The sequence below is a fragment of the Rhinolophus sinicus genome, chromosome 18 (genome assembly GCF_057876585.1).
Source record: "Rhinolophus sinicus isolate RSI-liver-muscle chromosome 18, RSI-T2T, whole genome shotgun sequence".
NCBI lineage: Eukaryota > Metazoa > Chordata > Mammalia > Chiroptera > Rhinolophidae > Rhinolophus > Rhinolophus sinicus.
Window position 1 is genome coordinate 110427169 of NC_142518.1, and position 138145 is coordinate 110565313.

General features: G+C 56.8%; 4 protein-coding genes across 18 annotated transcripts; 3 read left to right on the forward strand and 1 right to left on the reverse strand.

Moving 5' to 3' along the window:
• Positions 1-4498: 4498 nt before the first annotated feature.
• On the forward strand, positions 4499-14058 carry LOC109460068 (extracellular matrix protein 2-like). 3 transcript variants are annotated; one of them, XM_019755098.3, is made up of 10 exons: positions 4499-4517; positions 6361-6545; positions 7732-8157; positions 8549-8833; positions 9136-9251; positions 9665-9797; positions 10044-10201; positions 10685-10824; positions 12823-13149; positions 13655-14058. In XM_019755098.3, the coding sequence occupies exons 2-10, from the start codon at positions 6377-6379 to the stop codon at positions 13833-13835; spliced, it is 1935 nt and encodes a 644-aa protein (XP_019610657.3). In that variant the 5' UTR covers positions 4499-4517; positions 6361-6376; the 3' UTR covers positions 13836-14058. The 3 variants fall into 3 exon arrangements, with proteins under 3 accessions (XP_019610657.3, XP_088651037.1, XP_074179962.2); XM_088794911.1 differs by lacking the exon at positions 4499-4517 and adding an exon at positions 5988-6128; XM_074323861.2 differs by lacking the exons at positions 4499-4517; positions 7732-8157 and adding an exon at positions 5989-6128.
• Positions 14059-22720: 8662 nt separating this feature from the next.
• On the forward strand, positions 22721-37488 carry BGN (biglycan). The gene is made up of 8 exons (XM_019755164.3): positions 22721-22854; positions 32357-32605; positions 32958-33070; positions 33625-33838; positions 34323-34433; positions 34601-34694; positions 34783-34921; positions 36284-37488. Exons 2-8 carry the CDS (start codon positions 32359-32361, stop codon positions 36479-36481), a joined length of 1116 nt encoding a protein of 371 aa, XP_019610723.1. The 5' UTR covers positions 22721-22854; positions 32357-32358; the 3' UTR covers positions 36482-37488.
• A 7198-nt stretch (positions 37489-44686) lies between these two features.
• ATP2B3 (ATPase plasma membrane Ca2+ transporting 3) lies at positions 44687-113769 on the forward strand. Of its 12 annotated transcripts, XM_088794946.1 has the most exons (24): positions 44700-44946; positions 50789-50911; positions 63566-63758; positions 64083-64435; positions 68843-69040; positions 69249-69506; positions 69921-70046; positions 70718-70843; positions 74128-74169; positions 75846-76010; positions 76350-76564; positions 77283-77525; positions 77893-78134; positions 80677-80911; positions 85574-85753; positions 85897-85984; positions 86642-86748; positions 87803-87994; positions 89590-89803; positions 91213-91424; positions 92441-92548; positions 94214-94396; positions 99846-99932; positions 110718-113769. In XM_088794946.1, exons 4-24 carry the CDS (start codon positions 64228-64230, stop codon positions 111036-111038), a joined length of 3750 nt encoding a protein of 1249 aa, XP_088651072.1. In that variant the 5' UTR covers positions 44700-44946; positions 50789-50911; positions 63566-63758; positions 64083-64227; the 3' UTR covers positions 111039-113769. The 12 variants fall into 12 exon arrangements, with proteins under 12 accessions (XP_074180040.1, XP_074180041.1, XP_088651072.1 ...); XM_074323931.2 differs by lacking the exon at positions 50789-50911 and having other exon boundaries at positions 63566-63771; XM_074323930.2 differs by lacking the exon at positions 50789-50911.
• A 4402-nt stretch (positions 113770-118171) lies between these two features.
• CCNQ (cyclin Q) lies at positions 118172-129766 on the reverse strand. 2 transcript variants are annotated; one of them, XM_019755169.3, is made up of 5 exons: positions 129513-129766; positions 126725-126908; positions 124855-124987; positions 122632-122859; positions 118172-118699 (listed from the first exon to the last, which is right to left on the reverse strand). In XM_019755169.3, the coding sequence occupies exons 1-5, from the start codon at positions 129628-129630 to the stop codon at positions 118610-118612; spliced, it is 753 nt and encodes a 250-aa protein (XP_019610728.1). In that variant the 5' UTR covers positions 129631-129766; the 3' UTR covers positions 118172-118609. The 2 variants fall into 2 exon arrangements, with proteins under 2 accessions (XP_019610728.1, XP_019610729.1); XM_019755170.3 differs by having other exon boundaries at positions 118172-118639; positions 129513-129765.
• Positions 129767-138145: the final 8379 nt, after the last annotated feature.

Sequence of the window (138145 nt, forward strand, 5' to 3'; positions counted from 1 at the left end):
AAGCTCAAGGGTTTACCTCTTCAGCAAGGAAGAGAAGACAGATTCACCTCTGCTGCATCCAACAGGGTTGAAGGCCTTGTTCCACAGGCCTCATCAACTCCTGTCCCACAAAGGGGCGGAGCCTTCAAGGGACAGAGGCTCCCTCCAACCCATCCCCACGCCCTGGGATTCCCAGTAGGAAAAGGACCTAAAGGACTTGTCACCATGTCCCGTGGTGAGCACCAAATGCAGGCTCTTGAAGAAAAGGCAAGTAGGGAGTGTGTGTGACATTTCAGGGGAAGACTTCAGTAATAGAATGAGGGGTGAACATGAAAGCGAGGGGCCCTTGCAAGTGAGACGAGGAAGAGCTTCAAGGCTACAGGGACCCCAAGCTTTAACATGGGCAATGAGACCCGAAGCGTTCCCAGAATAAGAATGAAGCTGACTTTCCCACGGGCGACTGCCATTCACCCACCCCACGTTCCCTGGGGACTGGCCTGGCCAGGCACAAGCTACTGAGATGGCGTAAGTCAGGAGGATGACAGATCTGCCACTATGGGCCTGCCATGAGTGTAGGTCTGGGGGTGTCTAGTGGTCTCTGGTCCTAGTACTCAGTGGATGAGACTGTCAACCTAGGAGCTGACTAAAGACCGTCAATTCTAGAATGCTCTCATTCTAGGCCTGTGTCCACACTGGGAGTCTACTGACACATGAGGATGGAAATGCTGCCTTGGGACCTTGGCCTCCTCTTCCTGTCACTTCTAGTTCCTGTGCTGGGGCAGGGATCATGACAACCCAAGGCAAGGGAGCTGGGGAGCCAGCCCTTGAGAAGGGCAGGTGGCTCCCTGACCATGGGACACCTAGGCAGGGCTGCCCTCGCACCCTCTCACACCTGTCCCTGCCTGGGGCCTCCTGCTTTAGGGCCCACCCCCACCTCCTGCCTCTGAGGGGCCCTGGGAACCAAGGGGACACCACTCCCCTCTCAGGCCACAAGGTCCTGCAAGAGCACATTTCACATGCCCAGGAGCCATGTCAAATCCCAACCCACGCCTAGGGCCTGTCCCCTCCGAGGACAAATCTTGCTTCAAGGTCCAGAAGTGTTTGTGGGGGTATGGACAGAGCCAGGCTGTGTGGGCCGAGTGTATCCACAAGTGCGCTCATGGCTGCAATGCAGCCAGGGGTGGGAATGGACATGGGGGGGAGGGGCGAGGCCAGGGCCAGTGTCTTCACTTGTCTTCTTGCTCCATCCAGGCCTCTGACACATGCGGGAGCAGGCTGGGTCCCTGGGGGCCTTTGGGTTCCCAGCTCACACCCTTGCCCTGCGTTGCTCCGCACTGTTTGCAGCAGTTCAGGACGTGCAAGGCACAGTTAGGAGTGGGAGGGTGGGGGCGCGCGGGGGCAAGAGCACGGGGGCTCAGCCTCCCCCAGGAGGCGGGAGAGGAAATGGCGGGCGGGATGGCCCCATCCGCGGGGAGACACTCGGGTCTAGACGGCTTGGCAAGGCCGGCAGGGCTGAGTCACATGCGTCTGGAGCTGGAAACACGGGCGCCGGGACTGGAACATGAACTTGCCCACTCTGGAGGGCCGGGTGGGGGAGGGGGTGCTCAACCTCGCCTTCTGGCTCTCTGGACCCCAGCCGAGTACAAGCCCTAGTTTCTGCCCAGCCTCTGCCCTCTGCCTGAGGCCCCTCTATGCTCACCTGGAGGGGAAGGGGCAGCTTCCACAGGGAGTCAAGCGGGGCCCACGTTATTGGCAGGGACCAACTAGAATTTCAGAGGGGGAAGTGGAATGGTAAAGTGGTGTCCACCTGACCCCCTACTCCCTCCACCCAGCCACATCCCCCACCAGGGGCCTTTCTGCCCCAAAACCACCCTCTCTGCACTTTGCCCCCTCCAGCCCACATTTCACTGGCACCTTCCTCAGGGATGCCCTCACCCCAGTAGCTGAAGGCCTGGGCTCCTCTCTCCCTGACCGCCAGTACTCCTTACTACCTGCCACCCCACCCCCAGCCATCATTGTCCCATTTGGGGCTCTGTGTAACCATTCCCTCCTCCTTTCTCTGTCTCTGTCTGTCTCTCTGTCTCTTCTCTCACTTGCTCAGGAACACCAGGTCTCAGGCAAGGAAGCACGACGCATGAGTCTGGATCGCCTGATGTATTTAGTGCTCACATCTGCAAGAAAAGTCATTTAATTGGGACCAGATCCTCTGAGGTTTCAATGGCATTAAAACAAGATGGATTTTCTCTAGGGAAGGAACTTCTGGCAATAGGAAGAGGGCATGGAAAGTTTGGCTTTTTTCTTCTCAAAGCTTAAAGAGGGAAAAGGCCCCTGTACCTTGATTTATATACCATAGATGTGTGAACATGCACCCCACGGGTAGACCTAGCAGCCGTGTGCACATGTGCGCATGCACACTCTGCTTTTGATGTTATTCAGACATAATGTGGAAGGCTCAAGAACGGCCATGTTTTCATGCTCTGGGGGTCACTGCAAGGGTGTGTCTTTGGCTGCACAGCCACTGTTCTGCCCTGGACCCTGACAGAAGACCTGGCGCGTAGTAGGGGCTTCATGCACTTGTCAAATGACAAATAATACAAGGGCAGGACTGACAGCCTAGACCTTAGCCCTGAACTCCAGATTCATACGCTGAACTGCCTTCGAAATGTCACTCCGTTGCTGTTTAATCACCAACCTTACACCTGACAGGTGAGGAGCTGGACTCCCCAGCGTAGGCCGTGGGCTCACTCTGCCCACAATCCTGACTCCACCTACTCCCGCCACCTTCTGCGTCCACCCTGGGCCAACCATGATTACCTCTCCCCTGGAAGGAGCAGTGGCCTCCACACTTGCTCCTGTTTTCTGCTCTGTGTCCTCATAAAGTCTGTGCCCCACCCTGCAGCCCAAGGGATCCTTTTATATGTAAGTTGATCATCTGAGTCCTCTGTTCAGAAGTCCACAGTGAATCTCTGTTTCCTTCAAGGTCAAAGGCAAAGTCAGCCTGCTGCCTTTGGACACCCTGTCAAGCTGGCCCTCCTACCCTTCACCAACCTCACCCCTCAGTCAGCCTGCTCCACCATACTGGTCCCCTTGCTGGTTCTCACACTGGGCCAAATTCTTTCTTGCCTCGGGGTTCTTTGTACTGGCTGTCCCTCCTTTCTTGGAGGGCACTTTACTGGAGCTCCTTTGGCATAGCTATCTCCTTTTCACTCACGTCTCCACGCAAATGTCACCTGCTCGTCGTCCTCCTCTGATCCCCTATCAAAAGTGTCCCTCCCTCCAATCACCACAGCCAGCCCCTTTCCTTTCTGATGGGGTCCCTGTGCTCCCCACAAGATGGTCAGCTCCATGAATACAGGGGAGCTGGCCATGTGGTTCACCATTACACCCCACACAGTGCCTGGCCCACCGCAGGGGCTCAGGAACGTTTGGTAAGGGAAGAATGTATTCTCCAGTCCTCCCTTAGTAGGTGGAGAGCTCTCAGCTGTGAAGTTTTAAGGAGTCTTGAGGGATGAAGAGCGTGGCTTTGACATCCTCCAGGCTGCCTATTTGAGTCCCGACTTGTAAGGGCATGTGTGTGTTTGTGTGCGCACGCGTGTGTATCCACGTGGAAGGGAAGGGCAGCAGGAAAAGGTGCAGGAGTCCCTTCCTTGCCCTTACAATTCTGGGATTGTGCAGCTAGAAGCAATCTTGATCAGCGAACGCAGCTTTTCTAAGCCCCTTCCAGCTCTCAGATTCTAGACCTTTCTAAGGAGCCCATGTCCACCACATTGAGATGAGGAGACTGAGGCCCTGAGCAGGGAGGCTTGCTCCCGACATCACATGGCCGGTTTGTCCAGGGCCGGCTGGGAGCCCAAAACTCTTTCCAGCAACCCCAGGCTGCATCCCTGGTTCCTGGAAAATGCCGACACTCTCCCACCCTGTGCTCCAGACACTGGGCTCGGGGTAGTGCTGGCCAGGAGCCCTGCCTGCCTCAGCCCAAGTCCATGAGTTAGCTCTGTGTGCAGGAGGGGCAGGCGCGGGTGGGTACCTCTGGTTCTGCCGAGCCCCCCACAGGCTGGCTCTGCTCCGTGGGGTTCCTTCAAGGTCTCCATGATGGCCGGGCGCCCTGAGACTGGACAGAGTAGGTGGCCAGGTGGCTACTGGGCCCCCAGTGGGGGAAGGGCATCGAAGACAGGACTCCACAGGAGTTGGGGAAGTGATTGACCAGGCCTCGCCCCTTCCTGCCTAGGTGGGTAGGAGTGAGGGTCCCTCCCTCCTCCAGGCTGCTATGCCAAAGAAACCTGGGAGCAGGCTTCCCCCCACCCCCCCACCCCCAGCCCAGCTAATGGGAACCAGATGGCAGGATGTTTAGTCAGCGCCTGGGGAGCAGCGAACAGGGGAAATGGGTTGGGGGCCAGGATTCCAGAATCCATCCCCAGGCAGGGGGAGGGTCAGAGCCGGGACTCCCACCACAGTTATCTCCAGGGGCCCACCTCAAGCAGAGTCCTACCCCCACCTCAGGCGAAAGCAGGAGGCCTGGCTTCTGGTGTCTGACATGGGTGAGCCCGACCCACTCTGGGTTCCTTGTCTGTACTGGGGGGAGGGGAGGGTGCCCAGTCTTCCAGAGCCTAAGTCCTCCCCTCTCCCAGCTTCAGCAGGCCGCCAGCCCAGGACGTCCTGTGTCACCCACAGGCAAATCATGGCTTCATCCTTGGCTCCCAAAGTGCTTGCTCACGCTCACTCCCCAGACAGTCCCTGTCTCTGGTGTGTGTGTGGCATGGTCCCAAATTCAAGCCATAAACCAGAGCCCTGGCCTGGACAGGAGATGGGATGCCAGCGGACCCCGTCTCGCTGCCATACTCTGCCTGCTTCTCCCCCAGACACAGTGGGGCAGATTCTGAGGTGCCCACTGAAGACCTGCTTGCCAGGGACTCCCCTCTGACCCACCCCACCCCCTCCGGGGTCTCACACACTCCCATGTGGCCCCTACACAGAGACCTTGAACCCCAGGAGGCGATGGGAAGCTCCTTCCCTAGCCCGTCTCAGTCCTGCTCCTACCCTGCCCCTCCCCCCTCTCCCCTCCACCCAAGCCTTGCCCACAATTAACTCATTTTTTAAGATTGCTTCCAAACATAAGTCAACGCTGGACAGAGGTGTAGGAAAAGCTTCCTCAATGCTGGCCCTGAAGAGCCACGTGGTGAGCCCTGTCTTTTGGCCAGCACCCCCTCCCCCGCCCTCCATTCCCACAGCTGGGCTTGGGGCTGGAGCCCTCTGAGGGTTGGCCACGGGCCTGTGGTCAGACACCCCCTCCTTTGCTTCTTGCTCCACCCTGCTGCCCCTGCCCTTGGGCCTGGCCTCCTTTCTACCTTACCCCATCCTGACTGAGGGCATGCGTGAGACGTGGGGGCATCTCAGTAATGCCTGATGACACTGGTTACACTGGGACATGGGATTCTTGGCTAAGAAGTTTGGGGGTACCTGTGAGATGGCCTTGCCCCGGCCACTGCCAGGACACCCAGGCCAAGGGTCCCTGAAAAGCTGGCAGCTCCTGGTCCACACATACTCCAATGTGGGGGTAGGGCGCAGCCAGGGGACCACAGTACATGTAACTCTCTCCATTTGACAAAGGAGGATGTGGTGGCTTGGAGGGAAAGGCACTGCCCGCAGGTAGGCAGGGAGCCAGTTGAAAGCCCAGGAGCTGAGCAGTGTACTCCGGCGCCGTCTGTCCGAAGGCAGACCTGTGCCCAGGTGGCCCTGGGGCCCCAAGGGCTGGGGTCCACACTTACTGACCTAGCTCTGCCTACGTGTTCTCTTTCTGCTGGAATTGGGAGGTCTCAGCACTGGCGCCTATAGCAGAATCCCACAGGTTTCCGAAGGGGCCAGAGCCTCCATTTCCCGGGTGGCCCTGGCATCCGCCCCCTCCCCTGGGGCCTGCTGCTTGCAAAGCCCAGCCCCTCTCCTTTCCCAGCCACAGAGGGAGGACCTGGCAGCCTCAGGTGGGGTGCCTGCTCTGTGGTGGGCCTCACAGGCCCACTGTGTGTGGAGACAGAAGCCCCATTCATGGGGGCCACTGAGCTTGAGCCAGTGGAGAATAAATGCAGGCCTTATGGAAAAAAAAAAAGCAAGAGCACTCCGGTCCAAGAAAACAATCAATCTCTCTTTCTCCTCAGGTGGGAGCAGGGGATGTTGGGGGAAGTTGGGGGCAAGGCCTGGGGAGCTGTTTGTTTGGGGGGGGGCTTCCTGGGGGAGGGCCAGGGCGGGTGTGGGAGGCTCCAAGCGCTGCAGCCAGGGCTGGGAGCTCAGGGAGAGGGACTGTCGCGTGCCATCCTGCATGTGTCCCATCCTGCCGTGACCGCTGCCGCTCCCACCTCTCCGAGCTCTTCATCCTGTCTGCCTTTGCAGCCCGAGCACAGTGGCCATGAAGAGCATGCTGCTTCCTGTCCTGGCTTTTTGGGTGGGGTGCTGCCCTGCAAGGGCCCTGGCCAAGCAGGGGCCGAGCCTGAGAGAGCCCACGGCCCCACCAACCCCCTTGGGCTTACCCACCCTGCAGCCGCCACCGCTGCCCAGCCCGCTTGGGACCCCCAATGGTAAGTAGGTGGCACCAGCAGCAAGAGGCTGGCAGGAGGGAGCAACTTGCCCCACTAATGTAAGCCCCTGGGGCTGGGGCAGAGAAAGAGAAAGATGGTTCCACCTTGGGTGCTGGGGGTGTTGGGAGGGGCCCATGGGCCTAAGGGAACTCTCCCTGGAGGTCAAGGAGGGATTGCAGACTCTGGGAAGCCTCGTGCCCATCACCCAGGGTAGGGGCAGGGGAAGGGAGAGGCTTCCCTAGGAGGGGCCGCTACAACTGGGGCTGAAAGAGTGGATCTGAATTTGCTGGTTGGGGAGTTGAGCTGGCTGCCCTAGGCCTACTGGGGAGACTGAGAGACGTGTGGGAGGATGGAAGGGGGGCGCCCAGGGCTGGGTTGGAGTGGCACAAGGGGCCCCAGGAGGCTGGCTACAGTGTGGCCTCGCTTCATATGCCAATGACTGGCACCATGTTCGGTAGTCCATCCCCAGGCGTGGAGGTGGGGTGAGAGGGGCCAGGGGATTGACCTGCAGGGCAGGCCCATGGTCAGCACTGATTAATGGGGGGCTGCCACTCGGTGGAGGGGAGGCCTAGGGGCTATTGCCCCTCCTTTGCAGTGGCTAACTGTCCATTGATGTGGCCTTGGGGCTTGCCTTGCCCCCACAACCTCTCCTCTCAGCAAGCACTGGGGGTCCCACCTCTGAAACAAAATTTCCAGGTGGGAGTGATCCCTTCAGCTCTCCAGAGGCTATCCCCACCCTCTCTGCCCAGGAAGCACCCCCAAGGACCCGGAGGCACAGGAGCAAGGCCAGCCCCTCTGCCTAGGGCCACTGAAGCTCTCCTGGGCCCACCCCTGTGGGCTAGAGGCCTGCCTGTGACTTATCCCAACGGGCTGGAGGGTTCCCAGCAGTAAAGAGCTACCTCAGTTCTGGGAGGCAGGCAGGGTGACTCTGGTGCTTGGGATCCCCAACTCTGGGGTCATGAAAAGGTAGGGAGGAGACTAGAAAGTGTCTGACACTTGGTGGCCTTGCGGGTCTGTGACAGAAGGATAAGAGCTTCTGAGTAAAGAAGAGCAAAACGGAAGTGAGGCCTGGGCAAAGAGGAAAGGAGGAAGGGGGGGTCTAGCCTGTGGCTAAGGGGAAGGAGGTGCTGCCTCTCAGCCATACAGGGCTCGTGGCCACCCCAGCCCACATTGGCTCCTTCCGCAGGTCAGGTGCAACCCATCTCCAGGAACGGCGGCTGGGACAGGCCTGAGGACAGGCAACTGGACTGGCCACAGGCGCGGCCTACCTCCAAGGAGGTTGCCCATGGAGCCCCTGCACAACCCCTGGCCTCTGGCTGGAAGGCCCCTGCCAGGCCAGGGCTGGTCCAGAAGAAAGAATCACCCCCAGCAGCCTGGGAGCAAGAGCAGAGTCACAACAAGGGGCTCAGCCCCGAGCAGGCCCCGCCCCAGGCCACAGTAACAGTGGGGGTTGAGGCAGCAAGGCCCCGGGCTGCCAAATTCAGGCCCTTGCAGACCATCAGGGCCCCCCGAGCAAAAGGGGGGGCAGTGGTTTCTGAGGAGGGCCAAGGAAGGAAGGCAGGAGGCTGGGAAGCCAGGAGAAGGGGCCTGAAGCCCAGGAAGCCCCTCAAAGGTGAGGACCAGCCAGGACAGGCAGTCCCCAAATGGAGCCTGTGGGGGTGATGAGCTGTGAGTGAGTCTGAAGAGGCCGAGGTTTGGCCCGACCTCCACCAATCACACCAGCACCACCAGCCACTCACACCCCACCCCACTCTCAATGTGCCCAAACCTAGTCCCCTCACGTATGGGGCAGGAGAAGAGCTCCCCAGGGCAGGTCCCCTTCCCCACCTCAGCGCTCCCATTTGAGTTTTGGCCCTTGGTGCCCAGGGAAGGGAGCTCAGTGGCCTGGTGTTCCAGCCCTGCTGGCTGAGTCCCTGGCAGGTCTAAGGGCCCCAGACAAGGCCCTGCCCTTGGCGGGTCCCTGTTGATATGTAACTGGTCTGGGGCTGCATCTCGTCCTCCAGGGGCCTCCCGTCAACCTGGCCCGGGGGGCTGGAGTCAAAAGAAGGCCCACAGCCGAGGCCACAGTGGCAGCAGCACCTTGGAGACCACAGGTCGAGGGCGGAAAAGGCCTGGAAGCAGGAGAGGGTATAGGCGTGGGCCTGCAGACCTGGGAACCATGGAGCAGCCCATGCCCTCCCTGCCAGCCTCATGCCTCCTGGCCCAGGCAGCCATTGCCTGCAGCAACGTCAAGATGAAACATGTCCCTGCCCTGGCTGACCCTGGCCTGACCACACTCTACCTGGCAGGTGAGTGGCATTTCTCCCCCACACCCACCCCTGCAGCAGGGGTGAGAAGGCCACACATGCAGGCTCCCCTTCTAGTGGGTCCTCAGCCACTATGGCTGCTGCCCCACTGTGCCCTACAAAGGGTTCACCTTCCCACGGGTCCTGGTTGGCAGTGAGAAAGTGCCCTGATGTGGGATAGCCTGAAGAGCCAGTTCCTTCAAGGAGTGTGTCATTGTTGCCTCTGGTCCATATGGCAGAGGTACAGAATGCAGAGGGGAGGGGGACACGGGAGAATGGAATATGGCTGCCCCATGTGTGCACAGAGAACGAAATTGCCAAGATCCCGGCCCACACATTCCTGGGACTGCCCAACCTGGAGTGGCTGGACCTGAGCAAGAACAAGCTGGATGCCCGAGGCCTGCACCCCCATGCCTTCAAGGTGCGCAGCGGCCCCTCCACCTACACTCCCAGGGGGCCTGGGCCCATCCAAAATGGCCCCAGGTGTCCATTGCTCCTCTCCCCACCCTGCCTGGGGTATACAAGTCCTGGAGGAAGCACTGCGCAGAGTACCCAGGATGGTGGGCTTGGATGATTTGGGGTGATGTGGTTCCCAGCTGGGAGGGTGAAGAGCCTCACAGATCTTTGGGCCCCACAAGGGAGCAGCACTCCTGGGAGAGACTAAGGACAGGCCTGATCCAAGTGGGAACTAGAAAGCTATGATGCAACCCAATAGGGGTGCCCCCTGGGCAGGATGAACCTAAAGCCACAGCCAGAAAGCCTAGGCCTGAAGGCCCAGCCATGGCTTGAGGAGCCCCCGAACCCCCAGCCCTCTTTTCTCTCCCACACTTCCAGAATCTGACACGGCTGAAGCGACTGAACCTGGATGGAAACTTGCTCTCCACAGTGCCAGCTTTGCCCACCTCCCTGCAGGAGCTCAAACTCAATGACAACATCCTGCAAGGCCTGCAGCACAGCAGCTTCCGAGGTTTGGGGTTCGGGCAGCCCCCAGGGGCAGGGACCAAAAGGGCCAGGCCTGAGCAGCCAGGGAGGCCTTGGAAAGTTATGGGTGAGGGGAGGGTCTGCCCAGGACAGCCTGGCTGGAAGACAGAGGAGGGAGCACCAGCCTGGGAAAGTGGCCTTGAACTCTAAGGGAGCAACAGCGGGAAGCTCCCAACAGGCCTTCAGAGCTCTGTGGTAGGCTCAGGTGCCCCTCTGCCCACGTACCCTGCAGGGCTCAGTCAGCTGCTGACGCTGGAGGTGGAAGGGAACCAGCTGCATGACGGGAACATCTCCCCCCTGGCCTTTCAGCCCCTACACAACCTGCTCTACCTGAGGCTAGACCGGAACCGGCTACGAACCATCCCACCTGGCCTGCCAGCCTCCCTGCAGGTGAGCTGGGAGACCCGAGGCTGGGAGAAGCAACATTGTGGTCCAATGACCATTGTGGTCCAGTGATCTGCTGCTAGCGAGTAGAGATCCCCCTGGGGGAATTTTGACGATAAACCCACAAGGCCTCAACACCAAAAGCCTCCCCTTCCCCTGACCTAACCTTCCAGAAGCCCAGAGTTGGGCCTCCAGAACTGTCCTGAACCCACTGAATGTCCCTGAGCGAGGTCCATGCCCTCTCTGGGCCACACGGTCCCCTTGTGCTTGATGGTACTCTCTGGGGCTGTGTCTTGTGGGGGCCCTGACGCGCCATGGCATGGCTGGCAGGTGTCGCTGGGATCCTTCGCACAGATGACCATGGCCCTGAGAGGAGCAGAGACAGTGGTACCTGAGTACCACAGATGGGGCCAGGTGGAACGGGGCAAGGAACCGGGCCTGGCCATCAGTGAGTTGCAGACGGGCCCTCACTCCAAGCCCTGACCCTAGGAGTTGCACCTGGGCGCTAATGTCATCGAGGAGGTGACAGAGGGTGCACTGAACCGCAGCCGCAGCCTCAGCGTGCTAGTACTCAGCAACAACCGGCTCCAGGAGGACCGGCTGGCACCCCGAGCTTGGATCGATCTCCCGTGAGTGCCATCCCCCACCCTGGTACCACCCAAGCTTCACCCCAGCAGGCACCTGAGGGAGGATATGTCAAAGGAACCCAGAGAGTCAGGCGGGAGGGCAGAGAGGGTTGGAGCTAGCTAGCCTTGTTGCTTGGGCCTGGTCTCAAGTGTGTCACCTGTCTCCTCACCTGGGGCTTCCAGTGGCCTGGGCCCTCACTCACCACCTGCTCCTCCAAGATTTCCCTGTCCCTCCCACTTGGTAAAATCCCCAAAGCCACAGAAACCCCTTCCTCCGCCCATACCTGGACTTGCCCGGCAGGCGCCCAGGAAGTTCACCTAGGAGGTGCTGTGGGCGTGGATGGAGGGGCAGCATAAGCAGTCAGAGCTGGCTTGGTGCTGGGTTTAGCTAGGAACCAACAGGGGCAGGAAGGGGCATGGAAGAGATGGTGGGGCTTGGGAAACAAGTGTGTGAGGGTCCTGAGGTGGCTGTAACAATGTACCACAAACTAGGCAGCTTAAAGCATCAGTGATTGATGCTTTCATGGTTCTGAAGGCCAGAGGTCCAAAATCAAGGTATCATCAGGGCTGTGCTTCCTCCAAAGGCTCCAGGGGAGGGTCTTTCCTGCCTCTTCCAGTTTCTGGTGGGCCCAGGCATCCCTGGGCTCATAGCCACGTGACTTTAATACCTGCCTGTCTTTGCATGGCTTCTCTGTGTCTGTGTCTCTCTTCTGTCTCTTATAAGGACGCCTGTCATTATATTTAGGACCCATCAGGGTCATCCAGGATGGTCTCATCCCAAGATCCTTAACTTCATTACATGTGCAAAGACTCGTTTGCCAAATAAGGTCATATTTACAGGTTCTTGGTAGACATATTTTGGGGAGCACTATTCACCCACTATAGGAAGGCCCCAGGATGAGTCCTCATGATCCAGTTGAGACAGCTGGGTGTGGGTACTGACTGGCAGGAGGGGTCCAGGAGGAAACTCCCGTCCTTAAAGGCCTAAGGAGTCAGGACGTGGTCCCGGGAGCAGTGGAAGGGCTGGGAAGGTACAATCCTTGGGGTTTGACACCACTGAGGGAAGTGGGGTAGGGGTGGGGGAGACTGACAGGGGTCAACAGATAGTCTGACCTGCCATTCCAGGGACCAGAGCCTCCCGCCCTGCATTTTCGTGTTCCAGGAAAAAGTTACCAAGACGTTTGGGTTTAATTATTCCTTTTTCCTCTCCCCCTCTTGCCAAGGGGGCAAAGGAAAGCAGACAGCAGCCTAGGGAGGAGCCGCCCAGCTGCTGTTCCACTCCCGCCTCGGGGCCTGGGCAGGGGGCTGGCGGCCAGTCAAGCCTGGGCCAGCGCCGGCCAGTTTTTCTCTAGATGGTGGAAGGGGAGGGGGCTGCTGGCTCTGAAGGCTAAGGAGGCACCAGAGCCCCCAACCCCATGGCTTGAGGATAGCATGGGCTCCAAGGCCAGGGCTGACCCCTCCCACAGTGCTAGGGGATGTCACTGAGAGAAGCCTCTTTCCCTGCTCTGACCCTTTCTAGAAGCCTCACCACCCTCTGCTCCTGCTTCTCCCTGCCCAAGCCTTATCCTCACCCACCGTGGAGCAACCTGGGCTCACAGAGACCTGAGCTTCACCGCTTGCCTTCCTGATTCCTTGGGGTCCCCCAGCCTTGACTGTCTGAGAGCCTTATTATTTTTCTCTACCTCCCCGTCTCTCTTCTGCTTAGCCTGGGTGAGGCAGGAAGACGATAAGAGAATGCAGCGCTAAGAGGAAGAGCAGAGCAGGGACAGGCCTACTGGGGAAGACGGGTGACAATTCAACTACCCCCAGCTCTTTCCCCAGATCACAGGCACCTCCGTATGCATTTTCTTTGTCAGGTGTCGCTCTGATTGCGTCTTCTGTCTGTGGGCAAATCACCATTCCCCTCTTGGGTGTGGCCCAGGGACCCCGATTCGGGCTCCAGTCTTTGCTGTGCTCGTAGGTGGGTGCCATCAGTTCACTTCACATGCTTGCGCCCCACAGGAAGCTGGAGACCCTTGACCTGTCCCACAACCAGCTGGTGCACGTGCCCTCCTTCCTGCCACGGGGCCTCCGGCGCCTGACACTGCACCACAACCGCATTGAGCGTATCCCTGGCTATGTGTTCGCGCACATGAAGCCAGGCCTGGAGTTCCTGCACCTGTCCCACAACAGCCTGCGTGCCGACGGCATCCATGGCGTGTCCTTCCTGGGCCTGCGGGCCTCCCTGGCCGAGCTGCTGCTGGATCACAACCAGCTGCAGGCCGTCCCACATGGTCTCCTGGGCCTCAAGGGGCTGCAGGTCCTGCGTCTGAGCCACAACAAGATCAGGTAGGGCTGCCCTCCTCCCCCGCGCCTGTCCTGCTGTCTCTTCTCTCTCCCCACCCCTGGCAGCCAGGCAGGAAGGGGGGGCTGAGGCCATGAGGCCCTGCCTGCCAGCTGGGCCAGGGAGGGCTGGCCTGTGGGCTGCTCGTCCTTAGCCTCAGGGGCTGCGGGCAGGACTGTACGGGAATCCTTCACCGCCCGCATCCACCCATCTTGCTTGGTGTGATGGGAGGCTGTGTCCAGTGGCTGGCAGGCTTGGGCAGCCAAGGTGGAGGGCAGTGGACAGCAGAATGTGGGCAGGGGTTGGGCAAGGAGAAGGCGGGAGTGTTCCAGCCCAGAACAACAAGGGCTGAGATACCTGTCTGCCCCTCCTCCCTGGGTCTGCTCTCTGTGTGGCAGTCTGATTGCTCCGTTACTATGGGCCCTCTCTTTTTCTACTCTTGCGTGATGCCTATCTCCCCTTTCTGGGGTCTTCTCTCCTCTCTTCGGCCCTGCCACCCCCACGCCACAGACACGTGCCCCTGAATTCCATTTGTGACACGCGAGTGACCCAGGACTCCAACCTCATCTCCACACACCTGGACAACAACCTCATCGACAGGCGCCGTATCCCGCCCACAGCCTTCTCCTGCATCCGGGCCTACCACAGCGTGGTCCTCCAGCCCCAGCAGGGGGAGGGGGAGGGCTCCTAGCCCCACCCTGGGGGACATCGTCATCCCCTACTCCTTTGGGACTGGTGGGGGGACTCAGGCCCAGCTCCACATGATCTTTGCACCACTGGTAGAAAGATCTACAACACCCTGATTCTTCAGATGCCCCTACTTTCCACTGACTACTGAGGCCCCTTCCTTAGTAAACGGCCCAGTGGGATGCGGTGCTGTTCAGACCTGAACATAATAAATACGTCTCATTCAAGCCCATGGCCTCCACCAGCCTCCCTCTTTCGCTCCTGGATTGAAGCCTCACGTGCATGCTGGGTCCCCAGGGCACACATCCTGGACACTAGTTCATCAGCAGGAGGGTAAGAGTGCCTGGTGCCACAAGCTTCTCCAAGAGCTTTCCCACCCCCACCTGCTCTGGCCAGGGTCCTGAAGTCCCCAAGCCATCTGGGGGCCAGGCTCACCTCCGCTTGTTCAGAGCAGCATTAGTAACTGTCATCCAGGAAGGGTCCCTGTCCTGGGCATGGATGAACAGAGGTGGGCTTGGCTGGCAGAGCAGGCTGACAGGGAGGCCCCAGGCACCAGCCTTTTGTCCTAGAGTCACCAAAATCCACATCTGCACACGGGCCAGGGGCACCTTGCCTCTCCCTCGTCCCCTATTCCAGGTCCCAGGGCCCTCATCCTCGTTCCCCCCACCCCCGGTGCACACCCTTCGCTAGGCTAGCCTATGGGTCCCCAGGACCTCACCCACAGCCCTCAAGGGCAGGAAAGTCATCCAAGGATGTGGGACCCAGATGTACCGTCACGAGACCTGGTGCCAGGGAGGGTGGGGAGCAGCATTTGCTCAAAAACTCTTGGGGAGGGAGCACTTGGTCTGTGGGAGGCCAGGCCCAGCCCTGGGGACCCAGTGGCAACCACCCCCTGGCCAAAGTTGCTGACTGTCCGCCTGGTGGGGGAGGCAGACGCAGACACGAGCCAGCTGTGAGGGCTCAGCCCTGCCGACGGCTGGCCAGCTGCGCTGGGTGGGGACACAGGGTCTGTGGAGCCCCATGACATCATTGGAACAGTTGCCCTGCCTGTGTGAGGCACGCCACCAGGCCTGGGACAGGGTCACTGGGTCAGCCGTGACAGGGCATGATGCCACTGTGCCCGGTGCTGGGGAGGGTGAGGGGCAAGAGGGCCACAAGCAGCAGGGAGCGTAGCCGGCCCAACCCTGCCCCGCAAGTAGGGGGCTCCTGGTGGTGTCGGGGGAGACAGCCAAGCGACAGGTATGGACGACGCAGTAGGATCACGACTGGCCTCAGCCTTCAGTGCTGCTGGATGTGGGTGGAGTGAAGAAGGACGGGCCCCAAGGGCCCACTGCAGAGACCTTGCCTTGCCACTGCCTCTGGCTGAGGTCTGGGCCTGGGAACTGGGAGCCGTGCATAGGTCCCATACTGTAGCCATCCATCCCCACCCCCACCACACCCTACCTCCCCCATTTCTCAGCAGAGAAAGGGCCAAACTCTGGCAGAGGGCGGGAGAGGCCTGGGAAGCTGGCGGAGTGTTTGCTTTGGACTCATCCCTGCATTCCTTCTCCTCCAGGGCCTGGGCCCACAGATATGGCACTTCCTGTTTGGGCTGGGTCAGAGGTCAGCAGCCCTTGAGGCACTGGCCCCGATGAAGAGAGCTGCTGCTTTCCCAGCTCTCACGCCTCCTCCCCACCCCTTGTGCCCCAGTCAGCCCCCAGCTGTCCCTGTCCCCAAAGTCAGAGGTCAGTCCCTGGGAGAAACAGGAATTTCTGTCTAGGCGAATCCCCTCCTTCCCCGCTGTTCTTACCTCTACTTAGCAGATGAGGCCAGAAAGCCTAGAGAAGGGCAGGGTAACATGGCTGCCTGGTGGGGGTACAAAGTACAGGAGGGCAGGGGACAGAGGAGCAGTCAGCCGGGTGAATTCCCCTTCTGAGACAGGAAGTCGTCACACCCTTGGGGCTGCTGTCAGGTGGGCTGAGCCCAGGCCCAGAGGCCAATCCTTTTGTGACTGCCCAGAGGGGAGCTGGGCCCCAGGCAGCACACATATGCAGAGCCCCTAGTGGGTGCCTGCCACTGGAGTCCTGAGGAGCCAGCAGGTGAGGTGAGGATTAGTACGTAGAAATTTTACTGGGAGGTTCTTGGGGTCACCACCTGGGGGAGGGAAGGACAGGAGCAGGAATGGATCCAGGGAGAAGCTGGGCCTGCAACTGATGAGGCAGGCCCAGCCAAGCTCCCTACATGCTCTGGAGCTGAGCTGGTCCTGAGTTGGGGCAAGGGAAGCGGTCCCTTATATATCCACCTACCATCGTTAGGTGGGGCTGCCAAGCAAAGAGGACGTGGCTGGGGTGAGAGCTCTCTCTTCAGCCCAGACAGTTCCCCAAGAGGGCCAGGAGGTCAGGGCTGGGGAGGCCAACAGCTGGAGGCTTCAGTCGTAGCAGGGAAGTGGTCATGGCAGCACGGTGTGCCCCCAGTGAGAGGGGCTGGTCAGCCCCCCAAGCCAGGGACGTCCCAGACAGAGCCCCAGCCAGGAGAGCAAGTACAGAGCAGCAGATATCGGGTGGCAGTACCGAGCCTGCCCGTCACCTTGTGCGTGCCTCCTCTTCACCCCATATCCTCCACTCACTCATGCCTGCACGATGCTGGGTACTGTGCTTCCCTTCAGGGCAGGTGCTGGCTCCATCGGAGAGCATCTGGGGCACACTGTAGCAGTCATTGTGATGGTGGTGACAACAAAGCAGCGATGACTGGGGTCAGGTGGCAAGAAAGGAGGCACTCTTTGGTCCCCAGATTGAGACAGGAATAGGAGGTGCTAGGGGTGGGACTCAGGGTAAGGACAGCGGGACAGTGCGGACAGAGAGTGGGACACATAAGCTAGCAAGTGTGAGGGGCAGAGAATGGGGGCAGGGGGCAGTAGTGCATTCCCAGGGCTGGACTGTCTCCTCTTGGGGACCTTGGTGAAATCTTGCACTTCTGACCCCACACCTCCAGCCACAGACCCGGAGCCCTGCCCATCAGCCTCCAAATTCTTCTCTAACCTGCCTACTCCTCTCTGTCCCCAGCGCCCCAACTTGAGAGTCAGCCACCTGCTCCTTCACCAGCCTCTCTGCCTAGCCTCCTGCACATGCAGTCCCATGTCTTCCTCCTGCCTCATACCCCACATCCTGGCAAGCTTGGTTCCAGCCCCCCAATCCAAGAGAAACAGGCCCAGGAGGGAGCATGGGAGCAGAGGAAGGCAAAGGATGTGTCTAGCCTGGTATGCCCTGTGTCATGCCTCCACCACCATGGTGGCCACCCAGGGCTAGGCCAGGAGGCACTAGCTGCCCGGCCCCCCTCTACCCGCCCTCACCCGCTGCCCCTACCAGAGCCTCCTGGCCCTGCAGGCAGCTGGCAGATTGGAGCTCTGCTCCTGGGGCCTGGCTTCCCCCCAGTGGAAGACCATGGGGGCCCTGGGGTACCTCACGGCCTCTCTCTGTCTCACAGGTTTTGCAGGCGGCCCATAGATGCCTCACCATGGCACAGCCCCCTGTCCACCTTCCCTTGTCTGGCCACACCCCAGACCGTGCCTCTCTAAAGATAGCTAGTCACAGGCCGGCCTCCACAGAGCCCCCTTCGGACCCTGAAATTACAGCCCTGGCAGCCTGGGGCGGAGAGCTGCTGTGTGATTATGTCCTCAGGGGAAGGTCAAAAAAAGCTCTGGCATAGAGAGTGCCAGCTTTCACCAGCCACACCTCGGCCATCGGCACTGGGAAGCTTCCAGATAATGGAGTCTCAGCCCACTCAGCAGCAGCTTGGCTCCCTCTGGGGCCTATTAGCATGAGCCTCGTGGGAAATGGTCCCTGGCCCCCTGCACCCAGAGGGTCCTCCTGAGCACAAGTTATGCGTGCCACCTTGGGGTTCCAGGATGTCCCAACTCTGGCCTCTAGAGGCTTGGGAGGGGGGCAGGACTGCCCCTGGTGACTGTGGGCCTGGTTCTCACCCTCCCCTGCCCAGCCCCCGAGGGTGAGGAGATTGGGGATGGATGAGGCCCACACAAGGCTGTGGACTTGGGGGCACCAGCTTGGGTTCAGGCGCTGCAGTGCCCAGGAGCCTTGAGCGCCCTCTCAGAGATCTGAGCTGAGTTCCAGGCAAGGTCACTTGCTCAAGAAATGACCTCGATGTATGTGTAAGGTGTCCCTGCTTTGGGATTTGTCCTGGAGGCTGGAGTATAGGGGGCAACATTCCTTTCACGGGGCTGGCTTTGCCCCAGGTTGGGACTAGAAGGCAGCCCCTGTGCACTGCTGGAGAACCACCTCCTCCTAGAAGCCCTCCCTGTGCCCCCATCCCACACCAGCACATAGGCCTTCGCTATTTCCTTCTGAGCACTCATCACATTTGGTCACCATCATGATTCTGCACACATGTCCTTGTTTGGTCCAGCAGCACACACACTCCCGGGGGTGGGGAACAGTGGAAGTCAAGGCTGACTGACTCAGTGCCCAGGGATGGCACAGAGAGGCAGAGGAGAGACCCGAAAAAGCAGTGGGAAGCCAGAAAGCACAGACAGAGGGAGCAATGTGAGGAAGCAGGAGCGACCAGGGAGCTAGCAGGCACAGCAGGGCAGGGAGGCCAGGAAGGCCCCAGAAGGAGGCTGGCACAAGTCCCCTGAAACTCAGGGCTGGCTGCTCTTTCTAGGCCCCAGAGGCTCATGGGGCCAGCAGCTGGGTGGGCTGGAGCTCAGGGGGAACTCTCATTGCTGCCCCCTCTATAAGGGCCCCCCTTTGAGCCCCTTTGAGCCCCTGGGAGCCCTGCCCATTAGGCCACCTCCCAGGCTTCCAGGCTCTTCCCTCCAGGGCCTCCCACCAAAGGTGGGCTTTTGTGCCTAAAGGGGGCCAGCAGCTTGAAGCCTGCCCTCTGTATGCCCTGCTTCTCTCCAGGGTCTCCCCCTCTAGCTTTGAAGCCAGGTCATGAACAGCTGTAAGCCAGCTGTGGAGGGACGGCCAGGCTGCAGCTGACTCCAGGCCCTTTTCCACACACAGGCCTACAGGCTTAGATTGCCCTGCCAGGGATACCCCCACAGCTGCTCACCAGCCCTGCCTCCCCCTGAATCTCAGCTCCCTGCCTTTACTCCCCAATACCCCACCCCACCCACTACCTTCAAGCACCTGTCCTGCTCTCTGGGGCCCCAGGCTGGGGCAGCAGTGACCCAATGAGGGCTAGGTGAAGGGGGGCTGCCCTGAGCCAGCAGCCAGCCAGCAGTGTGGCCTGGGGGTTTTCCCCGGAAGCCTGACCCAGCCTCGGGGCTCCTTCTCAGGTCAAGTTCTTGGCTCCATCTGGCAGGAGAAGGGTTTTCTGCAGAGGGGCCTGTGGGACATGCTAGGCTGAGGGACAGGCCGGTGCCAGCAGTATCACTCAGGTCTCTGCAGCCCTTTGGGGAAAGTGTTCAGGCTGGGACTTTGGGGGCCTGTTCGGTGGTGTTCCAGAAGTGCAGGGCATGCTGGGAGAGGGCTCTTGTCACCCTCGGGCTCATGCTGATGGGAGTGGGTTCTTTCTCCCATAACCCCCACACCCCCCATGAGTCGGCCATGGCTGTCCTGCCACTCATTCTTGTGGAGCTCAGACAGCTGTGTACCGGCCTCCTCCTCCTCTGGAGCCTGGGGCCTCAGGAAATGCCTTCTCTTCCTTCCTGCCTTGCCCCCCATGCCTGCCCTCCCCTGCCTCCCGCTGCCTCCTCCCAGCCCTGGGAGGCCAGAGGGCAGGAGGCCGCTGCCTCCTGCTAGCCGGCAAGGACGTGCTGTTCCCAGCGCACTTCAGCTGGGGTCCAGGTTCTTCCTGTGCTGCAGAGATTGCCGAAGCCTGGGGAGAGGAAGAGGGAGGGGCGGGGGAGCAGAAGCCCAGGACTGAGGTGCTGCCTGGCTGGGCTGGGAGTGGCCCCCAAATTAGAGGGCCAGGCCAAGTGACTCAGTGGGCCTTGGGCCGGGCGTGCAGTTATGGCTTATTGCAGACTACAAACCACAGACACAAGAGCCTTCCAGGCACAAGAACCGTATTTACAGAAATATTGCCCCAGACGCATCCCCCGAATACGGGGAAGAGCTCCAAGGTGCGTATGTGCCTCATGCAGGGTGTTGCTTCATGGCCACCCCCAAGATCCTTCCATGAACATGCCAGGCTAACAGCCAAGGGTGAGCACCATGCAGAGAAGACAGGCTGGCCCAGCGCTGGGACTCCCCACCTAATTGCAGTGCCCCTCTCCTCGCTGCTCCCCACACCCTCCACACCTTGCTGTGTGCCCTTCCTTCTACCGCCAACGTCCTTCTTCCCTACTCCTCTGCTCCAAGTCACCTCCTCCAGGAAGCCTTCCCGAGCCTCTGGCACTGTGTGGGGCCCTGGAGAGGCAAGAAACAAGAATGCCCCAGTTCCCTCCCCACAGAGCTCAGAGCCCATCCCAGGGAGCCCCCAGAGTAGGCTTTCCCCAGCAAAGCCCTGACCACTGTATCAGTGCTCTTTTCACCCCCACTGGGAGTCCTGAAGGTCAAGGCCCTGAGTGATGGTTCCTGGGGTCCCAGCCATCAGAGCATTTCAGGGTGCAGTGGAGGGCTGGGTGGTGGCACAAGGCCAGGTGGGGCTCCTTGGGCAAGGGGCATACCTTTTGTATGTGTGTTTTGTTTTGTTTTCATTTCTTAAACAGCTTTATTGAAACATGATTCATATACCATACAATTCACCTATTTAAAACATACAACTCAATGGTTTTTAGTTAGTGTATTCACAGAATATGCAACTCCACCACAGTCCATTTTAGAACATTTTCATCACCTCAAAAAAACAAAACAAAACAAAACAAAAAAACCTCCTATCTTTAGCTGTCACCCCTCCATTCCCCATTCCCCTCTCCCTAAGAGACCACTCATGCACTTTCTGTTCCTATGGCTATGGCTGTTCCGGATGTTTCACGGGGAATCATGCAATCGGTGGTCTTTTGTGACAGGCTTCTTTCATGGAACACAACGTTTTCTACATCTGTTGGACCCTCTTTCTCCTCCTACTGGCTGTGACTGGGGATGGTGAGGCTACGTGGGCCTCGTGATATTAGTCTTTCTACGATCAGAGACGTTGAAATGTCTCCAATAAACAGGAAAAAAACACAAGCAAACAAGCAGACACACTGACTCCCCTTGTCTGGAAGGGCATGCGTTCTCTCCAGTCTCCTGGTCCCAACCATTTGCAACATCCTTGCCCACAAAAAACAAGAGAGCCAGAGCTCTGAAACTGGCCCTTGCTTTTCCCATGTCTCCCTTATCCGTGGCCTAGCCTGGAAGCTTCTTGCAGGCAGGCACCACAACTCGGTCAGGCTACCATGTGTTCCCACTCCTGCCTGAGAGCCTTGAACTGATGCTGTTGCACAATAAGGGGGCCCGGGTCCAGGCAGAACATTCTAGACCCCACCTGCCTGCCGGCCCTGGGGGGAACACTGAATGACTGAACGACAGCTGGCTGGATAGGCAGGACACTCAGACCTCACCCCTGTTCTCCACCCATTGGACCCACCTCTCCCTGGCCTCCCCTGGGCCTCGGCCTGCTGAGCTTTCCCTCTCTCTATGTAGTTTTCTCTTTTGGTCTTAGCGGAGTTCTGTTCTGTCTTAAGTCACCTGCTTTAGTGTCTTCACTCTCAGTCTCCTGTTCTCTTGTGCAGACCTCAGACCTCAGGTTCTTGCTCCCTCTAAATCCTCACCTTTGTCTCCCTGAAGCTCCTCTTGCGGGAAACTCCTTCAGCTCATGATCAAGGATGGCTCCGTTCTGGCCCCAATGCACAATGGATACACGGACCAGGGGAGGAGTGGGACCCCACTGGACAGGGAGGCCCTGGGCTATGTATGTGGAGTTGGGCTTGCCTGGGCCCTCAGAAAGTGGCCAAGCTTCCAGTGATCACATGGGTGTCATGGGTGCTATGGTTGATGACCGTCTCTTCCTGGGATGCTTGGCAGCCTGGCCCAGTTAGTAAGTTGCCAGCACAGAGCTCAGCCCTGAGGAGGGGCCCACCCACAGTGCAGTTATAGCATCCTAGGGGACCTGCACAGATTGAGCAAGGAGGATGACTCGCTAGGTTCCTCATCTCTGAATCAGCTTTCCCACTCAGCTGCTCTGAGCTCCAGGGCAGGCAAGCTGGGGAGGTCCACCAGAATTGGGGCTGCCCTCCTGCCATCCCCCAACTGAGTCCCATCCTGAGATCACACAGACAGGATGTGTGTGATCTGAAAAAGGAACCAGGGGAGGTTCCTTTTTCAGGGGATAAAGAAAGTCTGGGAGGTGGGGGGGGGGACTTCCAGAATGCCTAGGAGCCTAGATCAAGCCCTTCCAGAAATCCACAACCGTTGCCTCCCTGATCCTAGAGAACTACCTCCTTGTTCAGGCCTAGGTTGCCACAGGCTCTGGGCGGGTTCAGGACAGTCTTTCAGGGGCCACTCACTGGACTAGCAACCAGAGGCCACCTCCCCCTCCTCTCCCTTCCGTTTCTGCCCTCTTGCCTTCCTCTGACCAGGCTCGGTGCCAGAAAGCCCGTTCCTGCCTGTCCCTGAGCCTCAGTGTCCCTATCTGGGCAGCGGAAAGTTTGACTGTCTGAGGCTGTGCCTGCGCACAGACGCCAAGGGTCCCTGTGTGAGTGAGAGCGTGTGTCCCTTTGCTATGTGCCCAGCGCAGGGGGAGGGGGTGCTGGGGGCGTGAGGAGGAGCGGGTGCAGCTAGCCCAGCCGTCTACAAGAAAATTGCTCCCTTTGAAGCTGCCAGGGGGGCCGGGAAGCCTGCCCCCTCCTTCCCTTCCTCCCTCCCTCCTTCCCTCCCTCTCCGCCCCACCAGCCCCCTCCCTCTTTTCCTCCCTCCCCGCCCCCTCCCCGTCGGACCGCCCGCCCAGCCTTTAGCCTCCCTCCCACCGCCTCTGTCTCCCTCTCTCCACGAACTGCCCAGGAGTGAGCAGCTGCTCTGGACGCCCGACAGACAGACTCACGGACTGCCCGACACCCAAGCCTGCCAACTAGCCAGCCTGCACCCAGCGATTCCCCTTCCCAGGTAGGGCCCCCATGCCAACCACTTGCTGTCCCTGCTGTCCCCATGCCGGCCTTGAGCTGCCTCCACATCTCATCCCTGACTTCGTTGCCCCCTCACTGTTCTCAAGACATCCCCGATCCTGACCTTGCTGCCCTTGTGCCACCCCTCCATGTCCCTATTCTAGTCCCCACTGCCCCCTTCCCGCCCTGTCCTGCTCCCAGGCTGCCTGCGGATTCCCATGGCACTGCTGCAGGCTCCTGGTCCATGCCCCTTAGTCGCCACCCTGTGGTCCCCTTGGTTCTTGTACTGTTTCTGCCTCTATTCCCCTCCCTCTTCCAGGCGCCTTCTCTGCCCTCCTTCCCTCTCCCCTCTGACCTCGCTCAGCTCAGCTCCAAGTCTACCCTCTCTGCCTCCCCCTTGGGGTTCTTCCCCTTGGCTGCCACCCCACAACATCACCAAAGCATGACTGGGTGGCTGGCACCCCAGCTCTGCCAATGGCCCTCTCTCTTCGCTGGAAGGCCCCAGGCGTGCCCTGCACTCCCACCGGCCTCTCTCTGCATTCTGCTTCGGCACCTCCTCACTTGGGGGGGGGTTTGCCTGGCCCAGGTCAGGAGGACCTCTGGGCACCCCCGAGCCCAGGCTAGGGAGCAGTCCCCACTTCCCGGGCCGATCCTTGGCGGGGGCTCAGAGACTTGGTTTTCTAGGCACACCCCAGGCATCCTGCCCAGATATTCCTCGCTTACCCACAGGCTAATGCCCTGCCTCTACATCCTTCTAGGCGAGGTGTGGGTCCATGGAGCCCTGGTTGTCAGGGTCCTGGGTGGGGCTGCCTGGGTGGCTCAACCCCAGCTCTCCAGAACCCCGTTAGATTGGGACTCAGAATTGGGGGGCGGGAGCAGAGAGAAACTCAGGTAACTGTGCCATATCACCCTGGGCAGGCCTGGCTTGGGACCCCGTAGGGCTTCTGGGGACCGTGGGCAAATGTGAGGCCACAGGTCCACTTACAAGCTGGGACACCATCACCCCAGGAGGAACGTCTTTAGGGATGGGTGAGCTTCAAGAACTCCCTGACTAGATGCCGTGTCCCTCAAAGGCAGCCTGGCCACTGGCGCATGGAGCATCTTTGGAATGGAGAGAGAACCAGGTCTGAAGCAAAGTGTAGCTGCGAAGTTGCCTCCAGGGCCCTTCGGGAGGGGAAGAGTGGCTCCTGCTGGTTCAACCCCCACCCCAGCTGTTGTACAGAGGGGCAGGAAGTGGGGTCAGGACCCAGAGCTTCTGACTAACAAAGTCTGGCTATGGACCCCATACCACCCAGGGAACCCTCAAAGTCACTTGAGTGTTGATGATGATGGCCTGTGGTCAACTGCACTGTGTGACATTCAGAGTGGGAGGTGGCAGGGCGCCTGGCCTCCCAAGATGGCTGGCATGTGGAGGGGCCTGTCAAGGGACCCAGGAGAGGATCAAGGCAGAATGGAGCTCTCTGGGTGTGCCCCTGAGCGCTCTGGAAGGTTGGGGGTTGGGAGCACACCCCTGGCTGCACCATGGGTGGGTTTGGGGGCTGGGCACAGGTTAGTGAGGGCTGCTGAGCGGAGCAGGAGGCCCAGGATCCTCCAGGACACGGTGGTGGGTGGCGTCCGGTGGGGCAGACCTCACTCAGGCCAGGGCGATTGCTCTCGAACAGTCTTCAGAAAGGCTGCTCAGGTTGCAGATGCGGCCAGTCCCATCTGTCCTCAGGGGGCTTCTGCCTCTGTGCTCTCAACCCTCCCTGGCCTGCCAGCTCTCTGCCCTGCAGGGCCTGATTGGGATGGAGACGAGCTGGGGATGCTCGGGCCTCCCTCCATGCCAGAAAGGGAGGTTTCTGGGAATCTGTATCCAGGTGTGCGGACTCATTGAGTGAGTGTATGCATGTGCAGGCGAGCGCCTCCTGGTGACATGTCTCTGCCTGTGCCACACACACCGTGGGAGAGCTGGTGCTGGTGCAGACACTTTCACGTGGAGCCTGCCCATGACTGGCTACCGTGGGCCAGCGTGGAGGAGCCTGTGAGGGCAGGATTGTGTGGGTGCCTCTGAAAGGAAGGCACGGGGCCGCCTCCACACGCTGGGGCCAGAGAGCAGGAACAGGCTGAGAGCCAGGGAGCAGAGAGAGCTCCTGTAGTGAGCCAGCTATTGAGTGGCTGCCCTGGCCCCGCCTCCCCCCCCCCCCCCCCCCCCGCCCACTGGCCCACCTTCAAGCCCCAAGGACCCAGGTGCCAGTGGGCATTAACCATCCCACTGCTTTTTTGCTCTGCCTGCCCTGGAGCAGGGACTGGGCTTCCTGTTGTGTAGGTGGGGAGTCTGAGGTCCAGCCCCTTTACCAAAGGTCTGGTGGCAGTTCTGTGTTCACCCATTTTAGGGGGCCCAGCAAGTAGGGGTGCCGACCCTCTGACCGTGGCGTGGAATGACTTCCAAGCATCGGCCTGAATTTCTCCCCAGTCCCACTGGCAGCCCTGGGCCGTTGGAGGAGGTTGAACAGAGGATAAGAGGAAAGGGGGTGTTGTAAGACAAGAAAGTTTCCTTTCCTCAGCAACATTCTGCAGTCACTCAAACAAGACCATAGAGTGTCCCATCCAGCACCATCGGCAAGTCCCCAGAGGAGGCTGTCGTGAGCCCATATGTGAGGGTCTGCATGCTGAGCCTTCCAAGGGATCTTCCCTTTCCTCCCATCACCACCCGGCCTCTGAAGTCCTACCTGTTGGGCCAGTGGGCACACGTCCTGCGGGTGGATGTCTGGGGCTCCTCAGCGTCCTTGCTCATCTGCCATTATCCCTGATTATTAAAGAGGTCTTTCCAGGCCCATGAGACTTCCTTTCTCCTCCTATCCTGTACCCCAGAGTAGGAGGGCTTGGTCCCTGCCCCGAGCTGCCCCACCCCACACCTGACACACCAACCCAAGGGCTTTCCTCAAATTGAGGCATGGGGGGATGACAGTGGCTTTCTGGGGGACCCTCCTGTGAGCTGTGTGGTGGGGATTGAGCACAGGCTCCCTCTGAAGACAGGCAGACCCAGGTCCTGCCCGCTCCGCCCCCTCCCCTCCGTCCTGTCCTCTTCTGCTCACATACTGGTCCACCCACAGACCCCTTCCTGTAAATCCCATCTTCGAGCCAATGGGGAATGAGCAGAGGGAGGTGTGCTGGGGGGTGCGGTGGGGAGGATGTCTGTTCAGTCCTGTCCCAGGCCTAAGGTCCGCTGAGGGAACTGGCTCGCCCCACGGCCAGGCCCTTCTCCTGTCTTCCACATCAGCTTCCCAGATCTCCCTGGGGCTGTGGTCCATCTCTCCACCTTCCAAACGGGAAGTCCTGGGGTGAAAGCCCTTCACCCACCTGGAGCCCACAGCCTGAGGATCCCCAGGTCCCCCACCACACACCTGGGACTCCAGGCTCTTGGGAGCCACCCCAGCCCTACCCGCTTTAGCCTCTCCCTCCACCCTCTTTGCTTTAGGTCGGGATTAGCTCCTGGGGTGCGTGCGGAGGGTGCCTTCTTGCGCAGAGCCCACCAGCCTCAGCTCTTTCCGATGCTGCTCAGCTCCCATCACAGCCCCCAGCCCACAGAGCAGCACCAGCCGTCACTGACATTCCTGAGCCCAGGGAAGGTGCTGGGACGCACATGACTCACATGACTCACTTCTTCCCTCTCCCTGTGGTGACAAATCTCTCCAGTTTCGGGTATGGTGGGCTAGGAGAGGTCCCAGACTCTGTGATTCTCAACTCACCCTTGCTTCTCTCCTCTGGCGGGTAGGAGGGCCAGCGGGGACACAGCAATCAGAATGCCGAGGGGCCGCAGGATTGGAGATTGGGGTACTAGGAGTTGAACTTGAAGGAGAGGGGCAGAGGGCAGAGAGATGCTGGCTCTGGCAGCCTTGTCCCCGGAGACAGGGGAGACAAGGGAAGTCTAGGAGGTCAAGGCAGTGGGACTTTGATCCTCTCGGCAGTCAGGAGTCCCAGCGGGGCCTTCATTATGGTCTGCTGGGTCTTAGAGACCGCCTAGCTGCAAAGAGGCTGGCAGTGCAGGAGTCCCGCGAGGGGCTGAAGATGCACAGGTCCCAGAGCCTCGGCTGGCTGCAGAGGACTGGGTCCCACCCCAGCCAGAGCCCCTGGCAGAGAGCTGGGACCCCATGCAGGGAAGGGACTGTAGGAAATCCTGGGCCCAGGAAAGGAATGGGCTACGGGCCTCCCTTTGGGGTGCCTGGCAGCCCGTTCTCCTGCCCTGGGAGCCAGGCCAAACTCCCGTGCCTTGCGCTGGCTCAGTGAGAGAACTAGGCAGGCAGGGCTCTGGGAGCCAGGCTGAGAACATCGTCCTGGGGGGTCTGGCGCCTGCTGGGACCTAAAATGCTCAGGGGAACCTCTCTTGCTTGCCAGAGTGATGGCTTTTCCAGGCAACTTCCTTGCAGAGGCAGAGCTGGACTAGTGGGTGTGCTGGGGCCAAACTGCTGCCATCAGATCCATCAACAAAGGGGATGGGCCCCTCCGTCGGTGGGGAGCTATTGATAGTTGCAGCCAGAGAGAGGTGCCATGTTTCCAAAGGATTCATGATGCAAGCGAAGGGACACAGGACCTACAGCGCAAGGCCCTGCTTTCCAACAACCTCACTTCCCAGGCGGGATGAGAGAGCTGCCAGAGTCTTCTCCAGGGACCCGGGGCTGGTCCGGCCCCTGCAAAGCCCAGGGAGCGTGGGATCTGTGGCTTTGGAGCCTGCAACAAAGTCTGTGATTGTTGGCAGAGGGTGGAGTCATACACATGGGCAAGTAGACAGAGAGGGTCCCAGATCTACCATTTCCTCGTTGTGTAGCCTTGGGCAAGGGTTTTGGGCAAACTCTGAACGTCCGTTTACCCATTCATCAAGCGGTAAAAAATGGTGCTTTCTTCTTATGGTCATTGGGAAATCACTTGATTCCCCTGCCCCAACGCAGGAGATGCTAGCAACCTCCCTCTTCAAAGATTCTGGACCGAGGTGAGGGGGAGCTCAGGACTCCTAGAGTGAGTGGGAGGAGAAGGGAGGGCGCACAGCTCAGGAGGGGAAGGACCGGGAAACTGAGGACCCCCATCTGACTTGGGTCATCTGCGGCCTGACTCTTGGCACGGGAAAAGGCCAGCCGTTTGACCCTCCTGCTTTCCAGAGCTTTCCTGACAGGGTGGGAGCAGGCATGGATGGCTCTTCTCAACATTGTGGGGGGGGTCTGCCCCTGAAGACCCAGCTCTGTGCAGTCACCAAGGCCACAGCACGGAAGAGCTGAGGAAATGGTGGTGGGTTCGGGGCGGTTGGGGTGCAGACGCAGACAGGGTGGGGCTCAGGGTGCAGCCCCTCCCCCCTCCAGCCACCAGCCTCTCAAGCAGTCACCCCCATATGCACACACACATGTGGGCTTCAGCAGATCCATGCATGGCACACGTCCCCTCTTTCTGGGTGATAGCCAAGTGCAGATTACAGCTGACGAGAGGCTGGTGGGCTGGGGCCTGGGAAAGCAATAGGGGGCAGCCGGGTATCAGCCTGGGCAGCACCCTTGCCTCTGGCCTGCTGGTTGAAGCTGGGCCCTGAGACTTTGGTGAAGAAAGTGGGGTGGGGGGAGTAAGGGCACCCTGAATTGCTTGTTTCAGTTTCACCCCTCCCCACCTGCACAGTCCCAGGGATCTGGCAGGGCTGAGTGGAAGGTGGCACGCGTGTCAGAGTCCAGGTCGGGTGGCTCAATGGGGCCAGACACCTAGGGCTGAGGCCATGGGACAGGGCCCGGCGTCTACGACTTGGCAGCTGTGGGCCACACATCTGCCGGCGAGCTCCCAGGGCATGCCAGACCTCAAGTCCTGCTCCCGCCGCCCTTGGCCTGGTCTGAATGCCTGGCACGACCCATCCATGTTCTCAGAGGCTGCCAATGCATCTTGTTTGGCTGTGACCTGGAGCACTCCTGCTCAGAGGCCTGCGCTGACTTTCAGAGGGCCAGACAAAGCCGGGCCCTATTGGGTAGGAGGCACAGGCTCCAGGAAACCCAGCCTCTTCCCTCGTTCACACCTGTGGGCGCCAGGCCTGAAGCCTCACTGCCATTACAACGTTTTTCCTTTGCTCTGAGGAGGTGGGGTCCAGCGAGCTCAGAGCACACTTTGATGGAGCTCCAGGCCCTCCCTGAAGTCCTTGGGGACATTACCTGGGAGGCCAATAAAGGGAAACTGAGGCTCAGAGGCCCTGGGTAGTGGAGGGAGGTGGGGTCGGGGGGACTTGTCGTGGATCTCACAGTAGCTGTCCATGGGGACCTCCCACTTCCTGGGCTGCAGCCCTCCTGCCTCCTGCCTTCTTGCACGTGTGCACACGTAAGGGGTGAGGGGGGAGTGTGAGGTGGTAGGAAGGTAGGGCCAAGCTTAAAGTGGGGCGGCTGGGCCTGTCTACAGCCTTACAGCCCTCCACCCTGACCACTACCAGCCTTGAATTCTGCCCCCAGGCTCTCTGAACTGCCCATGCTGAGCCAGCCACCCAGAAACCCCCATCACCCCACGCTGTAATGAGGGGTGCCCCTGAGGCCTGAACAGTCAAGGCCTAGAGTTGCCCGAGCTGGACTCCAAGTCTCAGGCTGAGTGACTTGGGGAAAGTCTGTTCCTCTCTCTAGGCCTCAGTTTTCTCTTCCATAAAATGGAGATACTAATTGTGCTAGATGCTGGAGAGCCTTCCTTCTGGGCATCCCTTTGAGGGCCCTTCCTGGCTCCTTCGGGCTCTGTGGGGGTCTCTCGCCGCCTCCTGCAGGCTCTGTGTCCGGCAGGCCCCCTCGCTTCTACATAGTTCTGGCTGAGTCTTGTGCCAGTTCCTCGAGGGGAAATGAGGGCTGTACCGGGAAGCCCGCCCGGGCCCCACCCCGACAGCCTGCCCACTGCCTGGACCCAGCCAGGAACTGGGGAGAACCAGCCAAACCTTGTCCTCTGCCTCTGTCACGGGGCCCTGGTGTAGGGCCTCCAAGCCCTCAGCTTCCCTTCCCTTCAGAGTGAGCCTGCGCTGGAGCCAAGCTGGCCTCCAGAGGCAGCGACATCGGGCACGGCTGCTTTGCTCTGGTTCAACTCCTCTAGAGCCCCCGTCCTCCCAGGGCAGGTCCCGTGAGACCACTTGTTTGGCCTTCCTAGCACCTCTCCATCCTCTCCCCTGGTAGAGGGGCCAGACACCAGGGCAGAGGTTCCCTGTGGAGACCCCCAGCCCTTTCCAGCCCCAGCAGGCTGGACAGCGCCTGTCTGTACCTGCCTCTCCCCACAGTCTCCCCTGGGCCTGGCTAGACCACTCCACCCCACCCCCACCTGTCCAGGTGGACTGTGGATCCCAAAGCTTTCCAAGGCTCCCACTGCTGGGCATTCTAGCCCTGACTCATCCCCCTCTGTGAGGTAGCAGCTTTGGCAGGGGTGCCAGACAACGGGGGAGCAGTCTCCTCCCTCTCTCCCATTCCATCTTGCTCTCCTGCCTTCATCCTCCCCTTCCTGTTCTCTTTCACTGATCGTCCTCCTCCCAGCCCTGGGCATCCAGTAGCACCTGAGCAAGGGCCCCTTGAGGTGGCAACAAGCACGAGAGGCCTAGGCCCGCCCTGCTCTGCCCTGGGAGTTGAAAGCTCAGGGGAAGAAGGAGGGACACGCTGTCCAGGTAGGCAAGCCTGGGGCCTTCTCCTTACTCTGTGGCAAGGCCTTCTGGGGGTCCCCTGGATCCTGCCTGGCCAGCCTGGGGCTGGTGGGACCTGGGGTGTGACCAAAGGAGCCAGGGAGGCTGGGTACTCCCCCAGCGTGGGGGACACTCCCTTTGCTGTGTGACCTGGGGTAGGCAGGGAGCTTCTCTGAACCTGTCACTGGGGGCCATGCACTCAGGAGGGCTGGCGGGACCTGCTGGGGCCGTTCCGGAGCTGACTGTACAGCGTAGTCTACTGAACCATGTCCTGGGCCCTCGGAGCCGCCTGCCCTGGCTGCCAGAAGGGTTCCTCCATTCCCTCCCACCTCTGTGTCCTCAGGGATGGTCAGAGCCTGAGCAGGGGGGCAGGCCATGTGACCTGCTCAGGGGGTTCAGGAGGAGTGCAGGAGGGGGTGGGATGGATGGGAATCTGAGAGGCAGAGCAGTGTGTCCAGCCCCGGACATGGCCCTAAGCCCCAGTAGCCAGCCCAGCCCCACATTGACTGGGCCTGCCCAGGAAAGCAGCAGGCAGGGCCACGCTGCTCCGAAGGCGCTGGTCTAGAGTGGGCAGAGCCCTCCACCCCCAGGGCCTCTGACGCCCTAAACAACCCCTCCCCTGGCCAAGATGGGACCCAAGTGAGGGCCTTCCTGGGATGGGGCCAATTCAGACCTGCAGGAGGCCCTGGCGACCAATTGGCTGGGCTCCCTGCCCATAGATGCACCCAGAGAAGCCCCATCCAACCCCTCAGCCTGGGAGGCAAGCGAGGCAGGTACTCATACTCCTGTTTAACAGATAAGGGAAATGATGCTGGGATTTTCTCAGGAAATCCTTGTAGGTGGGGGGGGGGGGGTGGAAGAGGCAGGGGCTCCAGCTTTTTCCTGTACAGAGCCTTCTGGCAGAGGGGCCTCTGGCTGGGGGACAGCCTCTGCTGGAGGAGGAAGGAGGCAGGCAAATGTGGGTGCCAGGGGCAGGCACGGGCAGGGAAACTCCCCCTCACCCCCACCTCGCTGCCCGGCCTGGGGGGCCTCCCGACAAGTCTGACCCTGCCTGCCACCCTGGCAACAATCTGCTCCCCTGGGGGGCCTCTCCCGGGAGCTGGGCCATGGGCAGAAGGAAGGGAAGGGTGGGGGCAGATGTGGGAGCCCCGGGGCTCTGTGGGCTAAGCCAGGAGAAGGCTTCTGGGCCAGGGTAAGAAGTCAAAGCCCTGGGCAGCAGTGGGGTAGTAGGTGGGGGCCATGTCCCCTCCACCTTGGCAATTTCGTTCATGCCCTGGGAGGACGCCCCTTTCTTGGTGTCTTCGCCTCTTGACTTTCTGAGGAAAATGTACTTTGCAAGATGGGGGGCTCAGGCAGAAAAGGAAGCGACTCATAATCCCCAAACCCAACCCTGGCTGCACCCACATTACCCTGAGCATGCGGGATTGGCCTGGGCCACAGGAGATGCTTCAAAGCGTGGGGGTAGGCAAATGGTTGGGTTTCTCTCTCCTCCTGCTCCGCTCGCCTCACTGATCCTCAGGCAGCTGCCAGTTGACTCAATGGTGTGTGTGTGTCGGGGGAGGGGGGCGGTTGGCTGCAGACTCTGTAATTGGGGAGACACTGCATTGCCCACTGAAACCAAGTCCTACCTGGGAGCAGAGGGGAGCAGAAAGAGGTGCCGTCATCTTTCCAGGTGCTACCCATGGCCCATCCCTCTGCTGCTCGGGGCCCCAGGGTCTGACTATCACAAGTGATGGATGGGGGACATGGTACCAACACATGCAGAACCGCAGGCCCTGGTATTGGGAGGGTGGCCAGGAAAGGGCCCAGAGTATGGGCGTGGGTACAGTCTGGGCCCTCCTGACGGCCCCTCCTCACCCTGGCCTCCTAGGCATGCCCACCATGTGGCCCCTCTGGCTCCTCACGTCCCTGCTGGCCCTGAGCCAGGCCCTGCCCTTTGAACAGAAGGGCTTCTGGGACTTCACCCTGGATGATGGGCTGCCCATGCTGAACGACGAGGAGGCTTCGGGTGCTGACACCTCAGGCGTCCCAGACCTGGACTCCCTCACGCCCACCTTCAGCGCCATGTGTCCTTTCGGCTGCCACTGCCACCTGCGAGTTGTTCAGTGCTCTGACCTGGGTCAGTCCTGGGGCTGGGTCGGGAGGGGTGCGTGGTGGCACAGGCCCAGCCTGAGTACTCCTGACAAGGGGACACATGTCTGTCCTGTGGTATGCATGTGGATGGATGGGAGCAGAGATAGGTGACCCCGAGCAGGATTGGGGATGCTCATTTCAGCGTGGGAGGGGGTCCAGTTTTCTGGGTGCGAGTGAGTGGAGAGTGAGAAGAGGCTCTGTCTGCCAGCTCTGGAGCTTCTGCCTGTTTGTGGCGGAGTACCCAGGTGTGTGTCTGTGTGTATGCGTGTCCCTGTGCTCTGAGCCACTCTGGGGCCATGGCCGGGGCTCATACTGGTGACGGTGGCGCCCGCCCCCAGGTCTGAAGGCTGTACCCAAGGAGATCTCGCCTGACACCACACTGCTGGATCTGCAGAACAACGACATCACTGAGCTCCGGAAGGACGATTTCAAAGGCCTCCAGCACCTCTACGTAAGCCTGCCCGGGGCATTTTCCAGGGGCTGCGAGGAGGTGGGCAATCTGCAGCTGCGGGGTTGCGCCTAGATGAGTGTGTGCATATACCTGTGGAGTGCAAGAGGGGACCAGGGACCCATGGAGTCCTGAGAGAAGTCTGGAGGTGGGGCCTGGTGAGAGCGCCTGGGGTCAGCGTCATCTGTGTGTCACACTTATGGGTGTCAGCAACCATAAGGGCAGGACAGGATCATTCAGCCCAACTCTCTTCTCAGCTCGAAACTTGTTCATCGTATTGGTTCTTCCCAGGAACACAGGAACAACAGATTTCATTGTAGCCAGGGTGCAAGTGGGGAAACTGAGGCTTGGAGAAGTAGTGGCATTGCCAGGCCTAAGTGCTGACTCCCCGCTCTGCACTCCGCCCGTGAGCACAGATGGATATCCTTGAGACTGGGACTCAGACATCTGTGAGGTCCCAATAATCGTCAGCTCAGGTGGCAGGGGAGGGAGGGAGAGGAGAGGCCAGGGTGCGCTGGAGAGTTGGTGCCTTCACCTCCAACGTCCACCCGCCTCAGGCCCTCGTCCTGGTGAACAACAAGATCTCCAAGATTCACGAGAAGGCCTTCAGCCCCCTGAGGAAGCTGCAGAAGCTCTACATTTCCAAGAACCACCTGGTGGAGATCCCTCCCAACCTGCCCAGCTCCCTGGTGGAGCTCCGCATCCATGACAACCGAATCCGCAAGGTGCCGAAGGGCGTGTTCAATGGGCTGCGCAACATGAACTGCATTGGTGAGTGTGGCACTGGCCCAGGACAGTCCTCACCCGGGTGGATGGCAGGAAGGGTCAAGGAGAGGGGCCTCTTCCAGCCAGAATGGGTCTCATAGAACATTCTGGAGGCTTGCCTAGGGGCATACTCCAGAGCTGCCAAAGCAAGGTGATGAGAAACCAGGGGACTGTAGAGGGAAGGGAAAGGGCCAGTGGCACCAGCCAGCTGACGGAGGCCTGCCAGGGGCCCTCCCTTTCCTCCTGCTCCCCCTGGACCCTGAGGCCAATGCCAGATCCAGTGCCCTTGGGGGCTAGTGATCTTGAACAGCTAGGAATGTGCAACTTTCCTGGTAAATTAGTGGAACTGCTTTTGGGGGTGGGGGGTGATAGGGGCGTGGGTTATTAGCGGGGCCCATCAGGCCAGCCCCAGCCAGGAAGCTGACAGGCCCCAAGGTGTGAGGGCAGTTGCTCAGTACTGGCTCCAGGACTGAGGGGGCCTCTCTCCTAGAGATGGGCGGGAATCCTCTGGAGAACAGTGGCTTTGAACCTGGAGCCTTCGATGGCCTGAAGCTCAACTACCTGCGTATCTCCGAGGCCAAGCTCACCGGCATCCCCAAAGGTAGGAAGGCAGCCCTTCCTTCCCATGCTGGGCAGAGCCCGGGTCCTGGCGCCTTCTAGAGCCACCAGGGTCTCCTCAGGGAGGGCTTTGGCTGCCCTCCCCCATACACACAGCACCAGCGCACACCTGCCTGCATTCATCTCAGAGCATCCATTTTTCCCCGGCAGACCTCCCCGAGACCCTGAACGAACTCCACCTAGACCACAACAAAATCCAGGCTATCGAGCTGGAAGATCTGCTCCGCTATTCCAAGCTATACAGGTGGGCTGGGGGGCGCCGAGGGGGCTGCCCTGCCCCATACTCTTCTTCTCCTCTGGCCTCTCAATACATCTCCTCTACCCCTTCACAGGCTGGGCCTGGGCCACAACCAGATCCGTATGATTGAGAATGGGAGCCTGAGTTTTCTGCCCACCCTGAGGGAGCTGCACTTGGATAACAACAAGCTGTCCAGGGTGCCCACTGGCCTTCCGGATCTCAAGCTCCTCCAGGTGAGAGCTGGAGTGGGGGGGGCAACCCCCAGTGCCAAGTTCTCTAAGACTGGGGGAAGGGAGCAGCCCATGCCCCCAGGGTGGTTCTTCGGCCCCCTGCCCCTCCTCTCACAGGCCCAGCACGTGTGGGGCCCAGGTACTGAGCAGAACGGGACCTCGCTATGCAAGTGGCACTTACTCCTGCTCTCTCCACCTCCTCCTCCTCATCTGGAAAGGAGCAGTCACAGGGACCCCTCCCTCAGCGCCAACGGTCTGTGCTGAGGAAGAGGAGGAGAGCTGGACAGCAATGGGGAGGGCGCAGATGGCCTTTGTGAGGGATGAGCAGGAGGTGGCCTAGTAGATATTGGAGCTGGTCCCCCAAGTGGGTGGGACACAAGAAAGGTGTGGCAGGGCCTGGGAGGTCAGGGAACAGTGAGAGCATGGGGGTGCAGATAGGTGCCACGACTGGGACAGCCCAGGACAGGAAGTGGGCTGATAGGGGGCAGTGCTTAGCCTTGTCTCAGGTTCTCTCAGGGGCTTCACTCATCCCTGGCTTGGTTTCCAGTCACACGGGTGAACTTGGCCTTGCTCAGCCCTGTTCTGGCCCTCGGTCTCTTCCTAAGCGCCATTCACTGCCATTCCTTGAGGCTGTCCAGTCAGAGCCGAGACCTGCTGAACCCTGCCTGGGTCGGAGGCAGCTCTGCTGCAACCGCAGCAGCAGCAGTAGTGCCGGGCTGAGAGCGCCCTCTAGCGGCCGGTTGCTCTCCACCTCCAGAGGGCGCTGCTGCAGACGGAGCACCTCCTACCATCACTGGGCTCCTTACTCACCCCACCTCCTGTCCCCTCTGCCCCTCCCCTAGACAAGGGCTACAGGGAGTTGAAGGAGGCTGGTAGAGGGCTAGTGGCCCTGAGAACCAAGAGAAAAAGGAGGTCACTCTGCAGGCTCTTTCTCCTCTCGTGGCCCCTGGTCCCTAGCGTGAGAAGCTGCTCCCCTGGGTGCCGGCCAGGAGCCCAGAGAACCCAGATAGAAGGGCAGGGGCCCTCTGTGAGCCCAAGGTGTCTGTCATCTTTCCTGCATGGACACCCCCACCCGATCCCTTGCCCCCCATGTTCCCCTCACCTGCCACCCAACACCCAACACCCACCACACAGCCCACCTGAGCCTCTCATCATGGCCCCTGGTCACACACACACCTGACCACAATACTTAAGCCTCGGTGTGGTCCTTCCTACGGTGGGAGAACCACATCCAGGCCCGCAAAGGGCTATGCAGATGCAATGCAACGAAATGATGGCTGCGTGGTGGCCCGGCCAGACTCGGGGGAGGTGGTTGGGGTGCCTGGGCCACTGGCACTGAGACTAGGCCACTCCCCTCTGTCCCAGGTGGTCTACCTTCATACCAACAACATCACCAAGGTGGGCGTCAACGATTTCTGCCCTGTGGGCTTTGGGGTGAAACGGGCCTACTACAACGGCATCAGCCTCTTCAACAACCCAGTGCCCTACTGGGAGGTACAGCCAGCCACCTTCCGCTGCGTCACCGACCGCCTGGCCATCCAATTTGGCAACTACAAAAAGTAGAGGCAGCGGCGGCCTTGCGGTGGCCTGGGCGGGGTCTCTGGGGAGCACAGCGGATGTCCCGAAGGGGGAGGCAGAGCAAGGGAGCAAGGCCAGTGCCCAGCTGTATCCAACCCAGCCCAACCCCTGATCCCCAACCCCCACTCGCCACCCCCTGACACCCTCACCCTGGCTCCCAAGTGTGCAGGTGGGGCACAAGGCCCAGACCCCATTACATGTTCCCTTGGCTTCAGAGCTGCCCCTGCCCCGCTCCCTTCATAGCCACTCAGAGGTGCCCCACCAAGTTTTCTTCCATTTCACCCTGAAACCAAATTGTCAGGCTCCAATTCAGGGAAATGTCCCTGGGTCTGTGGGGCAGGAGGGGACGAGCACGGATGGAGACAGCAGACCCCAGCGAACCCACCACGCCTGCCTGGTGCACATCCCTCCTCCTCATGAACTTCCAGCTCTCCTTGGCCCAGTCTGTTACTCTTGGCCTCCCATAGCCCCCCACCTTTATGCAAGTTCATAGTCCATCCGTCCAAGCCTCCTTGCTCTACCGACCCCTGGACCGGTCCTCTCCCTCTGTCTGTCTCTCCCTTCCTCCCTCTCCTCTTTCACATCCTTGGACACGTTTGGTCTCTGTCACATTAGGCCTCTGCCTAGCTCCTACCCAGGCAAGCTGGGAGTGGAGGGCAGCTGCCTCCCACCTGCCCTGCCCAGGCCTTGCCCCCAAGCCTAGATGGTCCTGGAAGCAGTGGAGATGCTGCACCCCGCACGTGCTCCAGTCAAGAGAGGAAGCACTGGGCTCAGTCAGTCCAGGGGAGTCTGGCCTCCCCTGGGAGGGGCCCAGCATCCCACTGGAGTCCCAAGCACGCTTTTCATTGTCCCCCTTCCCACATAATGGCTAGGTCTCCCATCTCCTCGCTTCCGGCCCTTGGTGTGGGGTTTTGAGAAATCACACCCAGCTTGACGAGGGGCTGCTTCTGAGGTTGATTGTTGTCTTTCAATTAAAGAAACACTGTGCAATATGTCTCTACGTGTCGCTACTCTCGGGGTGGCACTGGCAACCAAGCAGAAAGGGGAACCATGAGCGGCTGCCTCTGGCCAGCTCCCAGGCTCTGCCTCTCTGTGACCCCCTCCAAGCTTGAGATTTCGTCCTTGCTGCTTTCCCTCCCTCAGGCGAAGGTCCTCGGTACCCCCAAGTCTGGGGCTGGACATGGAGGCTCAGGTGACCAGGCAGAAGGCCCTGGCCTGGCCCCTTCCCCTCCCTTTTAGGCACTTCTGTTGCCCCAGTTGTCGTAAGACTGGGCTCCTGAAGCAGGCCCACTGAGGTAGCATCTGCCCTCCCAGAGTGAAGCGTTTGCTGAGCGCCTGCAGTCTGCAGAGCACCGAGCTCTGCAGGGGAGCTGGGAAATCCGAGGAGGCCCTGAATGCCCCTCTTGATAGATTCCTGTGTCAGCACCAGGGGGTGTACCCCCAGGCAGGGAGTCTGCTGTGTGTGTCCGCCTGTGCTGGCCTGGCCTGGATTCCCCGCACAGCCTCCACCCCGTAGGGTACATGGTGGGCCAGCAGAGCCAAGCCCAGGTTGCAGAGCGCTGGCACCAGCTTCTGAGAGAGGATCCAGAGCTGCACACTGGACAGCTTGCTCACCGGGGACACAGGTCTGCCCCAGAAAGGGCAGCGAGGGGGACAGTCCCCAGAGCAATGACCCCTTGGATGGCGTGCCAAGGGGGCTGAGATGGCGGTGGGATGTAGTCTGACTGCTCCTCCTTCATCCCACACGAGAACCCTCTGCCTCAGGGGGTAGGAGCCAGAACTCCCCTGGGCAGCCACAGGCCACCCACAAAAATAGAGCAGGAAAGAAGAAGCCCAAAGGCGCAGCACACTGGCTCCCCGCACATAGCTGTATGCCCTTCCGCCTGGCCTGGCACAGGGCGCCCGGCATTCCTGAGTTTCTCCTTTTGGGGCTGGGAGGTGCCACTCACTGTGGTGGCCCAGTGATAGAATGTCACTCGTCGGCATCATAGCACTATTCTGGGCCATGTGCTCCACGGCCCGGCAATCTCTGCTGAGCTGGGCAGGCTCAGGGCAAGGGCACTGGCCAGGGGCCAGGAGTCAGGGCCTGGGTCAAGTCCCCTCACTGGCCGGGAGGAGGGGCAGTCAGTACCCGGGTCTGGCAGAAACGGAAACATGGAGCCTTCAGGCCCTTTCTCTGTGGGCGGGTCTGGGGCACCTGACCAGTTGTGCAGTTCCAACGTAGCCCCCCCCACCACCACCACCACCATCGTGGGTCTCTGTCTTTTCTCCCTGCCTCCCTTCTGGCCTTTTTGCCATTTCTTTCCTCTCTGCCTCCTTCTCATTAGGGACATAGGTGGCACGGCAAGCTAGTGGGATAGATATAATAATACTGGTAGGCGAAGAGGAGACCCCCCATGGCTGGGCCCCAGGAAAGGTGTCCCGTGGGCCTGGTGGGTAACCCCTCACCGTAGGGGACAGTGCCCTGAAGGCAGAGCCTGCACTCTGCCCAGATCAGTCACACCCAGGAGACTGCTTGGGCCCCAAGGCAGGAGTACAGCGAGCTGAACAGGGCACACCCCGAAAGGGCTTAGGGGTCATGGGGAAGAGAGGGCTCCACACCCAGAGCAGTTGGTCAAAGATGAATTACTTATCCTCACTCTGCTGTTAAGTGTGTTGCAAACTATTAGATGATTAATAATAATAGGAAGAAGGAGAAGGGAAATATGAATACAAAAGTTGAGACTGATTGGTCTTTTAAAATACCCCATGGCAACATCAAGGTTACCCCTGCCAGCTGACAGCTCCCATGTAGTTTCACGTACTCTTCATGCCATGCAAGCTCAGGGTCCAGCTGCGGTCACAGTAAGCTCCAGGGTGGCAAAGCTGCAGAGGGCTGGGACGGCCACGCTGAGCTGTGGGGTTGATGGGGGCGTTGCAGAGGACCAGTTGGAAAGTGCAAGAACAGTGGAGGAGGGGCCAGGTTCCAGGCGGATTGTGGGAGCCCCTGGACTTAGGGACAGATTGTTTGTGGTGTGAGAGGAAGGGAGAGGGCAGGGTGGGAGTGTGGTGCCCCCACCGTCTGAGGCCCCTGGAGGAATGCCATCTGAGGGCTGGGAGCACCCCAGGAGTTGTGGGCCTGCACGTGCAGCTCAGAGGAGCGGTCTGAGCCAGAGGGCGAGTTAGGGCCGGAACATATGCGCGCACGTACACACACACACACACACACACACACACACACACACACACACACGGCAATGAAAGTCATGGGAACAGCTTGCTTGGGGAGGGCAGTCCCGTGAAAGGAAAGGCCGCCAAGGAGTGGACTCTGAGTGACATGGGGCTGGGGTGGGGGACATTTCCGAGTACTTATTGCTGGTCAGGTGCCTTCTGGATGTGGCAGAGCCCAGCTGGAGCCTGAGCTGAGTCCACTGCTTAGGTTTAGACAAGCTGGGGCTTGTCGGAGGGGGCAGCTAGCCAGGTGTCCGTAGGCCATGGCCACGGATGGGGGCAGGGCACCTCAAAGCGACAACCCCTTCTTGAGGGGCCTGAAGAGCCAGTGGGGGGGGGCTGCTCTGAGAAATTGGGGAACGGTGTCCATCCACTGCTGGTCCCCCTGTGGTCTCCAGGCCCCACCCCTGTGGGCTCTGGGCTCCAGTCTTAGGCTCGACTCTGCCATGTGAGGCGGGACCCCATCACCAGGGGTGGCACAGAGCCACTGAAGGGCCCCAGTGCCCACTGCACACAGACTGCCAGGGCGGGACAGGAGTGCCTGGAAGCTGGAGCTGGTGTGGCAAGAGGAGTTGTACTGTAAGGACCACCTCCCTGTAGCCAGCCACGAGCTGCTGTCTTCCCAGACCTCTGGGGTAGAGCGTATTGAAACCCAGCATGTGGGATGCCCGAGGAGAGGTGTGCCATGGGTGAGGCTCTGTGGGCAGGGCCTTCTCCAGGGCCAGAGCTAGGCTGGTATGAGTTCCCCATAATAAAGGACCACAAGTGAGTGTCTTCAAACAGATTGATTCTTTCATAGTTCTGGAGGCCACAAGTCCAAAATCAAGGTGTTATCAGGGCCGTGCTCCCTCTGAAGGCTCTAGGGGAGGGCCCTTCCTGCCTCTCCCAACTTCTGGTGGCTCCAGGTGGCCCTTGGCTCATAGCTGCATCACTCCAGTCTCGGCCTCCATCTTCACATGACCTCCTGCTCTGTGTCTGTGTTTGTCCAACTTCTTTCTGCCTCCCTCTTGCAACGACACTTGTCACTCTACTTAGGGCCTTTTCGAATAATTCAGGATGATCACCTCATCTGAAGATCCTTAAGTTCATCACATGTGCAAAGTCATTATTTCCAAATAAGGTCCCAGTCAGGTTCCAGGGATCGGGATGTGCACATCTCACTGAGAACATTTCAGCCTGTGATCGCTGACCCAGGAGGCTCCAGCTCGCTGACGGCCCCCAAGGCGGGACGCTCTGTGATCTCAGCCAGGGAAAGAGTGTGCAGACAAAGAGAGGGGGCCCAGGGCCCAGCCAGAGTTTCCCTCGCTTCAGGGCTCTGCTGAGGAATTGCCTTCCCTAGAGGAGGCTGTGATGGCCACACCAGAAGTGGCAGGAGGGAAACCAGGCAAGGGAGGAGGGGTGGCAGCTGTGGACCCACAGAGAGGAGAGGCCTGGTGACAGGTGGTGGCTGAGGACCTGGGAAAGAAAGCATTCTGAGAGTGGAGGAGAAGAGTGAGGGCTGAAGAGGGCTGGAGGCAGGAGATAAGAGTGGGATGATGAGTCAATAGGAAAAGGGAGAATGGGGTCCTTTTGCAGAGTGTGGGGAGCAAAGGCTGAGGCTGGGCCTCTTTTTCTTGGTTTTGTTTCTTAGGCTGAGAGTGCCTGGGTGGGGGGGAGACAGTAGACAGGCAGCCACTAACAATGTAAGAGGGAGGTGCAGGAGGGGTCAATGGCACGCTGGGGACCCGGATGAGACAGGAGGAAAGGGACAGGGAAGGGCACAGGGAAGCAGGGCGGTCTGGGCCACTGGCCAAGCACCTTCTCCTGCACCACCCCCAGCCCAGCCATGGGCCTCCCTGAAGCTGCTCCCTAAGCATTTCCAGCGCAGAAGGTGGGGCTTGATGTAAGGAAGAACTTCCTAGAGAAGCTCTCCCCACCCATCTCTGTGCGGACGTAGAAGCCAAGAGTGGCTGGCTAATGAGCAAGGGCCACCAGTGACATACCAGAGGCTCCCTCACTCCCAAGCCTGGGGATGACTGACTCCAAGCACGGAAAGGGGGCCATCCTCTCTCCTGGCCCATTAGCTGCTTGGGGATTGTTGTTTGCTAGGGACTGAGGACTTGATGGCATCCTAAAGGGCTGTGACTGTCCCTTCAGCCCTCCTGAAGCCACAGACCCTGTTCCTTAGCCAGCTGACCGTGGCCTCGGTGGCCAACTCTGTCTTGGGCTAGCCCTGGGCAGTGCCCCTGGTCCAGGGGGAAGAGTCACAGGGACATCAGTGGATGATCCCTGCCTCAAACTTTCTCCCCCTCCCATCAAGAGAGGGCCTGTGTGCTGAACACAGGGAGAGGAGGCTGCACGTAACCGCCCAACACAGTAGCTGGCTCCAAGCTCTGGGAGCAGGATGGACTTCACATGCTGGTGCCAATGTTGCCATGTGGACAGCAGCCATCAGTAAAATGAACATGCTCCCAGGGTCAGTGGAGGATGGGGCTCTCACCTCTCCTAGCTCATTAGCTGCTTGGGTCTCCGAGGGAAGGCAGTGACACAGTCCCAAGGGGGTCTTCTCTCTTTTCTTCAGCCACTTCCAGACCTACATGTGTGGGTCTCTCCCCTCCCCTCTCAGCACCCATTTCTTCCCCGTGCCTGTCCTTCCAGAGCTGTCCACATATGCCTGCTAGGAGGCTGACTGATACCTGAGGTGTTGGCTATCAGCCAGGGCGCACCTCTTGCCCAAGAAAGCAGCCTGCCCATACCTCCTCTGGCTCTAGAGCCAGGGGCCTCAGGCCTGGGATGGAAGGGCATGCCCAAGAAGCCTGCCATACTGTGGGAGGCCAGAAAGGGGACCCGGCCGAATATGGCAGGGTGAAAGCCTAGCTTCAAAACTGGCTCCAGGTGAGGTCTGGTGACCCTCCAAGTGTGGGTGGCAAGAAGAGCAACTCAAAGGTGGCTGGCTCTCGCACAATGACATGAGACTCCACGGGCAGCACCGAGCACGTGAGAGGTGTTCAGGAAATCAGGGGCTGGCCGCAGCTTTTACCTTTCCTGTCTGGGCACAGTGGATCAGGCAGGCCCGGCCACTGTGGGGCCAAGAGGTGCCAAGGCCATGACAGCCGGACCGCTCCACTGGGGCACTCCCTCCTTGGCCCGCAGGACAGACAGCTGGCTTTCAAAGAGTGAACACCCAGGAAAAGTGGCTGGGGTTAGAGTGGAAGGGGAACAGGTGCATGAGTGAACGTGTGTGAGTGTGCATGAGAAAGAGAGAGTGTGAACTACCGTGTGAGTCTGTATGACTTATAAATGAGTGTGTGACAGAGTGGGACTGTGGGTGCATCACTGAGTAGGTGTGAGTGTGAACATATGTGAATAACTGTGTGTAAGTGTGAATGTGGGTGACGAGGTATGTGTGTGAATAACTGAGTGTGTCCAAGTGTGTGTATGTGAGAGCACGTGACTATGTGTGAATAATTGGGTGTGAGTGTGTCATAGTGTATGAATAACTCGTCATTATGAGTGTGCGTGAGTATGTGAATGTGCGTGAGTGAGCTATGTGAGTGTGTCTCAGCACGCATGCATGCGCGTGCGTGCGTGCGTGTGCATGTGACCTCTGCTTGCACTGACAATTGCCAGGTCTCAAAGGCTGTCCATGGAACCAGCTGTTTCCTGCAGGAGGGACTCCCTGGAAGCGGGACCCACAGTCCCACTCTGTCACGCACTCATTTATAAGTCTCATACAGACTCACACGGTAGTTCACACTACAGGGAGGTGTGACAGTCCCTTGGCCCAGGGAAGAGACCTCCTGCAGTGCCTTGTGTCCTTTTAGGTTTCTGTCTCCTCCAAGAAGCCTTCCCTGAGCTCTCAGCACCATCCTTCCTCTCCCCCAGTTGATGGTCTCCCTGGGCTCTTACCCCCCCATCCCCATGTCAGCTCCCTGTTTCGTGGTCCCTGCTGCATCCCCAGCACCCGGCCCGGGCCTGGCACACAGGTGGCCTTGGGGCCCTGTTTGTCCAAGGCGAGAAAGAATTTGTGGTTGTGTCCAGGCCTCTTCTATTTGCTACTGTCAGGCTCTGAGCCCTGCCTGCCCCAGGGTGGTGATGCTCACTGTGGAACTGTCTCTTCTCTTTCCTGCACACTCAGCCCCATTCCTGTGCCACCCCCACCCTTTGACCTTCTGCTCTCTGCTCACAGATGATGGCAAAGGCCTGATGTGGGTTTGGAGACACCTACTGTCTTTGGATCTGGGGATCTGGAGACTCTAAAAAGGAGTGGCATGAGCCGACCACGTCCCACCTGGCAGCTGGGCGTCCATGGGCACACACTTGGGTCTCTGTCCACAGATGTGCCTCTACATTTGTGAGTCTGGTCTTCTCTGCATTGGGGTTTGTCAGTGTGTCTGTCTCCACGTGTCCACGAATGTCTATGTCCCGGTCTGTGGTGTCTACCTGTGTGCAATGTCTCTGTGCCCTCTATAATGGGTTTTGTGTGATAACCTTTTGGGGTTACCTACTTTGAGAATCTGTCAGAAGTTCCAGCTTCCCTTCCAAAGACGCATGTAGATGTCGCACTCCCAACAGTTAGCAGGCAGTTTCAGGACGGTCACCAACCCCCACCCAAGGCAGGGGCCCATGGACCACATGCTACAAATCAGTAACCCAGCTCCACACTCCATTTGATTGTCAGAGAGACGGACCCAGAGGGCAGGGGTCTCCAGAGGGAGCAACAGCCTGGTAGCCCAGTCGCATGCTCCTAGCTCTTTCTCTGCACTCTCAGGTACCAGGGCCCCCAGTTTCCAGCCGCACCCACCCCACCTCGGGCCAGCGCCCTCCCGGGGCACGGCCAGACCGGGAAGGGCGGGCACCCCGCGCGTCCTGGGGGTCAGAAGGCGCGCACCGGGCTCATGGCTCTGGAGCCCCGCGGCCCCCAGCGCCGCGCGCCGCCCCCCGCGCCGGCTCCCTCCTCCCTCTTCCTCCTCCCCCCGCTCCCTCCCTCCTCCCCTCCCTCCTTCCCTCCCTCCCTCCGCGCTCAGAGCTGCGGCTGGAGCTGAGCGCGCCGCGTCGCCCGCTGCCGCCGGTGCGGAGCGTGGGGAGCACTCGGCCGCAACCCTCGCCCGCTGCGGAGGGTCGCGCCCGCGCCACCGGCCAGGCTGCCCTGTGCCGGGGCCTTTCCGTCCTTGGAGCGGATCGTTGCCCGCCGGGCGCCCGCCCGCAGTGACAGCGCCCGCCGGAGCCGAGGCCGCGATAGCGGCCGTGCCCATGACCGGGTAAGTGGTGCCCCGGGGCGCGCGGGCGCCGCCGGGGTGGGCGCGGGCGGGCGCGGGCGGGGCGAGAAGCCGGGCAAGTGGCAAGGCTGGCAGGTGGGGGAACGCGAGTCCCCGCCTGCGGCACCTGCACCCCGCGCCGGGCCTGCGTGTCCTTGCGGCGCCGCGGCCGCGCGTCACCCCGGGGCCCCAGCCGGCGGGCAGCGCCCCGCACCCAGATCCCTGCGCCCCGCATCCCGCGTGCACGCGCATCTGCGTCTAGGGAAAAATGCCTCCGGGGGCTGCGGGCGGGGTCCCGGGAGGGCACAACCGGGACGCGGGGCCTGGGCCAAGCTGACCGAGCGCACGCACCTCCAGAGCCTCGCTGTCCCCCCTCTCCCGTGCCCTCCCACTGTCATTCTCCCCAACACACGGTCTGAGAAACCCTCACACGTTCCCACACGTTCCCACTGTCCCCGCACGCCCACACAGACGTCTGCCCAGACGACCCTGCGCTGGTATGGGCAGTGCCCATGGCAAGCCGTCCCTGCCACACTTGGGTAACTCCTTCTGCATCCCTCCGTGCACAGCTGTCCTCCCCCTCCTCACCTGTGTGACCTTGGCCAGAAGGCTTTTCCTGTCCGGGCCTCAGTTTTCTCCAGGGTTTAGGATTCTGGCATTTGGAAGGCTGGGACAGCATCTCCCAGAGGAGGGAGCCCTGGATCTGCCCCTTGGGCAGCCATCCGGTTCTCTCTCTAGGACCTGGTCTCCTTCTTAATGCTGGCCTTGCAGGGCTTAGTGGCCAGGCCAGCTGAGGGTGGGTGGCAGGCAAGGTGGGGGCCTGGAGGGGATGTTGGGGAGCCCTGGGTGAGGGCCAGTTGAAGGGTTGGGAGAGAGTGGGGAAAGGCTTCCTCAAGGGTCAGGACAGGGCCAGCGTCCCTCAACTAGTCACTTGACACTCCCGGGGCCAGGTAGTGGGGCCACTCGGTTTTTCAAAGATGAGGCCACGGGGACTCAATCAAAAGTGGGTCCCTGATAGCTGCAAGGTTGACTCCAGCCTGACCCTGGCCATCCCAATCTCCCCTGGCTCCTTGCAAGGACTTGGGGGCCAGCCTGGCAGACATCACACTCATTTGCCCACTAGCTCTGTGCCCTCACCCCTGCTGTGCCCTCACCCACTGGTCTGTGAGCATCTTGAGGCAAGGACTGGTTCCTAATCTGTGCCAGCAGCTCAAGTGCCCACCATAGGCATGGCTCAGAGTGAGCACAGGTTTCCGTGTGGCACATTCATGACCTTGACTTCACTGAATCTGCAGAATCACCCGATGAGGGAGGCAAGGCCTGGATTTTCCCCCCATTTTTCAGATGAGAAAATTGAGGCCCCGAGAGGGGACGCTTGGCCCTGCATTGACTGAATGGGTGGATGACTGGGGCCATTCCCATGGGCCTGGCAGGGAGAGTGTCTCCCAGGTCCAGGTTCTAAGCTGGTTCCTGGACCCCTCAGCTGCGTCTCATCATCAACGCCAAGTGCGAGCCACTGGTTTCATCTCCCCCTTTCACAGCTGAGGAGACCAAGGCCACAAGGCTCATGAGAGAGGAGATGGGATGCAGACCTGGGCAGGGGGAACCCCAGCCTGAACTAGCCCACAGAGGGGAGATCTGGGGCCTGCCTGGGTCCCTGCCATGCTTCAGCTGAAACCTGGCAGAGGGTCCAAGGGTGTTGGAAGAGGCTGGGCAGCTGCTTTCCCAGGGTATTGATTGTCCCTGATGCTAGCCTCGGGAAGGAGGGCCAAGGACACAGCTAGTCTAGATCAGATCAACCCGGTCTATGCCCAGTGCTGCCAGGTGGTTTGAGCAAAGGGGCAGGCGGCTTTGGCACAGACATGTGGGGGGGGTGACGCAGGCAGATGGCACTAGGGTGGCGTGGGAGGGGGCTTTGTGTGGAGCCAGAAGGAGAGCCAGTCCTATGGGGAAGGAAGCCCCAAGCTATGAGCGCTGGGGCTGGGGAGAGAGCTATGACCATAGGCACAGAGGTGCTGCAACAGGCCCCTAAGGGGCAAAGAAGGCTTGGGGGAGCTCCTGGGTTTGCTGCCACCTCTGGGACTGATGGTTTTGTGACCTTGGCCAAGTCCCTTCCCTGCTCCAGGCCTGGAGAAGGTGGGGGGTGGACATCCGTGGACTCCGCTGACATTTCAGGATTCCCAGCTGGGGCTTTGGTGGTTGAATCATTTGCGAGCAAGCGGGGAGAGGCCCAGGCAGTGAGTCAGTGAACTCTCTCCATCCCAGAACGTGTTCTCCCAGGCTAGGAAGGCTGCTGAAGGGTTCTGGGGTCAGCTTAAGCCCCTCCCCCACACCTCTCTTGCCTTCCTGGTGGACAAGATGAGAGTGCCCTGGGCCCCTGGGGGCTTTGAGAGCTGACCTTCAGCTGGGACTCTTGAAGCCAGCGAAGTCAGGCCCAGCTTCCTTCCTCCCACCTTACAAAGTGAGTTGTCAGCACATTTGTGGGCTATGCCCATTGCACTCCCTTCCGATTTTAAACTGAGGGTTGTGTGTCTTTAACTGATGGCTGCTGTCTCTGTCAGAGGTTATCAGCACATCAAATAATGTCGGTCATGACAGTGATAATAATAATGCCAGTCATCTTGGGACAGACATGGTTCTCGGTGCTTCAGACATCCCTTCACTTCAGTGAAACAACAACCAAGTGTAGCAAGGGCTGTTACTATCCCCATTTTGCGTATGAGGAGACTGAGGCCCAGAGAGGTTAGGCAACTTGCCCAAGGTCACACAGCCAGTGGATGATAAAACCAGGATTGGCAGGCAAGCCATCAGGCTCCTGAGTCTGGTGTGTGCATGTAGCCACTAGCTCCATAGTCTCTAGAAGTCTGTGCTGAACTCAGCGGAATGGAGTGTTGTACATGTGAGCCGATTGTCAAGGACGCTTCCAGGCCTGAGAAGACCTTGCAGCTCAGAAGCTGAGCCACCTGTGCCCTCTATCTACCCACTGAGAAAAATGGACAAACCAAGGATTTATATCAATCTGAAGCAAGTTGGGGAACAATTTGCAGTTCAGTAAGTCTTCTGCATGGCCCCTCCAGTGCACCTCTACGAAGGGGCAGTCTCAGTGTGTGTAAACGGGACCTGGGCTGTGGCACCAAAGGCAGATGCTTCCATCTAACTGAGGGCTCACTGCTCCAGAACCTCGCCAGTGCCATCTCTGAGATGGGCCCAGGTGCTGGGCCCTGGCTGTGACTTTGCTGGGCATGGCAGGCAGAGACCTGGAATGTGCAGATGTCTTCACGCTGCCCCCCATCATTTCCTAGCCCTGGCTGAGCTGGCAGAAGCCAGGCCAAGTGGTGCCCGGCTGGAAAGCCCTCCCCTGCCTGTGCACCTTCTGTTGGGTGGGAGGTGCTGGAAGTGGGCCTGGGAGTGCCGCCTGGAGAGCAGAATCTGAGCCCACACGTCACCAGAACAGAGGGAAAGAGGCTCTTAGATGCAGGAGCGAAGGCCAGGCATCTTAGACTGCCCAAGGTTGGGAAGGGGACGAGGCCAAGGTCATATGGCTGAGTAGATGACAGAACCCAAACCAGAGCCACAGGCTGAGGTGGGAGGAAAGGACTAGACGTCTGTCCTGAGTCCCACCTCAAGAACTGGCAGGGGACTCAGGGCACAAGAGATTTCTAGAGATTTGGGTCCAAACCAGAGCTATGCAAAGGGGATGCTATGGTCAGTGTCTTTGGGGAGCGCTTTATTTAAAGGGGTTCTGAGCCTGATTCAGTGTTCTGTACATGGGTCCCTCAGTAAAAGGGAACCTTTTTATTCAAATGAGAAATTCTTTCCTACAGCCACAGTCTCGAGGCACTTTCTAAAGCTGCACAGTCCGATGCAGTAGCCAGTAACCACAAGTGGTAATTGAAGTACAATTTAAAATTCAGTGCCTCAGCCAAACTAGCCACATTTCAAGGTGGCTGCTGTATCAGACAGGGCAGCTAGAGAACACTTCCATCACAGCCAATGCAGACCCAATTCCTCACACAGACCCTGAGGCCACTCTCATGCCTACTCCCCCATGGCCCCTTGAAAGGGAGTGGGTCAAGCAGATGTGGGCGCCTCAGGGCAGCTGATCTGCCCCCTGGAGAATCTGGGGGCCTTTGCCACACTCGCCAAGGCTGGCCCAGGTGCCTCCACACGCATGGGGGAGGGAGGCACAAGCAGCCCACCACAAGGTGGAGATACCCAGCCTGGTCCAGCAGCGCACTGATTCCAGTGGCCTGGCATGCCAGCTTGGGGCAAACCCGGATCTGGCCCTGTTCTACGCTGATGAGGCCCCTTCCTTGTGCTCAGGCTGGCTCACAGGGGCATCCTGGTGGCAACTGGGCAGCTCTGGGTTTTTTAAAAAAAATAACACTTATTTCTTTCCATTTACAAATAATGCTGTTAACATGTATGCTCTTTATAGAAAATCCATGAAACACAAAGAAGTAGAAGGCATAGGAAGCCCCCTCCATCCTATTATCAAAATGCAAGCCAGTGCTTCCATTTTATTGGACGCGTTTCCACTCCGTTTTCTTTGCATAGACTATTTATTTTCACATTACTGTAATTATACCATGGGCATAATTGTGTAATCTATTTTTTACTTCACATAAGCATTTTCTTTATTAATATAATCCCTTCCTAAATGAATTTTTTTCAAAATGGATATAGTTTAATTTTTTTAAGATTATGAAAGCAGTAAGTGCTTATTGCAAAAATAAAGGACGAACTTGAATGATGCAAAGAAGGAACTACAAATGCTCATTCACTCATTCGACAGCTACTTATCAAGCACCCAGGACTGTATCAGGGCCGTCCTCAGGGCTGTAATTACAATTTTTAATGGATGAATAATATTCTCTCAAGAGAGTGTCATTCGCTTAATTATTTGGCTATTTGTGGAAATCCATGCAGTCGGATTTGTGTCGCTCTCATATGTGGGGCTCTGGCTGAGCACCTTCATGGGATAATGCTCACCCTGTCCGAAGGAAAGTGCGCAGACAGAAGCTCATTCTGCTAAATTGTTCTCCAGAAGGGCTTTGCAGCGTGCCCCAAGGCTTTTCCACCACAGCTTTGCCAGTGTATCGTCATCAAACAACATGGCATAAATACCTTGGTCCAAAATATCTGCTTTAGTTTCTGTTTCTTTAATTGCTCGTGAAGGTGAGCATTTCCCCACATGTTTATTAATTGTATGTCTTTTTTTTTTTAGTGATTTGTCTTTTCCCCACCTTTATTTATTGAATTCGTAGTGTTTCTCTTGTGTGTTTAAATAAACTTTATACATGAAAGGTAGTGACAATTTTGCATGCTCGTTGCAAATAATTTTTTAAACTTATTTTTTCTTTGCCTTTTCATTTTTTCATGCAAAAGGTAAGCACTTTCTGTCTCACAATTTTTTGTAATTGTTTTCCATCGCTTCTAAGTTACAAAATCCCTAACAGAAATCTGAGAATTATTCATATGTGAGTGTGTGTGTGTGTGTGTGTGTATTTTTAACATGTTTAACTCTTTAATCCGGGGGCAGGTAAACTTTTTCTGCGAAGGGTCCATTAATAAATATTTTCCACTTTGCGGGCCACACGGTGTCTGTCCCGACTGCTCAACACTGCGTGGAAGCACAAATGCAGACAGGACAGAAAAGAATGGGCGTGGCTGCGTGCCAATAAAACTTTATTCACAAGAACACTTGGCTGCCAGATTTGGCCCTCAGGCCTTGTTCACCAAACCTTGTTTAATCCAAAGGGAATTTGTCTGGAGGAATAATATGAGGTGAGGCTCAAAGGTACATCGTTTTCCATAGTTACATCCTCCCCATTTCTTCTATCAGAGCCTTTGTCCCTTGGCTAGTGTGTGACGACTCCTTCAGCACCGTCTCTGATGTGCAGTGGGGAAGACCTATTTCTGGGCTGTCTGCCCCGTCCCGTGGACCCATCTGTGTGCTCCAACGCCGGTAATGAGTGTTTACTTCTCACACCTTGTATCTTTTAATACCTGACCTGCAGGTCTCAGCTCAGTAATCTTAAAGCAAAACAAAACTCCTTTGCCCATTGTCCATTGAACTTTAGAACCATTTGGCAAGTTCCTTTCCTCTCTCCCCCTAAATCAAGCATCAGGACACACAGTCTCTGGACGTCTTTCGAGTTCTGAGCAGTGGGTGCTTCCCTACGGACTCGGTGGCGTCTGTTTCTCCGCAGACTGCGGGTTTTTCTTCTGGAGATACGCAGGGAGGCGGGTGTGGGCAGGAGATTGCGATCAGAAGCAAAGGCCCACAGCTGAGGATGGCCAGACGGCCCAGGATCACCAGACCCTCCTGATTAGGAAACAGGAAAACAAAGCTGGCAACCGAGGAAAGGACAGGGAGACACGGACTCACCGCTGGCCGGCTCCATTCCGGCTGCTGAGGACTCAGAAGACAGGGCTTTGCTCGTCGGCTTCCCTTTGGAAGTCATGGCTCTGGCTTGGCCCGAATGAAGGCACATTCAAAAGAGCCACCGTGGTCACCTTTCTTTGCCTGGCCCGGGAATGTCATCAGTCCCTGGACTTTGCCAATACTGGGCATCCTGCACGCCCATGTTTTGATGCAAAGCCTGAACCGGGGTGGAGGCCCACATGGCAGCTAGCTCTCTGCTGAACCACCGTCCACATGATCGCTGGCACAGCCCAGGATGGTGGCATGGGGAGCAACCTCGCAGGGAGGGCCCTTCTCCACACTGGACCAGCCTGGCTGGAAGTGCTCGGCGCTCCTGTGCCCCGTGTGGACAATGGTGCCTGCTTCTGGGGCCACATTTGGGCCTCCACCTGCCATACCAGGTCCCGGAGACCTTCCCTGACGCCCCCAACCGCAGACCTCAGCTCTGTTCCTCCTGGAAGAACCTGGGTGAAAGGTCCTATCTTGGTTTGGAGCCGCAGGCCTGGGGGCCCAGGGCCTGGTGGTCTGGGCTCCTCGGGCTGCTGGGGTCCCTGAGCACTGCCCTGGGAGGGGGTGGCCCCTGCGGTCAGACAGAGGCTCCCACCTACTGTGTCCCAGCGCCTACAGCAGGACAGGAGGAAGGGGCGCAAGGCACAATCCCATCCTGGGCACCCCCCACCCCACCTGCTCTCTCCTGTGGCCCTTGGCTCGATGGCCTTGATGTCCCCCAGAGAAGCCCATGGGGTGACAGGAGGCAGCCCACTCATGAAAGGGGGTGCCAGCCCCCCCAGGATCCACCATCAGGCTCGCCCCCAAGGGAGGAGCACAGGGGTGAGCTTGCAGGGCAGGACTCCCTGGCTCCACCAGCCCGGTCCAGCCCCGCTCCCCTCATCTCTTCCTCAACCATCCCCCGCCCCCTTCCTGGCCCCCCGCCTCCATGGCATTTGGCCGTGGACAGAGGGGTCAGGGGCTTCTGTGGTTACACGCTGAGGGGTGAACTGAGACCCCATGTTGTTGCCATTGAGGTGTCCTGACATGCACGCACCCCCCCACACACACACTCCCTCTTGGGACCCCTGGCCCTGCAGGAGCTCTGTGGTATCCTCTCAGGAGCTTTGCTGGAAATGCTTCTGGGTTTTCATACTGTTGTCCTCTGTTAGAACCAGCCTTTCAGGCCCCAGCAGGGCTCCGTCTCTGTGATTCAGATGGCAGCCAGGGCCTTGGTGACTTTCAGGTTGTGACGTCGCTGCCTATTGGGGTTAGTAAGGATCCTGGAGTTGGAGCTGGAAGCCTTGCAGATGCCCCCCATGGGCGGTAGCTTCTGAGGTGTCTTCTGGGATGGCACTGTTGGCCACTCTCTCCTCTGTCAGTGCATTTGGCAGTAGGTGTCCCTCCGGGGTCAGCCTGGAAAGGTGGCATGAGTGCTTTGGTGTGCTAGTTCTTTTTGTCTGGGTCACAGAAGGCCAGCTAGACTCAACTCCCGTCTTTAGTCTGTATACATCTTCTCTGCTCCTACCAGCATCCTTGCCCAAGGCCAAGGTCTTTACTAAGTGCTTAGAGTGGCCTGTGCCCAGGGTCTCTGCATGGTGACAATCCTCATCAGCTCTTTCTCCACATTGAGTTGGCTCTAACCTCCAGCCAAGCCGTGTCCTTCGAGGCCCAAGGAGGCCTACTTTGCCAACAATCAGAGACCCCTGGGTGGAGCCCAAGTTAGCCCACCACATATCTCCCATCCCCCATTTGGGGCCTGACCTTCCAGACTCTTTTATTGGCCACAGAGAAGTGGGTCTCCTTCCCTGACAGTCCTCCTGGCCCCCGACCTTGACCCAATGAGTCCCCTTACGCTATCTTCTCAAAGACTTCAGCCTGTTTCCAGAAACCAGATCCTCTCCCCACCAAGACCCACCATGGAGCCCCCATGGAGTCTGTCCCCAGGAGGATATATGTGTGCCCTGGCAGTCTCCTTATCTAGTCACCCCTGGTCTTGCAGTGTCCTGGGGCCACCAGCTGTCATTTCCTTAATTACCTGTTTAGGCCTTGGCTGCCTCCGGTGGCTTGGAGCGGGCTTTGGGGATCAGAAGCTGGCAGGGCAAGCAGCCTGGTACCATGGACAGAGCTGGGGAGACCTGGGGGAGGATTGGGACTGGGCACCCTTATTCTGTCCATGTGTTTGTTCTCTGGCTATGAAGGCCTGAGTACAGGGCCCCACTATCTCCCAGCCCCCAGATGTGTGTTCTCTGCCCTTTGCAGGCTGGAGGCATGCCCCAGAGGCCAGGCACGGCATTTCTGGGTCCCCCCACCCCGCCACTCCAGAGACCACAAGCCAGGCCATGTTCTGCTGGGTGGGCCTGGGACCTCACTGCCCACCAACTGCTCACAGACTAAAGCAGGAGGGGCGTGGGCCAGAGTGGGCCAGACTGTGAGTGTGGGAAGGGGACGGCTGGCTCCAGCTCCCTGCTGCAATGCAGCTCTCTCGGCCACAGCTGCTGTAATTGGATAATTAGTGTCATTATGCTTCCTGCCCATCGCTTCTCGCTCTCCTGCTCTCTCCAGCTCTCCTTTTCTAGCTCTCTTCCCTTCGCTGGCAGGAAATAAATGACTGCCCCACCCCAGGGTAGAGTCATGAGCCCCTTAATGACACTTCAAGGCTCTAGCCAGAAAGGGGTTTCCAACTTCCCTCTGGGACCCAGGGGCACCGGCTGCCGTGAGGGCCACCATATGAGAGTGTGGGCTTCCAGAAGCATTCTGGGGAGCCAGTTATCCTCGAAGTGCCCAGAGCTCTGCAGGAGGGATTCAGTGCCAGGCCAGGTCGAGGACGACCCCAGCAACAGGGAAGCGTGCGAGAGGCGTATGGGGTCAGCCCCTGGCCAAGCGGAATGTTCTGGCCTCACTAGTGGAGCCTGGTACTGACCTATGAATTCTGGGGTCCAGATGGGCTCAGAGAGAGCTCAGGGCTTCAGGGAAGACCGAGGGTGGGCGGGTGTGGCAGCCAGACTGACTCAATAAGAAGCATTTCCATCTCTCATCTTCCTGGAGAAGAAATCTTCCAGGGAAATGGGCTCCCTGGGGACACTTCTATGTATGTGTGTGTGGTGGCACCCCTGTCCTAGGAGCTCACACCAACCCCAGCAGGAGGAACCAGGACCCATTTCCCAGATTCAAAAGTGGAGATCCAGAGAGGTTGAGTAACTTATGCCAGCTCACACAGCCATTCCTGACTCCAGCACCTGCATTCCCAAGCCCTGAGCTTTACAGGGACAGAATTCCTGTCTTGTCACTTTGTTGAACTCTTCATTGGTTGTAATCGTGTTCGTTGCTTTCCTGGGGTTTTCTGGGCAGTCACTTGGCAGAGGAACAATGTCGAATTCTCTGGAACCAGACCACCTCAGTTCATGTTGGCCTCTGCTCCTTGCTGGCTGTATGACCTTGAGTGAGCTTCTTTTTTTTTTCATGTATGCAAAGTGCAGTTTTTAAAAACAAAGCAACAAAAACAGAGAAGAGGCCATCGCCTCTTGAGTGAGCTGTTTAACCTCTCTGTGCCTCAGCAGCTTCAGCTGTAAAGTGGGGATAATCCGTCTTCTGCTTTAAAGGCTTAGCACAGAGGGAATGTATCGTTCCACCAAAGCATGGAGAAGAGCATTGGCAGTGCCTATGACCAGATTGGTATTCTGTCTCTCTCTTCAGTACTCTCATGGCTGTCTCCTCCTGCTTTGGCTAGAACTTCTAGGACAATGTCAAATGGCACAGGTGAGAGCTCCGGATCGTCACACGTCCCAGGGAGTCCATGGAAGGATGAGGGTTTGGTAGGTCATGGAGACTTCAGGGTGACTTCCTGGCTCTCCTAGAACCAGGGCTGGCTTTGGGCGCTGAGGGAAGGTAGGCATGGTACCTGGTGATGGAGGCTGGGTTCCTCCCCACACACCTGAATTGCCTAGGAGATGGGCTTGACCTCTTTAATGGAGACCCAGCTTAATGGAGGCATAGACGAGATAGGAATTCATTTCTTTCACACGTAAAAGTCTAGGTAGGCAACCTAGGGCTGGTCTGAGCATTGGAGACCCGGGCTGGTTTGATGGTGTTGCTCTCCCAAACACACAGTGAGCCAGGTAGAGTAAGATAGCTGCTTCTGCTCCGGTCTTCACATCAGCATTCCAGCTGGCAGGGAAGATCACATTCCTTTCCTTTAAGGACACAACTCTGAAGTTGGCCTTATCCCTCTTTTTACCCATGCACTAAGAACCCTTAGTGCTGTCCATGAGTAAGGTGTGTCACTGTCCTTTTTGCTGAAATCTCATTGGCCAGGACATAGTCACATGATCATACATAGCTACACCAGAGTAGGGGGATATAGTCATTAGCTGGATGACAAGACACCTGGCTAAAAATTAAAATACAACATAGGAAGAGGGAAATAGAAATCGGGGAATGTCTAGCAAGTCTCTGCCACAATCTCCTGGGGGTTTGTTAGCATCTCCTAAAGCCATATTGTATCAACAGAACCTGCAATCTGGAGGCCAGGACTACCCCTTCTGGTCCCTTCTGAAGACAGGTTGGTCAGCGCCTCTGAGGAAATTCATATCAGCAGCAATGAGAGAGAGAGAGAGAGAGAGAGAGAGAGGCCACACTTCTACCAGGGAGGAGGGAAGACTGCTGGCAATGGCCACCAGCAAGCCTCGCCTCTCTGCTCATCTGCTTCTCTGCCACCTAATAGGCAACCAGACAGCTGAGGCAGGATGTGGATGGTGCCAAAGTTCACTGTGATTGAAGGGTGGTGTAGGACACATACGGAAGGGTCTTCTTAGGTTCCCATTTCAGGTAGGGGGTGCTCCTGAAAGTTCAAATCCACATGGGCAGAATCATCTGTTGATCGGTGCTTGAGGCAGTGGGACTCCTGCCATCACTGTGCGGCCCAGGGCATCATGGGAGGTTACTTCTGGACTGGTGGCACCTGTTTGGTTTTTGAATTGCAGTAACATACACATAGCATGGAATTTACCGTCTTAACTATTTTTAAGTGTACAGTTCCGTGGCATTAAGTGCGTTCACAGTGTTGTGCAACAATTGTCACCATCCATCTTCAGAATTTTCCATCATCCCAAGCTGAAACTCTGTCCACATTAAACACTAACTCTCCATCCCCCTCCCCCAGTCCCTGGTAAACAGCTTTCTGCTTTCTGTTCCTATGAATTTGCATACTCTAAGGACCTCGTACAAGTGGTATCATACACTATTTACCCTTTTGTGACTGGCTTCTTTCACTTAGCATAATGTCCCCAAGCTTCATCCGTATTGTAGCGTGTGTCAGAATTTCCTTCCTTTTTGAGGCTGAATAATATTCTACTGCATGGAGAGACCACGTTTTGTTCATTCCTCTGTCCATGGACACTTGGGTTGCTTCCACCTTTTGGCTTTTGTGAGTACTGCTGCTCTGAACATGAGTGTATAAATCTCTCAAAGACATTGCTTCCATTCTTGGGGTAGATATCCATATGTAAGATTGCTGGACCCTATTGTAATTCTATGTTTAATTTTTTGAGAAACTGCCATACTGTTTTATATAGTGGCTGCACCATTTTACATTCTCTGTTGGTGCTTGTCTTAACTGGATAATTCTGGTCGCTTCCTGGAGCCTCTGGAAGCAGGTAAATATGTGGTGTCAACCTTTGCTGGGCCTCAGGATCCCCTGAGGGAGGCTTCACAGAGTCTCGGTGCCACCTCCCTTCCGACTGTTAAAGTCCGGCTGGGACAGAGCATTTTTAAAGTCCCCCTCCAGGTCTGGCGTCTGCCGCTCTAGATTAGACTAAAGCATCGGGCCACCAGTTCTCGACGGGTGCTGTAGAGGTTCACCAACCCAGGTCCCTGCCACCCCCAGGAATCTAGACTTGGGAGCTTTCTCTGGGTTCCAGAATCCTCCCTGGCTGGACTCTGTGCATATCTGTCTTTCTGTTGGCCTGAGACAGTCCTTCGAGTCTGGACTGGGCTCTGGGTGGGAAGCCACCTTTGGCCTTGCTGGCAGCCCCCAGTGTGTTCCTGAGGTGGTCCTGGTGCCCTGGTCACAATGTAACAGGCCCTCCCCTAGGGGCAGTCTTGCAGGGACAGAAGCAGGAGGGTATGTACGTGAGTTTGGGGAGAGGGTGCCTTGATGGTGATTGACCCTTTTCTGCTGTTATTGTTTTTGCCCAAAGCTGCTCCCTGGGAGAGCCATTTGATGTGTGCACATATTGTACCAGGAACAAGGAGGAGGAAGGAACGGAGGGGGGGCTGTCCCTTTAAATCTGTTTTCTCTGTTTTATTTCCTTCTCTTTTCCCATCCTCCTCCCTCCACTAGCACAAGTGGTGGGGCTGTGAGGGCCTAGGAGCTGCAGTGACGGTGCCTCTGAAATATTAATGAGGCTGTTCTCTGCCTCAGCTCCTTCCCCCGCTCCCTCCCTCCCTCCCTGACTGAATGCAGGCCTCGTCCTTGGAGCCCTCCTTTCCCTTACTGGGTGGTCACCAAGGTGCATCAAGCAGAGGGGCTGGTCCAGGGGGCCTGGCAGGAGGGCTAGTGGCCAGGCTGGGGAGTGGGGTTCATGGGAAGTCAAGGGTTAAAGGGGCACCTTGGGCCACTGTCTTCACCTTCCTGGATCAAACCAGTCCCAGAAGAGGGCAGGGCAAGTAGGGTCCCCCTAGGGCTTCTGCCTGCTCCCCACCTGCTGCCAGCAGGCTTGACCAAGCCCCACCAGTACAGTAGTTGTGCAGGAGGCCCTGGCTGGCCTTTGGGGCCTCCTGCTCTTGGTTCTATGGGGTCTGGCCTGGGTTCCAGGGACCTGGCCCAGGTTCCACATGCCTGGAGGTAAAGAGAGGAGGGGACTGTTATTTCAAGGAATCCCCACAATGAGTCACATTGCTGAGCCATGGGTCATTCTGGAAAGTGAGGCCCTGCTCAGTGGATCTGTGGGGAGATGCTAAAGGGCAGTGTGCCTCAAGGAGGGCAGCAGTGGAAGGCACATGGGGGGTGGGGGGCCGGCTTCGCCTCAGGCCTGCATCTCTTGCCCTCTGACCCTGCCTCAGATGACCTTGGACTTGGCTGTGCTGGGTTATGCTCCTTTCTTGCCCCGAGGCATGGCATCTCCTGTGGAAGCCCCCAGGTGGCAGGACCCAGCCCTTTCCCTCAGGCATCAGTCCATTGGACTCACTTAGTGACTTGGGAATGACACCAGGAACTGAGACAGCCTGGCTTCTAGCTTGTACTGCCAGCTGGGCTCCATCCACCCTGGGAAGGCAGCAAATGCCACACCATCAACATGGGGACAGACGCCCACTCTGACCCCAGCAACTGCAGACTGCTGGAGGACAGGGGCTGCAATGGGACTGTGTTTCCACAATTGAGAATGGGGTGCATTCTAATGCATTGCAACCTCTGACTTGGAGGACAGCAGTGGGATTCCGTCCTCCATTCCTTGCCCCCTCTGTAAAGGTGAGGCTGGGCAGCCCCACACAGAGCTGAGGAAGCAGAAGGCTCCAGGGGCTGAGCTCCAGGCATCGTGACGTGGCCAGGATGTCTGATCATTGAACCTCCCTCAGCCCTCACTGGGTGTTTGTGAGGCTGCAATGACAGAAGCACCTGGCGCAGGGGTCCCAAGAGAGGGGACCCTGAGAACACAGGTGCCCCCATGTCGTTCAGGAAGCTCCAGGGCCAGGGGGAAGGGTTTCAAGGAGGCGAAGTGGGGGATCCAGGCAAATTAAGTCAGAGGGGCTGGGAGAGCCCCAAAAACCTGAACAGACCTAGCCAAAAAGGGCCAGGGAGGAAGAGAGGATTCCTGGGTTTCTAGTCCGGTGGACATGAGTCACTGGGCTTAGGGGCAGGAGATGTCAGGATGTCCAGGCCCTGCTGGAGAGAAATGTCCAGAAGGCAGCTGGGGGGCTGGGGGCAGGCATGAACTTAGGTGATCTTTTGCAGTGCTCTGGCAACCCCCTGAGGTAGCGGCCTGTTGAAAGTGACAGAGCGCGGATGAGGCGGGCCAGGGAACCACCACAGGTCTCTGCTCTTGCCACCCCACCATGCTGGCCAATTTATGCCAGAATGGAGCAAATGCCAGAAGGTCCCAGTCCCCCTCTGTGGAGTTTCTCAATTCAATTAAGCCAATTAAGGTCTGAAAGATGAAAGGGTACAGAAACGGTACATTCCCTGCCCTTTGGGTTTCTACAAGCCGTTCTAGGCAGCCAGCCCATGGCCAGAACGTCTCTGTCAGGCCTGTAGAACGGATAGGACTGGTCACTTCTGTTCTTGGCCGTTTTCGTGGTAGCTGCTGTCCTTATTCGGACTGAGGAAGGCCATAGCCCAGACTTACAGAGAACCCAGGAAAAAACAGTATGTGCTGTTTGGTCTCCATGGTGGCCAACAGTCACTCAAGACAGACGGTTTACCTGACGGCCCCTGTCTGCCTTAGGGCCTGTGGAGTTAATGAAGGTGAGGAAGGTTAGCACAAGCACAGTTTTCAACTTGAGGAAACCCCAGAACTGAAGCAGGGCCTCTGAGCACTCAGAGAGTCACCTGCTGGGGTTCCTGGGCTTCTCTGCTGCCCTTCATCCCTGTACCCCACCCTTGTGTTCTCCACGATGGTGATTCCCCCCTCCCAAGGCTCCCAGCTCCTCCTTGGCTGGCCAGGCCCCTGCTCACTCACTTCCCCAGGTTTCCGTCCTCACCCAGGCTTGACCACGCAATGGACTTCACGCCAAGTCAATAACTACATGTCTCAAAGAGCTTTCGACCCCCAGGCGGGAAAGACATGCTCACAGGTAGTTGCGATGCCAAGCAGAGCGAAATAGGAACAGTCATGGGAATCTAGACTCAGCAGCAATCAATTTTGGCAGATACTTTCTGTAGAACGTTCCACTTCAATTACTGCTCGAATTCATTGGATGTCATCAGGTGGAGAGGGGACAGAAGGTGTGCAGGGCAGGGCACACGGAGTGCTCAGCACTGGCAAGGCCGTGCGCTGGAGCAGGGTGAGCGGTGCAGTGAGCAGACCAGTGTGGGGCACGACTGAACAGGCTGGAGCAGGAGAGGAACCGGAAGGTCCTTTGAAGGAAGCAAAGGTGCTTGATGGGTGGGGAGTGGGGGAATTGAAACAGAGGGTGTGGCTTTCTGGAGGCCTGTGCAGCTTAGAGGCAGAGTGACAGTACCTGAAGCAGGGAAGGTGGTGTCCCAGAGCAGGGTGGTGACGAGCCGCTCCACTGAAGGGAGACCTGTTAGGTGGTAGACTGCACGTGGGGCCTGCTTGGTGGGGAATGAGGGAGAAGGATGGGGCCACAGCTGCAGGCAGGGTGCCAAGGAATACTGCAGTGAGGAGGGCCGCGGGGCCATCCAAGAGGACGTAGTAAGGGGTAAAATTGCTTTGTACCCCACCCAGTCTCCTTATCATGAATCACTTTGGGTCCAGTTGGCCACAGCAATGACAGCTCACCAGTTAGGAGCAGCTCAAGGACCCATCGTGACTCTGTCTGGGCTGCTGTTGCTTAACCCAAGGCAGGGCCACCCTGGGGGGCAGGGGCAGGAGTGTGAGGAGAAGGAGAGAGCTGGCCTTGGGTGAGTCCTGGTGGAGGTGGGTAGGGACGCTGTGCTGCCAGCCTGAAATGGGCATTTCTGTCAAGCCACTGGGATCAGCCCATCCAACTATGCACCATGCACTCTGTCACACCCTGGAGCCCACCAGTGCCCTGGGGCAGAAGCCAGGCACCTTCCAACCAAGTCTTCTCCAAGTGGGTATGGAGGCCAACAAGATAAAAGGTTCCAAAGGAACAAAAGCATCCATCTACTTCCCTTTTAGAAAGAGCCCCTATGGAGTCCCTAGGTGGCTCAGTGGGGACCACAGGCACACAGCTGGCCTCATGCAGAAGGTCTCAGAATGCAGGCCAATGTCCTGCCTGCCAAGGCCTGCCAAGGCCTGCCAAGGGCATCAGAGTCTGGGGCGAGTGCCCACCACTCCCGTCCGTCTGGGAGGGAAGCCTACTGCGAGAGCTGCTGTGTCCTGGGGACTCACGTTTATGCTGGATGTCCCCACCCCCTGGCCTCTACACTCATAGCACCCCTTGGTTGGTCCTCTCCTAGTAGCCCTGCCTGCCTGGGGCCTGGAAGACAGCTGAGCCCAGGAAATTGATTCGGGGGGGGGGGGTTGTGGGCCCAATGTTGGCTGAAGCCGGTGTCTACATAGGTGACCCAGACCCTGACCGTGTCCCTCCCCTCCAGCAGCCAACAGGCTAAACAAAGGTCCAGAGAGGGGAAGGAAACTTGGTGGGGGGGAAGGCATGGGTGGAGGCACCCAGCAGGGCTGTCTGGAGAGGACCGAGGAGTGCAGGTGACAGGTGAAATCTGCCATTGCTGTCTCCAGCGGTTCTTGAAATGGCCCGTGGAGGCCTGTGGTCAGTAGCAGGAGACCTGGGTGTCCTCATAGCTCTGCCACTTCATCTGGCTAAGTCTTGGTTTTTTGCACAGGCAAATAGGAGAGTAATTCCTGCCGCACCCACCTGGGTGGGTGGGGTGCATTCACATAGCACCCCAGAAGGAGCCTACCCTGCCTCTCACACCACGAAAGCTTTGCTTCCTTCAAGTCCCGGCGCTCTGCTGCCCCACACATCCCTGAGTTCAGGGCTCACCCCTATTGCCCCAGCCCTCACCCAGTCAGGCAGAATGACTGGACTGCAGCCCCTGCCCTCATCTCCTGGCTTCTGTCCTCACCCAGTAGCCCTCCGCTTGGTGGTGGCCCATGTCACTCGTGGCCCCATGGAAACTGGCCCCATGGAATCCGTACCTGCCTTCCCCCACCGACCTGTCCTATTACCTGCCTTCTTCCCAATGTCAGAACATTCTTCCCTCCAGAAGAAAGGCTCACTCCTCTACCTTGTTCTGGTCTTTTCTCAAATGTGCCCCTTCAGAGAGGCCTTGCCTGCCCCTGCCCCCCACTGAAACCACGCTCCCACTGGTCTGATGTTGGTTTCTCACCAGCAGGCCCTGCTTGATACCCATCTCCCAGCCAGACGGAAAGCGCAGGAATCCATTCAGTCCTGTGCGCCCGTCTGGCTGCAGTGCGGGCAAGTGGTAGACACTCAGTAAAGATTTGTCAGGTGGTGAACTGGAAGGGTGGGCAGTGGGGAGGTGCGTGCGTGGGGGAGAAGACAGCACCTTTGTGGGTCTGCCACTCGGTTCCCTCATCTTCTGGCAATGAAAGCAGCTCTGTGTGGAAGGTGTCTAGGGAGGTAACACTGGTGGCCATTTTCTGAGGCACCTCTCTGCCTCCCAGACTTCACGGGCAAGGACTGCTCTAGGTACACATGCTTTTTCTTGACAGTGTGGGGCCAGTGTCCATCCAGAGGAACTGAGGTCCCCACCACGTTCTGAGCCCACTGAGGGCTGTGGTGTACCCCTACTCCCAGCATTCAGCATTCACTGGGCTCTGAGTGACAGGCAGGGGGGCTCTCCTGAGAGTAGCAGGCCACTGGGCTCTGGCTTATTGTTTCCATGGGCAGTTCTACGTAGATCAGAAGTCTGGATTGGTGGCTGAATTTGCCTCCAAGAAGATCCTTCTAAGCCAGGAGCCTCCCCAGAGGCGGGGGATCAGGGCCAACTAAGCCATGTTGCCAGGAGCCCTCTTTGCTGGTGTGAAGGCCAAGGCCATGTGCACTGAGCATAGTTCAGTCCTAGGAGCTTAGCGCATAGCCTTGGGGGATGCTTCCACTCATGCACAGGCCACAGGCCTGCAAAGAGAGGTGGGGAAAGAACAGCAGGAGAAGCTAGGAGCCTGGGACCGGTGCACCAAGCAGGCCCCCCGTGGTCTGCACCGCCTGACCCTGTTGGACGCTGGGGGCAGGGCAGCCCAGGTCGCAGAGGTATCTTGGGCAGGTATGGACAGTGGTGGTGGGGTGTGGGGACAGTGAAAGGGATGACAGCTTCATTGCTCTGCAGAGGAGTGAAGGTGGTGTGGCTCAGGAGTCAGCTGACTGCTCTCAGTGTGGGGGTGGCAGCAGCACAGTGGGGCAGGGCAACAGAGAAGTCAAGTCGCCAGTGACCTGTGGCTGCTTTCCCATTTCTCCTGTGTGCCCCCTCCTCCACCCGTCCCCTTACACTCCCTTTATCCCCGTCCTTCCCTCTCTCCCTCCTTCCCTCCCTCTCCCTCCCCCCTTTCTCTGGGCCTCCTCCCATTTTTGCCCCCACCCCAGGTACCCTCAGGGCAGCAGAGACACTCTGACCTGGCGCCCAGCTGGCCCTGTCCATGGCTTGGCCCGCTCCCTGGACCCCTGCGCAGCACCGGGCCTGAAACTGTGAGCTCTGAGCAGCAGAGGCCGAGCCAGAAGACCGCCTAGCCGCCCAGGATTTATAGCATGCCGGCCTCACAGGGCGAGTCTTAATCAGGCAAGAGGCTGAGGTGATGAAGCTGGAGGAGGGGCACGGCCAGGGGAGCACAGGGGCACAGCTAAGCCACCCATACCAGGGCAAGACCTTCACTAATCAATTCCCGCCCTACAGGCTTGGGCGCTCACGGTGGGCAGGACTAGGGGGTGGCCTGGCAGGTGGGCCTGGCAGGACACAAGGGCCACTGGCACAGCCTGGGAGGTGAATTTTGCACTCAGTGAGTCATGACTTGGACTAAGTGCACATTTGTAGACAATGTGCTAGAAGAGTGGACCTCGGTTTTGCCTCAGCTGTGCCCCTGGCTTCTTCTCATCTTCTCCCCAGGTGTCTGCACTTGGCCACTTCCCTGCTGTCACCACCTCCGCTACCCCTCCCCCAGGCACTAGGACCTCAGGTGGCCACCTGCTCCCAGCTGAGGCTGCGCCTGTGAGAAGGCCCAGCACCCTCTCCTCCCAGAGCAACAGGAAAGATGGGTGACATGGCCAACAGTTCCATCGAGTTCCACCCCAAGCCCCAGCAGCAGCGGGAAGCCCCCCATGCAGGCGGCTTTGGGTGCACACTGGCTGAGCTGCGCTCCCTCATGGAGCTCCGAGGGGCCGAGGCACTGCAGAAGGTCCAGGAAGCCTATGGGGATGTCAGCGGGCTCTGCAGAAGGCTGAAGACCTCACCCACAGAAGGTAAGTCTGCCAGCGGAGTCCCAGCATGGCCACATGTGCACAGGGGCCTCAGGGTCATGTGCCATCTGACTCTCCTCCTGGCCATCGAGGGACATCCTGAAGATGTTCCCTACCCCCAGGGCAGACCCGGTCAAGGGCTGTGTGGCGCCACTGTAGCAGCTTCCTCGAGGCACACTTGACCCTGACCGTGCCCTCTCTGGGCGGCCACTTCCCTCTGAGCAGGAGATGGTCTGCATGGGGTGAGGAGGTCACCCTTTGGGAAACCTGCAGTCCTCAAGGAGCTGTGGCCTGACCACTGCACCCAGGCCTCCATAATCAGCAGCTCCATGCTCACCTCTCTTCTTTGGGGTCAATAGAAATCAAGCCACAGAGAAGAGGAAGCGTGTGCAGGCAGCATGGCCCATCTGAGTGTTCTGGGTACCCTGTGTGCTCAGCCCTGTGTCAAGAGGGATGGGAAGAGGAGGAAGGGGGGCAGCGTGTGGTCCCTCCAAGGGCTTGGGTTGCAGGAGGCTTCTCCCTGGCAAGGGGGGTGGGGTGGTGCCCAGAGTGCCGAGTGAAGGTGGCACTGGTGGCAGGCTGTCCCAAAGAGGCGCAAGCCTGAGGCACTGTAGATATGCGCAGACCTGCTTCAGGGAGCCTCTAAGGGGCCTGGGGAGCGTCCTCTAGAAAATTCTAGGAGTGTAAGCCAAACTACCATCTTGGGTCTCTGCCTCTGCCCTGTGGCCCTTTCCCGCTGATCCGAAGGCAAACCTCTGCCCTGCCCTACACCAACCTTCCCAGTCCTGCCTGCCAGGTCTGCTGGGAGGCTGGGACCACCACGAGCCAGGCTGGGCCCCAGATTCCAGAAGCTGGAGTGTTTTCTGGTCCAGCTGGCACCTCCCTGGCAGGGCTGCTGGGGCTGTCCCAGTCTGGTGCCAGGCCTGTCCTGGGCCAGGGCTTGTTGATCTCATAGCTCCGGTCTGAGCTATCACACCTTCACCCACCCAGGGCCCTGGCCATCATCCTTGTCTCTTGCTCCCTGGCCCTGTCTGTTTGCGGGTGACTCATGGGTTGCAGCAGGGAATAGAGATGGCCCACTCAGGAGGAGCTGGGCCTGAGGGCCAGGTGAGAGGGTCCCCACCTAGCCACATCAGGAACTCCGAAGTGCGTGGCCTGCCCTGCGCTTCCTGGGTCTCTCTTGCTTTGCACTCTAAAGGGACCCAGCCTGATAAGGTGTGTCATGGGGGCAGATGGTTTGGCTTGGGGCCAAAGGATCTCTCCCCTTCCCTCTCCCTTGCCCTCCCCCATAATTTGGGGCCATTTAGCCACAAGAGCTCTGGCCTCCCCCAGATAAAAGGAAGCAGATGGGCTTCAGCTGGCAGCTCTTTCCTCTGCCTGTCAGGCCTTGTTAAATATTTAAAATGTCAAGGCCCCTGGGAACCTGCCCGATTCTGCCACAGCAGCTCTGGAGTGTGCCCGGTGCCTGTGGAGGGCCAGGCATGGAGAAGGGCAGGTTCCCAGGTGGGTGGCCCGGCCCCAACAGAGGGAGCCAGCCAGGCCTGGTCTGCATCCCGAAGAATGAACAGTGCGAGGTCCACCCCTCCCCTCTCCGACTCCGGGAGACCTCTCGGTCTGGACACCAGAAGTGGGTTACTGTGGCCTCCCCAGAAAATGTGGGATCCTCGCACACCTGCTGACTTGGTTCCAGAGTTCTCACTCAGACACTCACACACACACACACACACACACACACTCACTCCTGCTCAGACACAGTGGCCTGAGCTCATGGGAGGAGCCAGTTTAGCTGTGTCCCAGGCCCTACATCAAGCCCCTGGCAAGGTAGGTAGACTGGGGGTGCCTTGGGAAGGGTGGAGAGCTGCGTGGTATATTGGGGGAGGGGACTTTGTACCAATCCAAGAGGATTCCAGAAGCCAGGGAACCTGAGTCTTATGCCAAGCTCAGTGGTAGGCCCGCTTGGGGGACCTGGGCCCCTGTCTGGCCTCCAGCAGCAGTCATGGAAAGGAGGGGGCGGATTAGCCAGGAGCCACACAATGTGGTCCTAATTCAATTCCAATGGCATCTGGCCTCTGCTCTGGGCAGGGCGCCCATCTGTGTCCATGCCAACCGATGGCCCCTGCCCCCACACCCTGGACCTAGGCTGCCCTTTGGTAGCCTGCTGGGCCAGTGCATGCATGCTCAGAACCAGAGGGGCTGCAGCTGCTTCTTCCCCCCACAAGTGAGTGCTTCAGTGGCGGCAGCTGTCAGGACTCCTGAGTCCACAGGAAGGCCAAGGCCTGGAGCTGGTCTAGGGCAAGGGAGAGAGAAGCATTGCTGCAGCATCAAGGGCAAACCAAGGCCAAGGGACAGGCTGATGGAGGGAGGGAGGAGGAAGGGAGGGACGGAAGGAGGGAGGGAGGGAGCAAACTCCTGGTGAGGAGGCCCCCTGAGGGCCCAGCTTCCCTTGAGAACAAGCTGGGTATTCCCAGGCTGGGCAGCAGGCAGGATGCAGATTCACGTGAGCTCTGGGGGTGAGGGGGGAGCAGGGCTGTCCCCCTTGCGGGCTCAAGATCAGTGCCTTTTCCCAGGGCAGAGGGAGGGGAGACCCTGGGTGTCTGGGAGACCCGGGTTCAGTTCAAGTGCCTCCCTAATCCTGATCACACCTTCCCTATGTCCTGTAGCTCAAGGACACAGGCCCCAGTCAGGAGTAGGACACAAGCCCCCAGCCCTTAGAAGCTGAGGTCCTGAACTTCTCCCAGACACCAAACTAGAAAGCTGCAGACTCCAGAAATTTGAGCCCCAGTCGGCTGGCACGATAAGGCCAGGGGGAGAAGGGCAGGGACAGCTGCTGCTCTGCTGGGTGGGGAGGAGAGCGTATGGTCATCGCCTAGCTCGGGGGACGCGCCAAGGCTGTGCTGTCTGTGGGCTTTTACTCTTGTCAGTCCCTCCACCTCGGACGGCCCCACCCTGCCCCTCCCCAGAAGCCATCTTTCCCTGTCCATTGCACACCCGCCCTCCTTCCTCCTGACTCCTGCACCACACTTAGCACTTTCTTGTTCTGGCGTCCTCTGAGGCCGGGTCTTGTGTGCCTTCCCAAGCTGGCTGAGAGCACCCAATGGGCTGTAACCTGGGCCCTTTTGGTGGCCGCCTGTCCTGGAAGGAGGCTGTGGGAGTGGCAGCTACTCAGGCCTGGGAACTGCAAGTTGCCATCGGTCCACCAGGTGTCAGTGTGGGGCTGGGCACTTGGGGGCAAAGAAGCAAGAAAGGCTGGGGGACAATGGCAGCACCAACTAGCGTGGTGGATAGATGTACCTGGAAGGAAGCAGAATCCTGAGAGCTGAGGGTGGGACCAGGGGACTGCATTGTCCCATCTGCCTGCCTCCGGGGAAGGTGGCCAAGTGGGTGTTGGGCCTGGGAGGCACTGGCTGGGATGCTGCGCCCACATGGAAGGAAACCTTCAGTACTTTCAAGCATGAGCCTCAGGAGACTCATGCTCTAGAGGCAAAGACCCGGAGGCTTTGGCACAGGCCTGGGTGGGAAGTGGGCTGTTCCCAGAAGAGAAGTAAGGGCCCTGCTTCCAAGTCCCCCTTTGTGGCTATTGATTCTCAGCCCCTATGTGGACCAGACCCGCCCTTCCTCCCAGCCCACACACAGCAGCTTGCCTGGGATATGGAGGGGCCTCCCGGGGCTCTATAGCCATTGGGTCAGGCCCCTCTCAGCCCCTCAGCCCCACATCACAGTGCCTCATCTGCTGAGGCCACAGGGGCTTCCCCACTGGGACTGGTTTCCCCAGGCGTCATCCTCCTTGTCCTCTGCTTGGTGGCCTGAGGACACCGTGGCGTGAACATGAACCATTGACAATCCCATTAGCCTTACAGACAATTGCCTCTTGTGCAGTGGCTGGGGGGGGGGCCTGTGGGCAGGGTGAGGAGCCCATGTCCCGTCGCACCCTTCGCCATGACCCCCAGCTCAGGGATGGAGGTTGGGGTCTGGGGAAGGCATTAGGAAAGAGGAAGCTGTCTCCTCTCCGGAGGGTTGGCCATGAAAGCACGGGGCTGAGGGCGTCATGAGTTTCCAAGCCCTTGCTCGATGGAGTTAGAAGACTGACAACATCCCTTCAGAGGGACCCACTGTAGTCCCTAGGCCTCCCTGGGAGCATCAGGGGGATGGTCCAGCCCTTCCTCATGCTAGGGGCTCCGAGTTCTCTTGTGATTATGTGCCTGCACTATCCAGGAAGCTGGAGGCGCCACACAGACACTCCCACATACATGCCCCCAGCGTTGGCCAGGCCAGTGCAGTTCCCACCTTCTGGATACTTTCAGTCCACAAGGACAGACAGACATGCTCGGGAGAAGGGGAGGAAGGAGCAGAGTTGTGGGCTGCCTTTCTCATCATCTCTATGCCTCTGCTCCCTATCCGGGCACCCTGCAGGCCTGGCCGACAATGCCAATGACTTGGAGAAGCGCAGGCAGATCTATGGGCAGAACTTCATCCCTCCCAAGCAGCCCAAGACCTTCCTGCAGCTGGTTTGGGAAGCCCTGCAGGACGTAACCCTCATCATCCTGGAAGTGGCCGCCATCGTCTCCCTGGGCCTCTCATTCTATGCGCCGCCTGGAGAGGAGAGCGAAGGTGAGGGGCAGGGCCCAGAGGGCTCGTGAGGGAAGACCTGGCAGGAAGGGGCAGAACAAGGGCAGCAGCACAGTTGGGCTGCCAGGAGGGGAGGAATGGAACCCGCAGTGAGGGAGGGTCACAGGATGTCCCTACCCCAGTGGCAGGAAGGAGCCAGCTGGAGTGACTCCTCTACCACTTCTGTACTTCCTTTTGTCCTCGGGTGCAGCGTGCGGGAATGTGTCAGCTGGGGCAGAAGATGAAGGGGAAGCCGAGGCTGGCTGGATCGAGGGGGCAGCCATCCTGCTATCTGTCATCTGCGTGGTGCTGGTCACAGCCTTCAATGACTGGAGCAAGGAGAAGCAGTTCCGAGGCCTGCAGAGCCGAATTGAGCAGGAGCAGAAGTTCACAGTCATACGGAATGGGCAGCTCCTCCAGGTCCCAGTGGCGGCGCTGGTAGTGGGGGACATCGCCCAGGTCAAGTATGGTGAGTGTGCCTGTCACCACCCCCTCTGTGAAGGAAGCTCAGCTCCCATTCTGGGGAGAGTGTGCGCTGGTGGAGACGCCACCCCCACCCCCAGGGCAGGCCTTCTCCCTAGGATCATGCGTGCCCTCACCTGTGGGAGGCTGGAGGTTGGGAGCGTGGGCAGAAGGCCCCAGGAAACGGACTGTCCCCACGGCCTGTCCAGGGCTTTCCCAGCACTGCAGGATGCTTCTGCTGTCCCCACTCTGTGGCAGCTGGACCACAAGTCTAGGGGTGGGTGGATCTCTCCAGAAAGGAGGAGACCGAAGGAAGAGGGCCCTACATCCGATGGGACCTCCCCTGGATGAGGCAGGAGGCAGCGGGGAGGAAGGTGTCTGGACCCATATCTTGTGGTTCTGGCTGCCTGGCCGGCCTTAGGAGACCTGCTGCCTGCGGACGGCGTGCTCATCCAGGGCAATGACCTCAAGATTGATGAGAGCTCCCTGACAGGAGAGTCGGACCATGTGCGCAAGTCTGCCGACAAAGACCCCATGCTGCTCTCAGGTGAGGCCTCAGGGCACTGGCCCATCCCGTGGGGAGGCCAGGATGCGGCTGGCTACATCCTCTGGACCAGCCCAGCACCCTTGGAAGCCATTTGGCCCAGCAACCCCCTCCACCAGGGCCATCCCAAGTAGTCCTTCAGGTTAGGGAGTCTGAAGACTTTACCCTCTACAAGGCCAGAGCAGCCTGTGGGAGGCATGGTGGTGGCCGCTCCAGTCTCAGGGCAGGACCTGGGCCCTCCCACCCCTGGAGGGCCCCTGGTTTCCTGAGTAAAGCCCTTAAAAGTGGGGGCTGGCTCTGAATCAGCATAGTGCCATGCTCCTCTGCAGTCCAGACCCTCGAGAAGAGCCAATGAGAACAGTGTTTCCTTTCCGGAAGGTTCTGGCGTAGCCCAGTGTTTATCCCAATGACAAATGCAGTGTAAAACAGGACAGAGAGGCTGGAGGCCCCAGGTGTGCCCTGGGAACTGCTCACCCCATGCCTCTGGGCAAGTAGCTGCTCCAGGCCAAGGATGAGGCTTCAGCCTAGACTTGGGGTCAACACAGCCTCCACGGGCCTCCAGACGCTGAGTCCCTGCTTCTGGGATTCCTGGGACAGAACCTGTAGATGCTGAGCATGTCTCCTACCTGGCGGTGTGAATCTCTGTCTCGGTCTCTCTGTATTGGCTGTGCCAGGCACTCATGTCATGGAAGGTTCTGGAAGAATGGTGGTGACAGCCGTTGGTGTGAACTCCCAGACAGGCATTATCTTTACCTTGCTTGGAGCTGGTGGAGAGGAAGAGGAGAAGAAGGATAAGAAAGGTAAGGCCACTCTGACCTCCAGTTCCCGGCGCCCATGAGGGGTGGCCCCCCTTCTACGCAGCTCACTCCTTCTTCTTTGCCTACCTGCTGGCAGTCCCCTGCTGGCCCACGCCCTGGTCCCGCTCTGGCTCTGGCTCTGGCTCTGGCTCTGGAAAAGCCAGTCCTCGGGGGCTGGGAGGACATACCTTTTTTCTGATTCCTTTCAGGGATCCCTGTTCTGGGGTCTTTGCCCCAGGCAGCAGGTCAGTGGTCCCCCAGTTCTGTGTAAGGATAGCTTCCGTCAGATGGCTGTTTCCCAAAGGCTTTGGGACATTTTTACCAGGATGGGGGGAGTGCCCTGCCTCGCTCAGTAGGAATGGGATCAGATGGCCTGGGGCCAGCTACCCTAGCTTAGGAGAATGCTGCTGGGGGCGGGGGTTGTGCCCACCCTAAGGGGTGCTCAACTGCCACGCTGAAGGGCTGAGGGTTCCAGGCCAACATAGCAGCCAGAGAATGCAGGTCATACAGCCAGAGGTAGAGGGATCTCAAGCAGAAGGGACCCCAAAGGACGTCCAGGGCCAGAGGAAGCTGGGATGGGCAGGGTCCCTCACTCCAAGGAAAAGCAGTATTGAGGGAAAAATGTATTCTGAGAACCCAGCTCTGTAGCCACCCTGGCCTCCTCCTGCCTCTGCTCTGAGCCCCAGCCATAGCCATGTCCCCTCCAGTCCTCAGAAGTGCCCTCAGCATACACACCCCCGTCCCGGTCCCTCAGGTCAGGACCCCATTCTCTTCTGTGACGCAAGCCTGCACCTGCTCACGACTCACCTTGCTCTGACCCGGGTCTCCCCTCAGGCTGCTCCTGTCGTCAAACTAGGTGGGGAGCAGAGTCTGCTAGATGTGTGCCTCACCTCTGAGAGCATCCACCAGGGTGCACTAGAAGTACAAAGGAACTGCATACATGTACAGACAACATGTGCCGGACCTGCAGCCAGGGCCCCTAGAATCAGCGAGATGCCGGGGCTGGTGAGCTGGACAGGGGACAGAGGAGTGCCTGTCACTGGCCCCACCTCAGTCAGTCAAGGTCACTGGGCCTGAAGAGCAGGAGGCATCAGTCTGCCCAGCCCCAGCAACACGGGGACAGGTCAGCATGAGGAAGGACATACTAGTTTTCCCAGCCCTGGACCACCCTGCTCCTGGAGGTGTTAAGGGAGGAGATAGATGAGCTGCTGTTGCCTAGAAGCTTCTGTGCGTACCTTCCAGCTCCTAGCTGGCCAGGCCCACCCCTTACAGCCAACCGGCATGTGGATGAACCCTCATCTACCTTCGCCACACCCAGCCCCCACTCCCTGCAGGACTTGGCCCAGTGTCTCTCCACAGTAAGCACCCTGGGGTCCACAGGTGGGTGAGTGGATGGGTAGACATGCCCTGGGCCTCATCTGGGCTGGGCTGGAGTCCCCATGCCTCTCTCTGGGGAAGCCTAGCTGACTGCCTGCTGGTCCTCCATCGACACCCTCATGGCTAGTTGGCAGGGCACCCCTTCCACACTCCTTCCTAGGCCCCTCCTCTTCGACCTTGATAAAACCCCTGCAGCCCGCACCCAGGTCCTTCCCTGCCTCAGATCCTCTCCCCACTCATCCTTCTCCAGCGCCCCAGGCTGGGCTACTTAGGAGTCAGCTTCCTGGAGGAGGGAAACCCTAAGCGGGCCTTGGAGAGGGAGCAGAGCTGGCTAGACTCAAGGGAGGGGGCAGCAGCACCCATGAGCCCTTGCTGAGGTCTCAGCCCAAGGCCCTGGACCACTGTGGAGACAGGAATATGGCGACAATCAGTGCCTTGCCCTCACTGCCTCCTGACCCCATCTATTGGCACACAATCCCTGTACACCTGCTTCCCCCTCATCTGTTTATTGCCTTATGACCTTGATTCCCAGTCACCCTTCTCCTTGGGGTATCCTGCTTCCCCTCCCGCGGCTCCTGTCCCTCTCCAGGGGGGCGCCGTCCTCCTCTTCCTGTAGTGTTCATCCCAAACCTCCCTCCCTCCTCTGCAGGCCTCCCGCAGCCCTGTCTACAGCCTAGGTCCTCTGGATGTGTCCTTCTTCTGGGCCTCCGCAGCCCCAGGGCTTCTAGCAACAACCCTTCATTTTGCTGTACTGTCACCATGTGTCTACAGGTGTCTCCTCTCCCCCCAGAATTCTCCTTCACCTCTGAACCTCCCTGCAACACCCCCCAGGGGTCCTGGGCAAAGAGGACCTAACCCACACCCCTCAGAGGGCCCCTCCCTCTTCCCTGGGGCCCTCAGACCAAGACCAGACCCCACAGCCCGGAAGCCACCTGGCATCCTGTCTGTGTTCGTGGATCCCCAGTAACGTGAGCTATTGAGTGGTAGCTGACAGGTCAGCCCACAAGCCCCTCCTGCCCCCAGGTTGGTCATCTCTGGATTCAGCTGCCTCACATGTGGCCCCCAGGAGGAACTGGGGTACAGAGCCGGGCCCCAAACATAGCTCCCAGCTCCCTGCCTCAGTCACCTCACCGGTCAGGTCTCCTGGGCCCTTCCAGAGTTGTAGTCCTTCCTGCCCTTGGAAACCAGGGGCTTGACCAACAGTTTACGTTGGCCTTGGGAAGTTTGAGTAACACTTGTTGGCTGCAGGAGCAATGGAGGAGGCAGGCTAGGTCCTTGCCCTCAGATGCACCCACCCTTGAGCCCCCAACCCATCCCATATTCCTGCTTCTCCCTCCAGCTCTCGGTGCTCAGCACCCTGCCAGGCATCCAGAGCCTGACAAATTCCTAGAGTCTCTCGCCTTTGTCCCTTTAAAATATACATAGATCTAACTGCAGGCCATGCTATAGAGAAAGCTGATCTCTAGGCCAGAAGAGAACCATCTAGGTAAACTCTTCGTGCTGGTTTGGGGGTGCGGTTGGGGGCACTGCTCAAGGTGGTAGAGCTGGGATGACACCTGGCAGCTCTCACTCCCTGTGGTGATGGCCCTTCCAGAAATCTCCCACTGACAGTCACATGCAACCCAGGGTCCATCCAGGGCTGGCTTTGGGAGTTCACTGGAGGGCTGGGGTCAAGGCCCAATGGGGAGCCCTGGCTAGGGGTCTCACTCAGGAAACCCAAGTGCTCGTGGCGCCCATGAGCCGGTGAGAGGGCATCAGCATGAGCCTGGGACAGGGCCATCCTCCCCTCTCTCCCACCTATCCCCTGTGCTCACTGCTGCGCTGTCTGTGACCTGCTGTCCCGTGTGCATGTGTCAAGGCCATGTGGATGTTCTCAAGTCTCCGTGTCTGTCGTTCCTTTTCCATTGTAGGCAAGCAGCAGGATGGGGCGATGGAGAGTAGCCAGACCAAAGGTAATGCAAGCCCCGTACTCGGGGTGGGGTGGGAGGGGGGTGGTGGCAGACGGAGGGTGAGGCATGGGGTGGGGGTCCGCCTGCCTCATTTGTAGGAGCAGCACTAGAGACCAGGTGAGTGGGGCAGGGTGACCTCTCTGCAGACCCCGCCAGGAGTGTGTAAAGATCACCCTTCAATAGGCATCCTGGTGAGGAAACTGAGGCTCAGAGAGGATGACTTGCCCAAAGACTAACCAAGTCTTTGGGTTTCCAAGTTCAGCTGCCTTTCTGTGGGGCAGCCATCCAAGGGGCCAAGGCCTGCTGTCCTCTCAGCCCCAGTGCCTGCTGGGAGCCAAGCCTCTGTGGCTGGAATGAAGGCTCGTCAGTCGTAGGCACTGGGAATGCAAAGGTAGCTAAAGCACTGTCCCATCCCTCAGGAAGATTACAGTCCAGAGAGACGGACCTGGGGGCAGTACTCAAGTACAGCGTGGGACCCAGGGACCAAAGAAAGGGTCAGACAAGAAAACCGGAATTCAGAGCATAGCTGGGTTTGGGAAGGCATTTAGGGCAGGGTGACAGTCTGATGGCTGGGGCCCTGGGCTGGGACAAGGAGTGACAGTCAGTGGGACACGAGGCTAAAGTGACCCAGCTGAGCGGACCCTTGAGTGTCTCTGAGGCTATGGGCTGTGGCCTGAGGCCCTTGTAGTATCAGGCAGCCAAGGGGAGAAGGGATGGGTGGGAAGACTGGCAGCAAGAGGGCGCAGACAACACAGCAAGGGGGCAGAAAGCATGCAGAGATAGTGTCAGGGGCACCAAGAGCCCCATTGGGTAAGGACAAGAGCAGTGAGGCAGAAAGATGAGTGGCAGGGTTGGGTGTCCCCCATCCTGGTGGGAGAGGGACAGGATCACACGGGGCAGTGCAATTGGACACCCACAGGCCACAGTGTGTGTGAGGTGACAGAGGTGATGGAGGCAGGGTGGGGGACACACCACCACCACCACCTTATCAGGAGCACAGGGCAACTGGGGAAGCCATGAGGGGGCTGCCTGTTCCAGAGAGGAGGCAGGGAGGTGGCTGGAAGTGAGTATGGAAGGAGTAGTTCCAAGAGGAGAGAGCGGTACAAGGCTTGCCCGGGACAGCTCGCTCAGTTAATAGCCTCCAGCGACCAAAGAGCAGGCTGAGGAGACCACTGGTGGTGAGGTGGGGCCCTGATGGAAGTCAAGAGACTGGCAGGAAATAGCCTGAGCAGGAAGCAGGAGAGGAGTGCGCAGGGAGCCTCTCGGAGGGAAGCAAGGAGGTGGCTTGGCCACCAGTGGGCCAATATGTCAGTCAGCTCAGAGTTCTGGAATGTTCCTTGGGCTCCAGGCCTCTGCTCTCAGGTATTGAAATTTGGGGCATTCCAGGACTGGCCACCCTGTCTGTGTGCCTAAGTTACTCGTGCTTGTGTTTGTCTTCCCTTCCCCTGTGCGGCCCCGAGAGAACCATTTCCATCCCTCCCAGGAGGGTCTGGGCCACCAAGGAGAGAGGAGGGAGAGGAGGTAGCCCCTGTGCTGTGTGGCACTCAGAAATCAGAGACACCCCCTGAACCCTATGTCCTCTCGTATGGTGAGGCATGTCTTTCCCTATGAAAGCCCCATGTAGCTGTCACCCCAGCTACTGGGCCCTAAACTTGGCTGTGGCGTTCCTCTGTGTGCAGCTAAGAAGCAAGATGGGGCAGTTGCCATGGAAATGCAGCCCCTGAAGAGTGCGGAGGGTGGGGAGATGGAAGAGCGGGAGAAGAAGAAAGCCAATGTGCCCAAGAAGGAGAAGTCGGTCCTGCAGGGCAAGCTCACCAAACTGGCTGTGCAGATCGGGAAAGCAGGTGAGAGCTGCAAAGGGGCAGACCAGCGCCCCCGGTCAGGAGAGGACACTGGGTCTCCTGGACATGAGGTTGGGCCATGGAGAACAAGTGGGAAATGGATGTGCCAGGTGGTGTGGGCCAGGCAGCAAGGGGACAGGCCAGGGGTGGGCAATGGCCATCAGGGTGGGCATGGATTCTAAACCCTCCATAAGGCCTGGGACAGGGAGCGTCTCCCTGGACTCAGCTCAAGCTGGTGCCAGCTGCAGCGTCCCTTACTTCACCCTCTTGCTTTCTCCCTTTCTTGCCCCTGCCGACCCCCCTTCCTCCCCCACCCGCTGTGGCCTCTGTTGTGGTTGGCAGGGCTGGTGATGTCAGCCATCACGGTCATCATCCTGGTCCTGTACTTTGTGATTGAGACCTTCGTCATCGAGGGCCGGGTGTGGCTGGCAGAGTGCACGCCGGTCTACGTGCAGTACTTTGTGAAGTTCTTCATCATCGGTGTCACTGTGCTGGTTGTGGCTGTCCCAGAGGGCCTGCCTCTGGCTGTCACCATCTCCTTAGCTTACTCTGTGAAGGTAATAATCCGACATACAGTAGTACTGAGCATCCGTGACACCAGGATACAGACCCCAAAACTGGGGTGTGAAGGCAGTAGGCACCTTGGAAGCAGTGAGGACCGGAGGAAGTTTGGAGTCCAGTGCTCCGGGGAAGAGCAGGGAGGCTGAGCTGGGACCCAAAGCTGAACTTGGCCAATCCTTCCCCACCCGGCTTCCTGGGCACAGTGAGATGAGCCAGGAAGCCGGCGGGCAGTGGAATATATCTGGCATCTATAGGATGAGGGCAAGGGGCACAGGGGGGCCAGCCAGGGAATTGAGGGAGTGGGTGACGCTTACAGAGGTGGGGGCAGCAGGGAGGGTGATCAGCAGAGATCCCACTGGGAGACAGTGGGCAGAGCATGGTAGAGATTGGGGCACCGCAGGGCCAGCAGGTGACCTGAGAGGGCACCATGGGTAGGGGAGTGTTCCTGGGCAGCAGGGAGGCCCAGGGTGAGCTCTGAGGAGCGTGGCCTCCCAGAGTTGGCCACTTGGCCTGTCTGATGAGAGTCTTTATGCCTCACAGGCCTGCTGCCTAGGTTTGACCACCACCCTGCAGCCACTCCAAGCTGTGGCTTTGGGCACCGCTGTCAGCCCGGTGCTGAGGGTGCCTGCTGCCGGAGGCCCCCCAGACTATTAGTGCCACATGGAAAGCTGGTTGGGCACAGCAGATCATACATGCCCCCTGTGCCCTTTACAGAAAATGATGAGGGACAACAACCTGGTCCGCCACCTGGACGCCTGTGAGACAATGGGCAATGCCACAGCCATCTGCTCAGACAAGACGGGCACGCTCACAACCAACCGTATGACCGTGGTGCAGTCCTACCTCGGGGACACCCACTACAAAGAGATTCCGGCCCCCAGTGCCCTAACCCCCAAGATCCTTGACCTCCTGGTCCACGCCATCTCCATCAACAGTGCCTACACCACCAAAATTCTAGTGAGCCAAGAGTGGGGCTGGGGCGAGGGAAGGGGCCCGGCCGGGGGTGCAGCGGGAGCTGTCGCCAGGGGCTCACTAGGCTCTCTTAAGAACTTCTGACCAGAGCTATAATGGTCCCTGGGGTGCTGGTCACCCTCCCCTCGTTCCTGGCCCTAGTACCCCCACCCTGGCTGCTGGTTCTGGAAGCCCCTTCCAAGCCCAGTGAATGGTGGGAAACCTGCCTGTCTAGTCCACACTGGAGGCCCTCCTCGGCTCTCTGCCACCACCCCCTAGGGATGTGGTGATCGTGGTGAGGCTGGGGCCTCAGGGGTAGCAAGGAGGGTGGATTTGGGCCCCCAGCTCCATGCTGGTCCGCCTCACCTCACAGCCTCCAGAGAAGGAAGGTGCTCTCCGGCGCCAAGTGGGCAATAAGACGGAGTGTGCTCTGCTGGGCTTCGTCCTGGACCTGAAGCAGGACTTCCAGCCTGTGCGGGAGCAGATTCCAGAAGATAAGCTTTACAAAGTGTACACCTTCAACTCGGTCCGCAAGTCCATGAGCACGGTTATCCGCATGCCTGACGGCGGCTTCCGCCTCTTCAGCAAGGGTGCCTCGGAGATCCTGCTAAAAAAGTGAGTGAGTAGGTCACAGGAGACAGCCCAGGGCTGGGGACGCCAGGGGCTAGCGGCTAGCTGAAGGACTCAGGCCTTCTGGTATCACTATTGTGCTAAAATAGACACAACGTAAAATTGGCCTTTTTCATTACTTGCAAGTGTGTAGTTCAGTGGCATTAAGTGCATTCACACTTGTGTACCATTATTACCATCCATCTACAGAACGCTATCCTCGCCCCCAAAAGAAACCCTGTACCCAAGTTTTTTTGTGTCTGGCTTCTTTCACTCAGCATAACGTTTTCAAGGTTCATCCATGTCGTAACGTGAATCAGTGCTTTATTCCTTTTCCTGGCCAAATAATATTCCACTGCATGGCTAAACCACAGTTGTCTACTGACAGACACTTGGGTTGTTTCCACCTTTTGGCTACTATGAATCATGCTGCTAGGAACATTCCTATGCACATTTTTGTTTGAACACTTGTTTTCAGTTCTCTTGGACATACAGAGAGTGCCAAAACAATGTATACACATTTTAAGAAAGAAAAAAAACTATCAAAATTGTAATACTCAATATATGCTGATAACAGCAGATGAAAACAAGGGGCCGGCCCGGTGGCTCAGGCGGTTGGAGCTCCATGCTCCTAACTCCGAAGGCTGCCGGTTCGATTCCCACATGGGCCAGTGGGCTCTCAACCACAAGGTTGCCAGTTCGACTCCTGCAAGGGATGGTGGGCTGTGCCCCCTGCAACTAGAAAACGGCAACTAGACCTGGAGCTGAGCTGCGCCTTCCACAACTAAGACTGAAAGGACAAAAACTTGACTTGGGGGGAAAAAAAAAGTCCTGGAGGTACACACTGTTCCCCAATAAAGTCCTGTTCCCCTTCCCCAATAAAATCTTTAAAAAGAAAAAAAAAAGAGATGAATACAAGTCACGTTTGACTTCTGCAATGACAAGAGGTGCTCAAAGTGGTTACCGTTAGTGTCCAGACACTTCTGATTATGGCAAACTACTGCTTGAGCAACGCTGACCAAAGTGTCCACTTGTATACATTTTTTTGGCACCCCCGGCATTCCTAGGAGTGGAATTGCTGGGTCATGTGGTAATTCTGTGAATAGCTTATTGAGGAGCCGCCATAGTGTTTTCCACAGCAGCTGCACCCACCAGCAATGCATGATGGTTCCAGCTTCTCCTCATGCTCCTTTGCCCATATTTCATTTGATCTGAAAATGCTGTAAAGTTGACTGTGGTGATTCACGGTTGCACAACTCTGTGACTACACTAAAAGCCACTGAATTGTACATTTTTAAAGGCTGAATTGTGTGGTGTGGGAATTACATGTCAACAAAACTGTCAGAAAAATGGAGGGGAAAGCGTGCAGCTCTGCCTCTAAGCAGGATCAGCCTCCATACCTCCCCTTGGCTCTGGCCTCTCTTCCCCAGTATTGCAGCAGCTCCAGCCATCCGCCCCTCCCCACCTGGCCAATCACTTACTATAGAGCCATTGTCTAAGACCTGACCTGATTGTGCCTCCACATTCATAGCCAACCTTCTGGGCCCTCCAGGATGGAGTCCTAAGGAGGATATATACAAGGCTCCCGGCATCCCCAGGACCACGGCGTATGCTCCCCACTGGCCATGTCCTGGTCCCCGCCCAGAATGCTCTCCGTGAAACTTTGCCCATGGACAGCCTCCTGACCATGGTGCAAAGGCCACCTCTTCCCTGAAGCCATCCCTAATGGGTCCCAGTGGGTGTGGCAGCTGGACTTGGAGAAGCACAGAACAGGGCTGTAGTTGGGCACTGGGCTGGATTCCAACTCTGGCTTCGCTCTTTACTGGCCGTGTGAATATGAGCAAGTTCCTCCCCCGCCCCGGGCCTCACTTCCCCCTGTAACATGGAGATAGCAGGAATACTTACCTACCGCAAGTGTTGTGAGAATTACACAAGTAAATCCATGCCAGCTTTTACTGTGATCACGGTTCCCCCTCGCCTCCACAACCAGCTCCTCTTTCCTTCTTCACTCCTCCAGCATGCCTGCTTCTGGAGCCCTTGGCTCCTGGGCTCCTTCCTCTTCCATACCTGAATCCTGCCAGCCCTCCCCATTCCGGCCCTTCTGTGAAGCTTCCAGGGTCACCAGAGCTTGTGCTGTAGTTGCTGCCTTGTTGTGACCGGCTCAGCAGCATCCAGTTTTTTCCAGTGTGTCACACTCTTGTACTAAAGCCCAGCAGGGCAAGAGTGATATACCCCAACTCCCTACAGCAGCCTATGAGTTTCCGGCTCCTGGGGCTGCCAGAACAAAGGACCATAAACCTGATGGTTTAAAACTACAGAGATTTATTCTTTCCCAGTTCTGCAGGCCAGAAGTCCAAGGTCGAGGTGTGGGCAGGGTTGCACTCCCTCCAAAGCCTCCAGGAATTGGTGGGGAACAGACTACTTGGTCCCACACAAACAGAGTGCCTCCCTCCTTGGAGAAGCCTCTGCCATGTCAGATGGTGGCTCAGACCCAAGGCCGTACACACTCTCAGCTAGCTGGGCTCCCCTTGCTCTGTGCCCTCCCCAGGTGCACCAACATCTTAAACAGCAATGGCGAACTGCGCAACTTCCGCCCTCGGGACCGGGATGATATGGTGAAGAAGATCATTGAGCCAATGGCTTGTGATGGCCTCCGCACCATCTGCATTGCCTACCGGGACTTCTCTGCCACCCAGGAGCCTGACTGGGACAACGAGACCGAAGTTGTGGGTGACCTCACCTGCATAGCTGTCGTGGGCATCGAGGACCCTGTGCGGCCCGAGGTAGCCACCCACTCCTCTGGGAGCAGCCTGGGTTGTCAGGATGGAAGGAGGGGCAGCCTTTCTTTACATCTGGGCTCCACAGTGTGGCCTTTGGACTTAAATGCAAGGAGAGAACTGCCCTGTTCTCCTGCCTTCCCGGCTGGCACACCACTTCCTGTCAGAGTTATAGATAGAGCAAACTGGCCATGTACAGGAGTCTGAAAAGCTGGGCAATGGCAGAGCCTCAGGTCCTCCAGGGGTCATGGCCACCACACCCCAGATCAGACCCTCTTCCCCTTGCACTCACATGGAGGCTCTGTCCTGCCCGCTGGAATGCCCCCTCCTGGTTGGCCTCCAGGCCTGCCTCAGGCTCTGCCTCCACCAAGTGAGAGAGAGTGGCAGTTAGAACTTCGACAGCTGTGACCTGAACAGGACTGATGGAGGGAGAGGGAGGAACCGGCACAAATCCCGGGGCTCTGGTTTGGAGAAGTGAGTGGATGGCGCTGCCATCCCAGGGCTGAGAAGTCTAAGGGGACACAGGTTTGGGGAACAAAGCAGGGTAGTTGTCAGTCGAGTGTTTGATTGGGGCCAAGTGGGGTTCAGGACATCCCTATAGAGATGTCAAGTAGGTAGGTGGCTGTTGGCATGGAGAGCTCAAAGTAATGGTCCTGGCATGAGAGATTCCAAAAACATCTGTTGTTTGGACATATGACATATGAGCGATGTCTTGGGGAAGGTGTGCAGCTAGAGCATCGGCAGGAGGAAACTTCAAAGGAGACTGAAAGGAAGGGGTTAAGCAGGGAGTGGAAATTGTGAGAGCCATGTGGTCGAAGGAAGAAGGCCGTGGAGCACAGTCACAGTAAAAGTGGGCCCTTGACGTTGGGGGGTCATTGGAGACCTAGACTTGAGCAGGTTCTGTGGGATGGCGAGGCAGGGAGCCAGCACATGCAGACAACGTTCCTGAGACCTTTTCAGAAAAGAAACAGGGCAGAAGCTGAACACAGTGGAGACTGAAGGACTGATAGGGAGGGTGGTGGGTCCTTAAAGATGGGAGATCTTGCAGGGAGGGAGATGCTGCCAGGGCTGGTCCTGGAGTGGAGCGCCAGTGGCCGCTGTAGCACACCAGGCCCCGGAGGGAGTGTGTAAGGCACAGGAGGTGCAGGTTGCCAGAGGCAGGGAGGGACCCTCTCTCTCCTCCCAGGGCTTCTCCAGTGGCACCTACCTCATGTCAGAAGCAGGGCCACCTTGACCCTGCTGATGAGACTGAGCATGTGCATGTTTACCAGCGGCCCTGAGTGGTGCTGAGACGAGGGAGGAGAAGCTTCTGGGCTATCCTTCAGGAGATAGGCACTCACACACTAGATCACATACGAAAGACCCACAATTCAGAAGGCTGTGCTTGCCTGTCACAGGTCATCAGCGATGACATGTCCCAAGATTCCAAGGAGACTGGGACCACTATGTGCAGAGAGGGAACACCTGGAGTCTGGCCGGGGAGGAAGCAGATGGCTGAGGGGAGGGGCGAGACTTCCAGACAGAGCAACATGCTCAGGAAAGGGGGCAGTGGGAAGAGCAGCCTGGGAGAGCAGGGGGAGAGAGTGCTGCTGAGGATGGCAGGACCACCTCCGGGGACACGAGAGCCAGGCCTTTCCCTTCATTGGACCAGGGAGAAACTGAGGAACAGAGCAGAGGAGGGCTGTGTCCACACAGCGAAGCTCGGTCGTAGAGCCGTGTTGCCCTTGCATAGACCTGAGGGCCGTCTCCTTCCAAATGGAACCATTCACACACACACCCACCCCGTCATTACTGCTGGCCCCTGGCTGGTGTTCAGTGGTGCTCCGATGGTGCTGGGTGTCCCCTCCTTACTTCCTGGGAGGTGTCTACAGTGGCAGCTCTAGACTTTTCCACCCGGCTTGCTGGGACTGCATGACGCTGCCAGGAAGCTGGAGCTCCTTTGGATTGTGTCACAGACCAAGGAAGGTGACATTCCTGGACTCCCAGGCTGCTGGCCACGGCCATTTCCCCACCATCATAACCAGCCCGCCCTCCCCTTCCACCAAGCCACTTGCCTGGATGGAGGGGTGTAAAGCGTGAAGCAGTTCTTAGCAGCACAGCACAAGGAGCCATTCTGGCCTGATTCCCTGGGCCAAGGAGCCCTACAATCTGGTAGCAATATTTGTTGAACGAACCAAAGCTGAGTCATACATGTAAGGCCTGGGGCCTTAGATGTATTATTTGTAGATGTTCTGGTCCAAGTCAGCTTATTTACAGAAGTGCCAATGAGGCCAGGCTGGGGGTGACGGGTGAAGATGGAACTATCCAGAACGGCTGCACATGGGTGCTTTGAGACCCAGCTGTTCTCCTGCTCAGTACTCTTCTCAGAGTGGGGTATTATTATTTGTGTAAGTTTTCATCTTAAAACATGTGCAACACAAGTACAAGTCCCTCAAAGGGTATAAGGAAGGCCCAGGGGCAGTGGCTGCCATCAGGCAGAAGCACGGGGCAGGGGAGGCCTGAGCCCCGTGATGGCTTCTTGTTTAAAATCCAGAAATGGCTTTGGTGGCAGGGCCCAGGGAAAGGGTTTCAGAGTGGCCGAGTGAGAGTCTGCACAGCAGATGGCACAGACACTGCCAGGATGGGGAGGCTAGGCAGACCCCCACGGAGACCAGCCAGCTGGGTATGGGCCAAGGAGGAAGCAGCAAGGGCCCAGCTGAGTCCTGGGTGCTGATGCAGGCAGGAGGGTAGGTGAGGCTCTGTTAAACCTTGGAGGCCGGGATGGCTACAGCCAGAGGAGGCCAAGGAGGTCTTGGCCCTGGGGGGCCGCAGGGGCCCTGGAGGCAGGCTATATGAATGGTGAGCAGGCTGGGCCAGGACTGGGCTACAGGGAGGCAAGTGAGAAGGGCAGTCGCTCCATGGAGAAGACGCCTGCGGTGGGAGGGGGGCTTCCTGCTGCCTACATGGAGGGGCAGGGCTCCCAGGGCTCCCAGGCCTCAGGCTCATCGTGGCCACTTGGTGGCAGCAGAGGAGTGGCTTCCAGACGCTTCGGGGACTGGAGGGAGCTCCTTAGAAGGAGAGCCCCTCCCTGTAGAGCTCCTCCCTGATCATCCAAGAGCCCCAAAGCGCAGGCAGTGTCCTTGAGGCTGGGGTGCAGGAGGCAAGCCCCCTTCCTGGGTCTCAGCCTTCCAGGCCACATGGCAGTATTTGCTTCAGGGATCATCAGGTCACTCTGTCACAACCCTGAAATGGGGGCCCCTCTGACTGTGCTCCAGCCCCCCTCTTTCTCGTGCTCACTCTCTCCTTGGCTGAGATCAGAGCCACCACCCCCATGACCTCGGGGAACACCAGCGTGCATGACCTCCCAGGTTAACGTCCACCGGCACCCCTCCTGACCCCACCTTCTGCCCACGTCCCCTGGGGTCTCCTGGCTGCCCTGCACCACCCCCACTGCTTGGTGGCCCAGCTCACACCCCTGTCCCTGGGCTCCCAGGCCTGGCCACTGGGCCACACCCAGGACACCTGGGTGTGACCTCTCGCTCTCTCTTCTGGCTCAGACTGTCCCTAGTTCCACCGTCTCAGCTGGGAGCAGTGAGCACCCATCAGGTGGGCACGCTGGGCCCATCACACAGAACAGGGACCTGGGTCCCCAGGCTGCACCCCTTGCCAGGGCCGCATCTGGGCGTCTCACAGGCCTAGGCCTGACCTCCTTATCGAATTCCCCGAGCTCTGAGCCGGCCGCTCTTCCTCCTCCCCTTCTCGCTTCCCTGCAGCCTCCGGGCTCGAGAGCCCTACCTCTGCGTTGGTTTGGGAGCCCGAGCAGCTGCATATTCTGGGACTTTGCCACCACCTCGCCCTGGTTCAACGCCCTTCAGCCCGTTCTCCACTCAGCACTAGGGGGATCTATTGTTCTTCTCCTTTCCCAGCATCTAATATTATATTTGGAAAATGGAAATGTGTGCTATAAAACCAAGCAATGTTCCATTTCCCCTCATGAGTAGTGGGAATACCTTATCATGTAAAACCCATGGCTCTAAAGGTCCAGGTTTTATATCGTTTAAAAAAAAAAGAGACAAAAGAAAAGTAGGGAGAGACAACGGAGAGAGGTGCCCAGACCTTGGCCACAAGCCAGCTGATGCCTGGCAGCCTGCCCTGAGCCGGGCCCCAAAGGGACAGGCCCACAATGGGCCCTGCCGTCTGGCAGGGTGGCTGGGGACAGAGGTTCCTTTCTCATTCTTCCCGAGCTGACACAGCCGCTATGCCAGCTGGCCTGGTAACTGGGGCTGACCCTAGTTCAGCAGCTCTGGGTCACCATATTGCAATGGAAAATGAGGTTGGAGGAACTGGGGATTTCTACAGTCACCTTTCCAGGCATGACTCAAACAGTGGTCCCTCCACACAATAATATTTCTAGTGGCTTCTCCCAGCCTTGCTTGTGGTGTCAGGGCCAGGGTCTGAATCCCTAGGGCCCAGTAAAGAGAAGGGGGCACCTTGGGGACATGGGGGCTGAGGGACTGGTGGGGGAGGGACCCTGCTCATCGCAGGCTAAGCTGATGGGTGGCAGAGCAGACAAGCCATTCTCCCGGCCTCATCCAGAACCACGGGAGTGGTGGGGGTGCTGCAGATCTGGTCGGAGAAAAGGCTACATCTTGTCACGATGGCCTCATCCATCTGTATGGTCTCTTCCAGGTCCCTGAAGCTATCCGAAAATGCCAGCGTGCTGGCATTACAGTCCGCATGGTGACCGGGGACAACATTAACACTGCCCGGGCCATTGCGGCCAAGTGCGGCATCATCCAGCCTGGGGAGGACTTCCTCTGCCTAGAGGGGAAGGAGTTCAACCGGAGGATCCGCAATGAGAAAGGCGAGGTACTTTCCAGCCCATCTGCCCTCCCGCAATGGGCTGCCTGGTTCTGTCCAGGGTTCCAGCTTTTTCTCCATGCCCACCCCAACCTCTGCTCAGCCGTGCCTGCCGGCCTGGCTCTGCAGTGGCTGTGTGCTTCTCCCCTCAGATAGAACAGGAGCGTCTGGACAAGGTATGGCCCAAGCTGAGGGTTCTCGCCCGATCGTCTCCCACGGACAAGCACACTCTGGTTAAAGGTAATGGAGTGAACTCATTCCTGCTCGCCCCTGCCCCTGCCCCTTCCAGATGTGGCATGGCGCTGGCTGGATGTGAACATCACAGCGGCATGTTTCCTGCTCCCAGATACCCAAAGCAGAGCTCCCAAATGGGTCTTCAGGGCCGGCCTAACAACTGGGGCCCTCGGATCTAGACCTGTTGCTGCTGGAGAGAATGGCTTGTGTCTCATAGCAAGTCTCTGGCCTTCCCTGAACTTCAGTTCACTCACTAGGAAAATGGGGATAATAATTGAGATTCCCCCCGTCAAAGGGCTGACGTGCCAGAGCTCACCCCTCCATTTCTCGGGGCTAACAACATGAGTGGAAGATGCTGGTAGAGCTTGGCTTCTCATCCTAACAGATGGAGAAACTGAGGCCCAAGAGAGGGAGACATGTATCAAAGTCACACAGTGCTGGGCCTCTGCCTTCTACCAAATCATGCCATTCTATATCATCTCACTGACTGATGGACCTGGGCAGGAAGAGGCTATCAAGGCTCAGGCTCTTGATCCCAGAGAGGATGGGGAGCACAGAGGATTGGGGGCAATAGTCACAGTCAAAATCCCACAGGGTGTCCAGAGCCAATTGGCCCCCCACAACCCCAGGGCTGGTCACACAGGGCCCTACTCTGTGTTGCAGGGATCATTGACAGCACTACTGGTGAGCAGCGGCAGGTAGTGGCCGTGACCGGGGATGGCACCAACGATGGGCCAGCCCTCAAGAAGGCGGATGTGGGCTTTGCCATGGTAAGCTGCCCAGGGCCAGGCTGGCTCACCATGCCAGGCAGGGCCTGGTGTCTCGAGGACATTAGGTTTGTGCAGGAAGCTGGGAGCCAGTGTTAAGGCAAGTTGCAAAGTGCTGGAAGTTTCTGTCACATCCTGGCCACTTGGGCCTCCACAGGCTCTGACAGTGAAGGGACACGTGTGATTTGTTTAAAGGTATTTGGTGTGGTGATGCCCGAGGTGACAATGAGGATTGGTCACATTGCCGAAAGGCTGGGGGAGGGTTGTCAATTGTGGACCCGCTTCACCCACTCCTGGTCCTGTCTAAGTGGACCTCTAGTGTAATCAGCAGAGTCCCCAGGCAAGCTTTCCCTCTGTGCTTCTCTTCTGTTGCTTATATAGAGCTTGTTCTTTCTGTAAAACCCTGACCCCGCTGAGTAGAGTGACCTGACGGGCACTGCCCTGGTGGCTGGCCCTGGCATCATGGCCTTCTGCAAGGAACTGTGCTTGGCCGCCGAAGGCAGAACCCCAACAAGCCCTTTTCCCCACCCTACTGAGAAGGAATGCCCTTCACTCTGACACATTCAGTGTGGCCCACTGTGGGCAGGCACCAGGGGTGCAGGCCAGTCCTTCCCAGAACCCGAGACACAGAGGGGGACCAAGCCCCAGCCCCTGGCCACTGCAAGAACCAAGCTGTCCCTGCTTCAGACCCTTGGAGCAGCAATACCTGGGGTCCTTCCCCAAACACCTCTGTGTGCGCCAGGAGGACAAGTCCTCGCTCTGCCAAAGGCGTCCCAGTCCGGGACTCAGGAGCTCCTTATGTAGCTACTCTAACATGCTAAGACCAGACAGAAGATCCATCGGTGGCCATGTGGTGCCGACACCCTCTTTGTTTATGAGCAAAACCATGAGCCAACCTGCCCTTTGTAGTGCAAGTATGCATTCGATGAAATGAGAGCTACTCCCAGCTGGTGGGGAGCCCCATTTGGAAGGAAAGGCAGGGAGTCAGCCCAGGTGGGCTGGGTGGTCGAGGGGAGGTGGGGCAGGGACCCATAGACACTGTGTATGTGCTCCCCAGGGCATCGCAGGGACTGACGTAGCCAAGGAGGCCTCAGACATCATCCTGACCGATGACAACTTCACCAGCATCGTCAAAGCGGTCATGTGGGGCCGCAATGTCTACGACAGCATCTCCAAGTTCCTGCAATTCCAGCTGACGGTCAACGTGGTGGCCGTGATCGTGGCCTTCACGGGCGCCTGCATTACTCAGGTGGGCACTGGGGCCACCTTGCCTGCGGAAAACCCTGGGTTCTCCTTCCCACAACCCATGGGGTCTGCAGGAAGCAGCTGGCTCCCCAGGCCCGGCCTGCCCCATACATCTGAAACCCAGTGCCAAGAGCAAGCCCAGGGGACCCTGCTGGCAGGAATGTGTGGGCTGAAGAGCATCCACCTAAGGGCACAGTTGGGAGAGACTGATGCTTTCTTTGCTGCAGATCTTTTTTATTGTGATAAAATTCACATACCAGAAAAATCACCATTTCAGAGGGTACAATTCAGTGGCACTTAGTATAGTCACAGTGTTGTGCAAATATCACCTCTATCTAGTTTCAGAAAATGTTTATCACCCCAAAAGGAAACCCCATCCCCATTAGTGGGCACTCCCAATTCCCCCTCTCCCAGCCCCTGGCAACCACCAATCTGCCTTCTTTCTCTACAGACTTGCCTATTCTGGACATTTCACATAAATGGAATTAAATAACATGTGGTTGTTTGTGGCCGGCTCCTTTCACTTAGCACGATGTTTTGAGGTCCATCCATGTTACAGCATGGATTGATACTTCATTCCTTTGATGGTAGAATAATGTTCCCTTGTGTATGGCTACAGCACATGTGTGTCCGTTCCTCCATCCGTGGGCATTCGGGCCGTTTGCACCTTTTGGCTACTGTGAAAAATGCTGCTGTGTACATGCACAGATGAGGCTTTGTGTGGGCCGATGTTTCCATTTCTCCTGGGTCTAGAACTACGAGTGGAAGTGCTGGGTTCACTGGGAACTCCATATTGAACCTTTGAAGGCGCTTCTTCCCCTTTTCCAATAGTCCAGTTCTCCCCATTAGTGAGTATCCAGAATTTGTCCCCCTTTCAAAGGTGTTTTTTTTTTTTATGGAGATAAAATTCACGTAGCATAAACTGTACCATTATAGCCGTTTTTACCATTTCTGTGGGTTGTAGTGCATTCACAATGTTGTGCAACTACCACATCTCACGGCAGAACTTTTTCATCACCCCTGTACCCACTGAGCAATCCCTTGTCCCCCTTGTCCCCTTCTACAGACCCTGGAACCACTCATCTGCTTTCTATCTCTGTGAATCTGTCAGTTTCATAGGAATGGAATCATACAGTATGTGGTTCTTGGTGTCTGGCTTCTGTGAGTCTGATTTTTAACCAATGACTCAGAGGCAATGAGAAGGAAGGGCCAGGACAGAGTCTCTGCCTCTTCCTGCCCCTTGGGTGTGGGAGACCAGGAGGCCACCCCTGTCTTTCATAGTCTGGGACAACTGATGGGGGTTGTCAACCTCCTGCTAATAATTTGGACCACGCCTTCTAGATCACTGCCACCAGGAGAGAGAAGAGGGGAGACTGGCAACATTTTCAGAGCAGGAATTGGAAAGCCCAGTGAAAACTCTCTGCTAACCTTAAGAAAACATAGGGATGAGCTATCCCGTTTTATGGGAAGGTCGGATTTGTTGCATTTGCTCTTGAATGAAATTCCAGTGACATTGACCCTGAGCTGAGCTTCTTCACAGGAGCTGGGGGTCGGTGGGGTTTCCAGCCCCACGTTGGGGTGACTGCCTCCTCTCCACAGGATTCTCCTCTCAAAGCCGTGCAGATGTTGTGGGTGAACTTGATCATGGACACATTTGCTTCTCTGGCCCTGGCGACAGAGCCGCCCACTGAGTCGCTGCTGCTGCGGAAGCCGTATGGCCGGGACAAGCCCCTGATCTCCCGAACCATGATGAAAAACATCCTGGGCCACGCGGTCTACCAGCTCACCATCATCTTCACACTGCTGTTTGTGGGTAGGTTGGCCCCAGGACGCACCGCACTGTTATTAGCTCTGCAGGCTGCGACCCTGTCTGGTGGTGGAAGGCAGAGATGAGCAGCCAGGGAGCCCATTTCCAGTGAGGACTCCTCGGCCCTCAGCTCCCTGCTGTCCCTCTCTGGGTATGCCCCACCTGGTGTCACAGGCCCCTGAGCTGCTGAGAAACTGTCCGCTGCTACACAGAGCAGGCAGCATGTGTCATCATAAACTGAGACCCAGATCATTCATCCACCCGTCTGTCCACTCACCCCATGACTATTTGTCCAGAGGACAATGACTAGAGCACTGTGATAGAAGTTGTGGGAGCAGGAGGACCAGCAGAGAAAGGGGAGAGAAGAGGGGGGATTAGAGGAGGGGAGGCAGAGAGGCAGAGGGAGGGGGAAGAGGGCAGGTGGGAGAAGAGGAAGAGAAGGGAGAAGTGGGAAAGAAGGAGCAAGGAGAGAAAGGGTAGGGAGGAGGAGGGAGAGCAGAAGGGAGAGGGGTGGAGGGAAGGGGAGGAGGGAAAAGGAGGAGGGGTCGTGGAGAAGGAGGAGGGGGAGGTGAGGGGAAAGAGTGGGGTCAGGAAGCAAGAAGGGGGGAAGGCAGAGGCAGGAGTGTGGACAGCAGAGGGAAGGACTGGTGGGGAGAGGCTGGGCCAAGGGCACTCAGAGAGAAAACTGCAGGGCCCCCAGACATGGGAGGCACCGAGGCCTCCAGCACACCGGCTGCTTCTTGGAAGCCCGGCGCCAGTGGCAGCTCACCTGTCCTTTTTGGAGCTTTCTGTGTCCGGCAGGCCCTATTGAGCAGATTCTTTTATTGATATCGGGGGGGGGGGGGTGTTGGTTTATCTGTTTGTGGCCTCTCTCCCGTATACCGGGGCGCTCTCCTTGTATCTGCTGACCCCGGACCATGTGGTGGCCTGGGTCACTGTCACTGTCCTCCAGAGCCTGGTGAGGCTCAGTTTTCAGCACACATTCTTGGGAGCAGATTTAACACTCAGTGTGCAGGCGTCACAGTGGGGGGACCCCAAATGGCAGTATCTGGAGTTACTGTGAAGGAGCCTTTTCTGATTTCTTGGGAGCAAAGCCTGCCGTGGTCTGCCTGAGGGACTAGCCCAGCTGCCCTGTCCTAGGGGCAGGGTGAAGAAGGGCCGGGCTACCCTGCACCCTGCAGCCTCGACTCCTCCCCGGCCCACCCCCAGCTCAACCCAGCAGGCAAATAACAGATGCACCATGGGTGTGTCTTCAGTTCTTCATTCCCGCCCTCAGATTCCGGTGCCAGTCCCTCAGCTCCCAGGTCCAGCCCTGGCCTTGGCTGGCACCCCGTGGGGTGAGGGACTCCTTCCTCTCCCCTTACAGTCATCACTGAGGTTCGGGCCTGTGCCCTCACATGCCCCTCGGCTTGCAGGGGAGCTCTTCTTTGACATCGACAGCGGGAGGAACGCGCCCCTGCACTCCCCGCCCTCGGAGCACTACACCATCATCTTCAACACCTTCGTCATGATGCAGCTGTTCAACGAGATCAACGCCCGCAAGATCCACGGCGAGCGCAACGTCTTTCACGGCATCTTTGGCAACCCCATCTTCTGCACCATCGTCCTGGGCACCTTCGCAATCCAGGTAGGAGGGGCAGATCCTCCCTTGGAAAAGGAGGAGGAGCAGGGGGCCATGGCCCCCCACTACTGGCCTCTGCGCGCATAAGAGCAGGCCTCAGCCTGGTTCCACCTGCTGGGGTGCAGAGGGGCTCCGTGGGCCTTCCGCAGAACTGACCTTCTCCCGGGTCCCTCCAGGTCTGCCACTGCCATTTCTAGCACTTGATTCCTTGGGGGGAGGCCACCATAACTCCAGAAGTTTGGAGATGCCGTGTCCCCAGGGCTGACACAGTGCTGTGGACAGGCTGGTCAGTCGGCTCTCCGGGAGGGGCTGAGCCTTTGAACACAGGTATATTAATAGAAAATGTAACATCTAGTGAGGCCCACAGACCAGAATACGTTGTTCCTCACAGTTCTCAAAGGAGGGGGCCTGCCACGCTATGGGGGACCATCTGGGGAAACACTTGGGTTGGTCAGGAGGCAGTGGGAGAGCAGGAAACGGTGGGCAAGAAAGCATTTACTGCAGTTTCTGGGGAAGGAACGATAGGTGAGGACTCGTCAGTGTGAGTGATTTCAGGGTGCTGGGGTGGAGGGCTGTCCCTGGTTGTCTGGAACCTGGCCCCAGGTAATTAGGGCAGGGGACAGTGGCCTGAAGTGTCAGAGCCCAGTAGCGGAGGTGGTTGGGCTATATTTCAAAAGCTCACCTCTGGGTAGAGGCTTTCCCTCAAGGAGGGGGCAATGAGGGAGCAGGAAGCCCAGGCAGGGTGACTCGGGCGTGTCACCAGGGTGTCCAGAACGAGGCAGGGCCAGCATATGGAGGATAGATATTAAAACATCAAGTTTACAGAAGCTGGAAATGTGGCTAATCTGCTGAGCCCCAGCCAGAGGCCCAACTGCCTGGGGGAACCAACAGCCCCTCTGAGTCTCTGAGCAGGGTGCTGGAGCCAGCCTGCAGGGCAGGGTGGGCTCCGACTGCTAGAGGAGGACAGTGGCATCATCAGCTGTGCTGGCTGGACCTGCCTCCCTCCCGTCCCTCTCCTGCAGATTGTCATCGTCCAGTTTGGCGGAAAGCCCTTCAGCTGCTCCCCCCTGTCCACGGAGCAGTGGCTCTGGTGCCTGTTTGTTGGCGTTGGGGAGCTGGTCTGGGGACAGGTGAGTGTCTGCCCTGTCAGCCTTCCCAGTCCTGCCCCCTTCCCATCTACTCTGCAACAGCACCAGTGACAAGCACAGGCCAGGTAATCATGGGTGGCCCCAGAACCCCTGCCCTGGCTCCCTGCTCTGGAGCCTCAGAGCCTGCACCTGGGAAAGCATGCTACACGTTCAGGTGGGTGGCGTCACACAGCAGGGCTCAGACCTGGGACGTGCCACCACCCCGGTGCAAGGCCACAAGCAACAGTGTCAGCAGAAAGAAGGCAAAGGGCCATGGCTGGGATGTCACAGGGCCTTGGCAAAACCACCCATCACTCCCCTTTCCAGGATAGGACCCAAAAATCATCCCTCAAAACTGGGTGCCTTGGAAAATCCCCACATATTTAAAAACAAACCACACCCTGCTAAATCCTCCAAGGGGCAAAAAGAAGATCTTGAGGGAAATGAGGAAATATTTAGAGCTCATAGAAAGTGACACTCTGACACCTTAAGTTCTGTGGGCTGCAGAGGGGACTTCACCGCACCTGGGGATTAAGTCAGGGAGACAGGTGGGGTGTTGGGGCTGCTCAGAGGCGGGCCGGCGAAGGGGGGGGGGGCAGCCCAGGCTTCTGAAAGCATTCCTGCAGAGTTCTGGAACACTGGCGTAGGATGTTGAGTGCAGAATCCACTTTGTCCTGCGTCTTACTTGCCTCAGCCCACCACAACGAATGCCACAGCGTGGGCAGCTTAAGCAGCAGAGGTTATTCTCTCATAGCTCTAGAAGCTGGAAATCCAAGATCAAAAGTACTCAGGGCAGGTCCAGGAGACACCAGGCGAGAGCTCCCAGGTCCTCTGCCCGTGGTGTCATGAGGACAGCACAATGTCCCCAGCAACGGTGTTTGACAGCACGCACGGAGAGTTGCCACCACAGAAGCTCCCCTGAGCGGTGGTGTCCAGGGACTTCACTGGAGTCCTTCCTGCGGGCCTGGAGTGCCTACATGGCTGACCCTAGTCATCAGTGTCCGGCCCCTGGAGGGCAAGCTCTATATGCAGCCCACGTCCCCACCAGAAAGCCTGTGTCAGCATAGACTACCTGACACAACCCTCGGCCCAGGTAAACCAAGAGCTTCTCATTGAGCAGGACGTGCCAGGGGCCTAGAGGTCCCTTCCTAGGAACTGGGGGCCAAGGCGAGAGCTCCTTCTGGTAAGGCAAATCCCTTAGTGCACACACTATGTGGGAAGGTTGCACCAGCTGCTCCTCTGGCCCTCTGGCTGGCTGGGAGACAAGGAAGGAGGAGCCACAGTCATGCACGCTGGGGTGCTCCAGCCACCTCACTGCCCCCTCTCTGGGCAATCCTGCATGCCCAGCTCCCCAGGGACTGCTCTGGTTCTGCTCTCTTTCATTAAACATGGAAAACAATGCCCTCCAGAGGAGAAAGTCTGGCTCTCCCTCTGGAGGGTGGGATTTGGCACCAAAGATGGCCCAGGCATGCAGCCTCAGGGACAAGGAAGGGCTGTCCAGTCCTGGGGTCGGGGTAGGGGAAGGACACAGACACCAGCCTCTGCCAGTGTCAGAGGGAGGCGAGCAGTCTGGATCCCTTCCGGGCCCCAGCAGAGCTCCTGCCCTGAAAGGCCCAGTCCTACTCTGATGGCACTTCTGCCTGCCGTCCCTCATCTCTGGCCCTCCAGGTCATCGCCACCATCCCCACCAGCCAGCTCAAGTGCCTGAAGGAAGCAGGGCATGGGCCTGGGAAGGATGAGATGACCGATGAGGAGCTGGCCGAGGGGGAGGAAGAGATTGACCACGCTGAGCGGGAGCTCCGCAGAGGCCAGATCCTCTGGTTCCGGGGCCTCAACCGGATCCAGACACAGGTAAGCTGCCACGCCACTCGGCTGCTCGGCCTTTCCTGCCTCGAGAGGGTGGCAAGCAAGCAAGAGGCAGAGAGTGGGTGAGGTGAGCCCGAGACTGACAGGATGACCTTTGGTTCTTGCGGCCACCATCGCACAGGTAGTTACTGGTGTCCCTATGCTATCCCCAGACGTGCCTGCTGGCAGTTGTGGCACCAAGGTGGCCTGTCCCCGACACCCCCCTTAGAGCCCAGGTGGTCCTCCCCATAGTGGGAACAGATGTCAGCTACAGGTGTGTGCTGTGGCCCGTGGCTGTTTCTCTGGGGGATCTGAGGGGGATGCTGGGCCTCGGCTTATTTGTTGGGAACTGCCCCAGGTCACAGAAAAGTGATATTCTGGGGTTGAGCTAGATATGTATTTCAAGTGTCCTTAGCGAGCTACCGTTCATTGGGTTATGTTGTGTATTCTGTGGAAAGATGTCATGTGGGAAGTGGACTCTGGCCACCGAGTTGGTCCTTTCTGTTCACCCCACTCTCCAAATGTCAGTGCTGCAATTCTGTATAAAGTCACGCAGCCATGATGACCGCCCAGCCGTAGGCACTTGCCGAGACTTCACAAGAGCTTGCTTGCCAGAGCCAGCCCTGCTGTCTATCCCCAACTATTCCTGGCTAGCCTTCTTGCCAGAATGTTCCATACTTGCTGTCTCTCCATGTTTTTCCCACACACTCACTTGTGATCCCATCACAGCCTAGCCTCTGCCCTCAGCGTCCCAGAGGTTCTCGCCAATGTCTGCAAGGCGTCCTCCTGGCTCCTGGGGTCAGGCTGTCCCTCCTTCCTTCCTGCTTCGAGGCTTCTTCCCAGCGCCCTTCTGGAAGTGCCATCAGCCCTGCTCTCCCTGGCGGCTTGCTGTCCCCTCTCCACCTCGCTCTCTGCTCCTCGTCCTCGCTTGCCTGGCACCCCTGCTTCCCGCTGAGACATCGGTCCACCCTGCTGTGGCCCTCACGTGTTGAAAAGCCCACGGACCCGGGGGCGCCGGACCTAGTAGGGAAGGAAGGAGGAGCGGGTGAGAGCTGCCCCACCTGTGGGGGATTCTGCCTGAGCCTCAGCCCTCCGCCCCGTAGGGTCACCTGCAGCCCTGCGATCGGCTTCTCCTTTAGCCCCTGCCCACCCTCCCCACGAGGCCTTGTAGACGCTGGTCTCTTCTTGGCCAATTCCTAGTGCTCCTCACTCACCACCTCCTCCTCCGCCCGGAGTGCCGCACCCACACCAAGATGCCCCACAGGACCCATACTGGGCTTGGCCCAGACCACAGGCCCTGCTGCCCCGAGCCCACCTCCTCCAAACCCCTAGCTCCTGACCAATGGCTTAAAAGCCTCAGGGCCATCCCACATCCTCTTCCTGTCTCTCTGAACAACTGCTGCATCAACATCATTCATTGGCTTGGCTCTGCCTCCTCTAATGCACGTCCCCAATCCAGCCACCACATGCCCTGTCCTCTTGGCCCAGCCACCAGCCTCTCTCCCTGGACTGAAGCTCCCTGCTGCCCCCGCCCCCCCCCCCCAGCCTCCTCTCAGCATGGCCACCCAGTGACACCTGTCACTCCCTGCCCCTCCTATGCTTCCTACTGCCCCACCTCCAGTCCAGGACCCTCAACCCCACTGCCCCTGACCTAGCTCCAATTGCTTCTCTTCCTGGGGGTCCCACCGGAGGGAAGGACACCACTATGTACCTGCCCTGGCCCTTCTCCAGAGTCTGTTTAGGCAATTTCCTGCTGTGGGCCCCTCAGCCTGGGGCAGGACCTGAGACCGTACCTCTCCCTGGTGTCTGCCTCAGCCTGTCACATATCACCACAAGCTTGTCCCAGACTCTTCCATGCAATGCACCCAAAGTGCCCTCCCTTGGCAGCCCGCACCTACACCACCCAGGGCACACGGCTCATCAGCTGCTCCTGCACAGCCCCCGGGGAGCTCATGGGACTTGGCCTCAAGGCACCCCTCCTGTCTTCCCCAGACCCCAGCGTCAACTCTGGCCATGAACTCCCAGCCTCCTGCCCACTCTGCCAGCCTTTGTTCAGCTCGACCCTTCCAGCACCACTCTCTGCACTGTTGCTTATATAGCCTCTCTCCCTGTCCTTAGGGTGAAGTCCAGGGTCCAGACCATAGCCTTCAAACCCCTGCCTTTTGGCATCACTTCACACGCCCTGCACCCCTGTAACCTCCGCTGCCTTTCTAGACGTGTGCGCTGCTCACCCACGTCGCTGTGCCTCATGCTGGCCACTGTCTGGGCTCCAGGCCTCCCCAGCTCTTGCTGTGAAGCCTTCTCAGAGTCCACTCCCTTCCACCACCATGGACCCTCAGCCCTCACAGACCATAGCACACACAGTTATGGCACTTATTTCTCCCCATGGCCAGCCGTCTGTGCGCCCAGCCCAGAGCGCTGCAATCAGTGAGGAGCATAATGCCCCAGGGAACTTTCCAAAACTGCTGAGTCCAGGGCCACCCCGCAGAACTCGGGATCTTGTAGGGCTGGGGGAGGTGGCACCAAAGAACTCCATGTTTAAGGAACTCCCCAAGGGTCCAAGGGACTTCTGCAGTGGAGAGGCAGGAGGCCAGGTCTCTGGCTCATTCCTCTTGGCGTTCTGAGCACCTAAGCCAGCGTGGCCAGGGAAAAATATCTTAGATCTGAAAGAACACCGAACGCCCTATAGAAGAACAGGAGTAGCCTTTGTAGCCAGATGTCCAGGTCTGCCATTGCCTTCTGGCCATTCGGCTGTCCTGGCCCTGACAGGCTCTTGTCTGTCTGTCATGCAGAGCCTGAAGCCAACTTGAGCCTTGGCGGGGGTGGGGGGCATTGCAGCGCCTCCAGCCATTCTCCTAAGGTGGTGAGCCTAGCTTTTCTAGCTGCTGAGACAGCAGCCCTGCCCCGATCTGAGCTGTCTGGGGGGAGGTCAGTGGTGCCCCGGCCATCTATGTGTCTGTGTCTTCTGTGTGCCTATGGGCTCTTGGGCCTGCCACTGCTCCCTGACTAGTAGAGCAGGTCCCTGCAGTTGGAGTCTTAGAGTTCCAGAACTTCCATGGAGCTCCCGGCTGTTCCGACTATGTGTCTGTGTAGACACTGGCCAGTCAGGTGTCTGCTTTACACACGAGGAAATGGGGCCCAGAGAGAAGGGACTTACCCAAGGTCACCTAGTGAGGGTGTGGGCCAGCTGGGGCCCAAGGCTCCATCCCCTGACTGCCTAGTGCAGTCCATGTACCCTCCATACAGCCAATCATTTGTCCATGAGATCTTGACTTTGTCACTCCAAATTCACCATGCTGCTCAACAATGCTGAACCAGTTGGTTACTTGCACTCACCTTTTAACAGTGTCTGTTATTTTTTATTCAAAATACCTGCTTGGAAAACAGAAACAAAGCCTCCCCCTACCACCATGCTGTATGTGCACCCTAAGCCAAGAGAAACATTCTCTAGGCAGTTGGCCCTAGATGGATTTCTGGATTTTGCAAACCACAGAATTGCTCCCCAGACTTCAGAAGCCAGCACGACTTTGTACATTGTTAAGAGAAGGCATTTCTAACCTGCTACCTGCTCTCACCATTATTCCATACTAACATATGAACGCAACACACGGGTAGGATGTCATTCCACAATAAAAGAGAGTCCCTGAAACCCAGAAAATTGAGCTTTTCGAAGCGCTCATGACGCCATCTATTTCACATTTAAAACATGAGAAGCTTCAGCAGAGACTGGGCTTTCAGGGATGGGGGTTGGGTGACAATTTTGCAGTATTTTGACTGATACCATCGTCCCATCAGGACACTATATGGAGAGGCCAAATCAGAGGCAGGAAAGGCATCTTTCCCTTCCCTCATCACCTTTGGTGCAGTAAGAGTCCCCTGTTGAGACAGACCTTTCTCCATAGTTTTAGAAACATCCGCCCAATCTAGAGAGGAGACACCCCCTAAAGAGACAGCGACATATAATGGCATGCGTCATCTTCCTTCGGTGCGTTGAGGCACACTCAGCACTGTGCCAGCCCCCCCCCCCGTGGGTGCTCAGTATGCCTTACTCACAGGTCTCAGTCCTTGCTGTGAAGTCCCCCTGCTCACAAGTAGGGTATGCTGGTAAGAGGGGGTCTCAGCGGCCCAGTACATGACAATAAGTCTTTTCTGCACCACATCCAAAGGTTGAAATGACGGCCATATTCATTTTGGTTGGGGTAGAGGGAGTCTGAGCACTGAAGCTGCCTTCTTCCCAGAAGCCTGGCCCCGTGTCAGACACCCCTCTGAACCTGGTGGCCACCTTGTAGCCACTACAGGGCTTGGGGGTGGGGCAGGGCTCCTTGCCTTGGGCCCAAAGCAGGTAACCAGTGTGCCCTAGGCTCCAGAAATGCATACTTGCTTTGCTGCTCACATCATCCAATGAACTACAGAGCACTTTCCAGAAATCAGACCTATCTTCTAAGGCCAAAGATTCTACCCCCACACATTGAGGGCATTCCCAAAGAGGTGGCCAAAAGAGTGTCACACCAGGCTGGCCTCCCAGAATCTAGGCATGTGGTCTCACAATGGTGGGACATTCACTGTGGCCACTGAGCTGTGCTTCCTTGGGACCCAACGCCTGGGGCTGATCCACCCCCAGGCCCCCAGGCCCGTCCATGGTAGAGTCAGGAAATCCAAAAACACTGTGAATTTACCCACATGGTTCTCATTTCCCAAAGACCCATTTCCCTTTTGACTCCTAGGAAACTTAAAGGGTGGGGGACAAAGCAAAAGTCATATCTGCTCCCCCAGAGCCCAGGCTCTCTGCTCTCCCTTCTGCCATGCCTGTGCCCCCTCCCTCTCTTTTTAAATCCATTCTTCCACTGAGGTGTTCTCTGGGTGCCCCTTGATCACTGGGATGAGCCGCATAAGGAGAGTGATGGCCACACCTCCCAGCGAGGCAGGACAGGCTGGCAGCATGTGGTACAGTGTAAATGAAGCATAGGCCCAGGGAAGGGTCCCTGTGCCCATGCAGTGCCATCAAGGAGCCCTACCACAGGGAGCCTCATTTCTAATAGGAGCATGTCATATCCCTCAGGTGTGTTGGGGCGGAAAAAAAGGTTGAGAGCCACTGACCTAGGATAACAAAGTATTGCCAGATACAGGTATTTGTTGACGAGTGGCTTGCCATGAGCATACAATGAATGCAAATGACTCTAAATGTTTGCAGTGTGCCTGGTTGTTAACCGCCTGCCCTGAGTGCTAACCATTTGCTCGCAAACCCTCTCTTGGTGGATGACACGGAGGCCAGCCTGGGCCATGGCCACGGCCCTGTCAGAAGCACCGTCAGCTCCCAGGGAGCGGGGCGATCTAGATGAGGCTTTGCTATCAAGATGTGTGCTAAGTGTGGCCCCTATCTTTGCCCAGCCCCACCCCCGTGCGGTAGCCGAGACAACAGTGCAAGCCAAACTTTATCTCATTTTCTCTCCCACAGATGGAGGTAGTGAGTACCTTCAAGAGAAGCGGTTCATTTCAGGGTGCCATGCGCCGGCGGTCTTCGGTCCTCAGCCAGCTCCATGACGTAACCAATCTTTCTGCCCCTACTCACGTAATTCTCTCTGCTGCCAATCCCACCAGTGCCGCTGGGAGTGAGTCTTGAGTCCCCTTTTCTCTCATAAATGGCATCTCTGGGGGAGAAAAAGCCTCCCCAACTCTTCCTTCTCTTTTTTCCAGTCTTGCATCCTCCGCTCACCGTGGCTTTTCCGTTCTTTCTTTATGGCCCTGTCCAGTCCTTCCCGCCCAGATGGTGTGTCTCTCCAAAGCCATATTCTCTTATGAAATGTACTGAATCCATGGCACTGCTGGACCTTCTGTCCTTTTCTTTGTTTGGTTTTGCTTTTCTTTTCCTTTCTTTCCTTTTTTTTTCTTTTCTTTTTTTTTTTTTTTTTTTTTTGGTTTTCATTTAGTGCTCCTTCTGTCATTGGTTTTCTTTTCTTGAACTTGTCTGCATTTGCCAATGGTTCTTCATGAACTTGGGCTGCTTCTGGTGGTGTCTAGTGTCAGGGCGGGGCATCAGTTGGTGTTTGGTGGGGCAGTGAAAGGGAGGCACGTGGACTCAGGGCCATTTTCGAGGGCTGGAGGGGAAGGCTAGTGCCTTTTCAGCATCATTTGCAGCGGGAGAATCCAGCCCACCTACTTGGGAAGTAAGTGACTGCATCCAGAACTGTCCTTGAGGCGGTTTCCAAAGTCAGTAGAGCTGATGTGAGCTTCAGGAGGCCGCTGTCACGTGTCCCCAGGTGGGCTCGGTGTTGGGCAGCTGCTCCTGCTCAGGTGCTACCTGCCCCATAGGCCCTTGACCCGAGCCACCGGGCCTTAGAGGTGTCCGAGGTGTCTCGCGAGCTGGAGCGCTACTCACACCCCGAGCCTGCACTCTGCTACATTTCCATTTGTTCCCAAAGCACCTTCGCTCTTTCCAAACAGGCCTTGGCATTGGAAGGTCTTAACCCAATCTCGTCCACCCTCTCTCCTCCTTTCTCCGAGAAGCTGGGAGAAATCAATTCCCTTCTGTATGTTCCCATGAAAAGTTCCTGCCATGTTGGCCACATTTTAAAGAGAACCCAGGGGCTGTCCTAAAGAGGTAGAAACTTGCATAATTGCTCACATCTTTTCACAAAGACAAAAGGCAAGACACTAGACCATGAAATCCACCAGCCCAGGGAACGGTGTAGGCCTCCTGCTCTCACCCAGGGCAACCTGCTTCTGGTAACAAACTCGAGATTTCAAGAACCAAACAGTAAACCTTCGAGTATGAGCCCAGAGCCCCTGCCGGGATGGTTCGATGCTACTACCTCTTTCCTTTCCTTCCAGTGAGACCCGGCAGCTCTCACCTCCGTGAACACATCACTTCCCCCACAGACGGGAGTCGTTAATAACGGTGTTTCCCCTACCAGACCCTGGGACTTTCTTTTGCTTGATTTCTTCTCTTTTCCTTTCTTCTTTTGTCTTGTCTTGTCCTTTTTGCTTTTCTTTTCTTTTTTTTTTTTTTAGGAACTGGTGAGAGGTCCCCGGTGGGGGGCATCCCTCCTCTTGCTTAAGCTGTCATTTCAGGCCACTCTGCCCTTTAAGGAAGGGATGTGACCTGCACCGGTCCCCGCCGAGCCACCTTTTCCCTTTCGGAAACAGCACACACACACCTTCTCCAAAGCACATGCCACACACACCTCCATCTCCCTGCATACTCACTGGGCCACCTGCCCAGGTCACAACTATTGGCCGACACATGTCACAGGTGGGCTGGAAAGCTCTAGCCTTGCCACCACTCCACCAGAGAGGTCTATAGGATGCTTGGCCACAGTCAGTTAGGGACAGAAATGGTGCACAGCCTCCCAGGTGCACCTCCGCCAGGGTCCAGCTGGGCAGCAGTACCTTCCTTCCTGGGAACAAAGGGACAAGAGGGGCTGTGGGTCTGCGTGAGAGGCACACCTGCTCCTGTCGCTCCCTCCTGGACTTCCTCCACGTGTTCCTTTGCCATTTCTCTCTGCACTTCCTATCTGTCCATCTGCCTGTCTATTGACTTGAGAAGAAGGCTGCCTACACAAACCCCACTCCAGATACCCCTCAGGCCTTCTCCATAACTCTGGTCTTGTTCCACTCCAGGGCCAACCCAGGCATGCCCTCTGTTCTCCTGGTTAGATGTGCTGGCTCTTGGCTCCCTCCGAATTCCTCGCCTTTCTCCCTGGGGGCAGCTTCTCTCTCTCCTCTCTTCCTCAGCTCCTAGCATCTTCCTTCCTTCAGCAGCCATCTGCTCCCCACTTTCCCCACCTTCCCACTTCCAGCAGTGCCACCCCTCCCACTGGTCATGAGCCACTCCAGGGGGTCCTAACTAGTGCCTGGCCAGAAGAAGGGCCGCTGTCCCTTCCACATCACAGGCTGCTGGGCGAGGAGCAGGTGGCAGGGCCCGGGTGATAACTGAGCACCTTCTGTCTGAGGAGGGCACTGGTATGACAGCAAGGGGGGCCCAATGTCCTGACTCACAAGGGCCAGCCTAAAAGGCTCATCCCAGTTGAGTGGCAGCACCTCAGAAGGAACTCCTCTGTGGAAAAAAATGCTGGTTGGAGGATTGGGCAACACCGGGGGACATACCTGCTTCTGGAAGCCACCAACCAAACTGCTTGCTGCCATCATCATCATGGCAGATTGGTTTGGAACTCTGAATTGGCCCCCATTCCAAGCTGCGAGGGCCCCAAGAAATCACCAAGCCCAGCACCCTCATCAGGGGAAGGCCTAACAGAGTGGGAGGCTAGTGGGCTAACTCCAGGCTCTCACTTTCTCTTGGAACTTGCCAGAAGGAAGGCAGAAATCCGGCCATGACAGAGCTCCCACCCCAGCTGAGAGGCAGTATTGTAAGAGGTACAGTGGTCACAGGTCACAAGGTTTCCTAAGGAAAATCCCAGCTCTTACGGGAACATTCCTGTCCTCCTCGCCCACCTCTCAACCATTCTTCCCCTTATCCCACATGCTGGGGCAAGTCCTTCCAGCACACCAGGGCCACCGGGCAAAGGTCAATTCCAGTGAGAACCTCAGGCTCTCAGATGGAAGGCCCAGTGCAGGGTATGGACAGGAGCCTGAGGGCCAGAGTAATAGGTGACCTCGCTCACCAGGGCAGGCCCCAGCTTGTAGCACCAATGCCGGAAGTGTTCATAGAATGTCCTCGGAGCCAGAGGGAGAAGAGCAGCCCCTGGGGGAGTGACCAGGGGGAGCAAGAGAGGCCGTGATTTCACATCCACGCCTGCCCACTCTCTGTAGCCGACACCCCCCCCAGGCATCCCCCCCCCACATGCATCTTTGCCACTTCGGGATTCAGGAGTACCAACACGGTCCCCACTCCCTCGGTCGCACACAATGACCTCCTAGCTGAAGGATGACCTCGAGTGCCTCCTCCTCACTCACTCAGCCATTTCTCCCCCCTGCCTGGCCTGGTGGCCACTCCCCGTCACGGCCATTTCATTCTCAATCCAGGGTGTAGTGCCTTCCCTTTCATGGTCGCCACCTCATTTCATGGGACCATAGCCATGGCCTTGAGGCCAGCCAGCCCATCGGAGTAGCTCAGGAAAGAGCATTCTTTAATAACCATTTTCGGTCTTTGCGAAACCAAGGGGGTGCAAAATCCTATCCCCTCTTCATATGTGAGTTGCCCCCATCCCTCCCCCAATCACACTCCCCAGCTGGGCCAGAGATGAGCAGCCTCCAGATTTGAGTGGAGACACACAGACACATCCCAGCCCTTCCTTAGCCACACATCCAAAGCCTTTCCCCGCCAGCTTGCCCTGATGGCCCTCCCATTCCAACAGGCAGCTGAGCCCAGCCCGACCCTTCCTGCGGCAACACTGGGCCTCTATACTCGAACGTTTACTGTAACAGTGGTTCACGAGAGGGCTCTGACCCAGCCCGCCAAAAGGGGCAGTGGCCAGCGGTGAGTTTGGTCAGATGTGGCCAGAAGGGCTCCCTCAGGCTGTTTGGTTCTGATTAACCGTGCAAGAATCAGATCACGGCAGTTGCTTTACTTCAATTGGCGTTTGCAACATGAAAAACTTCTGTCCAACTTGGCACAGCCAGGCCAGATGAGCCCCTACGATTTCCTTAGACACATCCTTCTGGAGACCAGTGGGGGTAGGGCAGGGGACATCCTCATCCCTCACTCCCAAGGTTGCAACTCCCATCCTTAAGGCACTTCCATGGAGGAAGGAGCCCTGTAAAGTGAAAGCAGCCTTGTTTGCTCCTTTCTCAGGAAATTCATTGATTTAGAGCCCAGTTGCCCACTTGGGTTTCTGGGAATAGTGTACTTCCATTTTTTTCTCGACTATTTCATATTGTGCACACCGTGTCCACACTAGGAACAGTTATCAGCCCTGGCCTGGCTGAGCCTTCCTGCAACCACGGGCCCTACCACAGGGAAGGGCCGTCCAGGCAATTTCTACAGCACATGGCAGTTCAGCCTAGGGCAGAACCTAGAACCCTTGCTCCAAACCCTCACCAGTAGACTCTTGCAGGCCAACGCCCAGGGCTGGGAGCCAGGGCCCAGGGTGCTCAGGAGACTTATTTAAGGCCTTGCAGCTGGACACAGCCAGAAGGAGAGGCAAGGCCGACACCCTGAAAAGCCTGGGACTCGTCGTTCCTTGGTCAGCTCAGTGCGACGTCCTGTTGACGTCGGCAGCATGAGTCTGGGCTCTCCCGCTCCTGGGCACGCATGCCTGTACACAGGATAGGAGGCAATCTGCACAAAACTCACCAGCCATTAGCGTTTTGGCTTGCCAACATACACAAAGCTGTATCTTTAATTTGGTTTGGGTTCAATCCCTCAGTGAAAGGGCCAGCTCTGAAGTTTGCATTTTCACATTTCCTAATCCCATGGTGAGGAAAGGGAGCCTTCCCCTTCCTGCCCCTTGGATTGTGGGTACGTCATCCCTCACGTCTTGTGTCGCTTTCGAGTCGTGATTCACCTTCATGCCTATGGGAGGGTTTGGCATTTGGGAACCCCAAAGTTCCTGGTACACAGTTCCCATGGCTCTCCCTGGCTGCTGTGTCTAGAATGTGCTCTAAATGCAAAGCCTGGATGCCAGGGGAGGTGACAGGTCCCTTCCTCTCACAGAAGGTTCTGGATTAGTGGTTGGTACAGAGACAGGCATGTTCGTCAAGTGGTGGGATGGGGGCACTTTCAGGGAGCAGCAGAAGGGCAGGGCAGGAATCGGACAGAAGAATTCTGAGCTCTGTGAGCCTCAGAGACGGGTGGAGGGTGGACAGCATGACGAACCCCAGAGCCTGCTCGTCCCACAGTACAGGGGGAGAAAGACCAGAAAGGGTCAGGTACAGTTTCTGTTGTACTATCGTCCTCCTTATTCAGGAGCCTTTGCCTTTTTTTTTCTCTTCTTTTCTTTCCATCCCCTTTTTGCATTCCTTTACTGGGGTGGGTGTTCCCTCGGTCCTTGGCTTGCCTCCCTGCTTTCACACCCCTTCTCCACCCTCACTACCACCTGCATTGCAAACTCAAGTGATTAAAGGTCAAAAGCAAAGCGGGGCACATCCATTTTCAGCCGTGACCTTCACCCCCCTCTGCTTGAGCCCTAACCATCCAGCAGTAGCAGGGTCACATGGCAGAGTCTGACACAAGCATCCTTTTGCTTCAGCTTGGTGTGCCTGGGGTGGTCCTGTGAGTCTGGAGCGTCACCTCCCTGTCCCCACTCATGGAGTTACGGTTGATGTGAAGGCAGGCCAGGGCTTCCATGAAGAGACAGGAGGCAGGCAGCAAACACGAGCAGAGAAGCAAGCTTGCACTGAGGGCAGATGGTCACCAGCCTCTGAAAAGAAAGCGGAGCAAGAGAAATGTTAAGGAGTACTATTTTGGATAAAGGTTGTCCGGACAGCCTCTCCGAGGCTGGGTATGTGAGCTGAGTTCCAAATAAGGAGAAAAGGCCAGCATGGGCCGATCTGATGGAAGCACGGCGGAGGCAGGGGAACGGGCAGGTGTAGTGGCCCCAGGGGACACTCAGGCTAGCTGGTGAGAGCCAGGTGGGTGGAGAGACGCTGCTGGTCAGGTGAAGCCATCCTAGCAGACACATGCCAGGCCGTGTGGACCCCCTTCTTTCAGCACTGAGCCCCTGTTGGGTGCTGGGGACATCAGGGGCCTTATATTCCGGTGAGAGGAGACAGAGGAGAGGACAATGTGATGCATGGGGTGTTTGAAGGTGAACCATGTTGAGGAGAAAAGGAAGCAGAAGAGGTGCAGGGATGCTGAGGGAGACGGGCGGTTTGCGACTATAAACAGAGAAGGCAATGAGGGGGAGATAATCTGAGGCTCCCTGGGGAAGAGGAAACCACCAGTGCAAAGGCCCTGAGGCAGCAGTGTGCCTGGTGTGCTTGGGGAGGAGCCAGGAGGCCTAGAGAGCAAAGGAGGAAGAGGAAGAGATGGCCCGAGGCAGGCCCCAGCAGGACTTTGGGTTTTCTTTCCAGAGAGACGCAGCTCTTAAAAGGTTTGGACTCGTGGAGGGTGTGGCGTGCTCTGGCTTCTGTTTGCAAGGATTGCTCAGACGGCCACACTGGGAATAGACTGTAGAGGTCACGGGCAGCATCAGGGACACCAGGGAGGAAGCGTGGGAGGAGGGCAGTGAAGTGGAAGAGGCAGGAGGAGCCCCGAGTCTGGAGCTAGAGATGGGGGACTGGTTAGCAGAGAGCTGCTAGTATTAAGGCCACAGCAGATAGGAGCACCTGGGAAATGCATGGATGGAGATGAAAAAGAGAAAAGGTCCAAAGAGGAGCCCTGGGGCCCTTGGATGGGAGAGGATAGGGAGAAGGAGGAGGACCTGGAGACCCGCGTCTGGCCAGAAAGGAGTGTGGTGTGGGGAGCACTGAGTACCCCGCAGGGAGGTCCCTGGGGAATGGGGGCAGGAGAAAACAGGGCAAAATAAAAGGGAAGCCGTGAATACCAACGACGCTCTTCAGGCTGTCGCCAGCAGCTAGAGGGAACTTTGGCATCAAGAGAGGGTCTCTTTCAAGATTGAGCAAATGAGTAACCTAGACAGGAGAGAGGGAGATGGCTGGGATGACGTCCTGAGTGGGTGTGGGGCCAGGATGGGCATCCAGGCAGTGAAGGAGGAAGCAGCGGCATGGGAGGACATTGGGCCTCACTCAGGGTAGACGGGAAGCTACAGAAAGCCCCCCAGCCCCAGCCTGACCTGCTCCTCCTTGGCCATCACCCTAGGAGTCATGTTTACTTAAGGGTGTTTTTCATGTCTCTTTTAAATTATCCCGCTGGAATGTCTGGCGTCCCCACCAGCAAGGTTGGGGAGGGCAGGGCCTGACTCAATAGTCAGAGAGAAGGGACCCCAGGGATGTCTGCCACATAAGGAGCTGGTAGAAAGATCGAGGGTCTCTCTGCCCGCAGGGTCTGTGGGTCCCAAGGGGCCTCCACGGCCTCCCAGCAGACACAACAGCAGCAGTGGAGCGGGGAAGGGTTCCACAGCACACACTCTTGCATGACCATGGGGTCAGGGGCTGAGGCGCCTCTGAGGTTCGGCTGGAGCCCTGTGCTGGGATGGGAAGACTGGGTGAGGACCAGCGTTGGCAGGAGCACGGCTGAGGGGGTTTCTTGGCCTTCTTCTATGGCCCATTAGCCATCCGAGGGGAGATGAAGAAGCAGCAGGGGCGTAAGCCTAGCATGCCAGGAAGGGTGGGCCCTGGCTGCAGACACAGATGGAAGTGGCACAGAGGGTGTATATGGTACCAAGGCAGTCTGTGGACTGTAGGCGGCACTGCCAGCCTGAGGGTGGTGAGGTCCCTTTAGGGTGGTGGTGGTAGAGGTGGAGAGGTGGCCTGAGGAGCCCGCCCTGGGCCTCTGGGACCATCTCAGGCCAGGAGAGGAGCCTGAGGAGGCAGTAAGGGCTGTGTGTTGGGGAAGGGTGTTGGTTCTACCCAGCCTTGGTCATGCTTTGGCTGGGACACACTAAAGTCCACCATGGGGACGTCCCTGGGCTGTGTGCAACCTTGGGCCTCCAGGGAGGGTGTCTCTTAGAAATGTTTGCTGCTTCTCACTGAGGTAGTGCCCTTCAGCATTGAGTGCCTGAAAACACCCCATCATAAGACCAAAGCCAAGCCCTTTGTTAATAGCCCAAGATCTGAATGCAGGGAAATGGAACCTGGAGGAACGCTGACTCACTGTCAGCTGTAAGAGACTCTCAGGATGGCGCAAGCCCAAATGAAAACCCCGACCAGCGGAATGTTTGAGCAAGTGGCCCCGGCATCTCCTGTTGGTGATTGAGCAATTGCTCTGTGCCAGATTCTGTCGATAGGTAGCAAATAAGCAGACAATCCCTCCCTGGAAGTCAGTGAGAAGACCGACATTAAAGTGAGTCTTTGATTGCACCTGGCAGGAGCACCCGGAAGCAACCTTCCAAGGCAGAGCTGCAGAAACTGGGGAGAGGACTGACTGCCCTTTTTGGACAAAGACTTTGGAATTCAGCCAGGTGCAGGGAAACCATGAGGATGGGTTTGAGCAGGGGCCTGACCTGATCACGAGACCCAGGTCCAAGTGAGGGGACCAACTCAGCCAGGAGAAGGGGTGTAGCCAGAGTCACTGGATCATTGCTGACAAAAGCACCACAAAGGCCCCCATGGTCAAGGGCAGCAACAGGGTACTTACTCTCATTTCTGTGACTTCAGGGGTGTAGCCAACAACTGGAATAGGTATTCTCCCACCACTCCGTTCCCACAGAGATATCCTGGTGGCTCCCCAATTCTGGCAGCAGGAAAAGCCCAAATAACGAAGCCATACCTGCAATGGCTACAGAAAGTGCATTCTGTTTGTTTTCATTAAAAATGGCACACCGTTCTCCATTGTTGTATTACCCCTGTCTCCTAAGCCAGTCTGGGGGAATTAAAGTCCTGAGTGCAAATAGTTGGCCATCTGCAATCTGGAAAATGTGGCTTCACCAAATTCAGAGAAAATCCTAACTGTATTTAAGATATGGAGGTAGAAAATTCCAATTTGATGGTGCTCTTTGGCTCACTTTTTTGCACTTGAAAGGCTGTGAAGTTCGCCTGGTTTAAACTGACCTAAGAGCACTAAGTTTGGCTGAGCAGTGCCTGGGGTCCAGACGCTGCAGAGTTGAAATGGACTCATTGTCAACAGTGTGATTCATGGTGTAAATTAGGGGGCAAACCCACGTAAGAAGGGCTTTGCAGGCCAGATCTCTGTCCCAAGTACACAGCTCTGCCCCTGGATCTTCAAGACAGCCATAGACAATGCAGAAATGAAGGGGCATAGCTATGTGCTGATAAAACTTTATTTACAAAACCTGGCTGAGGGCCAGAGTTAGCCCTTGGGCCACAGTTTGCCACCACCTTGTCTAAATCAAGAAAACCAAATCCTAGAGCCTGGGACCTGGAATGACTTTGGAACTCTGTGGTGTCCACCCACTCACATAGGGAGGGGCTTGCTTCCCCATCTCAGCATGAGGCCAACTGGCTCCAGTGGGACCCAGCCAAGGCCTTCCTATTGACTCTGGCTTCTAGAAGCAAGAGGCAGTCCAGGCTGGGGGGGCCAGGGAGTGAGCAAAAGGAGGCAGCAACTCTGACTTAGAAGCCCAATGAGACTTCAGCACACGCGTAAGTGAAGGTGGAGCAGGCAGTGGAGGGAGGGATCACAGAGACTGAGGGGCTAATTCCGGGAGCAGGGTCTCGCAGGAGGTGCAGGGGTCAGAGGGCTGCCATGGCTGGGGAGGAGGGCTTTGTGGGAAGCTCTTCCCTGTGGGGAGTTATGCTGATCTGAGGTTTACAGATGCTAGTGGGGTGGCCATGGAACAAGGTGTAGAAAAGCCTGATGGAGGGACTGAAAGAAGTTGTCTGGTTTGGAGAGTGAAGAGGAGGAGGGGAGCACAGCATGGAAAGGCAGGAGGGGCAGGTAGCACCAGATTACAAAGGGCCTCTGGTAGTAGGAGACACACCGATGGAAGGGTCTTTGGAGGGGAATAACGACCCAATCAGATGCACCCAGCTGGGAGCCAGGGGGTGTAAAGCGACATGAGGAACCATTGCAGTGGATCAGGGCATATGATCAGAACAGGCTTGGTGGGTGCCGATAAAAAGTGGGGCCAGGAGAAGTTTCCAGAAAGAGGGGCAGTCAGCGGTGTTGAGAGCCCTGAGAGATCAAATAAGATGGAAACACATAAATGGCTGCTGGACTTAGCAGGGAGACTGACGGCCAGATGGGTGTGGGCATAGTGGGTGCTGGCTGTGGCTAGGAGAGCCGGGGGAGCAGAGGAGAGTTCCCTAGAGAAGCCAGGGAGGGAGGCCCAGTCATGAAAGGTTGGCAGTGTACCCATACTAGGCTGGGTACTTTCTCTTACCAAAGTTCTTCAGACTTGCTGGTAAGAGAAAATAGAGAGCCCACCCTCCAGCATTCTCCCTTTTTCAAATCATCTTTGTGTTCTAACAAATTGGAATTGAGATGTGGCCGAGAGCCCAGGGACCACCTAAGCCAGTCTTCCCAGAGTGCTCTCTTGAGTTCCAGAACATCTGCCCAGGTCAGCCTAGAGCAAACCACTACCACTTGTTCTACATATGGATGAGTTGACAAGACTGAGACCCAAAGCTGAAAACCCTTCGCACAGCCAGGCAGAGCCACCCCAACTGTTCCATTCCAATGGATGATCATTTGCCATGCAAGTGACCCTTGCCATTGATGTGGGTGGAACTTGCCAGCACCAGTCTGCCATTGATTGTCTCCTTTCTTTCTTCTTTCCTTCCTTCCTTCCTTCCTTCCTTGCTCCCTCCCTGCTCCCACCTCGGGCCTGTGTCCCTCCACCTCCCGCTCCAGATCCGGGTAGTGAAAGCATTCCGTAGCTCACTCTATGAAGGCCTGGAGAAACCAGAATCCAAGACCTCCATCCATAACTTCATGGCAACGCCCGACTTTCTGATCAATGACTACACCCACAACATCCCGCTCATAGATGACACGGACGTGGATGAGAACGAGGAGCGCCTGCGGGCTCCCCCACCCCCATCCCCCAACCAGAACAACAATGCCATAGACAGCGGCGTCTACCTGACCACGCACGGCACCAAGTCAGCTACCTCGTCAGTGTTTTCTTCCAGACCTGGGAGTCCAATCCACAGCATGGAGACGTCCCTCTAAGCAGAACTGCTCTTGGCACACGCACCCCTGCACACACGCGCACAGGACAGCAAGGAGGGCACGGCCAAGGCGCTTGAAGACATTGCTCGCAGGGCACTTGCAAGAAGCCAATCCATTCAAGGCTTCTGACCTGGGACGGAGGAGATGGAAGAGAAGGAGGAGGAGGGAGGAAAAACTAGAGAGCAAGAAGAGCTGTGTTCCCCCCATTTTTTCTATCGAAGCTTTTTTTTAATGAACACTACAATGCTACCAGACATTTGTCATTTGGGCTGCGCTGTGGGGCAGGGGGCTGGTTTCAGTTTATTGGGAGCTTTGTCGCACCCACGGAAGAGCAATTGGATCCACAGATTCATACAAAAAGAAAATAGGCAAGCACTGCTTTGCAGGGCTGGGAAGCACGCCCCCTGCCCAGACAGCCCACCCGCGGGAGCCACCTGCAAATGTACCCACACCGCCAAGCACCCCATCCCCAGGACACGTGCAGTCTCTGTGTGTGTGCGTGTGTGCGTGCGTATAGACATATACGTACATATATGACCAGATGCATATTTAAAGAATAAGGAACTATTTATCGGCATGATATTTCCATTCCTCTTATCAGGTGTTTTCATTTTGAAATTTTATTATTTATTGTGGCAGGTTTTTTTCTTTCAGGGAACGAGACTACAAGAATATCTTTTTGGTTGCTTGCCCTCTCCACACCCCACCCCACCCCCGCTGCTCCTTTTCCCTTCCCTCTGTCCTCCGTCCTCCTGGCACAGGTCCTGGCAATGTCACCATTGAGATTCCCAAGTAGAAATTCAGGGGAGTGGAGGGCAAGGTCGAAGTGGAAGCAGTTACAATCGAAACATTTGCACTTTGAGACCCCTGCCTATAGAGGAAAAAAATCCCTTTCGATGGAATTTCTTATTTAAAAGGAAAATACCAAAGTACTGATGAGAATGAGCCCCTCCAGTAGGTAGAAGCGAGAGTTTTGCTTTCAGTTTCCTTTGGTTTCAACGTCAATTCCAAATGCTGAATTCTGGCTGGTGGGCTTTCTTTGCTCATGCCCCAACTTCAAGAGCATGAAGCTCCACCCCCTGCCATGTCTGACCCCATGGGAGGACCCAGAATGGAGGGGTGGAGGGAGAAGAGTCAGACAGAAAGCAGTAGAGGAAGAGGTACCATCAAAACCCAAGAGGAGCTGATGCGGCCGCAGTACAGACCCCAGCCCCCTGGGCGCCTCCAACTGGACTCCCCCTCTTTGCCGAGAAGTTGTTGCTGAGATACCCATAAAGTAACTGGGAAAAGTTCTCAGTCAGCACCCGCCAAAGCACTCTTCCCACCCCAGTCTTCTCGTTCAAGGACAACTATGACCTGCAACAGCATGGGTTTGTGTCTGCAGCCACCTACGGCACCATCAGGGAAAACAGATGCTGAGGCAAAGCCCCTGGGAGCGATGCTCATGGCTGTTGCTCTAATTGCTCCTGTGGCTCTTTCTCATGAGTCTGGAAAGCTGAGGAGGTCAGCTTCACCACATCGGGTGAACACCTGGTCTGCAGGTGGGGAGAGCTGGGCCTGGGCTCCCCAGATGGTTCCCTCGGGAGCCTCTCCTTGCAGTGTGGGCACCCAGTGTGCCAAGCCTCAGTTTCCCTTGAATGCACCCTCGCCAGGGAGGAAAATGCAGAAAAAGCCGGGGTTCTTTTACCATCTGAATTCATCTGTCTCAAGTCTTACAGGGAGGCGGTTGGGATCCAACTACCCCTCGTCCATGTGCCTGTCTCTGGGGCTGAGCCACTGGGCGGGGGCAGCTGGGCGCTGAGGGACATAGGGTCAGAATGGAAACTGCATATGCAAATGGGCATGCTCAGCAGTTGAGCAGCAGCTGGACTGAAAGCAAGGCTGATCTGCCCATCACGCACTTGTCTTACCTCCACCTGCATCTGTGAGCATCCACGCTGGCAGCCAAAACATGCTCCACGCTTAACATGAGTGCCACGTCACCCCTGAGCAGGAGTAGTCAAATCTCGGGCAAAGGAATTTCGGTTAGAAAAGGAAATCCCACTTAAAATGCCAGCTACAGATAACTTAAAGCCATCCCTTTTTTCCAAAGGGCACATTGAGAATGTTATCCATTTGTAAATTGTTCCCTATGTCCTTGTTTAAATAGCCACAACAAAAAGGGCAACTCAATTTGTTGAGGGTCTGTCTGTTCCTAAACAAGAAATAAAATTGGAAATGTTTAAATTGAAGAAGACAAGCTGCATAATGCTACACTCATGGGCTTCTTTTCATTCTCTGTTGTAGACATTGATAGAACCAATGGTCCATATATATTAAAAAAAAAAAAAAAGAAAACCCTCGCTGCTGCTGTACAAAGTTGCCTACTGTACGTGTCGATTGTTTAGTCTCTAGGTTGCCTTTCCGCAAGGTGTGGGGTTCAGAAAAGGGGTGCCGTGACCTCGGATCGTTGCTCTGGTTTCTGTAGTCTTCAGGCCGAGGGACCTGTCTCATCAGGGAGCCCCTCTCTATAAAGCATTATATTATATGGAATGGCTTGGTCAACTGTGTTCAGTCTTTAAATATGTCTTACATTTTTATCTGCCTGTTATAAAGATGAACAAAAATATCTTAATGAGGAAGACCACAGATGCATAATAATTTAAAGTCTGTAGTTAAATTTCCTAATTTAAAGAATAGGCCAAAATTTCTGTGTATAAAAAAAAAAAAATGAAAGGCTCCTACAATCCTGGTCTGGGTAATGTGTGTCATTTATTATTTGACGAATTCTCATCTGGAATGAAAGAGAGGTATCTTCATCTGCTTTGCCCAGCTGGGTCACTCCTTGGGAGTAGCAGTTTCCCTGAGCGTGCAGCCAGCCGCCTTTCAAAACTTTATGGAAAGAGGAAAGTGCTCGCCTGCCCTTTGGGGTCAGAGGCATTCCTGGAGGAGGTTTGCATGGTGGTCCTCTGTCTTGACGTGGAAGGGCCTGGGTACCCTGGTGTGTCCTCTAAGAAGGGTGAGGGGGACCCAAGACGATGGCAACAATTCAATGCCAACACACCAACCCAAATGCCAGATCCCTGGCACACATGCAGACTCCCTCTTTTTTTTAATTGTGGTAAACTATACATAGCGTAGAATTTACCATCGGAACCATTTTTAAGTGTCCAGTTCAGCGGCATTAAGTTCAGATCATTCACACTGTTGTGCGACCATCCCCTGTCCATCCGCAGAACTTCTCGTCTTCCCAGACTGAAATCTGTCCCCATTCGACACTAGCTCTGCATCTGCCAACCCCAGCCCCTGGCACCAACCACCCTACTTTCTGTCTCTATAAGTGTGACGCCTCCAGGGACCTCATGTAAGTGGAATCACACAGTATCTGTCCTTTTGTGACTGGCTTACTTCACTCAGCATAATGTCCCCAAGGTTCATCCGTGTTGAAAGATGTATCAGAATTTTCTTCCCTTTTTATTCCATGGCACGGCTAGACCTCATTTTGTTTATCTGTTCATCGGTCGATGGGCACCTGGGTTGCTTCCGCCTCTTGGCGACCGTGAGTAATGCTGCTGCGAACATGAGTGTGCACGTATCTGTTTGAGTCCCTGCCTTCCATTCCTGTGGGTCCACACCCAGAAGTGGAATTGCTGGGTCATATGCTAACGCTATGTTTAATTTTTTGAGGAACTGCCAAACTGTTTCCCACAGCAGCTGCACCATTTTATATCCCCCACCCCCACCCTGAGCAGTGCACAAGGGTTCCAATCAGAGATGTTCTCTTTCACCCAAAGCCATGCAAAGAAAAACCCACTATTTCACTCATTCACTTGCTCCATGGGCTACTTCCCCATTCATTCCTTCATTCACCAGGTGTCTTTGAACACCTGTGCACAGGGACATCTGTGCTGTGGTCCGCCCCCTCTGCTCCACCAGCATAGCCACAAAGGCAGCTGTGGCCCCAAAATTGTAAATGACTACTGCAGCAATGACGCCAAGACTCCGCATCTCGTTTCGTTGTATTTCTATTTCTCCACTCCACACATCACCCTTTTAGACTTGGCAGTGCCAGAGGACGCATTTTCCAGGGGAGGTGCCAAGAAAGGAGAAAAATGGCTTCTCAGTTCCCTCCGAACCACTGCAGTCTATACTTCTAAAAAAGGCCAAAAGACAAATAGCTGAAAACAGCAGACAAATAACAAAGAGCACTTGCTTCTTCATTGATGTGCGAGTCCACCTTGAACCGTAAGGTTAAGGAAGCCTCGATTGGGCAAAATGCCATACCAAGATAGCCTCATGGAGAGATGCTGTGCTCCCCCAAAAGAATCATTCATGTTTGTCTGTGGATTCCCTTTTCCACTGACTCATACTCAAATATAACATGGTTTCCCATGGGAAAGAATTGGTACTTAGCCAAATGGCTCAGAGCAAGGGAACTACAACACCCATCCCTCCACTAAGCTGACACCATCTTCACCACTCAGAGTAAGAGTGCATGCCAGGAGTCTGGGGAAGGTCCATAGAGGAGTTTTTGGGGGCTGCTATAACAAAGCTCCACAAGTTGGGGGCTTCAAAAGACAGACATTTATCCTATCACAGTGCTGGAGACCAGATGTCTGAAATCGAGGATTGCACTGGGCCACGCTCCCTCCAAGGCTCTAGGTAAGGGTCTTTCCTTGTCTCTTCCAGTTTCTGGTGGTGGCTGGCATTCCTTGGCTAATAGCCGCATCACTCGTGTCTGCCTCCATGGTCACATGGCCTTCTCCTCATGTGTTTGTGTCTTCACATGGCCTTCTCCCTCTGTGCGTGTCTCCTGTTCTTCTAAGGACACCAGTCCTGTTGGATTAGGGCCCCCCACTCTTGTAGGTGTCCTATCATCCTGACGACATCTGCAAAGACCCTATTTCCAAATAAGTCCCATTCACAGGGAGTTAGGACATGGACATATCTGGGGGACACCATTCACTCCATCACAGCTGGAAAGGAAGAGATGGGCCGAGTCCCTCATAGGACCTGATTGGCCCACCTCCTTCTATCAGGTTGACAGGCCAGGTAAGGCTCAGCCATTTATCACTTTACAGTAATTAAGACATGATCTGGACTAAAAAGCTTTTGGAAGCTTCAAGTTCTAGAAAATCTTCTCAATCTCTCATTGTTGACCTTTTTGAACCTAAAATAAAGGAGATGGGAGGCTGTATATTTTTAATCCCCGTTATTTTCTACAAAAAGTCTCAGTAACAGGAAGCCAAAACAAACGAACTAACAAAAACCATCCTGTACCACTAACCTTAATTTATACCCTATGGCCAAAGTGTCCTTACAAAGCAGGGCTGGTGTGTCCCATATTCCCAGATAGTGCCACATAGGTCCCAATACCTTTCCTTCATCTCAATTACAATGACAACACACACTGAAGGGGGAGTTTCCAGTCCCAGCTGCATCAGGAAAACACACAGGGTGACAAGCGCTGAGATGACAGGCCGAGGCCAGGACACAAAGCCAGTAAGTCTCTAGAGCAGTGTGACAGGCACACAGCAAGTCAAGGGATTTTAAAACAGCAATCACAGTCTGAGATGATTTGGTCTGACCTGTTCAATTTATAAGATGGGAAATTTAGTCCCATAGAGAGAAAGCCACTTGCCTGGTATTCAGTCATCAGGAAAGGAAAACTAGACCCACAAAATCTCCAGAGACTGTTAGCCCCAGTATCCCAGCGGTTTCCAGGCCGTGCTTTCTGGGTTCAGCACGGTTGCTGTCAGCCAGGGCTGGGGAAACTCACTGACTGCTTAGCGAGCTTTATCCAACCATCCCCACCTTATGTCTGTTCTGTCCTGTGGCGGGCAGGGTGTGGGGAGGAAACAGACTGGAACAGGTATGGTTGGAGAGCCCTCCGTCCAGAGGATTCTGCCTTGTGAGAGCTGAGAACACAGCCTCCCATCAAGTGCATGGGGCCAGCTGCCTCGCTGGATGCTGAACCTGAGGAGACCCCAAGAGATGGAAGCTTCTGTAGGAGTTTGTGATCTTGTCAGGGCAAAGACGACAGGGAAGCCAAAAGTGAAACATCTATCTTTTAGTTCCATTGACATCAACAATAAGCGGCGGTCACGGGCAGTGACCAGTCAGTGCAGGACAGAAAGGCCTGGGGCCCGGGAGTACCTGTGCCCGGTTTTTGGTGTGAGAAGAGGGGAGGTGCTTTTTAACCAGCAGAAGGCAGAAAGGACTGGCGAGAGCACCAAAACTGCCCTCAGAGGCCTGCCCCACTGGGCCCCTCACCCGCCACCCTCCATACTCAGAGTCACAGCACCAGGTCCTAAGTCTGGGTGCCGACCCTGTCTTCCAAGGGCTCCCAATTGAGCTGAGTGTACGGATGTGGAAAGGACACAGTGGGAAAGGGGACATTTATTTGGATCCCTCACCCTGAAAACAAATAACAGTCTCTTCGCAAACTCCAGCACACACCCGTATGTGACCCCTCCCTGTGCACCCCACTAGGGATGAGACTCCAAAGCATCCTGGCGGACTCCAGGCATTCCAGCCATCCCCCACACCCATGGGTGCCATAGGACATGGTGGCCAGTATCCACAGCCCACGTGTCCATGGTAACAACCTGCCAAATGCAGGGAAGTGCCTGCGACACTTTTCCAGTCCCTATGCCATTGTGTTGACACGATGGTCCCACCAGTATGCACTGAGCCCAGTGGGGAGTTCCAGAGAGAAGAACCCAGGCTGCTCAGTTTCTCTGACATGCCCAAGAGCAATCCCTCATGAAGAAGTGCCTTTTAGGTGGGAGTCAGGGTGGTACCTACCACAGCTCTGAGATTCTCCAGACTCTCCATCTAGACTCGGTATCTTCACATTAAAAAAAAAAAATCTATTACTTCCTACTTACATTTTGATCAGCTCTTGGTTTTTGGAACCCAAATGATACTCCCTCTTTCCAGAATTTATGGCCACTCACCAAGCAGCATGCTTGTCAAGCCCTGCCTGTAAATGTCCCCATGGAGCAGGAGTGAGACACCTGGGCTCCTTCAGAGCATGCTGCCATGACATAGGGACGTGCGGTGCCATCACGCCCTCAGGAAACCGAGTCTGGATGGCACCCATAAACTCCACAGGGCAGCTCGGGCTATAGAACAAAGAAACAGTGTCGCTGTTGATTTGTATGCTCTTTTATTATACAAAATAAATTTTCATCTATGTTACACATTCATAATTTCTATAAATCTGGCTTTTAAAAAAATCCCCAGGGCTACCTTCCCATCGTTCTTTTATTTTCCTTCCATGATTCTACTCCTTAACTATAGTCGGTGTCCTGTCAAAGGACAAAAGCAGACTCGGACGCCTCGGGGCCGCCCCACACAGCGCGTTCCTGCCCGCTGGAGGCACAGCCCCTGTCACCGTCTGGACCATGGCTGCCGGGGACAGTCAAAGCATGATAATCAAAGTGGCAGCATGTCAGTGCCTTCACCAGCCCGTCTCCAGCAGCACAAAACCAGTCCTCTGGGGACCGGCAGTCACGGCGATGTGGTGGTGCCGTCCCCTGGCAACCGAGCGTCCCAGGCTTCTCTTTGGGCAGGCCTGGACCAGGGCCTTAGGGGATCTCTGTGTCCATGGTATAAATCTGAATGAGATCAGACACAATGTTATCAATGATTGGCTTGGTAAGGTCGTCACTAAACACCTAGAAAGGAGAAGGAAAACAGGTTCCGATTAGACTCCCTCTGTGTGAAAACAAGGCACCTGCCACTAAGCGCAATTACATCACATGGGGTCAGGGGACGGCACGGGTACTTGGCTATTGGAATGGATGGCGGCTCTCTGTAAAGCCGGTTCAGTTCCAGCCTGCCAAGCAGAGAACATTCCAGATGGAAGAGGTCTGGGTGATCATCTGAGCCAGACAGGAGAGGGGACTTGCCCTGGGTTACACAGGAGTTGGTAATGGAGCTGAGCAGGGAGCACAGGCTCCTGCCTCCCACCCTCCCTCTCCAAGTGGGGGCGGGGCCTCTGGGAATCTTGGGACAGGAAAGGGAGGGGTTTCCAGAAATAGGCAGGCTAGATCACCTGGACCCCACCCCACCCTGGGCTGGTCCCTGGGGGAACACCTGGACCTGCTCTAGAGCCTGGACCAGACATCCTGGTGACTGTGCCAGAGAGCTCATTACATTGTAAGGTGAGGCCCCAGGGGCTCAAACCAAGAGGGGAGTGAAGCTCGGGACTAACCCTATACATTCGCCAGGAAGATCTGGCCCTTGCCTGGCTCCTGGGAGGGTACCTCTAGGCCCCTGGCACGTCCTGCCCGATGAGAAGCTCTTGGTTTACCTGGGCCGAGGGCCCCACCAGGTAGTCTATGCTGACACAGGCTTTCTGGTGGGGGCGTGGGCTGCATATAGAGCTTGCCCTCCAGGGGCCGGACACTGATGACTAGGGTCAGCCATGTAGGCACTCCAGGCCCGCAGGAAGGACTCCAGTGAAGTCCCTGGACACCACCGCTCAGGGGAGCTTCTGTGGTGGCAACTCTCCGTGCGTGCTGTCAAACACCGTTGCTGGGGACATTGCGCTGTCCTCATGACGCCACGGGCAGAGGACCTGGGAGCTCTCGCCTGGTGTCTCCTGGACCCGCCCCACATAGGCTCCTTTTTTTTTTTCTGATTTCAATCTGTATCCTTTCGGTGTAATTAACCATACAACCATGACCACAAGTATAATGGCTTTTCTGAGTTCTTTGAGTCTTCCTAGCCAAGCATTGAGCCTGAAGGTGCTCTTGGGGACCCCTGATGACATGGGAAGTAAAAAGCAGAACAAGGAGCCCTTGGTTGGATGCTGTGGCCCTCTGGATCACGGGGTTGCCGCCTAGAGAACCGAGGTGCCATGAGGGTCAGGCCTTTAGGCCAAGCCAGAACAAACTCTGGACCTGAGCATACCCCCTCCACGGCCCCCATAGGACCCTCCACAGGCTATCACCTCAGGAGGGAAACAGTGACCTGGAAACCTCCCCTCTTCCCAGACCCTGGCTCAGGAAGACTGGCCACCCATCTCGCCCTGGATTCTGGGTGGAAAACAAATACTTCAAAAATATGGGCTTGCTCATCAGAATCCACTACCTGTGTGCTCCTGGAGACCCCAAGCTGAGAAGTGACTGTTAAAAAGTAGTCGAGGGCCGAAGGGTGGAAGCAAGCTTGTGTCCCTCCATGGAAGGCCGGATAAACATGATGTGGTCCATCCAGACCATGGAATAGTATTCAGCCTTAAAGAGGACGGACACTCTGACACATGCTACAACATGCGATTGCTTTAGAGGCGGTGCTTCACGGACCCAGAGGCCCGACACAGCTTAGCACAAAGGCCTGCCATCACTAGCATGTTCGAGTGCGGGCAGGCTTCTGGCAGGGAAGTGCATCAAGCTCTGCTAAGTCTCCTGACCAGCGCAGCGAAGCCCCAGCCCACAGCAGACAAGTGACAAGAGAGGCGGTTGCTGCACAAAGTGGCGGCGGAGAGCATGCGAGCAGGAAAAGCGTTTCACAAATCAGACGCAAGTGTCCCAGGACATGCAGGCAGTACGTCGTTGGGAGCCAGCCCTCGCCGCTCACAAGCCCAAGGGGTGCTGGGATTCTGGATGCTCCCAGTGCACAAGGCCCGGAGCCATCCAGAAAAGCTGAAGAGGTGGGTGGACATGAGCATGCTGCCCCCAAAGAAGCCACTTCTTCACAGTCGTAACCATTACTGGGTAAGTCTGTGGTGCCCCGAAAACGGCTCATGGCAGAACTGCTTCCCAGCGCTCTTCTTTCATGAGGGCCGAGTGCGTGAAGGAGAGGCAGTGCGGTGGCGCCCAGTGAAGTTCAGGAGCAATTGAAGTGAAAGGAGAGCAGAAAGGCAGACACATGGAGAAGAGCCGGCAGGGGCAAGGGGAAACCAGTGACATCACAGATCCAAGCAGCTGAGGGACTGGGGCTGCCATGCCCACCAGATGCCCTCAGAAAGCAGGGCCAGAAAGTGGCAGCCCCTTTGCCACCACCTGATTCCAACCGAGCAAGGACACTGTGGGTACATGATCTGGAACTCCCCGAGAAGCCCCAGCACGGAGCAGTATTTTCTGTCCACACAGACGCCTTTTCATCCCAACGCTGCTGCAGGGGTGCGTCTGGTCCAAGACCAGGTATGGATGCGTTTGTTCAGACACGTGAGCACCTACTATGCTGGGTCTAGGCACTGACACAGGTCAGCTGATAAAGCAGACAAGAACCCTGGCCTCCAGGTGCATACAGTGTTGGCGTGGGGGGAGGGGAATTAGACGGACTATAAAGGCCAGCAGAGCAAAGAGCAGGAAAAACTGTGATGTCCCATGGAGGGCAAGCAGGCTAGGGGGAGGCAGCGTCAGGAAAAGGGGAGGTATCGTTTAAGCCAAGAGCCGCAGGAGAGGAGTGAGAGCGAGGAGCAAGCCAGGAAGGCACCCAGGGGGCACCTTCTATTGGGGGAAACAGATGACACCTTTTAGAAGATTTCTGGCTACTGTGGGTTTGTGGGGGTGGCGTAGGTACTGCACAAAAAGGAGAAACCTGCAGTTACCTCCAACTCTGCTTACATAGAACCTCATTCTAGGACAAGGCCAGTCAATGAGGTGTTATGAAGAAAGGAACAGCAAACTTCAAGTATGGGAAAGGAAAACCCGAAAATGATCTCAACATTCCATTTTGAAACAGTGGGGTTACTGAGGGAAAATCAGACGGGACTGCAGAAGTACTTGAGCACAGCCCTTCCAATGGACAGATTTTAACTTGCTCTCTACAAACTACACTACAGATTTAGTAGGTCTGGGGTTGGCAGGGGAATACATCAGTCATCAGTTTCATCTCTGTCTCTATCTACCTACCTATCATCTAGCTAATCTACCATCCATCTAATCTATTCATCCATCCATCCATCTATCCATCTATTTGTCTCTCTATCTACCTATCTAATATCATCTACCTACCTATCCATCATCTATCTAATCTATCGATCCATCTATCCATCTACTATCTATCTACAAGCATCTATCTATCTATCCACCCACCCACCCATCTACCCACTCACCTACCTACCTATCTACCTGTCTCTACTATCTACCTATCTAGCATCCACTTATCTTTTTAGAGTACCTCCCTATACTTCTGATGTGAAGCCAGGTTTACTAACCTCTGATCTATGACAAGCTCCTGCTCAATTTAATAGAAGTGCTTGGCTGAGCTCAGTGGTTCCCAACTGGGGACAACCCCTACCCTGGCACACTTGGCAATGTCTGGAGACATTTTTAGTTGTCACGACTGGTATGGAAGGTGCCCCTGGCATTGAGTGGGAAGAGGGCAGAGATGCTGCTCAACATCCTACAGTACCCAGGACGCCCCACCACCGAGAATGACCCGGCCCAAATGCCCACAGTGCCAATGGGGAGAATCCCTGCCTTAGACTTAGACATGACAGGGTATTTTCAAGATTTAGTCATCCCAAGTGGCCCACATCTGCCCTCATGGAAAATTACTAGAAAGACACATGAACACCCAGGTACAGACAAAGTCCTGAAAGTCCTTAGGCAAAGGAAAGAGGGACCCATGCCAGTGCACTGAGCAGTCACCTCACCTGCCACCACGGCTTCTCGGCCTCGGCCTCCGCGGGTACCTCGACCCCATAGACCTGCAGGGCCAGGTGGAGCACTGCCGCGGCTATGTGCTGAGCCCGGAACCGGAGGCACAGCCCCCCATGGTAGCTGTCCCGTAGCAGGGCCCAGGCAGTGATGGAGATGGGGGTCCGCTGCCAGCTGTAACGATTCAGCCAGTTCTTGAGGGAAATCAGGTAGTGGAGCAGGTACTGTAAAGATACGCCAGTCAGCCAGTTGGCTTTCGGGGCTCTGGCCCCCAAGTCACCTGCCTCCTCACTGTGAGGCACTGTGGTCCCTCAGTCTGCCAGCCACTCTCCCTTAAGCTGTCTTGCTGTGTATAAAACAGATCGGAGCGAGACACCTTCCTGTCCAAATCCTCCAATGGCTCCCTGTGTCACTTAGAAAAAAGCCCCAGTGCCTTCCACTGGCCTCCAAGCCTGGTCTCCCTCTCGGCCTCTTCATCCGTACCCCACCTTCCCGCCAGATTTGACAGCACCAGGTGTGCTCCATGTCAGGGCTCTGGCGCTCCGCCCCCTCCACCTGAAATCATGCCCACCCACTCTCGTGCTCCAGGCACAGCTCCTGAAACCCACCTGGGTCACTCTTGATGGTCACCCCCACAGAAATCCCTCTTCACCACATGGCCCCGCTCCGGCCACTGTCAGCAATCACTCTGCCCAGCCCCTTGCCCCACTCAAACATAAGCTCCAGAAACAGCCCCCTTATCTGCAGAACAGAACGTGGCGCCCATGTGCCCAGCCTGAGGCTAGGGGCCAGCCGGTGACAGAAAACCTGCTTTCAGGAGGCTTAGAGAAGAGGTGACTGTGTTTTGCAGTCGTGCTGATGGCTATGAACTCTTTATGAATGACCTTCCAGCTCAGCTGTCTGTCAGCTCCAGCGCTCTGGGAAGACAGCTGCTTTTTTTTTCCTTTTTTTTTTTTTTTTTTGAATTTTTATAAGTGTTTTATTTGAGCCAAAACTGACGACAATTGTCAGGAAGCAAGATCTCAAATGCTCCGGAAGACAGCTGCTTTGCCTGCACCTCCCACTCTACCGAACACACTGCTGAGCCCACTCGACAGGCACGAACACACGTGTGTGGGGCTCCAGCACACCCAGAGGAGGGGACTTACCCACCACTTTATGCCCACCCTAAGCCGGATGGGAGGGGAAAGGCAAGGCTCACAGGTCACACGGGGCCCCACTCCTGGGGGCCGGCAAGAGCTGTTCTTCCCCAGACAAGGACCACGAAAACACAGCTGTTTAGAAATGGCCAGCAGGTGTCTCCAGGAGTAGGGAGGCGTTTGGAAGGGTGACATTGTAATACAGAGAGCAGCACGAAGGAGGAAGGACTCATTTGGTACCTGACTGGGGTGGTAGATACATGAAGGTACACAAGCGATACAAGTGTGTTGCACGGCACTAGTACACTACAAGTCAAGACCAAGGAGCACCAGGAAGCAGGGCGCTGCAGCGATGCCCACACCCTCGCTGCCATGTTGGGGAAGTTTCACAAACTGTTTCCATTCAGGGAAACTGGGCAATGTCTCCATCTCAGATGAGATCTCTGTTATTTCCTCCGACTGCTTGTAAATCTACACTTACCTCAATAAAAACTTCAATGAAAAACAAACAAAATCCTGGTACAGAGCCCACGTCACAACCTTTCCTCCCCTTCCCCACCCCCGCCTCCGCTCCCCTCTCTGTCTGCAAGCCACCCTTCCCAGTGCCCTAAGGGTTCCACGTGTCCCTTTTTCTGCTGTTTGAAACAGTTCTGTTGTGACTTCCTGTGTTCCCAGCGGTCAAAAGTGTGCTACTTAGCACAAGCGACTCAGCTTTTCTCGTGGGTTTCTAAGCACGACTGAGCTGGACGCAAGCTCCAACATAGGACAACACATCTCAGGGACAGGTCACAAAAGCAGCTCTGTTTTCCCATGGCTCACTGAGCACACAATCTAGATGGATCACAGAACCTGCAAGGGCTTCAGAGGGTCACACGGATCGGCTTGTGGCCACAGCCAAGGAAGCAGAAAGGCAGAACCTGAGAAAACCCCGAGAGTGGGACAGGAGAGGGTGCCTGAGCCAGTGACCGTGCAGTCGGGAGCCCCGGGGCCCAGCTGTGGCCCTGCTTTTCCTATGCCCCCCAAGTGCTGTCAAGGAGTAGATGGGTGCACTGTTGGTAGCAGGGACAAAGAGGTTCGTACCTTGTGTGGGTGTTGAAAGGAGACTTGGAAACGCAGTACCCTCAGCACAAGGAGCTCGCACTGCACAATGCTGTCCCGAAGCGCCCAGAAGTGGGAGTCCAGCTCCAAGGGCTCGCTGCCCGGGTGAAAGTACCTATGCCGACAAATGGCAACGCTTACGGTAGCCAAGGAAATGGCCCCGAGGAGCCCCTGCAGTCACATGCTGTCCAGATACAAATCCCAATGTCCTTCTGCCATAGGTTAACATAGTGTCATTCGCCTTCCATTTTGATAAATCACTCTTCATCTACATGTCTAGTGTACAGGATAAAAAGAGCCACCAATGGAGAAAAGACGCCAGCTTCTCGTTTTAGCCACAATGGGCTGTCCCATGTCACTCAGCAAGGCGTCAAGTGTAAAGATGGGCTCTCTGCCATTGCTCCAGAGGAACTGGAAGCTCTAGCAGGCCGAGGCGGCTTGGCTTCCTGTTATAGTCAGCCTGGCATCAGGGACAGCCTTTCCCACCTGGATGGCAATGCACAGGGCTCTCACTCTGGGCCCGAGGAAGGTCTTTACACATATCATGGGGGTGATGTATTCAGAAGAGTAAATGTACTTCAGCCTTCTATTTCCCACTGTTGTCTTGCCTTCTTCCCAGATCGTTCTGTCCTTATTTATGCCTTATACGCCCACAACACCCCCACCTATGCAGGTGAGAGAACAGGATTCACACTTAAGTAATCAAAACTCCCTGCTGGTGACTCACCCTTCTTAGTTCCTCACTCATTTTCCAATTTCCCACAGAACCCCACCCAGGGGGGCCACATCTAATTAGCGATCCATACAATTTCCTCTTCTGTCGGTCCTCCCTGCTGGGGACCTGGCAATTACAGATGGACTCCAGCTGCCCTTCCTCACTTCCCTCTCCTGTTTTTCTCTTAGTCTTTCGAGGTACACTGTGAACCTGCCATGCTTAGGGGGTGGGGAGTACTTTTTTTCCATTACCCGCTTATTGAAAGAGAAACAACACAAAATAGTTTTCTTTCCTAATGATTAGAGTTCCTGGAAAGGCTTTCATGCACCACTAGTCAGTAACTTTCCATAAATCACTTTTTCCTGGGCCCCACAGGCCTCCTCAGTGCAGCCAGCCCGGCGGGCTGGACCCCTGCATCCTTCCCCAACAGGAACACGGTACACGGCCGCTTGGGCCCTGGGGTGTCACGCACTGACCACCATGCCCACCCTGAGGCCAGAGATGCTGCTTAGCAACTGACTGGGTTTCTCTCAGCATCTAAATAAAATGATTGCCCAGCTGGGTCCACGCCCTTCCCTGTGTGATGGCTCAACCTACGGGGCCTACAGAACCCAACTGGTTCAATCCGTCCTGTCCAAGACACCAGACGAATCTCCTTCAACACATCTCTCCAAGCTCCCTCTGTTCCAGCCACGCCCCTCCACAGTGACACCGGGGGCAACCTCATATCCACCCTCCTTCCACATTCCATCTGGCGTTTGGCCCCAGCGTCTTTCTCAAAGATTCCACCCCCAGGGATTTTGACGCCAGGCTCATTCCCGTGAGCCTTTGCTGCTACCGTGTTTCCCCAAAACTAAGACCTAACTGGAAAGTAAGCCCCAGCATGATTTTTCAGGAGGACAGCCCCTGAACATAAGCCCTAATGCGTCTTTTGGAGCAAAAATTAATATAACACCCGGTCTTATTTTCGGGGAAATACGGTAGCGCTTCTAGCCCCAGTTCAAGGCCACCCAGGTGCTTCCTTCTGACCTTGACTGCTACCACCTGGAGGGCAGGGCCCAGTGGGACCTTCTCCACCCTCCCATTGGGGCAGACACCAGGAATTCCTCCCAAATGCCTGGACCCCAAAGCTGTTACCTGTTGGACACGTTGATGATGTCACGAGTACGCAGGTGCTGCTCTTCCACTTTGCCAGCCAAGTAAAGGGAAGACATGGCAACTAAGTAGGGGTCATAGGCGTCCACGTTGATCTCGCAGAAGAACTTATGGTAAATGGTACAGGCAGTGGCAATGGGAATGGACTGCATCCCTAGCTTGACACCTACCAAGAGAAAGTAGGCAAACACACAATGGGATTTATAGATGATGTAATACAGAATTGTACACCTGAAATCTATGTAACTTTACTAACAATTGTCACCCCAATAAATTAAAAAAATAAATTAAAAAAAAAAAGATACTTCAATCCAGCGCCCGCCCCCTGCTAAAGTGTGACGGGAACTGCTCAGATAAGAGGAAGAGCTTAGAGCTGAGCCAGTAGGCGCTGGTCTTTCATTGGTTCCTCCGCCTGAGGGGGTTAGAGCAAGGCTTCTCAGACTCTAATGGGCTAATAAGCCCCTAGGGCTTGTGCTCAAATGCTTCAATAGCTATGCAAATTCCACTCTTTTATCATGGCCCCAGGTCACACCTAAACTACTAATCTGCAAACCACACTGGGTAGAGCAGGGTTTCAGACTACTGCTCAGGTAGTACCTGGCCTCCCAGCTTCTGGACATCTTGGAAAGGACCACCTTAGCAAGCATTTACCTAGAGATCACCTCCATTCCCACAGCTCACCTAACCAAAATCCTGCCAAGATGACAGGAGCGAAAAAAGGTCTCTGAACATTCAACAGACCCCACAAGTCCTGAGGTTACAGTTAAAGATTATATTCAGCACTGGTTTTCCAGTCTGCAGGTTAGGAAAGGCAATAAGCAAGCAGGGTGACTGCCAAAGGTAATCGCAGGCAGAGCAGGAGAAAAGCGACATCTATGGCCACAGCCAGGCCCCAAAGATGAAGACCGACACACTGGAAAGGGAGGGAACAGAACTGAAAAACCAGAGTGTGGTCGTTTGATTTAGGGGTTAAGGCCCATCCCCCACTCCACCCCCAGACAGCTCCCAAGGAAATCACCACATTGGGTCCCAGAACCAAAACAAATTCACAATGACCAGGGTTAAGAAGAGAAGATTAAATGACATGCAATAGACCGAAAGAAGTAGGTAGAGAACAACCAACAATCAATCATTAAGATTACGTTCAACATCTACGGAAGAAGGTATATTAGTTCCCTAGGGCCACGTTAAAAAATTACCATAAACTGGGTGGCTTAAAACAACACACATTTTTTCCCTTACAATCCTGGTGGTCAGAAGTCTGAAATGAGTCTTAGTGGGCTAAGCTCAAGCTGCCAGCAGGGCTGGTTCCTTCTGGAGGCAGGGGAGGACCCTGTTTCCTTGCCCTTTCCAGCTTCTAGAGATACCTGCTTGCACTCTTTGGCCCATGGCCCCTTCCTCCATCTTTAAAGCCAGTGGTGCAGCGTCTTCTAAGTCTGCTTCCATCATCTTATAGCCTTCCCTTACTATCACTCCTCCTGCCTCTCTCTCTTTGAGGACGGGTGTGGTTCTATCAGGAGCACTGGATAATCTATGATAGTTCCCCCATATCAAGATGCTTAAGCCCATCTGCCAAATCTCTTTTGCTACATGAGGTAACAATCACAGGTTCCAGAGATGAGAATGGGGACATCTCTGGAAGACCAGTATTCAGCCTCGCAGAAGGCAAGGGCTTATGCAATACGTTGTGTAAAGAAGTCCTTGGAAAGTGATACTGAAAGAGCTTTTAGCATTTCAAGGTTTAAACTTCAGTTGCATCAACAGTTCCTACATGGGACCCCTCCTTCCCAGAGATGTCAATAAGGTGGTATTTACTGCTCATGAACCCCCAAGTCTTGTTTCACACAGCAAACCATCCAAGGGCAGCATGCTTCCCTGGTTTACATGGGCCCTCTGAGCACATGGATCTGAGGGGACACTGCCATCCTTCCTGATACGCTTTGCAACTCTTCTTAGAAATTAAACGTACAGCTCACTGGGATTTATGGTCCTGGATCATTTCCACAAACTCTGCCCATCTTGACTTGAAAGCAGGCTCATCCAACCCCTCTCCTATACACAATGTAACAAAGATAGGAAGTAACTGTCTGTCAGCTGAATAAGATACAATTGGCAGAGAAACAATGTTTCTACATAAATCGATTGGCTTCATTGTCTCGCCTTGGGAGCAGGGACCACAACACCACTGTGGGCAGCCTGGAAGGGTTCAAAATGCCAGCTGTACCCTGGGTCCTCCGTGTGACAGGACCTCTCCAACAAGGCTTGTCACGAGCCTCACCAAGCGCGTGCTCCAAGAGGCTCCGTGAGGCCAAGTGCCATACCGTGTCCCCGTATGGGGACAGGCATGGCTAAAGGTGCTCCCATGGCTAAAGGCGCTGTACACTCAACCGAACTGCGGGAGCCGGGCCTCGGCCACCTTCTAGCTGGGGCCTGTCCCTTTCCACACCCTGTCTTTGGGCCTGCGCGCCCGATCGTGATCGTGAAATGACAATGACTGCGTCTGCCTTGCGGCTCAGAGCGTAGTACACAGGGCGTGACGGAAAGGCATTGGCCCGTTTCAGGCCCGGTCTCTTCCCTTTGCCCACACTCGCCAGTTCCACGTCCTGCGAGTCCCCTCCTTCGAGAAGCGGGGCCCCACCACGCCGGCCACGGCCCACGGGCCGGACCCTCCCAGGGCCGGTCAGGGCCGCCACGGTGAAAGTGCAGCACCGTGGCCCTGGCTTCCACGTCCCGTCCGCGCAAGGCCTGCCCTCTTCCTGGCCAAGGTTACCTGCCTCCATGATGAACCTCGTCACTCGAAAGTGCACCCTTGCCTCGGGTGCCGGCCGCCACTCGGTGCCCCGCGCCGCGTCCCCTCCTCCGCAGCTGTCCTGGCCAACGGCCTCCATGAGGCCCCGGCCCCAGACCCCCGGCTGGAAGGACAAATGTCCCCAGCGCGCGGCGGCCGGCTCCCGGGGTCCTCGCGGCGGGCGCGGCCGCCCTGGCCCGCCAGGCGGCCCCACCTGCCCCACCCCGCCGGGGCCAGCCCGTACCCCCCTCGCCCCCCGCCCTCCCCGGCCCCCCTGGGGGTGAGCGCGCGGCGGCGCGCAGAAGGCGGGCCTGGGTGAGCGCGCAGGCGCAGGCCCAGGACCAGACGCAGGCGCAGAGACCGGTGCTGCCTGACGGCTGGCTGGCACCCGCCACCCCCACCCCCACCCCATGCTCGCCACGGCGCTCTAGGACGCTTCATGCCCCGCCTTTGATAGCCGACGCCCCGCCCCTGGGAGGCCGGTGCCCTGCCACCGAAAGATGCACTCTCCGCTCTCAGGAGACTCACGCCTCAGCCTGGGACACAGATCGCCCTGCCCTCGGACGCCTCATGCCTCCCCCTTGGGAACGTCAAGCCCGGTACCTGGGAGCCTTACGCCCTGTCCCCGAAGACTATATGCCCCGTCTTAGGGCTTAGGGGGCTGCACGCCGTACTGTCCGGCAGCCAGAACCCGCTGGGCTACTCTGTAAGGGTGCAGAGAGGTCACGGGCTTAGGGCCGGGGCACCAGGACACCCCGGCCACCTGAGCTGGGGTCCGACTAAGGTGTCGCTCCAGGCTGGTGGCCCAGCGTAGTTTAGGACGGCAAGAACAGGTGGCGTCTGCCAAGCCCTGAGCGATGGGCACTTACAGAAGTTCACGCTGAGACGTCTCCGGCTCCCAACAGGAGATGGCGTGTGATCCATTGTGTGTGTCTGTTCGTAAAACCTGAATCCACGTTTGCTGTAGTGCCCAGATGTGCGGATGAACCCCGGAAATGCTGTGCACAGAATGAGGGCATATTTGGCTGGATTTTACAGCAGCCCTGCATCCCTTGGGGATCTGATTACTGCTCACCTTTCCAGCCTGGCACACAGTAGGAGCTTAATAAATGTTTGCTGGGTGAATGTTGTTGAATATCCGACTCCCAAGACCATCCCATGTTTCATTTGTGTCTTGCACAAACAGGAAATTGTGCACCGGGCTTTAGGGGTGTATGTAAAGCACCAAAGGGACTCCCAAGCTAGTGATGCACTCAGGTCATTCTGATACAGTCAGATAATGGCTATGATTTGAGAGAGCTGGGAAGTTGAGAGGAAAATGCCACTGCTCACCCAGGCCTGGGCGACTAGACCCCGATGAAGATCCCAATGTCTCCACCTTCCCCACCAGCTCAGCCTTGATCTCTTTCCTCAGACCCCACCCAGCTCACCCCAGTCTCCTCTCCACACCAGCTGGGTTAGTTTCCTGTAACTGCTGAAACAAATGACTATAAGCTGGAGGGCTTCAAACAAGAGGAATTCATCCTCTCCCAGTGCTGGAGACCAGAAGTCTGAGATCAAAGTGCCTGCGGGGCCGGGCTCCCTCCCAGAAGCTCTAGGAGAGGAACCCTTCCTGCCCCTACCAGTTTCTGGTGGCCCCAGGCGTCCCTGGGCTTGTGGCTGTACCACTCCCATCCCAGCCTCCACCTTCACATGCCTTTCTCCCCTGTGTCTGTGTCTCTCTTCTGTCTCTTATAAGGACACTTGTCTGTATTTGGGGCCCACCAGGGTCATCCAGGAAGATCTCATCTCAACACCCTTAACTTCATCACATCTGCAAAGAGCCATTTGTCAAATAAGGTCATATTCACAGGTTCTAGGGATTAGAATGTGGACACATCTTTTTTTTGGGGGGGCACCATTTAACCCACAATATAAGCTGCCAGTATAGCTCCCTAAAATGTGAGGCTGAATGGGCCCTGCCCTGCTTAGCACCCTCCAGGGCCCCTTGACCTCAGGAGAAAGCTCGAGGCTTTGACCTGACGTGCCAGTCCTTGTGGAGTCACCCTGTCAACAGGCCATCTTCAGGTCTCACCACTTTGCCACTCATGGCCAGGTCCTTGGGCAGCTCCCCAAAGGTTATGGACTGCTCGGTCTTTGCACATGCTCTGCCCAGTGAAGGAATTCCTGCCCCACATCCTTCCCTCCAGCTCCCCCTATGCCAGGCAAGGCTCAGGCCCTCTGGGCTGACTACCTGTGTGTGTGTGGAAACGCACATGTGCACGTGTGAACTACATATGCACATGCATGGAAGGGCTAAGGGCTCCAGCCCCTGTGCTGTGGGCCCCTGTCATGCCTTGAGCACTCTGTCACTGGTGTCTGTCCCTGGGCCGTGAGCAGCGCCACCCTCTCCCCAGCCAGAGCACCTAGAACACCCACCTAAAGGGGCTGTGGGTCTTGGGGGATGGGGTCTCTGCCTCCCAGCTTCCCACACCCACACACACTGCACACACTCCCCATGACTCACACACAGACACATGCACACACCCAAATGGTATCCCTCTTGCCTCTGGCCCCTGCCTGTCCCCCCCTCACCCACTGGGTTTGCCAGTTAAACAGCACAACTTGGAGGCTTTCTCCCATGAGCCTTTTGTGGTGTGAAGAGTTTGGGCCCAGCAAGTAATAGGTGCCTGTGAATGTGAGTCAAGGGAATGACTCAATGAACACATTAATTTTTAAAGCCCTGGGTCACAGGCCGCCCTCCTGGCAGGGGGCCTGGTTGCAGTGGTTGATAAATGAATAATTCACTGGCCACCAATTGGAGTCAGCAAACCTCTAGGCAGCACCTCCTCTCCCACCGGCAAGCCACACCCACCGAGGGGGCCCTCCGTTCCCTGCCACCTGTCACCACTCCCAAATGTGTCATCCCCCCTCTTATCCCAGCCCCTGGAGCCCTGACCTTGCCCTGAGCATCACCTGCAGACTCAGTACAGAGAAGATGGTCAACAAAGGCGGGGCGGACAATCGCATCAGAAGAGGATTCTAGGGTATTTGCCACGCTTCCTTATCTAACCCTTCCTGCGTGCCTCTACACTGAGTAAGCCACCGCCTCTGCCTCAGATAGAGGGTGGGAGGGAGGGCCTCAAGCTGAAGCTCAAAGGAGGCAGACAAGTGGGGAGAAGCCTTCAGGGTGCAGAGGAAAGGCTGTACTCCAGCAGGGCCCCCAGGAAAGCCTGGGTGGTCTTCAAAGACAGGGAACTGTTTCCAAAGTGCTCCAGCTGCCCGCCTCCTCCCCAGCGGCCTTCAACCAAGGAGCAGTCAGTTAAAGAGCAGCCTCCTCCAACTCCAGTCCTGCCACTTGTCCTTGGAACCTTCTCGACACCTGGGAACCAAGCTCCACTGTCACCCCTTTTTTGCCACCTGCCCCCTCTCCACCAGCACCTTCTGGGGCGAGTGCGGGCAGCTGCTCAAGCCTCCCCTCTCCCACCATCAGCAAGCCCAGCAGCTTCACTCTAGGCCCCCCGCCTGCCCCTGCTGCCCTCCGCCTCCCATCCCTCTCAACTCCACATCTCTGAAGCCACTTGGGTCCCTGGACTCCATGGCCTCCTGCTTGCTCTGCCCTTGGCCCCCACATCCAGCCCCTGATACATGAGACTGCCCTCCCATCCTCATCTTAGTCTGTTGGGGCTGCTATAACAGAACACCACAGACTGGGTGGTTTATAAACAACAGACATTTATTTTCTCTCACAGTTCTGGAGGCTGGAAGTCCAAGATCAGGGTGCCAGCATGGCTGGGTTCTGGTGAGGGCCCTCGTCTGGGTTGTTGATAGCCATCTTCTCGTGTGTCCTCACATGGTGGAAGAGGTGACGAATCTCTCTGGGACTTCCTAATTCCATTCTTGAGGACTCTGCACTCATCACCTAATTTCTTCCCAAAGGCCCCACCTCCCAGAACCATCACCTTGGGGGTTAGGATTTCACCATATGACGGGCAGGGGGGATACACACATTCAGACCATAGTGCCTACCAGGGTTATGTGCCAACTCCCAACTGCCTCCTCCCAGCAGCACTCATGGTAATTGTCTGCTCTGTAATCGTCAGACTCTGAACTCGGATGTGTGACGGCAGACAGCTGTGAAGCCTCCTTCCCCCGGTCCCCTTGAATGGATGAGGAATCCTGGGTGCTCCCTCCTTTGGAGCCCATACCCAGGAGCCCTCACCCAGGTCCCTGCCCCAACCATGACAAAGAACCCTGCCCGTCTCTTTTCCATGCCCTCTCAAGCCATTTTCTGACCAGCTAGGGGACTTACCCTGCTCTCCCCCAGAAAGCCTCAGCATGTAAGGAACCTTTTCATAACCTCTTGGTGGGTGTGGCACCATTGGTTTCCACATCCAAGCCAAATCTGGGGTGGAGGTCCATCCTGTTTCTGCAGAGTGACCACAACACACTCCCTCCTGCCCTAAACACTTGCCCCTTGTGGATTCTGACCCGCTCTCCTGACTCCCCTCCTCCCTCCCTCATTGACTGAGTGCCCACGTGGGCCAGGCTTAGGCCTGGTGCTGGGACAAAGCAGACAGGGTCTCCCTTCAGTAGCCTTGCCCTCCTCCCCCACTCCCCATGCTCCAGACAGAGCAACCTTTGTAAAACTGAAGTCTGATCAGGGCCCTTCCCTCTCTGAGCTGCAGCAGCCAGACCAGCTGCTGGAACGCAGATCCATTTACCTGACAGGTCAGGGTTTGGTTTTATTAAAGAAGGTGGGAGTTTCCTTACAAGTGAGGTCACCGGTGGGATTATACTTCTTTGTTAATTTACTGCCTGGGATTATTTCCTTTTTCAGAGTTTTGAGTCAAAACAGGCTCGAGAGAGAGAGAAATGGAGTGAGCTATGAGCACCCAGAAGATCTTGCGTGTAACCAACCTGGATCTCAGGAGAGGGCAGAAAAGCCACCCCAGCAACAGTTACACACAAGAAGCTGCTACGAATCCAGAGACAGAAAGTAAATGAGTGGGTGCCAGGGGGTGGGTGCTGGAGGTGCAATGAGGTGACTGCTAATGAGGATAGGGTTTCTTTGGGGGTGATGAAAACGTTCTGGAATTATGTAGATAGTGGTGATGGTTGCACAACTCTGTGACTATAGTAAAAATCATTGAACTGTACAGTTTAAATGGGTGAATTTTATGGTATGTGAATTATACCTCAATAAAGCTGTTATTTTAAAAGTTACAAGGGACAATTGTGCCACCAAGGACAAAACCCTCCCATGGGGAGAAAAGATTTGATAAACAAGAGCCGGAAGACTAGCCAGCAAAGAGAGTCAGAAGGCAGAGCGGTGCTGGTGGAGGGACCACGAGATATTTATGCAGACAGGGAGCTCTCCAGAGCGCTAAGGCTCTGTGTGGACAAGTGAACTCACAGACCCATGGAGCAGAAGCCGAGAAGCCCTGGGACATCAGCCGCAGTGAGGGTGGCCCAGGGACTCTGGATAGCAAGAAGACAGGGAGTGCACGGAAGGGCAGTGAGGACCTGTGGGGGTGGGGTGTGCCCTCCAAGTCCTGACTTGGGGCTATCAGTGTGGGTTCTGAAATACAAGGCTCCTTGGTGGAGGGGGAGCTTGAGTGGATGGTTGGAGATGGGGGAACACCCAGGAGTGGGGATGCTGGCGGAGAAGTCCACTCTAGTTCTGCACAGCCAGAGTGGGGGTTAACGGGAATTTCTTGACTGGAGTCTATCTCACGGGTGACCTCCTTAATGCACAGGCCATGGGTTACAGAGGCAGGGATTAGAGTGATTTGGCTGTAAGCCCAGGGATGCCTGGAACCACCAGAAACTGGAAAAGATGAGGAAGGACCCTCCCCTAGAGCTTCTGGAGAGAGTGTGGCCTTTCAGGCACCTTGATTTCAGACGTCTGTCCTCCGGAACTGGGAGAGAAGAAATGTCTGTTGTTGAAGCCCCCCTGTTTGTAGTCATTTGTTGCAGCAGTGCCGGGACACTCACACAAGGGGGTAAGGAAGGGGGTGGTTAAGTCTTCCCCTTGACTTCTGCTTAGGAACCCCAGACTGTGGAGAAGGCGGATGTCGCTTCCCATGCATGGGCCCCACGTAACCCCTGTTGGTGGAGAGAAGGCCAAAGGAGACATACTCTTCATCCCAGGGCAGTGGGACTAAAACAGATGAAAAGAACGTAGATGAAGAAATCAGATCAGGCCAGGTGGCTTCTCAAGCTCACCCAGCACGTGGATGCCATTCCACTGAGGTTGGAAAGTGATGTCCTCACCAGTTTTGTGCCCCTTGCCAGGCCCCTCTCTCCTGTATCCTGTGTAATTGTAAGTCTCTAACTCCAGCCTTCTCGGTGCTCCCACTGAACTCTCGTGGGATTACTGCCAGCAAAGCCCTTGCTGTGGTCGGGATCGGCAAGGCTCAGGGCCAGGACAAGCTCTGCCTGTGAGGATTCCTGGGACGACATTAGGGAATGGGGAGTGACTACTTAGTGGGTATGGGCCTTCTTTGGGCAGTGATGAAAGTGTTCTGGAATAAGACAGTGGTGATACTTGCACAACAATATGGTGATGGTGGGGACTATTCTAAAAACCATTGAATTGTGTCATTTAAATGGATGAATTGGTATGTAAATTTTATCTCAATATAGATGTATTTCTTAAAATGAAAGCCAGAAGGGAACACTTAAAATACTACTGCCCTGGGCAACTCTAGCTAGAAGGTAAAGGAGGTTGTCTGAGTGAAGGTCACAGCCCAGGTCTCAGAGGCACTGTGTGAGGATGCCAGTGACCCCAGGGGCCAGGTTTGATATCACCTATAATTATAAAAGATGTCACCATTGGGGGAAGCTGGGGAAAGGGTATATGGGACCTCCCTGGACTGTGTTTGGAACTTCCTGTGAATCAATAATAATTTCAAAATAAAAACCAAAACAAACAAAAGATGTCAGATGGGCAGATTCTGCTTCCAAGTTCATTCAGGTTGTTGGCAGAATCCAGTTCCTTAAGGCTATAGGACTGAGGTCGCAGTTTCCTTGACACGAGGCCCCTTCATCTTCAAGCCAGCAATGGCGGATGGAGTCCTTTTCATTATCTTTGAAGTTTTCTGACTCCCCTCTGGCCTCAGTCAGTGAAGCTCTGCTTGTAAGGATTCCTGTGAGAACATCAAGGCCCAGCTGATAATCCACGCTAATCTCCCTTTGTGCAGGACAATCGGGTAGTAGCTTTAATTACATCTGCAAAGGCCATGCAGTGTAACATATTTATGGGTGTGACATCAGAGGGCAAAGGTCACAGAGGCCAAAATGTTGCCTACCACAAGTGAATTATTTAAAAGCTTTTTGGGATGTACCCCCTCCCCAGGATGGGTGAGGAGTTGGGTGTTGGAAAGGAGGACAGCATCAAGGAGTTGTCCCCAGTTTGGGGCAACCTGAGGGGAAAGCCCTGGGCAGCCATGACAGGAGCTGCTGTCATGTCACCCGAGGAGGGGGTGGCAGGTAGAACGAACAGCCAGGCAGGGGCCAGCTTCTATTCCCTCCTGGGATGCTCTCCTCACACTCTCCCATCCCAAGCTTAGCCTGCGCTTTTCTCCTTGGACCCAGTCTGCTCTGAGACTGGTCTCCTGTCTGTCTCCTTCATCTCCGAAGACCCTTCCCCTAAGTCAAGGCTGGAAGGAATCCCAGTGAGTCTGGGAGGCAGCCTAGCCTGCCCCTCTGAGCCCAAAACCTGGCCGCAGTCTGCCGCTAGGGGGCAGTGTCGTCTACACCAAAAACCACACAACTGGATTGCCCGTTTGTGTGTGTGCTCATGCGCACACGCGAGAGTGTCTGTGTGTGTGTGCGCGCGCGCGCGTGCGTGCGTGCGTGCGTGCGTGTGTGTGTGTGTGTGTGTGTGTTGTGCTCGTCGCTGGATCGAAGGACCGTGACTCACTCCCCCCACCATGTCAGCCTCTTGCCAGGTGGGCTCAAAGGTTCCCCTCTGCTGGAAACGGAAGCAGGCTCTTAGAATAGGAAGAGGCCACTCAGTGGGGGGGAGCCCCTGTGGGTCCCGGTCTCACCTCAGTCACCCCCAAAACACTCATCTTCCTCTGTTCTGGCTGAAGAAGTGATCCAATTGGGAGCTAGACACTGAGTTATGACAGCACAGCCTTGAAGGTTGAGGCCAGGAGTTGAGTCTCCTTTGGAGAAAGAAGGGGAGCAGGTCGCTTATCCAGCCATCCCAAACCCAGGCCCAGCACCCTCAATGCCAGCTCGCCAGAATTGAAATTCACAGCAAAATGCAGAACTAGTGAATAACTGGGCTCAGGTCCCAGAAATAGGCTGCCCTTTCTACCGGGTGACACGAAGATCCTCCCTGCTTCCTGTTGCCATGGTTTCCACTCAGCTACCAGGCAGCGGAGCGGTGGAAGCCATTTCCCGCAATAAGATACTGGAGCTGCCTGGGTGTGCAGCTGCTGGAGGCCAAAAGAGAGACGGGTGAAAAAAACCTGGTCCCCAGAGATCCCCACTGGCCAGAGAGTAAATGTCAGGGCATTACATACTCCTTGAGCGCGCACATCGAGAGGCCTGGTAGGAAGACTATGCAGAAAAGATCGAAAAATGTTAAAGCCAACGCATGGTTGGGCAGAACACACTATATT

Bases quoted from the DNA above. Each gene is read 5' to 3' on its own strand.
- BGN (XM_019755164.3), top strand. From the start codon at position 32,359: ATGCCCACCATGTGGCCCCTCTGGCTCCTCACGTCCCTGCTGGCCCTG. The intron at 33,839-34,322 runs GTGAGTGTGGCA...CCTCTCTCCTAG, and splicing joins GCGCAACATGAACTGCATTG to AGATGGGCGGGAATCCTCTG. The intron at 34,695-34,782 runs GTGGGCTGGGGG...ACCCCTTCACAG, and splicing joins CGCTATTCCAAGCTATACAG to GCTGGGCCTGGGCCACAACC.
- LOC109460068 (XM_088794911.1), top strand. From the start codon at position 6,019: ATGGGGGCCACTGAGCTTGAGCCAGTGGAGAATAAATGCAGGCCTTAT. The intron at 6,546-7,731 runs GTAAGTAGGTGG...CTCCTTCCGCAG, and splicing joins CCCGCTTGGGACCCCCAATG to GTCAGGTGCAACCCATCTCC. The intron at 9,252-9,664 runs GTGCGCAGCGGC...CCACACTTCCAG, and splicing joins TGCACCCCCATGCCTTCAAG to AATCTGACACGGCTGAAGCG.
- ATP2B3 (XM_088794946.1), top strand. From the start codon at position 64,228: ATGGGTGACATGGCCAACAGTTCCATCGAGTTCCACCCCAAGCCCCAG. The intron at 86,749-87,802 runs GTAAGCTGCCCA...TGTGCTCCCCAG, and splicing joins CGGATGTGGGCTTTGCCATG to GGCATCGCAGGGACTGACGT. The intron at 92,549-94,213 runs GTGAGTGTCTGC...CTGGCCCTCCAG, and splicing joins GGGAGCTGGTCTGGGGACAG to GTCATCGCCACCATCCCCAC.
- CCNQ (XM_019755169.3), bottom strand. From the start codon at position 129,630: ATGGAGGCCGTTGGCCAGGACAGCTGCGGAGGAGGGGACGCGGCGCGG. The intron at 126,909-129,512 runs GTAACCTTGGCC...TTCTCTTGGTAG, and splicing joins GAGGTTCATCATGGAGGCAG to GTGTCAAGCTAGGGATGCAG. The intron at 118,700-122,631 runs GTGAGGTGACTG...TCTCCTTTCTAG, and splicing joins CCGAGAAGCCGTGGTGGCAG to GTGTTTAGTGACGACCTTAC.